Source organism: Hemiscyllium ocellatum, chromosome 19 (assembly GCF_020745735.1).
Source record: "Hemiscyllium ocellatum isolate sHemOce1 chromosome 19, sHemOce1.pat.X.cur, whole genome shotgun sequence".
NCBI classification, from domain to species: domain Eukaryota; kingdom Metazoa; phylum Chordata; class Chondrichthyes; order Orectolobiformes; family Hemiscylliidae; genus Hemiscyllium; species Hemiscyllium ocellatum.
This window is the reverse complement of record NC_083419.1, coordinates 21,013,316-21,147,007: the sequence shown is the minus strand read 5'-3', so window position 1 is coordinate 21,147,007 and position 133,692 is coordinate 21,013,316. Positions and strand designations below refer to the sequence as shown.

Sequence of the window (133,692 nt, the reverse complement as noted above, 5' to 3'; positions counted from 1 at the left end):
AGGAACACTTCCTACCTTCAAATTCAGTTCAAAACCCTTCAGTCCTATTCATCTAGAAATTGTAAAGAAATAAGTGTTGATGCCTTACAAGCCATTGTGCTCTACCACAATTTAACTCATTTGTATGACCTGGTCTTTATCCACAACCCTGTAATCAATCCACTCCCAATTCAGGGTTTGAACCACCAGATTTTCATATTTCACTATTGAAAGGCACAGCTGTCACAAAGTACATGAAAGAGACAGGATTCAAACAAACAATGTGACATTCCAAAAACCTGAAAGTATTGGTTTCCAGTACTACTGAATAACTATGGCTTTGGAGGTAGTTGAGTTATCTGAACAATGTATTGCAGTAGTGAAGGTTGGCTGCAAAAGTACACCGAAAATAAGATTCTGACTATTAAGCATAGAGGTTTATTATAACATTGGCATTTTGATATGATAGTGTAAAACATCTGTACAGTTGGGAACAATAAAGTAAGAGCAGAGTGGAAAAATTGCAACTATCCCAATGAAATAGGATTTCACCTTTTGGTATGCACCCATTGAAAAAGACAGTCCTGGTGATAGAAGATGCATTTAGGTATGCACAAAAATCCAAAAATTAACTGGTATTTCTTCCAAAAGAAAGCCTTTGTTCCAGATCATTCTCTTTATTTCCAATGGAGAATTCAATGACTTGAGAAGTAATCTTGTTGCTTTGAAGCCTGAAGACACATTTAAGAGCAGGTTACACATACACTCAAGCACTAACATTTGATATTTTATTTAGCATTAAAATCATAGTTACCCAAGATGTTGTTCTTGTGACAGCACATTAAAATTTTATCACCGAACATCAAACATTACTTAAGACTGATAGGATGCAGATGTCACTGGCTAAGCCAACATTTATTGCTGTGGAGGAAATGAACTACTTCAGCCACCATGTGGTCACAAGGAGTGAGCTCCAGTATTTTGATGGACTAAGTTAAAAAATCACAACACCACATTTAGACAGACTAGTTTATTTGGAAGCTTACCTTTTGGAACACTACTCCTTCAACAAGTAGTTGGAGTACAAGATCAAATTCTGTCTTACGACTGTATATTGCACAAACACCTGATGAAGCAGCACTCAAAGCTCGTGCTTCAAATAAACCTAGTGGACTATAACCTGGGTGTTATGATTTAACTTTATTCAGGATTTTGATTCAGCAGTGAAGGAACAATAATAATTTAGTGTCAGGATGGGATGAGCCTTAGAGTGGAACTTGTTAGTATATTTTATGTTCTGCTGATCTTATCCTACATGGCAGAGGCCCATGAGTTCAGAAGGTACTGTCTAACAAAATTAGAGTTTCTGCTATTGACTTATTGACAATTCAGTGGTGCCAAAAATTCCATAGATAGTACCAAATAAGTCAATTCACTAAAACTGTAAGTGAAGATTTGAAACAAGTTAGAGAAACTCAGCTCAGAAAACAGTTATTTTTAGAGTCCAGACTGCTGGGTTGTTGTCAACCCAATTGGAGTTCAACATCAGACAACCCATTGCTTAAAACTTAATATCAGATCACATTTAGCTAATTTAATTGCATGGTTTAAAAGTCAAGGCCAAGGCAAATCCAAAAAAAAGTCATGAAAAGATACTCCACTTTGGGGGAGGGGGGGGGGTTTGGGAAGGTCAATCTTTCAGGGGGAAAAAATAGCAAAGGCTAGTTTTGGAGTCTACGCAATATCATTAAAGGGTTACTGCATGATTTGAAATATGAACAGCTGGTTTGCACTGAGACAAGCAAAAATTAAGTGAGTTGTCTAATGCCAAGGCAGATTTAAAAATCAGCATGTTGACAAACAACACCTCTGGAGCAGGTGGGGCTTGAACCATAACCAGAAGGTTGTGAGGTAGTAGTGTACTACCACTGTACAATGCAACAGGCCTTCAATTCAATTTGCCTACTAAACTAGTGAAGATTTAAAAATGTTGGAAGGAACCCCAGTACAATTTCCAGGTTGATGGAATAGGGTTCATTAGGCAAACAGCTGCAAAATGTGTTGCTGGTCAAAGCACAGCAGGCCAGGCAGCATCTCAGGAATAGAGAATTCGACGTTTCGAGCATAAGCCCTTCATCAGGAATAGTCATTAGCAAACAACCTATATCTGAAAAACCAAGGACATTAAATAAGTCTGGCTAGAGACATTAGGATTTTCAAGTGAGTACACCTTATTTCATGATTTCTTCCCCATTTGTGTAGATCAGATGAAGCAGGAGTTATGTGAATATGTAATTTACACTAATTTATGCTAACTGCTGGATTAGCCCCTAAATAAAGTGGAGAGCAATTGAATTAATCAAGACTTCTCAATTTAAAGTTTCCTCCTCTGTTGGAGGGGGAGCAAAGCACAGACAACTCCTCATTTCCTGTGAGGAGTTGCATTGCTGGTCAGGGATGATATCACGGCTGTGCTAAAGGAGGACACTATGGAGGAATTGAGCAGTGAGGCATTATGGGTAGAGCTGAGAAAGAGGCATGCAGTTACATTGTTGGGGCTGTACTACAGGCCTCCCAACAGTGAGGAGGAGGTAGAAGAACAAATAGGTAAACAGAGTATGGAAAGATATAGAGGCAACAGGGTGGTGGTGGTGATGGGGGATTTTAAATTTTCCCAACACTGACTGGGATACACTCAAAATGTCAGAATTTGTAAGAAGTGTCCAAGAGTTTTCTAGAGCAGTGTCAAAAGTCTGACAAGGTAAGGAGCTAGAATGGACTGGGTGTTGTGGAATGAACCAGGCCAGGTTGGGGGGGGTTCTTTGGGAATATTGGCAGGAGCTGGGAAATGTGGATTGGACTCAGTTATTTGAAGAGAAGTCCACATTCAGTATGTGGGAGGCTTTCAAAAGGAAAAGTTGAAGATAGTATAGGATAGGTATGTCCCTTTGAAAACAAGGGATAGGAAAGACAATATTAGTGAACAGTGATGAAAGGAAAAATAGTGTGACAAGCCAAGAGGAAAAGGGAAGCAGACAAGGTCCAGGCAGCTAAGAACAGAACAGGTCCTGGAAGAATATTGGAAGAGTAAGACCAATCTTAAACAAGAAATTAAGTGGACGAAAAAGGGGTCATGAAATTAGCTTTAGCTAGCAGAATTAAAGAGAATCCCAGACCTTTTATTCCTATCCAAGAGTGGGTAACTAAAAGGAAGGGTTGGTCCACTAAAGGATAAGGAAGATTGTGTGTCAAACCTGAGAAAATGGGTGAGATTCTCTGATTACTTTGCATCAGTGTTCACTGAGGAGAGGGACATGATCAGATGTTGAGATTAGAGACAGAAGTTTACTGTGGATCATGTTGACATCAGGGAGGATGTGTTGGGTAGACTAAATGGATATTATGGTAGACAAAGCTCCAGGATTTGCTGAGAGAGGAGAGGGGAAATAGCTGGAGTCCTGACACATCTTTGTAGCAACATTAAGCACAGGTGAAGTCCCAGAGGACTGCAGGGTTGTAGGGATATTTCAGGTAACTCCTGACTAGCGAGCCTGATGTCAGTGGTGGGGAAGTTGCTGGAGAAGGTACTGAGGGATGAAATCTATTTATATTTGGAAGACAATGGGCTTATCAGTGATAGGCAACATGTTTGTGTGGGGGAGATCGTGCCGTACCAATTTAATAGAGTTCTTTGAGGAAATGACCAAGTTGATAGATGAAGGAAGGGCTTTAATGTCATAAAATGCCTTACTAAAGTCCATGTATATATGGTTCCCCATGGCAAACTAATGGAGAAAGTGAAGTCACATGATGTGCAGGGTGTTCTAGCTAGGTGGATAAAGAACTGGTTGAGCAACAGGGGACAGTAGTTGAAGGGAGTTTGTCGAAATTGAGAAAGGTGACCAGTGGTGTTTCCAAAGGGGTCAGTGCTGGGGCTACTGTTGTTTGTGATATACATAAATGATCTGGAAGAGGGAACTGTTGGTATGATCAGCAAGTTTGCAGATGACACGAAGATTGGTGGAGTAGCAGAAAGCATAGGGGACGGTCAAAGAATACAAGGAGAATATAGATAGACTGGAGTTGGGCAGAGAAGTGGCAGATGGAATTCAATCTGGGCAAATGTGACATGATGCATTTTGTAAGGTCTAATTCTAGAGCAAACTATACAGTAAACTGAAGAGTTTTGGGAAAGTTGATGAGCAGGGAGGTCTGAGAGTTGAGGTCCATTGTTCCCTGAAGGTTGCTGCACAGGTGGATAGTGATCAAGGAGGCATATGGTATACTTGCCTTCATCAGACAAGATATTGAGTACAAGAGCTGGCAGGTCATGTTAAAAATTGTACAAGACTGTGCACTATATTTTAGAATATAGTGCACAGTTCTTGTCACCACATTACTAAGAATGTGGATGCTTTGGAGAATGTGCAGAGAAGATTTGTTGCCTGATTTGAAAGGTGCTAACTAATTAGAGGTTGAGCAGCTTAGGATTGTTTTCATTAGAAAAAAGAGAAATGGGAAGGAGGTGAAGAACCTGAATGAGGGAATAAACAGGGTGGATAGAGAAGCTTTTTCCCAGGGCGAGGGATTCAATGAAAGGTCATGTGCTCAAGGTGAGGGGTGAACAAGTTTGAGGATACATGTGAAAAATACTTTACATAGAGGGTGTTAGGTGCTTGGAATACATTGCCTTCACAGGCAGGCACAGTAGATTCATTTAAAGTGCATCCGGAGCAGAAAGATACAGATGCTTAGGAATTGGGTGATGGTTTAGACAGTGATTTGGATCAGCTCAAGTTTGGAGGGCTTAAAGGCTTGTTCCCAGGTTGTAAGTTTTTGTTCACTAGTCAGCACAGTCAATTGAATCCAACATTTAAATTTGAAGACAAAAAGGAGAACAAACTTGTAAAGTCATGCACCTCGTCAGCAAAAGCAGCTACATCTTTTGGCATGTACCTAGTCAAATTCTCTTCCAAATTGCATTTATGAACTTACCATAAAGATAACACGTAAATTACATCGTTGGACCAAGTTACTACACTTGGTTATACTGAAGCAGTTTTATAAAACCATTCTAAATTTAGGTACGCAAGTTTAATTGTTGCATTCATCATTCAGTCAAGGTTCTTATTGAAATAAATAGTTATTGAAAACCCACCATGAGTCAAACAAGGGTTTCACTTACATTATATTAAACTTGTTAGTGTGATTCAGGAAGGTTTAAGTTAGTCTGGCAAGGGGGTGGGTAGTTGTAGATGGGGCAGTGACAGGATGTACTGAATCTCTCAGGAAGGTTTTTCCACATGATGAAACAAAGGGATCAGTTAAAATGTGTCTGCTTTAATGCAAGGTGTGCCAGGAGCAGTTACCAAGGGACAATATTTAATTGGGGAAAAAGGAAAAGGAAATTAGGACACTCAGGCAGGAGTTGGAAGTACAGATTGGGAGCAATTGGTTCCATAGAAAAAAGGCACGGCATGTGCAGACTGTTTAAGGAGCAGTTGCAAGTGATGCACAAATTTGTTCCTGAGACCGAAAAGACAGGGTAAGATTAAGGAACCTTGGATGACAAGAACAGGGGAGCTTCTTGTCAAAAGGAAGGCAGCAGCTTAAGCAAGGTGGAGGAAGCAAAAATCTAGCAGTTTTAGAAGATTACAGGCTTACTAGAAAGAGCTCAAATGGACTGAGGAGAGCCAGAAGGGGGCACGAAAGAGGCTTGGCAGGAAGGATTGGGAAAAATGAAGGCATTTTACTTAAGTGAGGAATAAGAACGAACAGGGAGAAGGTAAGGACTGGTCAGGGATCACAGACCACTTGTGTGTGGAGTCTGAGCAGATAAAGGAAGCCAAGTTTTTTGCTTCAGTTTTCACTAAGCAAAGGGATCTTGTTATGAATGGGAACTTTCAGGAGCAGGGAAACAGGCTTGACCAGATCAAGATTGATGACATTGCCAAAATTTCCAGCACAAATAAGATTGATAAGTCCCCAAGGCCAGATCAAATATATCCAATGTTGCTCCAGGAAACCAGAAAGGAAATTGCTAAACTGCTGAAGATCTTTGCTTGCTCACTCTCCACAGGAGTGGTAATGCAGGATTGGAGGGATGTGAATGTTGTTCTGCTTGAAGGGGAATAGGGAAATCTCTGGCAATTACAGACCAGTCAGTCTTACGTCTGTGGTCAGCAAGGTTTTGAAAATAATTGAGGAATAGGAGTTATGACTATTTGGAAAAGTATAGCATGATTAAAAGGCAGTCAGCATGGCTTTCAGGGAGCAGTTCACAAATCTTGTTCTTGGAAGTGGTGATTAGAGAGGTTGACAAAGGTCAAGCAGTGGGTGTGGTGTCTATGGACTTCAGAAAGGCATTTCGCAAGGTTCCCCACGGTAGGCTCATTCTTGATGTGGTCAAGAAGTATGGAATACAGAGATTTGGCTATCTGGATTCAGAATTGGTTTGCTGACAGAAGGTAGAGAATGGTTGTCGATGCAAAGTATTCTGCCTGAGATCAGTGACAAGGAGTGCCTGCACGGCTGTTCTTGGGCCTCTGCTCTTTGTAGTTTTTATAAATGACTTGGATGAAGGAGATTGTGGAGTGGGTTAGTATATTTACCAATGACACAAAGGTTAGAGGTGCCATTGATAGTATCGAGGGCTATTGCAGGATGCAACACAACAGACAGGATGCAGAGTTGGGTGGAGAAATGGCAGATGGAGTTCAATCTGGATAAATGCGAAGTGAAGAATTTCAGAAGGTTGAACTTAATGCTGAATACAGGATTAAAGACAGGATCCTTAGCAGTGTGGAGGAACAGAGGATCTTAGTGTTCAACCGCATAGATCCTTCAAAAAGTTGCCACCCAAGTGGATAGGGTTGTTTTAAAAAAAGCATATGGTGTTTAGGCTTTCATTAACAGGGGGACAGTTTAAAAGTTGCAATGATTTGCTGCAGCTCAACAAGACCCTGCTGAGACCACACTTGGAATATTGTGTCCAGTTCTGGTTGCCCTAAGATATGGAGGCTTTGGAGAGGGTGCAAAGAAGGTTTACTAAGATGTTGCCTGGACTGGAAGGCTTGTCTTACAAAGACAGGTTGACTAAGCTCAGACTTGCTCTGGAGAGAAGAAAAACGACAGGTGACCCGACCGAAGTATACAGAAAGGTCATGAGAAGCATGGATAGAGTTAATAGCCAGAGACTTTTCCCCAGGGCAAGATTGATTGGTACAAGGGGTCATTTTTAAAATATTAGGAGAAAGATAGAGGGGATGTCAGGGGAAGGTTCTTAATGCAGACTTGTGAATGCATGGAATGCGTTGCCAACAGTGGTGGTGGAAGAAGATGATTCATTAGGGACATTTAATTAACTGCTGGACATTAACATGGATAGCAATGAATTGAGGGGTGCATACTTTAGTTTTTTTTTATTTTAGGATAGGAATAATCCTCAGCACAAATAGGCCAAAGGGCCTGTTCTGTGCTGTACTTTATGTTCTATGTTCCATGTTCAGTTGAAAACTAATAGGACAGTAACACATTAAATTTCTAGTAACTAGCAATTAATGAGAACTTGGGCCCTGAAGGTAATGCAACAATTGAATTTGCTTACTTGAAGTTAAAAAGATTCAGCTGGAGAAATTCAGGTCTGGCAGCACAGGAGAGAAAAAAAAGTCCAATTTGATTCTACAAAGCAACATAACATTCATTTTCTCCTTACATGATGCTGTTTTGATCAATTCAGTTTCTCTAGCACTTTACAGACCACCAAGACAGGGCTTTTATAACTTACTCTGTATGGTTCATATGTTTTGTTTTCATCAATCTTTGAGAGCATGGAGAAAGCATGCTGTCAGTTGGACTCCGGAAGAATTTCCTAAACATGAAAAAAAATGTAGTCATTGTTAGAGTCAGATGTACAGCATGGTCCAATCCGTCCATACTGACCAGAAATCCCAACCCAATCTAGTCCCACCTGCCAGTACATATCCCTCCAAACCCTTCTTGTTCATACTCATCCAAATGCCTTTTAAAATGTTGCAATTGTACCAGCCTCCACTGGCAGCTCATTCCATACATGCATCACTCTGAAAAAAAGTTGCCGGAATACCCCTTGCCATTTGCAAATTTTCTAGTTAAAAGCAGCTTACTTTTCCTGTGCCTGTTTTCTTTTTGTTAAACTTGGTGTTGGGGGTTGTTGGTTTGGGTCACTGTGCTTAGTCAAAGCCTTGTTTGTACTCATTTCAAAACCTAGTGGGGTAAGAAGAGAAATGTTAAACTGATAACAATCTATGCAGCCAGTCAAATAAAACTAGCAAAAGATACAATGCCAAATTCCATTGTCATAGAAACAATAAGAATAGGAATAGTGTTGACAATACTGAGTGGCTTTGAACCATTATTATGGGGTGAAAAAAAGTGACTATTTGAAATGATGTAACGTCTTCACTTGAAACATACCTAAATGAAAACTGTACCCAAAATGTTTTCTGGTGCACACTGAGCAACCCTTATCTCCTTCAACTTTGTCAGAATAGAATTTCCAGGCTTTCAAAGCCAAGCGGGCAAACAACCCATCTGGTTCGTACTCAGTTGTGGTAATGCAACTATTGGCCCTCCAGCTTGCTTCACTGAAGCAAAGAGGCTGACATGAGAGCAAATACCAATTTGTCACTGCAATAGTTTTGGTTTAAAAATTCAAACAGGTCATTTAAGGGATGAACATGTTCAAAAATTCAAATTTTGACAATTGTGTATTTGACATGGCAAATGCTGAAAGGTAACCATTTTACAGATTAGCACCATCTTAGCAATTAAGCCATTCAGCAGGATTAGTTAGTGACAAGCATGTTTAAAGGTGCGAAAACATTTGAAATATTAGAGACATCAACCCCTCTTACGCAACATTATCCTTCAAGCTCTGGTAGCACATCTCGTAGGACTGTCACATCCACTCATGTGGAGTGGTGGACAAATTACTCCCTGCAGATGGGAACTCCGAATATCCCCATACTCAATGAAGGAACAGCCCAGTGCAAAAGATAGGCTTAAGCATTTGTTTAAATCTTTAGCCAGAAGTGCAAGTGGATGATCATCTCTACCTCAAATCGTCCTCAACACCAGATGTCACACCAGCCAATTCAATTCATTCTGACAGAATTGTTTGAAGGCACTACAAAGTCGATGGGCCCTGAAAGTTCCATCAATGCCAGTAACTTTGCTCCTGAATTTGCCATAATTCTCAATTGCTGTTCCAGTGAAGTTACAACACTGGTAAAGCAGGTCAAAATCTAACTCAGTCAAATAAGATTCTAGACTAATTTCTTATCAGCAACTAATAGAAGGTGTCAATGCTATCATGCTCAGCAATAACCTGATCAACAACTAATTAGGGTTCAAGCCAGGGCCAGAGCTCCTGACCTCAAGCCTTGGATGAAACAAACAAAAGTACAATTCCAGAGGTGAGGCTAAGCAACAGCTCTTGACATCATCATACTCAACCTAGTGTGGCAAAGAGTCCCAGCAAAACTGGAATCAAATGGGCATGGGGGATAAACTCTCCATTGGTTGGAGTCATATCTGCCACATGGGATGACAACTGCAGCCGCTGGAGGTTAGCCTAGTCTGCATTTAGTGCCCTTGACCTAACAATCCTTAGCTGCTTCAACTGACCTCCAACATAAAGGTCTGAAATGGGGAAAACAGAATCATTGATTATATAATGCTCAGCATCATTCATGACTCCTCAGATACTGAAACACTCCACAGAAAAGTGTAACTAGACAGTAACAGGTGGCAAGTAACATTCACACTGAAAATGCCAAGTAGTGACAATCTCAAATAAGACAATCTGACCAAAGTCCCTTGTCATAAGCCCCCACTGTCAACACCCTGGGGATTACCACTGACTAAAAGCTCAACTAAAATCAGATACAAATATATGACTATAAAGGCCAGGTCAGAGACTAGTGACACTGCAGCAAGTAATTCATCTTACTCTCCAAAAGATGCTCTCCATCCACAAGGTACAATTCCCATTTGCCTGGATCAATGCAGCTCCAACACCAGCAACTTGACACCATTCAAGACAAGGCACCCAGCTGATTGGTACCAGATCCAAAAGATACACTCCCTCTGCCCTTGATGTAGAGTGGCAGCTGGTGTACATTACTAGTCATACTGCTACAACATTTCATTAACACAAATTCACTAACAATTGATGAATTGGGGCTACTGTTTCAAAAGCATGAACTTTAAAACATGCAATGGTTATAACAAGATTCCAGCCACATTAGTATAAATTGTGCTGCTATTACATAATCTTTTTATAACAGGATTGCATGAGAACAGAACTACCAAGGAGAACCAACTGTATCTAAAAGATGAAATGCAGAAACTTAAAAAGATCCTTAGACAACACCTTCTAAATCCCCAACAGCTTCCATCTAGAAAGACAAGCATAGCAGATACAGGTGAACATCACCAACACATTCTGTTCTAAGGCACTCATCACCCTGACTTGGAAATATACCCCAGGTCCCTCTATCCCCGAGTCACTAACCAAGAATTCCCTCCTTAAGAGAAGGATGGGTCAATCAACAGCACATTGAGGTCAGCAGTTCAATACAACAATTCACCACCATCAAGGGTAACTAGGACTGGACAATAATTGCTGGTCAGTCAGTAACACCCTCATCCCATAAATAAAAATAAAAATCACGAGTGATAACGTCTCAACTTCTAGACCAGAAAATCCAAGTACTATGGACCCTAGACATGTCAGTTAACAATATCTACACGAACAATTACAGAGGTCAGTAATTGTGATGCAGAAAAAAAATTAAAACATTGAACAAATCAACTTTGGCAAAGGACGAAATATGAATCATTAAATCAGAACGTTTTTGTCAGAAGTAATGGCGTACAGAAGTGAAGCTTGTTGCTCCTCCTAAAATCCAATACTTTCGCAGATCAAATTCCACCTTGCAGATCAAACTGGAAAGAGCTGTGGATGCTCTAAGTTAGAAGATAGAAAAGCTCGCCACTATGTTTCCATTTATATTTGGATGCGCCCTGAACACTAACTAAGAGTCCAGCAAAATAACAATCGAACGCCACCAATCACCAGCCTTTTTATAATCCCAACAATCCGCAAATGGGAAGAGCTCGAAACAACCGAAAGTATCTCACCTTTCCAAAATTACCCTCTTTGTGTATACAAACCCACTGTCTTACCAACAATCGCCACGGTTTAGTACTAACCTCGATGTAAACGGTCCCTTTTTATAACCGTCCGCGTCCCACTCATCACGTGCTACGGGTTCCGCAGTTCCTCATTGGCCCGTTTCCCCGGGACCATTCAAATGATGACAAGGTTCTGAACGGTTGAAGTGGCGCGCGCGGTCGCCCTTCCCCTTGGGGCCAACCGTCAGTATGGGGGAAGGGTGCGGCTCCGGTTGTCATGGCAACTGATGCGCCATTCTCGAGCGGCGACGCCAGTTGCTAATTTGTCATCCTTCTACCACCGTGGCTTAAAAACGATTTGTTTTTGTCTCTCTGCAAGTGCACCTCCCCTTCGGCAGGTTGCTTCTCATTTTTTAAAATTCCAATGGCAGTAGGCTCGATCTACTCATTCTCTCAAATAGACAGTCCCTGCAACCCCAGGATCAACCGAGTGAACCATCTCTGGACTGCCTCCAATGTTAGGACATCTGTCCTTAAATAAGAGTCCCAAAATTGTGACAGTATTCCACTGTTGTGTTCTTACTAATGCAGTGTATAGCTTTAACAAGACTTCCTTACATTTTTTTTAAAAATCATAGAGCTGTGATTGCTGAAGATCTGAAATGAAAACAGAAATTATTGGAGAAATTCAGCAGGTCTGGCAGCATCAGTGGAAAGAGAAACAAAATTAACTTTTCAGGACTATCCAAATTACAGAGGAGGAAGTGCTGGATGTCTTGAAACGCATAAAGGTGGATAGATCCCCAGGACCTGATCAGATGTAACCTAGAACTCTGTGAGAAGCGAGAGAAGTGATTGCTGGGTCTCTCGCTGAGGTATTTGTATCATCGATAGTCACAGGGGAGGTGCCAGAAGACTGGAAGTTGGCAAACGTGGTGCCACTATTTAAGAGGGGTGGTAAGGACAAGCCAGGGAACTATAGACCAGTTGGTGGTGGGCAAGTTGTTGGAAGGAATCCTGAGGGACAGGATGTACATGTATTTGGAAAGGCAAGGACTGATTAGGGATCGTCAACATGGCTTTGTGCGTGGGAAATCATGTCTCACAAACTTGATTGAGTTTTTTGAGGAAGTAACAAAGAGGATTGATGAGGGCAAAGTGGTAGATGTGATCTGTATGGATTTCAGTAAGATGTTCGACTAGGTTCCCCATAGGAGACTGATTAGCAAGGTTAGATCTCATGGAATACAGGGAGAACTAGCCATTTGGATACAGAACTGGCTCAAAGGTAGAAGACAGAGGGTGGTGGAGGAGGGTAGTTTTTCAGACTGGAGGCCTGTGACCAGTGGAGTGCCACAAGGATCAGTACTGGGTCCTCTACGTTTTGTCATTTACATATATGATTGAGATGCAAGCACAAGAGGTACAGTTAGTAAGTTTGCAGATGACACCAAAATTGGAGGTGTAGTGGACAGCGAAGAGGGTTACCTCTGATTACAACAGGATCTGGACCAGACAGGCCAATGGGCTGAGAAGTGGGATGGAGTTTAATTCAGATAAATGCGAGGTGCTGCATTTTGGGAAAGCAAATCTTAGCAGGACTTATACACTTAATGGTAAGGTCCTAGGGAGAATAACTGAACAAAGAGACCTTGGAGTGCAGGTTCATAGTTCCTTGAAAGTGGAGTTGCAGGTACATAGGATAGTGAAGAAGACATTTGGTATGCTTTCCTTTATTGGTCAGAGTATTGAGTACAGGAATTGGGAGGTCATGTTGCAGCTATACAGGACATTGGTTAGGCCACCGTTGGAATATTGCATGCAATTCTGGTCTCCTTCCTATCGGAAAGATGTTGTGAAACTCGAAAGGATTCAGAAAAGATTTACAAGGAAGTTGCCAGGGTCAGAGGATTTGAACTATAGGGAGACGCTGAATAGGCTAAGGCTGTTTTCCCTGGAGCATCGGAGGTTGAAGGGTGACCGTACAGAGCTTTACAAAATTATGAAGGGCATGGCTAGGGTAAATAAGCAAAGTATTTTCCTCGGGATTGTGGAGTCCAGAACTAGAGGGCATAGGTTTAAGGTGAGAAGGGAAAGATATAAAAGAGACCTAAGGGGCAACCTTTTCACACAGAGTGATATGTGCATTGAATGAACTGCCAGCAGAAGTGGTGGAGGCTAGTACAATTGCAACATTTAAGAGACACTTGGATGGATATATGAATAGGATGGGGTTCAAGGGATATGGGCTGGGTGCTGGCAGGTGGGACTACATTGGGTTGGGATATATGGTTGGCATGAACTGGTTGGACTGAAAGGTCTGTTTCCATGCTGTATATCTCTATGACTCTGACTGATAGTAACTAAGCAAAAATGGTATTTATGCAAATGACAGACAGTGGATGGAAAGGAGTAACTAGATAGAGGCCAGAGAGAGAAGGAAAGTTAGGCAGATTAAAGGATAGTTAAGCCAGGAGAAGAGAAAAGCTGATAATGAGGAACAAACCGTAACTGGTGAGTTGCCGCAGAGTTCAGTTCTTGGACTTCAACTATTTACAATCTGTATAAATGATCTGCAAGCAGGGACAGAGTGTAACAGGAAAGTTTGTGGATGATACTGAAATAGGTGGGAAAGCAGGCAGTGATTAGGAGAGAAAGGTTTCACAGATGGATATTGATAGGATAGGAGAATGGGCCAGATTCCAGCAGATGGAGTTTAATTTGAATCAGTGCAAAGTTGTCCAATTTGGTCGGAAAAATAAAAGGGCAAAATATTATTTAAATGGGAAGCAGATTCAAAGTGCATCAATCCAGAGGGATCTGGATGCCTTTTGCCAAATCACAGAAAGTGGTTGAGCAGTTCCAGCATATTAATAAGAAAAGCAAATAAAATTCTGGCATTCATTGCAAAAGGACTGGATTACAAGAGTAAAAAAGGGTTGTTACAATTATATGAAGTTAAAAAGCACACAACACCAGATTATCATATGGTTATAGTTTATTCAGAAGAACTAGCTTTCACAGTGCTGTTCCTTTATCAGGTAGCTGCAAAACAGGATCAAAAGACAGAATTTATAGCAAAAGTCTTTCCTCTTTTAGAATGGATTGCAGGTTTCAGTTCATTAATATGTAAATCCCAGAACTTCTTTTAAGTCATATTCTCAAGATTACTTAAAGTTTTTAAAATCTGATTGAAGATTTGTAGCTCGGGTATCCGTTGTTGTGGTTCTGCTCGCCGAGCTGTAAGTTTTTGCTGCAAACGTTTCGTTCCCTGGCTAGGGAACATCATCAGTGTGGTGGGAGCCTCGTGTGAAGCGCTGCTTTGATGTTTCTTCCGGTATTTATATTGGTTTGTTCTTGCCGCTTCCGGGTGTCAGTTTCAGCTGCAGTGATTTGTATCTGGGGTCCAGGTCGATGTGGACCCCAGATACAAATCACTGCAGCTGAAACTGACACCCGGAAGCGGCAAGAACAAACCAATATAAATACCGGAAGAAACATCAAAGCAGCGCTTCACACGAGGCCCCCACCGCACTGATGATGTTCCCTAGCCAGGGAACGAAACGTTTGCAGCAAAAACTTACAGCTCGGCGAGCAGAACCACAACAACTTAAAGTTTTATTTTAAAAAGTTGACATCTCAGCTCAGACTATACATTAAAGATGTGAGGTTAGAGTCTATCTGTATCCCAATCTTGAGTCACACTGGTTCTATTTCCAAAGTAGGAATTTATAAAATATTACATGGATTGACTGTCTGCATCGACTACCTGCAGGTTCTCAACTAGAAGAAAGTGAGGACTGCAGATGCTGGAGATCAGAGGTTGTGCGCTTTTTGAGCAAAATATAAAGTATCGACAAATATAATTCTACAAATGCAGATTCATCCCATAGACTTATTGTGTGTGTATGTGCATGAGAAAGTGTGAGTGTGCATGAAAGAATGTGTGTTTGCATGTGTGCATGCCTGCTAGTGTCTGTGAGAGTGTGATGGAGTATAAGTCTGTGAGAGGGTGTGTGCCTGGGTGTGAGTTTGGGAGGGGGGGGGGGGCGGAAAGCAGGTGTATGTGTGTGTATATGACAGTGAGTGTGTGTATGAGAGAGGGTCTGCATGAGTGTGTGAGTATGTAAGAGTGTGTGTTGCACTACTTTAGCTTCTACAGTAAACATATTAAAACAGTCATCCCCTACGGACAAGCCTTACATATACACAGGATCTGTTCAGATGAGGAGGAATGCGATGGACCCTGAAGGTACTCAGGGCTGCCTTCATAAGAAGAGGGTACAATGCTCAACTCATAGATCGCCAGTTCCAGCGTGTCACAGCGAGAAACCATAATGACCTCCTCAAGAGACAGACACAGGATGCAACCGCTAAGGTACTCTTCATTGTCCAATACTTCCCAGGAGTGGAGAAATATGCATGCTCTTCTCAGATTGCAACACATTATAGATGAGGATGAACACCTCACCAAGACCTTCCCTACGCCTCCACTTCTCGCTTTTAAACAACCACCAAACTTTAGACAAACCATTGTTTGCAGCAAACTGCCTCATCCTCAGGCCAACATGGACCACAACACCATACAATCCTGTCATGGCAACCACTGCAAGACAGGTCACATTATCGACATGGATTCTACCATTACAAGTGGGGGCACCACCCACCATGTGCGTGGCAGGTACTCATGTGACTTGGCCAACGTTGTCCATCTCATACACTGCAGGCAACAATGCCCTAAGGCATGGTAGATTGGTGAGACCAAGCTGACGCTACAACAACAGATGAATGGACACTGCGCAACAATTGCCAGACAGGGCTGTTGCTTGCCAGTTCGGGAACCCTTCAGCGGTCAGGCAAATTTGGCCTCAGATCTTCGGATGACCATACTACAAGGCTGTCTTCGGGCTATGCAACAACATAGAATGGCTGAGCGGAGGCTGACAGCCAAGTTTGGAACCCATGAGAATGGCCTCAACCGGGACCTTGTTCAAAGTTTGTGAGAAGATCTGTAGCTCGGGTGCTCGTTGTTGTGGTTCTGTTCGCCGAACTGGGAATTTGTGTTGCAGATGTTTCGTCCCCTGTCTAGGTGACATACTCAGTGCTTGTGTTCATGTCACACTACAGGTGACTCCACTACTCTATACACTGTCTCATACACACACTCTCTTGCATACTCACACACTCATGCAGAACCCCTCTCATACACATCCTTCACATCTCATACCCATGCACACGCCCTGTCACAGGATTATACTCCACCCACATTCACACACACACTTTATCAAGCATGCACACATGCAATCAACATTCTCGCATGCATACACACATATAGGTCTATGGGGTGAATTTGCATTTACAGTCACAGAGATGTACAGAACAGAAACACACCCTTCGGTCCAACTCGTCCATGCCAACCAGATATCCCAACCTAATCTCGTCCCACTTGCCAGCATTCTATAAGGTCACCTCTCAGTCTCTGACACTCCAGGGAAAACAGCATCAGCCTTTTCAATTTCTTCCTATAGCTCAAATCTTCCAATCCTAGCAACATCCTTGTAAATCTTTTCTGAACCCTTTCAAGTTTCACAACATCCTTCCAATAGGAAGGAGACCAGAATTGCATGCAATATTCCAAAAGTAGCCTAACCAACATCCTGTATGGCCGCAACATGACCTCCCAACTCCTGTACTCAGTACTCTGACCAATATAGGAAAGCATACCAAACGCCTTCTTTACTTCCTATCTACCAGTGACTCTACTTTCAAGGAGCTATGAACCTGCACTCCAAGGTCATTGTGATTCCAATGATCCAAAAATGTGAATCCTTCTTCCATACACCAGCTCCTCAGTCAAGCATTCATTTGTTCTATCCTCCTATTCCTAACCTCACTAGCTCACAGCACCGGGAGTAATCCAGATATTATTACTCGCGAGGACCCTTTTAAATTCTTGCCTAATTCTCTATATTCTCCCTTCAGAATCTCATCCCTTTCCCTTCCTATGTCATTGGTTCTAATGTGTACAATGACCTCCTGCTGGTCCCTCCTTGAGAACATTCTGCACCCTCTTTGAGACATCCTTGATCCTGGCACAAGGGAGGCAACACACCATTCTTCTTTTTTGCTGTTGGCCACAGAAACATCTGTCGGTGTCTTGGACTAGAGAGTCCCCTAACATAATTGATCTCTTGGAACCCAACATACCCCTCATTGCATTACAGCCAGTCTTGATACCAGAAACTTGGTGATTTGTGCTACATTCTCCTGAGAATCCATCAGCCCCTACATTTTCCAAAACAGCATACTTGTTTGAAATGGGAATAGCCACAGAAGAATCCTGCACTACCTGCCTACTTCTCTTACCTTTCCTGGAGTTAACCCATCTATGTGACTATATCTATGACTTCTCTTCCTTCTTATAACTGCCACCCATCACACCCCCTTGCTCTTGTTAATTCCTCATTGCCTCTAACTGTCACTCCATCCGATTCATTTGATCTGATAGGATTTGCAACCAATGGCATTCATTGCAGATATAATCCTGAGTAACACGTAAATTCTCCCTAAACAACCACAGCCGACAAATAGAGCATATCACTGTAATCAGGACCATTTTCGCTTCTTCCAATCTACAGACCCAGAAAATAGCACTGTCTTATTCCTCAACAAAACATTGCTCCAGGCTAACTTAATACTTATGGCTTATTTTTTTCAGTTTAATCAAGAGACATATCTTAATAAAACATATAATCAATAAAGAACCCACTCTACTGACTACTGTAGATTTACAGCAAGGCTATACTTAACACTACTCCCTTATCTGTTTCTGGACTGTGACATCTCCCAAATAGGTTTATCCAAGACCAGTTGTGAATTGCAGAATTATATTTTGCAGATACATTCTATTTTGCTCAAAAAGCACACAACCTGCACGCAACCAATCCACGTAAATCTTTTATGAATTCCTACTTTGGAAATAAAAACAGTTTGACTCAAGATTGGAATACAGACAGACTCTAACCTCACACCTTGATTGCATTGCTTCAGCTGAGATGTCACCCTTTTTTTATAAAACCTTAAATGATCTTGTGATTTAAAAGAAGTTCTGTGATTTACATATTAATGAAGTGAACCTGCAACCCATTCTAAAAGATGAAAGACTAGGTTTGTTCAATATACCATTTCAGTTGCATGACACTGTGATCTTTTGCTATAAATTTTGTGTCTTATGATCCTGTTCCACAGTTACCTGATGAAGGAACAGCGCTCCAAAAGCTAATGCTTCTGAATAAACCTTGGATTATAGCCTGGTGTTGTGTGTTTTTTAAACTTTGTCCACACCAGTCCACCACCAGCTCCTCCATATCACAATTTTATATAAGGCATTGGTGAGACTAAAATTACACTATTGTGTCCAGTTTTGGTCTCCTTGTTTGAAGAAGGATGTACAGTTGTGGCACTGGAGGCAGTTCAGAGGAGGTTAAGATTGATTCCAGGGATGAAAGGGATGTTGCACAAGGAACAATTGAATAGCCTGGACTTGTACTCGCTGAAGTTCAGAAGAATGAGTGGGGGAACTGTTTGAAGGATATAAAATGCTGAATAGGATTTAAAAGGTGAACAAAAATCAAAAGAATTGCGGATACTGTAAATCTATTAGGTAGATATTGAAGAGATTATCTCCTTTGTGGGACAGTCTGGAACAACAGTTTATCAATATGGAGTGAGAGAAGGTAGGTTGAAAACTACCTCTCAGAGGGTTGTGAATCTGTGGAAGTCACTGTCTCGGAGTGCAGTGAAGGTAGAATCAATCTACAGGTTCAAGAAAGAAATAGATGTTTCTGATGAAAAGCAGGATAAAGAGCAACAGCAATGGAAAAGGAAAGTGAAAGTGAGACCTGGTTAAGATTAGCCATGATCATGTCAACTGGCTGACCAGGCTCAAAGGGCTGAATTGCCTACTCCTGCTTCTAATTCCTGTGTTGTTACGTATCCAAAATAGTCTGGCTGTGGTAAAAGCCACCCATGTCATGACACAGCTTTATTCCTAGCTGTATCAGTTCTGAAAAAGAGTAACGACTCAATATTAACTCTGCTTTCTCTCTACTGATGCTGCCAGTCCTGCTGAGTTTCTACACCAATTTCTTATTTTCATATTCCATTCTCTTTTAAGTAAAAACCAACATTCCACTTGCCTCGTGTATTACCTGCTGAATTTACACACTAACATTTTGTGATTTGTGTTAGGTGTCCCAGCAGTTCAGGCAGCATCTGAGGAGCAGGAAAATCAACGTTTTGGGCAAAAGCCCTTCTTCAGGAGTACCCTTCAGGCACTCTGCCTCTATTCCTGATGAAGGGCTTTTGCCCGAAACATCGATTTTCCTGCTCCTCGGATGCTGCCTGAACTGCTATGCTTTTCCAGCATCACTCTAATCTAGAATCTGGTTTCCAGCATCTGCAGTCCTTGTTTTTACCTAGTTGATTTTAAAACCCTACTGCGAATCCTCTTGCAAGGATGCATGCCTTAAAAATGTTTCCACCTCTCTCTACACGAATCTCAGGGAGTCCCTCTCCCACTGTAACTCCCAGGTCATTTCCTCTGCTCTGCCACTCCACCCTCCTCCCTGACCTATCAGCTCCATCCCCACCCCCATTCACCTATTGTACTCTGTGCTACTTTCTCCCCACCCTCCTTTCATTTATTTCTCCACCCTGCAGACACTCTGCCTTTATTCCTGATGAAGGGCTTTTGTCCAAAACATCGATTTTCCTGCTCCTCGGATGCTGCCTGAACTGCTGTGCTTTTCCAGCACCCATTCTAATCTAGAATCTGGTTTCCAGCATCTGCAGATTTCTTTGTGCTCTAGTCTTTCTCACTTAAAATAATATCCAGCTACGCTATTCTTGCTAAAGTGCATAACTTCACATTTTTCCATATCATATTTGATCTGTCAAATATTGTCTCTCACTTAGTCTTTCGATATCCATATGTAGATTCTTTGCACAACCCTCACCAGTTGCCTTTCACCCAATTTTGTGTAATCTGCAAACTTGACCAGAGAGACTTTTCTCATCTAAGCTATGAATACATATTGTAAATAATTGCTCCTCCAGCACCAATCCCTGCGACACTCCACAAGCTGCAGGTTACACAGTCATCTAGATGTGGTCCCACTGATATCCTGGGGTATAAGCTCCCTGCTTTTTCATGCAATTCCCCTTGCAATTAATGTCAACATTCTACTGGCTTTCCGAATTACTTGCTGCACATGCATATTAATTTTTTGCGATTCATGTACTTGGACACCCAAATCCTGCAGGATCTCAAAACCTCAGAAATCTCTCACAATTGCAATTATATCCTTTTTATTTTTTCCTGCTAAACTGGACAATTCATATTTTCATTAGTTTAATTTTCCAGATCTTTGCCCACACATCAAGCCTATTTTAGTTTTTTGAGTCCTACATGCGTACTCTTCATAAATTACTTTCTTATCCACTTTTGAGTCATCAATAAATTTGATCCCTTCATCAAAATCATTAAATGCATTTAAAGCATTGAGTCCCCACCACTGACCCCTGCACCACAGCGTCCATTACATTTTGCCAACCAGAAAATGACCCATTTATGCCAATGCCCTCTTCCTGTCAAATCATGGGTAACGAGGAAAATTAAGAAAAGTATTAAATCCAAGGAAGAGGTATAAAGATTGGCCAAAAAAAAAAGCAGCAGAGCTGAGAATTATGAGCAGTTTGAAAATCAGCAAAAGAGAATAAAGGGACTGTTTAAGAGGGGGAAAATAGAGGACGAGAGTAAGCTTGTAGGGAACATAAAACTTGATTGTATGAACTTCAATAGGTATGTGAAGAGTTAAAGATTAGTGAAGGCAAATGGGGATGTTAGAATGGGGAACAAAGAGATGGCAGACCAATTAAATACATTAGTTTTGTCCTCACAAAGGGATTCACAAATAACGTCCCAAAAATGTTGAGGAGCCTGGGGTCTAGTAAGAGGGAGGAACTGATGGAAATCAATATTAGCAGGGAAATAGTGTGCAGGAATTAGATACAATTAAAGGCCAATAAGTCACCAGGGACCAAAAATCTACATTCCAGGGTACTCAAAGTAGTGACCCTAGAAATAGTGAATGCATTAGTAGTAATCTGTCAAGACGCTATACACTCTGGAACAGCTCTTATGGATTGGAGGGTAGCTACTGTCACCACACTATTTAAAAAAATGTAGAGAGCAAACACAAGGAATTGTGTGTTAGTTAACCTGACATTGGTAGTGGGGATAATCCAAAGTCTATTATAAAAGATTTAATAGCAGAACACTTGGAAAACAATGACAGGATCAGACAAAGTTAACATGGATTTACAAAAGGGAAATAATACTTGACAAATTTACTGGAATCTTTCAAGGATGTAGCGAGTAAACTTGATATGGAGGAGCCAGTGGATGTGACTTACTTGGACTTTCAGAAGGCTTTCAATAAGGTTCAACTTAAGAGACTTCCATGTAAAACTAAAAGGCTTGAGACTGGGGGTAGTGTGCTGATATAGAGAATTGGTTGTCAGACAGGAACCAAAGAGTGGAAAGAAGCAGGCATATTTGTCAGTTGCAGGCAGTGCCAAGTCAGGGACTACAGGGATCAGTGCTGGATCCATATATTTATAAAATATTCAGGATTTCGATGAGGAAACTGAAAGTAAAATATCCAGGTTTGCAGATGACACAAAGCTGGGTGGCAGGATGAGCTGTGAAGAGGATGCAGGGATGCTTGAGTGTGATTTGGACAAGTTGAGTGAGTGGATAAATGCTTGGCAGATGAGGTACAATATTGATAAACATTGGTAGCAAATACAGGAAGACACATTGTTATTCCAAAGGCAATAGATTGGGAAAGGGAGCGATGCAATGAGACCTGGATGTTTTTGTACATCAGTCATTGAAAGTAAGCATGATGGTACAGCAGGTGGTGAAGAAGGTAAATAGTATGTATCAAAAGGAATCAAGTACAGGAGCAGGGATGTCTTGTGGCATTTGTATGGAGTCGAGAATATGGCGCTGGAAAAGCACAGCAGGCCCGGCAGCATCCAAGCAATAGGAGAATCATGCTGAAGGGCTTATGCCCAAAATGTCGATTCTACTACTCCCCGGATGTTGTTTGGCCTGCTGTGCTTTTCCAGCACCACACTCTTGACTCTGATCTCCAGCATCTGCAGTCCTCATTTCTCCTCCGCAATTGTATGGAGCTTTGTTGAGACCACACCTGAAGAATTATGTGGAGTTTTTGTCTCATTGTCTAAGGTAGGATGTCTAGCTGTGAAGGAAGTGCAACAAAGATTTAACAGATGTTTTCCTGGGACAGCAGGACTAACATTTGAAGAGAGACTGGATCAATTAGGATTATATTCACTGAAGTTGAGAAGAATTAGGTATGATCTCGTAGAAAATAATAAAATTCAAATAGGATTCGAAAGGGTAAACACAGGAAGAATGTTTACAATGACTGGGCAGTCCAGAACCAGGGAGTCACAGTTTAAGGAGTAGGCCATATGACGTAGGCTATTTAGGACTGAAGTGAGAAGAAATTTCTCCACCCATAGTGTTGAGCCTCTCAAATTCCCTACCACAGGAAGCAATTGAGGAGCCTCTCAAATTCCCTACCACAGGAGGCACAGGAAGCCAAAACATTGAATATTTTCAAGAGGTTAAATATTGTATATTTGGGGCTTACAGGATCAAAGGAGAAATTGAGGACTGCAGATGTTGGAAAGTCAGAGTTGAAAAGTATGGTGCTGGAAAAAGTACAGGTCAGGCAGCATTCAAGGAGCAGGAGGTTTGATGGTTCGGGCAAAAGCCCTTCATCATTGGGAGAAAGCAGGAACAAGGTACTGAATTGGATGATCAGCATTGATCATATCGAATGGCGATGCAAACTCAAAAGGCCGAATGGTATACTCTGATCCCTATCTTCCATATTTCTGTCCATGTCAATGTTATCCTCTACACCAAGAGATTTTATTTTCTGCAGTAATCTTGATGTGGCACTTCTGAAAATCTAAGTTCAGTATATTTTTAATAGTACACATCACTTCTTCAAAGATTGCCAAGAAATTGGTTAAATATGATTTCCCTTTCAAAAAGCCAAATTGATTCTGCCTGATTATCTTGAACTTATCCAAGTGCCCTATCATGATATCTTTAACAGCAGCTTCCGGTATTTTCCATATTACCGATCTTAAACAAAGCGATTTATAATTTACTGCTTTCTATCTCTCCCCCTTTTTGGAGAAAGGAGTTAATATTAGCTATTTTCCAACCAAATGGAATCTTCCCCAAATCTAGTAAACTTTGACAAATTAAAACCAGTGAAATTAAACCAGTAAAACTATCTATCTACTATCTCACTGGCCATTTCTTTTAAGAGCCTAGGATGCAAATCATCTGGATCCAAGTTCTGAAGAAGAGTCACATCGGACTTGAAACGTTAATTTTGTTTCTTTTTCCAGACACATTTTTAGACTACTGCGATTCCCCCAACATTTTCTGATACCGTATCAAGACATTGGAGATTGATGGACCTTGTAGAGATTTATAAAATCATGTGGTGCTGGGTAGGTTGCATAGCCAAGGTCTTTTTCCTTGGCTGGGGAAGTCCAAAACTAGAGGATATAATTTTAATAGGGAATAGAACAGAGTAGAATAGAATTTTATTGTCATGTGTCATTTACATGAAAAATATAGTGGAAAGTTTTGTAGGTCACTCCAACATGGAGCCTACATCAATACAGAAGTCATATATCATAAAAAGAAAAATGTAAAATTAAGACAAAGTTCATCACAGTTGCGTTAACTGTTGCTGGGTTTGGGGAAAGCCAATTAAAAGAATGGTTGAATAATCAGCCAGGACGAGACAGCCATTCTGGGATTAGAGCACCACGCCACCCACTGGAATATTGGGCTGGAACCCTCTGCCAAAAAAGACCGCCATGTTGGGCCAAGACTGTCACTCCTGGACGAGACCATCTGCCAGACTGCTGGAATACCTGGAAGCTGAAGACAAAGATCTCCACACCGACACAAGATCTCCATGACAGGACAAGACCACCATGCCTGGACAAGACCACCACACCAGGAGACTGTCACAGTGTGACAAGAGCACCACTTCTCCTTCAGGAGCCCAGGCCTAGCCATGGCCTGGGAGTCTTGGCCTAGACTGTGAGTCTGGGTGGGGTATTCAGCCTGGGACCTGCTCCTCACTCACTGAGAAAACCGGGCTGAGTGGAGCCATGTCGTGCTCATCCTGGTGTTGCTGCTTCTGCTGCCAGAGGCCTCCTCCTTCAGCTGCCACTCTCCAGACAAGCAAAGAAAATAAAGCAAAAAGAAAGAGAAAAGAAAAAAGAGCTAAAGAATAAAGAAAAAAAGAAGATAAAAAAAGCAGCCAGGATCATATGAGCCCAGGTTCAGCCCACCTACTCCACCACCAACTTGGAAGAAAAAGGTCTAAAGTACGAGGGGAAAAATTTTTAAAAGGACATGAGGGGGTAACATTTTCACACAGAGGATGGTGCATGTATGGAACGAGCTGCAAAAGGAAGTGGGGAAAGCTGGTACAATTACAAAATTTAAAAGGTGTCTGGATGGGCAAATGAATAGGAAGAGTTTAGGCAGATATGAGCCAACTGCTGGCACCCGAGACTAGGTCAGACTGAGATGTTTGGTTGGTATGGATGAGTTGGACTGACTGGGTATATTTCCATGCTGTCTGACTTCACCACTCTAACTGGTCAACCCACAGTTTCAACAGTTTGCTAATTTTTCCCTCCCTAGTGATTTTCTTGACTTTCTCCTCCTCTTCCATTTCGTGAGTGTCAATTATTTCCAACATGTTACTTGTATCCTTCAGAATGAAGACTGACACACAATAACAGTTCACTACATTCCGTTTTTTTACCCTCTGCTTAACAACTTCCTGCAGTATGATGCCTTCGCTAGTCTGTTTAATCACTTACGTTCATCTGCACAAGCTGAGCAATCTTCAGACCTATTTGACCATGACAATGTCTGATGTACCTCCATTACTGTTTGCTCACTCATGATCATATCCACCTGATTCTCATGCTGATTAAAACAGAAATTCCTGCTTTAAGAAATGTGACTGTATTTCAGAATAAGATTTCCAGATACTTCTCCCCCTCCCTTATGTTGTATAATGTCTGCAATTTCACTTGTAAATCAAGAGTCCTCATTTAGAATTCCTCTAGATGCTTGCAATTTCTGAAAACATGTTGGTCCTTGATGCCTTGGTATCTAAAACCTGCTACATTCCACAGTTACAGCATAATATCTGTTCTGCCATTGTTGCTTATGTTTCTTTAGTTAATTTACTTTAATTACTTTCTGCATTAACTTAGAATAATTCCTACGTATAAAGAATCTACTGCACACCTTAATTGCTCAAAAACTACAACTAAAGTTATGATTTTCTTAATAACACATCTATGTATTTCAAGTATTTATTTTAATTTTTTAAAATTTATATTGTTTCGTGTTTTATTTATTTTGTTTTAATAATTAACACTACCTCTCACACGAAGCACATGCCAGGCAATCAAACGACTGGTTTTCTAGCACTACCCAAAACATCTGGCACCAACACATTCTACTCCCACATTGAAAGTAAAACTGCTACCACTGCTTTCTCTTTCTTTGAAATAGCCAGCAGGTCTGACAGCATCTGTGGACAGAAAAGCAGAATTAGCATTTTTGGATCAAATCTGACACTTAGGCATTGAAGGAAGTTTGATGGTTAAATGTAATTAAAATGTGGGGATTGAGGGAAAAAGAAGGATGAAAGAGAAGATCTGGGATAAGTTGGAGGGCACAAGAGATTAAATGACAAACTCACAGAACAAAAAGCCAATTAAGCATAAGGAATTTTGTCAGAAAGAAAGCAAGCATTGGTCCAGAGTAAAAGATTAGATTAGATTAGACTTACAGTGTGGAAACAGGCCCTTCGGCCCAACAAGTCCACACCGACCCGCTGAAGCGCAACCCACCCATACCCCTACATTTACCCCTTACCTAACACTACGGGCAATTTAGCTTGGCCAATTCACCTGACCCGCACATCTTTGTGACTGTGGGAGGAAACCGGAGCACCCGGAGGAAACCCACGCAGACACGGGGAGAACATGCAAACTCCACACAGTCAGTCGCCTGAGTCGGGAATTGAACCCGGGTCTACAGGCACTGTGAGGCAGCAGTGCTAACCACTGTGCCACCGTGCCGCCCACTACCACCGTGCCGCCGTTTTCTGACACTTTTGTCTTTTTACTGTAACATTTATCAGTCCCTTTGCTTTTTGTTCCAGGGCAACTTTATCATACCATCTCTCTTGGAATTGTTCATTATTTGTCTTTCAGATAAGTATCTGACTCTCAGGTAGATGTAAGTGATTCTTGAACAGTTTTTTGAAGAAACATGGTATCCTGGCTAATATTTATCACTTAATCAACACCACATATTTGTTTGTGGGAATTTACTGGCTCCAAATTAGCTATTAAATTTCTTGCACCCCAATAGTGACTTAACTTCAAAAGTAGTTCAAAAACTCTAAAATGCTTTGGAACATTCAGCAATCATGAATGATACTATATAAATGCAAGCCTTTTCTTTCTCAATCATGCGCTCACCTTGTTAAATACTGCTCATGATTATTATATGCTAAATTTATTACTTGTCAAAAACATTCAAAATTACTTAGGTTTGTCCTAGATAAAATAATTTCCTAAATAAAAACCAAAAGAACTGAGGATGCTAGAAATCAGAAACAGAAATTGCTGGAAAAAAACTCAGCAGGTCTGGTAGCAACTATGAAGAGAAATCAGAGTTAATGTTTCAGGTCTGGTGGCTGAGGAAGGGTCATTGGACCAGAACCGTTGACTCTGATTTCTCTCCACAGATGTTGCCAGACTTGCCGAACTTTTTCAGCATTTCTTATTGTTGGTTAAAATAATTTTCTGTTCCTATTTCTTATGGTCTATAGATTGGGACATTAGCTCTTTGTTTAAGGGGAGGGAGCAGCATCACGTAAAGGCAAAATGTTCAACTCAAAACCCATCTGTATACACTGAATTAAAGTTGGACTTAAATCTATTGATGAGGAAGTCTAAATATAATGAAAACGTGAAGACACTGTCAAACTTACAGAGTTGGGGAAATGGTTTGCTGAGTAGCGGGTGTGGAGAGATTCCAGGTTCACACTGGTTCAAGTGGTGAAGGTTAGTCTGCGGGGACTGAAGATCAGATTTATGAGGTGGGCAGGGTAATGGATCTGGGGAGACAGATATGAGTTTAAAGTCATTTGGAGAAACTAATTCAAAAATATTTAAAATTGGAGTATAACATCTGACAGCAGAGATACTTAAACTGCCACAGTAATGAACAAACTTTTCTAGTTTGAGAAGCGTTTTTGCCTTTTTTGATTTTTCTTTGTCCAATTAACAACTACACTGCTGAGTTCATTCTATCAGGTAAATTGTATTCAATCTGTTAATTTTGATAGGATAATAAGTGTAGTTACAGCCTAACTAAATTAGTAACAATTTAAGTCAAATTAGTTTCAATGTCTGACTTGTAAATCCATAAACAATAGAAACTTGTGATGAAATTAAATGAAGAGAATCAAATTCCATCAGTACTTGTATATATCATCAATTTAACTGGACAGTTTGGAGAGTAAGAGTTTAGAAGCTAACAAGATTAGATGAATTTTAAAACAGTATAGGGCCCCTTATCTAAGGAAGGTGTACTGGCATTGGAAGTAATCCAGAGAAGGTTCCTTGGTTAGAGGAACTATTTTGAGGAGAGGTTGAGTAGTTTTGGCCTATACTCACGGAATTTACTGTTCTGCCCAAAACATTGATTCTCCTGCTGCTCGGATACTGCCTGAACTGCTGTGCTTTTCTAGCACCGTACTCTCATCTCTGATCTCCAGTCCTCACTGGAATTTAAAGAATGAGAGGCGACTTTATTGAAACATACAAGATTCTTTGGGGATTTGATAGGGTAGATACAGAAAAGTCATTCCCAGTTGTCGGAGAGTCTAGACCAGAGGGCATAATCTCAGAATGAGGGGTTGCCTGTTTAACGGAGAAATGAGGAAACATTTCTTCTCTCAGAGGGTAGAGAATCTGTGGAATTCTTTACCACAGAAGGCTGTAGAGGCTGGAGCATTAAGTATATTCAGATTGAGATAGCCAAATTTTTAAATCACTAAGAGAATGAGGCGCAGCACAGTGGCTCTGTGGTTAGCACTACTGCCTGACAGCGCCAGGGATCCGGGTTTGATTTTCCATCTCGGGTGACTGTCTGTGTGGAGTTTGCACATTCTCCCTGTGTCTGTGTGGGTTTCCTCCCACAATCCAAAGATGTGCAGTTTAGATGAATTAGCCATGCTAAGTTGCCCAGAGTCAGGGGTAAATATAGGGGAGGGGGAATGGGTCTGGGTGGGTTACTCTTTGGAGGTCGGTGTGGGCTTATTGGGCCGAAAGGCCTGTTTCCATACTGTAGGTAATCTAATTTAATGAAGAGTTATGGAGAGAAAGAAAGAAAGTGAAGTTGAAGACTGTCAGATCAGCCATGATCACATTGAATGGCAGAGCAGACTCAATGAGTTGAATGGCCTATTTCTATTCATACGTATTATTGTTCCAAAAATGATAGAAAATAACCTTGAGAGACCGAGTAGTGCTAGAAAAGTATTGACCTGCTGCTTTGGTTGTTTTCAACTTCTTTCACTTTCTAGGATTTCCACATTCTGGGAAGTGCACAGGTCTATTCTCCTCTCAAAAAAAAAGATGGAAAAAAATATAATAAATTGCCATCTCATCAGCCTACTCTCAGTTAACAGCAGACTGATGGCTTTTTTTTTTCCCAGTGCTCTTTTGTGGTATTTAACCATCAGTGACATGCTTACTCACATTCAATCTTGATTATTTGACATTACCATTCCTTTTGCCTTTTGGTTGCGCCAGACACTTTCACAATATTGGTTCAGAAATGGTTAAAACAGCTGATTTCCAGAGATGATTTGAAAACAATTACCAGAAATTTACTTGACATTAAGGCTGGATTTGACCAAGTATGGAATCAGTAAGGCCAAGTAAAGTCAGGGGAAACTCTCCACAGCCTGGCATTATGCCTAGCTCAAAGACAGATAGTTGTGGTTATTGCAGAGCAATCACTTGGAGGATTTCTAGGTCCAACCATATTCAGTTGTTTCATCAATGACCTCCCTCTACAAAATGATCAGAGGCTTGTTGATGATTTCAATATTCAGTTCTATTAAGAATTCAGATAATAAAACGTTCCACAGAGCAAGTCTTGCACAATATTCAGTCTTGTGCTTATGTATCAAGTAATATATGAATGAATGAATGAATGAATGAATGAATGAATGATTTTATTGTCAAGTGTATTTTACAGTGAGAAAACACTAATAAGAAAGAATTTAATCATATTTCCTTAATAGTGAATGGCATTAACATAATTAAATACTCCACTATCAACATCCTGGTTGGGGGGGGGGGGATGGGGTTACTTCTGATCATGAGCAAAGGAGGACAAACCACATGAACACAGTGGTTAGAAAGTAGTCAGTGAATAGATATTCTGTGGTGAGGAACCCACCTCCCAGTTCCCCTAAAAGGCTATTTTCTTTACATATTACCAAGTCAGAACATAGAACTTAGGAGCAGGAGTAGGTCATTTAAGCCTGTTCTGTCATTCAATAAAATCATTGTTGGTAGTGGTCTCAATTTCTTGGTGTATGCTGCCTTATTATCCTCTACTCCCTAGTCTATCAAAAATCAGCCTTCAATAAATGTAATTGTTATGAAGGTGTAGAGATGTATTGTACCTTTAAGAGGGAGAGGAAGCTCGCAAGGACTGACTGAAAGCCCAGAGTCTCCTGAACAAGGTAAAAATGTAACACTTGGCCGAAACAAATACCTGGAGTTGTGTTGCCATGGAACAAAAACAAATTCAAATTTGGCCAGTTTAAAATATGTCCCAGATACCAAAATCCAATCAAATTTGATTTTCACTGTTTGGGAGGACGTCAAACCAATGAAATGATCCAATGTTTTGAGATATAAAATTGGACATGTTGAACAGTTAGGGAGAGAATAGCAACAAACACAAATAAACAGACCGCAAGCTGAATAGCTCTCTGAAAGGTACCTGTCTATGAGAAATTTGTGCAGCAGAACTCCAAGTAGACCTAGAGGAATCTACAGAGAACATTCAAGATCCGAAGACTGTACCGGGGTTTCAAATTGATTTTGCCATAAATTTAAGAGGGAATTTAACGGACCAGTTTTGTAGAGTGGAAGGTAAAAGTTAAGTTTAAGAGAAAGGTGACCAAAGCAATTCAGTAAATGTAGTGCTTTGTAGGAAAAAGAATTGTAAAAATGAAATATTTCCATAAATGAGATTCTTAATGCAGAAAAAGAGGCATCCACGCTATAGTTATATAAACATTTAAGAAATATATGAACATTTAAAAATAAAAGTGAAGCAGAATGGCTTATAGAAGCTCAACTAGGACTCTAGGTTTTATAAGTGGAATGTTGAATATAAAAACCATGAGATAAATCTTGTAATTATGAAAGAAATATAGAAGGTCACAATTGTTGTGTACAGTTTTCAGTATACAACTGTTGGGAATATGCTTGATTTGTAGAAATGATTTACCTGGAGGCTCAGCGTCAGCTCAGTATGGTTGGAAGACCTCTGTTCCGGACCTTTATCTTTGCAATGCTGGACATTTTATTTCTCTATTTTCTAAGATCTTGTAACTAAAGAAGCTGTACCTAGGTAACTTGTACCGAAGATAGCGCTTAGCAACAAAAAAGTATAAACTCTTCAGTGTACTCATTGAGTATATATAACAATAAAACTAATTCTATTCTATTTTCAACCGGATAAATGCTAAAAAGTTACTGAAGGAAACTTGAAAACTCTCATGAAATATTGGGACTTTTCCCACTGAAGCAGAAAAATGCATGGGGATCTAATAGAAGATGTAAAATTTACGATAGCTATTGAAAAGGCAAAAGTGAGGACTGCAGATGCTGGAGATTAGAGTCAAAAATGTGGTGCTGGAAAAGCACTCCAGGTCAGGCAAGAGCAGAAAAATCGACATTTCGGGCATAAGCCCTTTATCAGCTATTGAAAAGGTAAGAGTGCAACAGTATTTCAAATGGTTGGTGACTTAGTACCTGGGAGACAAATTCTAAGATTCAACACTATAAAAATTAAAGTAACTTTTCTGAGGTTGCTATTTAGGCACATTTCGAAACATAAATAGGAATTGGATGAAGGGCTGAAAAGCAACAAAAAAAAAGCGAGTAAATAATAGGAAATAGTTCCAGCAGAAAAGCAAACAGTCATAGATGTAATGAGCTCAAAGGTCTCTGCCTGTGCTATAATATTTATGATACTGAAATATCAATTTATGAATGGAATGCAACTGAAATGTAATATGTATATACACTAGTTTTATTAATTGGTTACATAAAACATTTGTTTAATTTCAGATAATTCAAACTATTCTGAAGGTGTACTTTACACAAAATATTGTCACATTTCTTAAAAAAGGAACTTTTTTTACAAAATAATTACACATACGAGGGAAAAAAAATCTGCCATATTAACATGAGGAAAAAGATGGAATAAATGCTTCAAAAACATTATAAACACTTCACAGGATTTTGTGTAACAATGCCATGCAAAATTAGTTTGATTCTGAATGTGACCGTAATGTGATAAACTGTGGATAAAATATTTGTCCATGTGACAGAAAATAGAATATTTCATTCACACAATAGACTTCACGGTAATGTTCCTCAGAACTATTCAATATATTCAACAATTCCTCAGAACTATCCAATGGATAAAAGCCAAATTCATCTAAAAATCTTCCTAATTTATGCATTGCGTACCCAGTTCTCTACATAAACCTTACTGCATTTGTCTTTCAAGTGACCAGATTGTAACTTGATGTTCCAGTTCAGAGTTTAAAGCACATAATCTGGCCGTGCAGCAATATATCTTGCAGGTAAGTTAATACATTTAGATTCTGGTCAATCTTCCAGGTGGCCATAAAAGATCAGATGAAAACAATTTTCAGTAGACTCACTAGGTTGGTACTAGCTATGGAGAGACTGTCTTGTGAGGGAACACTGAGTGGATTGGGCCCGTATTCTTTGGAATTTAGAAGAACAAGAGGTGATCTTATTGAAAAATGTAAGACTCTTAAATGACTTGACAAGTTAAATGCAGAAAGATTGTTTTCCCACATGGGAAAACCTAGAACCAGAGGGCATTGTCTCAGAAAAAAAACCAGATTGCACGTTTAAGTTAGAGATTAGGAGGAATTTCTTTTCTGAGGGTAACAAATCTGTGGAATTCTTTACTACAAAGGGCTATCGAGGCTGAATTGTTAAGTATATTCAAAGTTGAGTTGGATGGATTTAATGAGAAAGGGAATGGGATAAAGGCAGGAAAGTGGAGCCATCAGATTGGCCATCATCTCATAGATTGGCAAAGCAAATCCAATAGAGAACTTAAGAAAAACAGGATGTTCTCACATGTCTCAACTAATATTTCATCGTCAACCAACACCAAAGATGTATCATCTGACCAATTTATCTCATTGCTGTTTGTGGGATTTTGGCTTAAATTACAATTCTACAGATGGTTCAAAAGGTATGGTGGTTTTGTGGCAGTGTTTTATTTTTCTCCTATTTCTGGGTCAGAGGTCCAGCTTCGATAGGGAAGCGCTCGCCTGATGATCATATCACTAAGTTATTAATTCAGGTACCCAGGCAATGATGAGGACCTGTGCACAAATAGTGGAATTTAATTTCAATTTTTAAAAACATATGGAATTAAAGAGTCTAATGGTTACCATGAAAGCATTATTGATTATTGGGAAAGAAAAAGTCTTCCTTAGTAGTGTCCTTTAGGGAAGAAAAATACAGTCCTTATCTGGCTTGGCCTATATTTGACTCCAGACTCAGAACAATGTGCTTGACTCTCAACTACTCTCCAAGCAATTAGGGATGGTCAATAAATGCTGGTCCAGCCAGCAGTGCCCACATTTTTTGAAAGCATAATTTTAAAATGCCCCACCTGCCACAGAGATATGTCATGACACATCCAAATAGGTAAATGTTAAAAAAAGTAATTCAGGCAATGAGGTCATGAAGACACAAAAGATACTATATGTTATTTCTCAACATATTATCATAGCACAATTAAAAGTAATCTACAACTAAATTCAAATATCTGACTCTATAAAAGTTTGACTTTTAATTAATTATGGTTGATATGAATGTACAAACTGCAGGTAATGAGTTAATCAAGTCTTATGAACTTTGGGCAACTCAATTCTACTTATGTTTACATTGCTTAGTCGCTAGTTTGCTTAAAGGTTTGGGGGGTTTGAAAAGGATTGTTTTAAGCACAATCACCTCATTGTTAAATGTAAGCAAAAACTAAACAACAAGATTTGCTTATATTAGCAACTTGTGATTTATGCATATGAATGAAAATACAAATTTAAACTCTAAGTGTATTTGCTGAGGTTTTGACTGCTCAATGTAGGCTATGGTGAGCATGTTTGGATACTATAAATTGAAATATCTGATTATCTTATGTTTAAAGTGTTTCTCTAAATTTTTGCCTACTTAAAAAAATTAGCTATGTTAAATACTAATTGTATGATGCTTAAGCAAATTTACTTCCAGGAGAAGAGGTCAACAGGGTTTCATAAATTACCACAAGAATTAAGAACATCTTTCCAAGAAGTTCAGAAGAACAAAGAAACAGGAGCTTTCCAGAATGCTCTTTAAAAAAAAATCTATTCCTTAGATCTGCCGATTTCTTTTCCCCATTATAAATTACATTCACTAATTATTTTCTATACATTGATAATAACTGATTTAAAAACTCCATGCTCATAGTTGGTTATGCTCATTCTGTTTATTCAGTTTGTAAGGAGGGAGGGAGTGATGGAGTCAAAAAAAAAGCGGGTCAAAATGTTATTGTACTTTGTTCTTCAATTCAAACTGTGAGCCACATGCAAATTAGTTTATTGCCAAATGGATAATGAGGTTTTTTCCTTAATGCATGGCTAAAAGTGTTGAATGGGAGGCAGATTTATCAATTCAGGGGCTCTGGCACTGGTGCCAAGAAATATGAAGCTGTTCTTTCCAAATGGGCTCCAATTAAACTGTGATGAAACAAGTGTCCATTATATTAAAAAAGAATCAATTCACAGAAGATATAGATTTCTTTAAGAAATGAAAACTCAATACAAGTGATCAAACAGAAAAACTTAGAAATGGTATTTGATGAAACAGGAAACTTTTGATGTTGTCAGGAGGAGAAATAACTGAGAGAATTTTAGATTGTTATTTTCCTTTATTCTTTCATGTGATCACTGACAAAGCTAACATTTATTTTCTACCTTTAATTCATTTGAATAGGGAAATGTATTTGTCTATTTCCAAATCAATCATATTGCTGTGGGTCTCTGGAGTCACATGTACACCTGCCAGATCAGGTAAGGATGGCAGATTTATTTCCCTAATGGGCATTAGTGAACCAGATGGGTTTTTTTATGACAATTGACAATAACTGCTGTGGTCACCATCACCGAGAGCAGCTCTTCCTGTCACATTCATTAATGAAGTTTAAACTCACCAACCACCATGTTGAAATTTAAATCTGTGTCCAGAGAGTAATAGAAGTTGGCACAGTGGAATATCACTGGACCTCTGGATTACTCATCCAGTGACACTACCACAACGTCACTGTCTCTCCTAGAAATGAAAGGTCACCAAGAAATTCGTAAAGACAAACTCGAACATGAGTAAACAAGCGAGAACAAAACTGATTTAAAAACCTTCTGTAGGTATGGAAAAACAAAAATTAAATTCAGAAAACTGAAGTGTCAGACTGCCTCCTCAATCAAACAATCTTCAGAACTCCCCCCACTCTATTATGTCCCTGTGTTTTGGACTCCAGCTCAACAAATCTGAACAGAAGTTTCTCCTTATCGCAAATGCGTTTGTTCAAGATTATGGTATAGCACAAAACCAGCAATTCAATCCAGGCCCAATCTTGACATATGTTTAATTACTCAAGATTTATGTATGACTTTAATTAATTAAACTAATTTTTCTTTGCTCAGTCCACATGTTGCTGGATTTGGTTTGTGTTATTATAGATTAAATTAAGATTTACCTGTAAATTATCCCTTCGGGCTGAAACATCATTTTGCTTTTATTTCTCCTGTATCACTCTCAGTCTTAAAGCTGTTCAGTAACTTCATTTCATTTTTAAGCTCTTGCTGGTCAGGATTCACAACTCTTGTGTCAAATACTGGATTCAAGAATTAGAAGGTAGATTTTCAAATTCTGAAATTTAGGCAGCATTGTTTTGAGTAAAACCATGATAAGATTGAGAATCATCAATAAGAATTTAACAAAAAACAAGTTTTCAAAAAGACATTAAATAAACTTTGATTTGAAATGTTGATTTAGATCCAGAATCATAAGGAGGAAACCAACCAGTGATTTTGAAGAGTGAGCTTGGCTGATCAATAGTTTGCTGCCAAAATCTGTTCATCAAAGTTCTAAGTTGTTACATAATTTAAGTATGTTCTCTGCTTAAGAGGCATTGCTGAAAAAAGTGTTAATAAAAAGGGGCAACAACATCAATTGTAATAAAAAGACTATTCACTGAGATGTAACTTATTGAGGGCAAGCTTTTTGATTTAAGACACCAAATAATATTTCCAAAGAAACAATAAATAAGTAAACAAAGTAAGCGTGTGAAGATACAGCTTATGCTTCCACAAAGTTGCAATATTGGAAGTATTTTTGTACATCTTCATTTTAATTCAGACTTCTGTTTGTTAGTGCAATACTCATATGCAATATTTTATGCTAGCAGATGATTAGGATCCTCATTCACTATGTTTCTAAATTGCTAACTTCCTTGGCCAAAAAGGCCAAGTCAATCCCGGCAGCAGAAGAGCAATAAGGATGGCAGAAAAGAGATTTACTGCATTATTATCCAGAATAGGTTTTCCGGATATATGCCGTCCATTAGGGGTAATGTGATTGACAACCATCCCACTGTCTTCATCAAAACCTGCAAGGACATAAGAAATACAAATATTTGCTGGAGATAAGATTACAGTGCAATTATGTGCAAAGCAAACATTTCTGTCCTGTATAAAAACCAAAAGAACTTCAGATGCTGTAAATCAGAAACAAAAACAGAAGTTGCTCCTGGGAAAGCTCAACAGGTCTGGCAACATCTATGAAGAGAAATTGGAGTAAATATTTCAGGTCCAGTGACCCTTCTTTAGAACCCATTAATTTTACTTTCTCTTCAAAGGTACTGCCACACCTGCTAAACTTGTTCAGCGACTTCTGTTTTTATTGCTGTCCTGTACTCCAGTTTTGTATGATTTACTAATTTATAACGAACAGCAAATTATGCCCCTCGTAAAATGGCCTGTGAACTTGACAACCTGGCTTGAAAGCTTCCTTAATTTGCCAGCTTGGTCAATGACACATAAGATTCAATAGCATTAATGCATTTATGCTTCACATTTGTATACAATTGTGTGAATATGTATGACCTGCATTCATTTACATAGTTTTTTTTTGCTAGGGAATATTGCAGCTAAGGAAAGGCTTTACCTCATTCAAGTAGTGCAGTACCATTACTTCAACACTTCTACAATCTCTTTTAGTCAGTGTGGATGGGGACAAACATTTTCTTCCCCTTTACACTGAAATCAGCAAATAGAATAAAAATAATCATTGATGTTTAACAACTTAAAATACAAACCTGAATACTGCATTACGGCGCCTAAATAGGAATCCAAAATGGAACCAAGGAAACCTGCTGCAGCACCATATATAACAATCGGCCACTGGGGTGGTGAAGTATTCAGGTCCTCCACAAACAGCAATTGAGTTAATAGATAGGCCAATCCAACAGCCATTCCACCAAGTAAACTCGATGCAAGGCCTACAAAGGTAACTCCTCCATTAGTACCTGAAAATAAACTATTTTAGTCAGTTCAACTCTTTTTTGAATTCTCTCATGAAATGTGGGCATTGTTGCCCAGGAGAAAGTGGTGGCGAGCTGCCTTCTTCAACTGCAGCAGTGTGTACGCTATAGGTAGACCCACAATGCTGTTAGCAAGGGAATTTCAGACTCATGGTTTGATTTAAAATTATGAATTATTTTTCCTCTTTTCTTTGGGCTTTACTTTCACTTAGTATTAGCAGTTCTATTGGCTGCATCTAGCAGAAACCAAATAACGGCTCTAAAATATTTCATAAGAGGGCAAAGCCTCTGGTTTTGATCAGATTATGATGCACTAGTGAAAGAATTTGGTACAATTTGTACAAATTCAATAAAGTTGGTAATGATAAATTTTTCAACTTTCATAAATAAAGATTTTTCTCGTCAAATCAATGTTGTAGGATATCGATATGGGTTAGCTACTGACTGGCATCTTTTAGAAAACAAAATTAATTCTTACCAATGGGAACCTTTTCCCACGTGGTGATCAGTCTTGGAGGTGTTTTGCTGGCAACGCTTCCTATCTCTGATGCCCAGGTGTCACCTGAACTGCAAGCCAGCGCTCCCAGGAGAGACAGACACATCCAAGAGGCAGTGTACTGCTTTGAAAAATCAATTGCAATTTCTCCTGGCCCAGTTTCAATCATATAAAGTAAGGCAATCTCTGTAGGAATACCTCCATTACAAAATACCTGTATCCAGTTCCTCTGACCACCTGTGAAAAAAATTGATATAAACACTCATAATAGAATAGATGAAAATATGGTTAAATAAATAGGTGAAAACACTCAAAATAATTACAAACATGCAACTTCATGATTTTCCTCTAGAAATATTATTCCGATCTATTTGTGATCAAAATAGTAATGAGATTTAATATTCTGTGATTGGATTCACTTGACAGATTTAGCCTGCTGTAGATATAGTTATGATACACTCTGAATTTTTTTTCTCTTCAAAGATAGAATGAGGACTTTCATGAAGACTTTTTATGATGAAGTGTAAGCTTTCTTTGCTGTTCGATCATCATTTTGGGGAAACAAGTGAAGGGTAGGCCAGCAAAGTTAGTATTCACATTGAGCCGAATGGTGCTGATCATTAAATGGCAAGAACAGAATTAAAATGAAAAAAAAAATCAAGCAAGAACTGAAAACAGGTCTTTTCCCTTGGAGTCTTCCAGGTTAAAGTCATAGGCAATATTATAATTCTGATCAGCAAACCACAAATAGCAAGTTTAATCTCACATGCCAGGTGAGAAACCAAAACTATCAAATTGACCATACCTCAATGCATTTTATTTACCACTGAAGATTGTTTTTGGCCTACTACTGCCACATCTGACTCTTCAGTCAACGTTTAACTCTGCTACGCATCCTGTTAACTGCATTTCCAGACCAGAATCCATATCAATTGCTATGGTAAACCATGTGCTACTGTCCATTGACAATCCACTGTTGTCCTGCTGTTCAAACTCGATCAATATTTGTAAAAGTAATGTGAGATTGGAAGTCATATCAGTCAGTGTTAATCCATCTATACTATCCAATTAATCACTTTGAAATCGGCAAACTCAGTGGCATGGAAAACAACTGATCTGTATTACTCTTGCTTACTTTCATCTCTTTCCAATGTTTGTCTACCATCAACAAGGCATCTGTCAGGAATGTGATGGAATACCCTCCATCTACTTGGTTGGTAGAGCTTTAACAACACTAGAAAAACTCAACTTTATCCAGGGCTCAATTGGTGCTCCACCCACCACCTTTAATATTTGCTCCCCTTAACTAACACTGTGGCATAAGCATGCACAAATGCAAGGTGCACTGCAAAAAAATCATCAAATCTCCAGACAGCACTTTCAAAATCTGCAATCTCTACCATTTGGAAGGATAAAGACAGTTGTACCTACAGCACATGGACTGCAACATTTAAGGTGTTCTTCGGGGCAACTGGAAATGGGCAACAAATGCTGGCATTTCCAGTGACACCTAATTCCATGACAAAAAAAAGGATCTCTTCTTTTGCTTTCTTTTCCTACCAAGAGACTGAGATGTCAGGCTAAGGAATTGCTAGAAATGAAAATTGGCATAGAAATTGGAAAGAAACAGCAACTTATTTATGCATTCCTCTAAATTTAAGCAACAAAGCAAACATCTTTGCATAGACTAATGAAAATCAATTATGTATGTGATTTAACAAGATGCAGATTCTGAATGCAAATTAAATGTGTTTGGTCCTACTACTGAGATGTGTTAACGTAATCACTACTGATTCCTATCAATTAGGAAGAGCTCACAATACCTTTTGATCCACTGTTTTAAAAACACATCAAAATCACCAGTTCTGAGTTTTCTGAACATGATTAGAGGCTTACTCATCTTCTAACAAGAGTTATTCACAAGCATTATCTTGGGAATCAACTCTTCTGCATCTTTAATGAAAATTATTTTAAAAATATAAAATCTAAATTGAAAACTTATTTCAGAGAACACAAGGAAAAGTGCAGAACCTACAGACTAGCCAGTTCAATCTCAGCAGTGAGAAAGCATTTAGAAATGATCATTCAGAACAAAATTAACAGTAACATAGACTAGTTTGCATTTTTTTTAAAAAAGTGATTGTATTTATTATTTGAATAGTTTTTTGATGACCTAACAGATTCAAGATGATATGATATCTTGTACACAAACTTCCAAAATATATGTTTCATAAGTTGTTGCATATTAGGATTGCAAGCACGTGGAATAAAAGGTACAATGGTAGCATAGAGATGAACTTAACTGAGTGACAGGAAATAAAGTAGTGCTGACCAGAAAACTGAAAGAACTGTGAATGCTATAAATCAGAAACAAAAACTAAAACAGAAATGGCTGGAAAAGCTCAGCAGGTCTGGCAGCATATGTGGAGAGAAATCAGAGTTAACAATTCTGGTCCAGTAACCCTTTTTCAGAACATGTCTAGTGCTAAACAGAGTCTTCTTTTCCCCCTAGAGGAAGGTATATATTGGGGCCTAAGGATTAGCTTTTATCAATATAAATATTACATATGGTTTTTTTGAAGATTAGACTCTCTACAGTGTGAAAACAGGCAATTCAGTCATGGTTTAGACTCAGGTGTTTTTAAAAATTTACAGACAACACAAAACTTAAAAATATTGTGACCTGTGAGAAGGATAGAGGGACCACAAGACCAAAAGAAATAGGAACAGGATTAGGCCATCCCGCCCCTCGAGCCATCTCGAACATGGCTCATCAAGAATCTCGGTCTTAGCCTTAAATATACACAAGAACTCTGCTCTCAGAGCACCCTGATGCAAGGAATATCAAAGATACTTAACCCTCTGAGAAGAAATTCCTCCTCATCTCAGTTTTAAAGTGGTGCCCCTAATTCTGAGATTATGCTGTCTGGTCTTAGACTTTCCCATGACAGAAAATATCCCATCAGCACTTATCCTGTCAATCCTCTTAACAATTGTATATGTCTTAATGATATCACCTCTCATTTTCCTAAATTCCAGGTGAATAGAATCCCAAGCTGGACAATCTTCGCTCAGAAGACAATCCCTCCATACCAGGAATCATCCTGGTAACCTTCTCTGAATTGCATCCAATAAAATAATATTTTTTTCTGAAATAAGGAGACAAAAAGTGCTCACAGTATTCTTGATGTGGTCTTACCACACCTTGTACAGTCACAATAAAACTTCATTGCTCTTATACTCCAACCCATTGATATAAAGGCCAACATTCCATTAGCCTACGCGAATACCTGCTGCACCTATACTCTAGCTTTCTGTGTTTTTCTGTAAATTACCCCCAAGCCCCTTTGTGAGGGAGCTTTCTGCAGTTTTTCTCTGTTTAAATAACACTGTTCTTTTTGGAAGGGAGAACAAATGAACAACTTCACATTTTCCTACATTTTGCCATATTTTTGTCCAGTTACTTGAACTCAGTGATAAGACTTCAAAACATTTTTTCTCGGGTACAATGCTAAAAGAGGGTGCAGGAACAGAGAATCCTTCGGTGTATGTGCATAAATAGATGAAAGCAGTGAAGCAAGTTGAGAAATTGTTAAAAGGTCATACAGCATCCCAGGCTTCTTAAATCAAGCCATGCAGTACAAAAATAAGCAAGGTGGGTGATCTGTTATAAAACACAAGTTCTAACTTGACTAAAGTACTGGGTTTGATCTCAGCATTGTACCTCAGAAAAATCTGAAGGTACTAGACAGGCTGCTGGAAAGATTTATGACAATGGGTCCAGAAATGAGGGAATTTAAAATACAAGAGCAAATTGAATAATCTAGGCTTCTTTTTAAAATGAAAAGAAAGAGGAGGGCAGATTAGTGTCAATATCCAAAATTTTGAGGGGTGCAAGCTGAGTAAATAGACAGGAAATGTCCTCAATGGCAGAAGTACAAGAAGCTAAGGACACTGATTTAAGGTGGTTAGTAAAACAACATGAGAAAAAAAGAAGTTCTACAAAGTAAATGATTAGAATCTGGAATGCATTTCTTTGATTGGAACACTTAATCAGAGATTCCAAAATGACAGCTAAACATGTGAAGAGAACATCTCTGGGATACCCGCACCAACCAACCCAACTGCCCCGTGGCTGAACACTTTAACTCCCCTCCCACTCCGCCAAGGACATGAAGGTCCTTGGCCTCCTCCATCACCAGACTGTGGCAACACGAAGCCTGGAGGAAGAGCACCTCATCTTCCACCTAGGAACCCTCCAACCACAAGGGATGAATGCAGATTTCTCCAGCTTCCTCATTTCCCCTCCCCCCCACCTTATCTCAGTCCCAATCCTGTGACTCGGCACCGCCTTCTTGACCTGCAATCTTCTTCCCAACCTCTCCACCCCCATCCCCTCTCCAGCCTATCACCCTCACCTTAACCTCCTTCCACCTATCGCATTCCCAATGCCCCTCCCCAAAGTCCCTCCTCCCTTCCTTTTATCTTAGCCTGCTTGACACACCCTTCTCATTCCTGAAGAAGGGCTTATTCCCGAAACGTCGATTCTCCTGCTCCTTGGATGCTGCCTGACCTGCTGCGCTTTTCCAGCAACACATTTTTCAGCTCTGATCTACAGCATCTGCAGTCCTCATTTTCTCCAAGGGAAAATAATGTACAGGGTTATAATGAAGTGTGGAGGAGAGGGAAATGCTATTGCGGAGACTGGACAAAGACAGAATAGCTACAACATTGAAGGAGGCCATTTTTTGGCCTCTATGATTCTTTGCTTCTATGATTCTTTATGACTGAGAATAGCCTTGCAATTCCTTCATTTAGTTCAATATCTTGGATAAATTAGTAATAAAAATGGAATCAGCAAAATGTTGGGTAGCTGCAACAACATAACAGTGAGGGTCCTGAGGAGACAGCCTTAGCAAGGTGGAGTAATTTAGTGAAAGTTTTAATGTGTGTGACCAGGTAAAATAACTGAAGGTCCACCAACTGGAGTTGAAGCAAAGGAGAGAGGGATAGAAAGGAAAACAGGTAAAAGTTTACTATTTCACTTTTCTATGCTGTAGCTTTGTAAAATGAGAAAATAGCAGGACAAATTATAACGCAAGTAACAAATTTGTTAGTAAATATGCCAAAATGTTTAATCAATGTAAATATTTAAGTTGTAAATAAAATCATTGCAATATATACATTGTACTTTCAGATTTTCCACTTGTTTGATTTATTGAGTAAACAACAGAAATATTTTCTTTTAAGCACAAAGGACATGGATTGGTAAAATTACCTTCCTTATATTCTGCATCCAAACGTTTTTTTGCTTCTGCCTTCCATTTTGTGAGTTTAGATGAGCTAACAAAAAAAGTTAGCAATGCAGAGAAGAAACTGAGGTTGGCAATTGTAAGGATGAACCCAACAATCAAAGCTGGGGAAAAAAAAGTAAGAATTTTCAAAAGCCATACAAACAACATTATCCCTCAAGAATTCTCCTCTAATAACAGAGGTTAGCATATCCAAAATTAAAGAGAAGCATTACAGCTTTAACTAAAGCTGATAAATTTGAAAAATAAGAGCATTGTTGGGTAATTGCTAAGAAGCTATAGTCCTGAAAACAGGAATTGCTTTCATGAAAAATACAAGATTTCTTTTACCCAAATCAGACATAATTTACCATTGCAACATTTTGGACAGAATACAAGTCATCTGAGTTGTTTATGACAGTCCAGTGTCTATTTTTCCATAATTGCTTCAGCGAGTTTATCCTTCTTATGTATCGTGAAGTTTGTGTTTATGAAAAGATGAAATCTAGCTACTCACAGACACACTTGCAATCAGATTAGATTACTTACAGTGTGGACACAGGCCCTTCAGCCCAACAAGTCCACACCAACCCGCTGAAGTGCAACCCACCCATACCCCTACATTTACCCCTTACCAACACTACAGGCAATTTAGCATGGGCAATTCACCTGACCCGCACATCTTTGGACTGTGGGAGAACACCGGAGCACCCGGAGGAAACCCACGCAGACACGAGGAGAATGTGCAAACTCCACATAGTCAGTCGCCTGAGGTGGGAAATGAACCCTGGTCTCTGGCGCTGTGAGGCAGCAGTGCTAACCACTGTGCCACCATGCCGCCCACTAACAGCTGACATAGTTTGATGAACTGCTTCAGATTCACTCACTGGAACAGATATAGATGGAAACTCTGACAGAATTTGAGAGGGTAATGATAAATGATTTCCATCAGTTGCTGAATCAGTAGGGCTTGCAAATTTAGGATTGAAAAAAGAATAGAAAGAATTGTGCAAAAGACTTTTTTTTCCTCTATATAGAAGGTTATTTTAAAAATATAGAATTGCTTGTCACAAGGGACTCTTGAAATTGACCAAAGGAATGTATATAATAGTATTCAACATTTGAAGACATTTCTGCACAATAGACCAAATGCTCTACAAAGTTGTCTCAGAATCCACTTTCTCAATTATGAACAAAATGTAGGTCATGTTTCAATACGATCATAGCTAATGGTTATAAGAAAAAAATGATGTTGAAATACAAAATATATTTGCATTCATATTGTACCTTTCCCATATTCAGGATATCTGTATATGAAATATTATTACCTTTGTTTCTCTCCCCACAGATGCCGCTTGTGTTAAGCTTCAGCATTTTGTATTTTCCATCAGATTCCGAGGAATTTCAATATTTTCATTTTAAACATGTTTTCATTATATTAAGAAAAAACTGCAGATGCTGGAAATCAGAAACAAACTGAGAAATTGCTGGGAAAAATCCAGCAGCACCTATGGAAAGGAAGCAGAGTTAACTTCTCAGATCTGGTGACCTGTTCTGAAGAAGGGTCACTGCACCCAAAACGTTGACTCTACTTTCTTTCCATCAGATACTGCCAGACCTGTTCAGTTTTCACAGCAATTTCTATTTTTGTTTATGTTTTCATTATATAATGTTTTTACAAGATGTTTAAAATTCCAACTTTAAAGGATTAAACCATGCTTCATTTTCGTTACAATGTAATGTAAGATAGATTGTGGCATTAAAATAAACTTATGAAAGATCCATCTGTTTTCATTAAGGCCATGTGCTGCATCCGTTTCAAGAAATTAAGCATTCAATTTCGATTGCATTGCTTGGCTCCCGGGCAATTTTATAGCATATTTGATCTTCGGCATACTGCAAGTCTTGAGACTTACAATATAACATTTAAGTACAAACTAAACAAATTTCCTCCAAGTGAAAATTGGGACGATTGAAACCACTGTCTCAAGTTTCAATTTACCAACTCCATTTTTGTCCCCGGCAACAGTATGAAATTAAATCTATCACATTTAATGCAGATAAATTTCCAACCAACTATTCACACCATCATTAAGACTACCTGCTTCTATCTCCTTTGCATTGCCCAACTTCACTCAACTGAACTCCACAACCCTATAAAGAATCTTAGGAGGATTAATCAAGTCAATGCAAAGAGGTTGTTTCCCTTTATGGGAGAGCACAGGCCAAGAGGGCATCATGTTAGAGTAAGAGGCTGCCTCTTTCAGACATAGTGGAAGGATTTCTTAACTCAGATAGTCAATCTGTAGATTCTTTTTTACCACAGATGGCTGCTGAGGTAGGGTTCTTAAGTATTTCAAGGCTGAGAAGGACTGGTTTTTAATTAGTAAGGGAAGTAATGTCCTTTTGGGAAGGAAATCTGTTTAGTCTGGCCAAGATACAGCTCTGGAACGACAATGGAATGGCTGACTCTTCACTGCCCTCTAATAATAGCCTCGCAAACTACTCAGTTCAAGAGCAATTCAAGGTGGGTAGAAAATTCTGGTCTCGTCAGTGATGCTCGCATCTCGTAAAAGGATACGTTTTCCAAATTTTATTCTCAATAAACACGGTCATTCAAAACTTGACTGCCTATGTCTTAACTTTCAAAAAAATTCCATTCACCTATCACTCCTAATGTACATTGGCTCCTCCTTAAGCAACATGATGATTTTGAAATTTTCAACTATGTTTCCAATCCTCTACACTGCCTTGCCCCATTCCACCTCCAATCAGCCACACAACCCTGAGGTACCTGCGCATCTAATTCTGTCTGCTTGAACATCTATGGTTTTAATTTCTCCAGCAACATTGGAGTGGAATTTCTTCCCGAGACCTTTCTGGCTCCCCACCTCCTTTAAAAGAGGCTTTTAAAACCTAATTCATCCACCAAGCCTTTGAGCATCTGACCATGTTTGGGGTCATATTTTATAGTGATCCTGTGAAATGTCTTGGAAAGTTTGATTGCAAAGGAAGTAAGAAGGCTAAAAGGTGTAGGGAGGAAATTCTTGGCCAATGCGACTTATGGCATGCTTGTCAATATAAAGACAAGATGTTGCTACTTCCTTGTAAATTTCTTCATTCAAATAGAAACTAAATTGTGAGAATGGTAAGGCAATGGAACAAGTACTGACGTGGAAATATGTTGAAGTTTCCTTAACAATGGAACACTGAGTTGAATGGTATTTTTTTGTTTGTGGGAATAGGGTCTGCGTTACTCTGGTGAACACTGTGGATGTCTCAGTTCTGGCTAGGAACCATACGTGAGAGATCTAATCCAGCGCAATCCTCTAAATTCAACCAGTCTACTTAATGTACATGGGTTAATATTATTCTATGTATTAGTAAACATCTACTGACAATGTAACAGAAGTAGAAAAAGTAAAACATCAAAATTGTATACATTTGTTTAGTTTGAAAATTTACCTCCAATAGCTCCACTGCGATCAAGACTTTGCTTCTTTAGTGCATGTGAAGCAATAACTAGTGGAACTAATACAGAAAACAGCCATCGCCAAGGTGACACGGGTCGTAGAGTACCTAAAGGAAAGATCAAGGCAACTGTAATAAAATACCAAAGATCTTGACATATTTTACTTCTTAGATACAAGGTCGACAATGATCAAGTCATGAATCAGAACTCTTTTCAATGATTTTACACAGTTCACCAGCATCATCCTAGCAACATATGAAATTTCACAGGTATACCCTGTCAAGACAAAGAACAAATCCAAAACAGCCAATCAAGCAAATTCTGGTCATTAGCAAAGTGAAGGAAGGATTATTGACAGCACTAACAAATAGCATTTGTTTAGCAATAACTTGCTCACTGATACTCAGTTTAGGTTCACCAGGGCCACTCAGCTCGGAAAACCATTACAGCTTTGGTCCAAGCATAAGCAAAAAAAAACTGACCTCCAGAGGTGAGCTAAGAGTGACTGCTCTTGTTGCCTTGATGATGACAACACTTATCAAGTACATCAAGATCCCCAAGCAAAACTGGAGTCAATTGGAATTGGGGAAACATCTCCATTGTTTGGAGCCATATGTAACATTCAAGGAGATCTCTACAGTACTGGGATGTCACTGCATGAGTTCCTTAGTATTATTTGCAACTCTTTAGGTACTAATGCAGTCAGCACCTGTATGTGGTGAAATGTCCAGGCTTGGTTTGACAAGCGGCAACAAGTAGCATTCATATCACACTGATGTCAGACAATGTCTATCTCTAACAAAGGAGAATCTAATCACCTTTCCTAGGCATGACTAGAGCTCAACTGCTACCATCAAAATCCTGGGAGTTACCACATAACTGAAACCAAACAGGAGCAGCCATGTAAATAATGTGGCTACACAAGTGAAGGTCAGAGGCTGTGAATTCTGCAGCAGATAGCTCTCGTAACTTCTAATAGGGTGTCCACCACCAACAATGTTCAAAATGTCAGCAGTGCTATGGAATACTCTCCACATGTTTGGTCAAATACAGCTCCACTTCACTCAAGATGTTGGACTCATTCAGAAGAAAGCAACCTGCTTGATTAGTATCAAGCCCACCAGCTTCAATGTTCACGCCCTCCACCACTGATGCTCAGTAGTAGCAGTGTGTAACACCTACCAGATGTACTGCAGAGATTCAGCAAGGTACCTTAGACAGAACCTTCCAAAAGCAAATTCTGACTTTTAATACCTAGCAGGCGATTTTGAAAAATTCATTCCTGGGATGTGGGCATCACTGGCTGAGTCAGTACTTATTGCTAATCAATAGTTGACCTTAAGAAAGTGATTTGAGGTGCTTTCTTGAACTGGTAATCGGTAACCTCCAGAATGTTGCTGTCAATAAATGTCAAGGGGCAATGGTTAGATTTTCTCTTCTTGGAGATGATTACTGCCTGACACTTATAGACCCATACAACAAGGAGACAGATCCTTCAATCCAACTTGTCTGCGCTGACCACATGCATACTGCAATCTGACCTAGCCTCAATTGCCAGCATTTAGTCCATATTCCTCCAAACCCTTCCGGTTCATTTACCCATCCAGATGCCTCTCAAATGTTGTCATTGTACCCGCCTCCACCATTTCCTCTTGCAGCTCATTCCATTCACACACAACCTTCTGCATGAAAACATTACCCTCTCAAGGTCCTTGTTAAATCTTTCCTCTTTCATCTTGAACCTATGCCCTCTAGTTTTGGACTCACCCACCCTTGGAAAACTACCTTGGCTATTCACCCTACCCATGCCTCTCATGATGTTATAGACCTCTATAAAGGTCACCCCTCAGGCTCCAATATTCCAGCCTATTAAGCCTCTCCCTTTAGCTCAAACCCTCCAATCCCAGCAACATCTTTGTAATTCTTTTCTGCAACCTCAGGTTTATCAGTGTCCTTCCTATAGGGGGGCAACATCAGTTTGTGCTCTTTAGTTTTGCCGATTTCATCTTGTTTATTTCTTTCTTTTTTCCTTCATGATGCATTCACATTGCTGCCAAGCAAACAAACATCAAAGCCTCATCTGGACACAATCTTTCTTCCTGGACTATATCCATTACCCCTCTTTTGCTTCTGCATCACAAATCATTTGGTGGTTAATCTCCTGTGGTCTCCTCTCTAATGTAGTCCTTGCATTTTAATTTTCCTGCCCCCTTCGTCCTTCCACTGGCTTAAAAACTCTTTCTATTCATTCACAACATATAGATGTCAAAGGCTTGACTGAATTTATTCTCCGTCCATAACTGCCCCAGAAGAGTGGTTAGTAAGCTTCCTTTATGAAACACTGCAGACCACATGGAAGGAGCAGTGATATAGTCCCAAGTCAAGATGGTGTGCCGCTTGTTGGGAAACATGCAAATGGTCCCAGAGGACTGGAGAACTTTTAATGTGGTTCCGATATTTAAGAAGGGTTATCGAGATAAGTCAGAGAGCTACAGACCACTGACTCTCATGTCATTGGTAGGGAAACTGCTGTGTGGTACAAATGTTACTTGCATCTCGTCAGCTCAAATGTGCAATACATGCTGAAATTGGGAAAGACTGCTTGAGGATCTGAGGAGTTGTAAGTGGTGATTATTGCACAACGAGTGAACATACCCACTTTACAATGAAGGAAAGGGAAGATGCATGGGACTATCTCTTCTGAACAAATACCATCCTGAATAGGATCGATATCACCATTCTTTAATTGTTGTTCGGTCAAAATCCTGGAATTCTCCCTATCCAACAGCCCTAGTCATACCTACCCCCATGTACTGCAGTGATTCAAGGCGGCAGTTCATCAATTTCTTAAGAGCTATTAGGGATGGGCCAAAAATGCTGGCCTAGCCAATGATATTCACATCCCATCAACAAATAAGAAATTCAATTCACAGATAGTATTTATCACAACAGCATGGCATCTTCTTTCAATCATTTTCTGAACCCATCATTGCCAGAAGTTCTCTTTCTCATTACCAATACTCCATTTTCAGTCCTGCATCAAAAAAACCATAACAGGTCATGTGAGATATACATTAAGATTGAAAGTAGCAAAGACAGTGAGAGGTTGCTATGCTACATTCTGCAACTCAGGAATCACACAAAGTGAAGCACGAATGGACATTATGTACATTGTCAGGAGCAAAACTGTCAGAGAACCCTAATCCCAGTGATGTTATGTAAAACTAAAAGGAAAGCATTTATCTATGGAAGAAAGTTTGAGAAACAAAAAAAGTGAAGACAAAGAGAAAGATAAAGCAAAAAAAAAAGACTTTTCTTAAAGAAACTTCTGGATTCAGGCACAGCCTATCAGCAGTGGGTTAAGATAGACTTATTCAACTTCCATCAAATAACATCTCTACTAATTTTTGTTTTGCTTTTCAATTATTAAAAGTGTCAATAGCAGAATTCCTTCAGCAGGCAATGAAATTTGCAAATAAAAATGGAAACATTTAGTTCATGGGCAAAAATAGATTTAAATAATATTAACAAAATTAATGATTCATAATACACAGAATAAAGAAGAAATAATGTCTGATCAATTGATTTCTAGCTATTTAAGATATCAAAGGATATGGACATAACATTGGAAACTGGCATTGGGATAAAGGATTAGTTGTGACTGAATTGAATCATACAGCAGATGAGGGGCCAAATAATCTACTGCTATTTCCTTTGAATAATAGTGTCTTGATATTTCATGTTTTCATTTGAAAACAGGAATGATAAGCTAGATTAATTATAATAATAATGTTTATTCCATATGTGTAATTATACAAATATTGCATTAGTTTTCAACTATTCAATCAAAGTATGTTTGTAATGTGGTCAGTTTAGTGTTTGACTAAAATAGTATTAGCTTAATCTGCAACTTTCTTACCCCACCCACCACCTCAAACAGTTCTGACCATTCCTATTATTTACAAAACGTGACCGTGTTACCATGTACAAACGTGTTTGCTCTATTTACATTTGAAGTTTAAAAGAACCAGGGTGCCGCCTACTGTCTTCTCCCATTCAATTTAACAGAGAGTGAAAATCTGACAAAGTCTTATGCTTTTCTAAAGCTCAATAACATGCTTCTTTAACAATGTAGTCAATTAATTTAGATTATTCTCTAAGGCTTTTTTGTAAGAATATACAGTACATAATTAGTCCAAATTACTGGTGGTGAAATGAAGGTGTATTTACAACAAAGTATTGCATTCCTGTGGAAGAGAGGTTCAAAAGTCAATGGTAGACCCTCAAATGCAGTGTAATCATGATTGAGAGTTTAAAACTTAACAATCATGAAGGCACTAGCTGACATACATTTTGGAAACCAAGAGGATCAGGTTGGAGACATGAATGTAAATAGGCTCTTTAATCTTTAAACACTTTAATAAGTGTTTCATCAACTACTTATCCATCAGAATATTAAATACTGTAGTTTTTAACAATTAGATATTTAATACCAACACACTGTATGCTTACTCCAAGTTACAAAAAGGATTTGAGTTCCAAATACATATCATATCAAAACAATGCACTTACCATAATAAGTACTGATAGTCATCGACACAATCCAAAATGATAAGGATATGGCCACTATCAAACTAAGGATAATAATATTTCCCATCATGTTTACAAATTCTTTGTACGATGGCTGCTGACCAATGTTCCTAATGTTCACACCCGTTCCTAAAACCAGAAAAGGGGGAGAAAAGGAAAGACAAGGTAATTTGCAATATCTCCACAGCGGTAAGCATGAATAATCCAGACAAGGCAGAGTAACCGTCCCTAACCCTCTTGTGAATTGATGCTTAATCTTTGCTTTCGAAGGAATGGGTACAGTTTGGTTCGGATCTATTTACTAAAATCGGCGCTACCTCAAACTCATACAGTGTATTCACAATACCTCTGCTGGTCGCAGTTTGGGGAAACATTATTACCATTTTCGTCCAAGGGATTTGCCTTTCACTGTTTGCAGACAAGCAGTGGCTGCTCTATATAGGGAGACTCGGAGAAGACAGGTCCAGCCTCTTATCACAGACAGCTCAGTTCAAGTCAGGTTACACCCCCTCCTAAAACCGGTCCCGACCCCACTCAACGTTGAACTTGGCTCCAGCCGCCCGCAAAATGACAGCACTTCCTGGAAGAGACAACCACTCACTTCCGCCTCGGAGTTTCTAACCAATCAGAAGGGTTTAATCGATTAGGGTCTCGGAGCGCCCCCCTCAGGCCTAACGATGCAATGAAAAATCATTTACTGTAATAGAAAACACAGCGATTGCTGGGGAAACCCAACAGATCTGGCAGTGGGGTGAAACAGTGCTATCGTATCGAGTCCAATGGACATCCTTTGCAGCTCTTCTTTCTGACCTCAGGATGTCCGCAGAGCACTTCGTGGTTCATTAAGTGTTTACTTCTACTGTAATTAATGTGCTGAGAGTCTTGCGTTGGCAATGATAGCGAAATTGTCAGCTTAATTATTCCACCAAGACTGACTCTGTGACTCTAAGTCCGTGCAGACACAGAGGGGAAAAAACGGTTTTAAAAAAGTAAAACTTGGAAATTAACGTACTGGTCGCACTGAGGTTCCATTTGACCTTTTCTTTCACTCATCATCAACGATTCTCGTTTCCCCAGAGGTCACGCATTTGAAGCTCAAAGTTAACAATGTATTGTCAATAGCTTCCATTTCTATGTAAGGCTCGCTGTTGAAACCCTGAAAAATTAGGTGTTAGTAAACATTTTAGAAACCATACTTCAGAGTACCTGTAAAATATTCTCCCCCTCCTCCCCCCCCCCTTGAAATTTTAATTTTATATTTTAGGAACACAACATTCTTCTAGAATGATAAAAATGTCCACATTCTTAAGACATTTTTTAAAAAATATTTTTTATTTTAGCTTACCTCAAAATCCAAATGATAATATCTTATTTCATGATCTGGACATTTCAACACGAATGATATAAAACTACTTTTAATTTCTGTCTGAAAAATCTTCAACTAATTGACTGTGAAACTCTGCGTATTATTGGGGCTTTGCTAAGATACCTGCTGGATTTCACACTAGATTGAATTATAGTTGACAATGGGAAGACTTGCATCGCAGAGTTCACTTTGCAACCAATTTTGAGATTAATGGCAAACACTTTTTCTTCCCTGATGATTGCAAAATTCAGTAATATAAATATCACAACAGTTAACTGGAGAATAACAAGGTCAACAAACAACAATGTGATCAATAACCAGTCTGTTTTGAGACACTGTTTTCAGGATAAATGTTCACTTCAAGGGAAGCTTCAATGATTTGCGTGCCACAGAACCACATAAAACAAATGTGTGAATAATCTCTGATTTTTTGCTGCTTTCTTCTGAGCATCCAAGAGGAAGGAAATTGTATGTTTTATTTGAAAGAGGAATTGTTCAGATCAACAGATCAGCATTTTTCATTGTTCTAAAGTGCTTCACAGCAATTGAATCACTTTAGTCACTAAATATAAAACAATGGTGGCGGCCAATTTGTGCACACTAGATTACCTCAATAACATGATTATCTCATCTGTTTCAGTTGGTTTTCTTTGAAGAATTTCATGTTTTTTACATTCATGGGATGAGGTCATCGCAGGCAAGGCTAGCATTTATTACCCATCCCTAATTGCCCAGAGGGCAGTTAAGAGCCAATCACTTTGCTGTGGGTCTGGAGTCACACGTCGGCCAAGGATGGCAGTTTCCTTCCCTAAAAGACATTTGTGACCCAGATAGGTTTTTTCCAACAATTGACAATGGGTTCATGGTCACCATTAGACTCTTAATGCCAGATATTTATTGAATTCAACTTCCAACATTTACTGTTGCAGGTATTGAACCAGGGTTCCCAAAACATTATCTCAGACTCTGGATCAACAGTCCAGTTATAATAGCAGTTATAATTGTCTCCCTCCTTGTTCAGGATTCAAGACAAATTTTGGTTCTTCTCTAATTAGAACTATGATTAATTATTAATTTGGGTGTCAACCTTCACAATCTGATTGACGTCATTCTGACACTGAGACTTGAACACATAATCTAGCCTAACATTTCAATAAAGCACTGAGGGAGTGCTGTTTTATTTGAAGAATCCATCTTTCAACTGAGACATCAAACCAAGGCCCTCTCTGTTCTCTCTTGTTGGCACAAAATATCCCATGGCAATGTTCAAAGAAGAACATAGGAGATCTCATGTCACAATATCAGTTTACTATCTCACAGCCAACATCAACTGAACATACTCATCAGATCAGGCAATGTCGGCAGAGAGAAGCTTGAGTTAATATTTCAGGTGATCTCGAGAGTTGGGTTGCAGGGTGGGGGGTGGGGTTTGTGATAAGTTTCAGCAGGGTTGGGGGAGGTAGTTATTTGGTACCAAACTGTTTGTGTTTCCTATCTGAAACTGACTATAATTTATGGATATGGCACATGGGCACATTAACATGGAAATTGTGAAGTTCACTCACTGCTCCACCACAGACTGTCTGCCCAACTCACCCCCCATTATTACCACCACAGCCAACAATCATGGAAAGTCGTTGATATGGTGAGAACTTCCTTTCATCCACTCTCATTTTGCTGTTCGAAAGCCTATCAAAATTAGACATTTCATGGCAGTATAATTAACAGTATTATTAAATGACCAATTTGGGCCTGACAAAAATATTTCATTATTTGTGGAACATTGCTAATGTCTCCATTGTGATTAAATACTTGATATTTAAGACTATTTTTGAGTAATTATTTTTAAAATAATATTTCAATTTCTACTTTCACCTCATCTGTATGTTTCATTTGCTTTCTACATAGAAGTTTGAAAGTGATTTTTTTTATATAAGTGATGAAAAACAGTGGACCCAGAACTGATCCTTGTGGCACACCACTGGTCACAGGCCTCCAGTCTGAAAAGTAACCCTCCATCGTCACTGTCACTTCGAGACTGTTCTGTATCCAAATGGCTAGTTCTCCCTGTATTCCACGTGATCCAGCCTTGCTAACCAGTCTACCATAAGGAAGCTTGTCGAATGCCTTACTAAGGTCCATATAGATCAGGATGTTGCCATAGTTGTGGATATGTTCGCTACTGTGTCTTCTGGAATTTATTTAGTTCCGTTCCTGCTGCTTCCAGTTGCTGGTTCCGGTTATTTGCTGTAGTGGCAGTATTTTGGGTCTAGCTCTGTGTGTTTGTTGATAGAGTTTGTGCATGAGTGCCAGACTTCTAGAAATTCTCTGTTTAGCTTCTCCCATGATCGTTGTGTTGTCTCAGTTGAATTGTGGTCCTTGTCATCTGTGTGTATGGCTACTAAGGACAGCTGGCCGTGGCTAGGTAGTGTTTGTATATACGGATTTCTAGTTGTCTGCCTGTTTTTCCTATATCGTGTTTCATGCAGTTTTTACACAGAATCTTGTAAATTATGTTAATCTTGCTGATCATGGGTATAGGGTCTTTTATCCTGGTGACTTGGCTGAGAGTGGCTGTCGGTTTATGCGCTGTCATGGATCCGAGTAGTTGGAGAAGTCTGGCTGTTAGTTCCGAGAGTTTTTTATATCAGGTAGTGTGGCTACTGTGTTGGTTCATGGTATCTCCTTGTCACATTATTTGTCTGCTAGCCATTTGCCGATGAAATTGCAGGGATATCTGTTCTTGTCAAAGACTTGGTAGAGGTGTTCTTCTTCTTCTCTTCGCAAATTGGGAGTGCTGCAGTGTGCTGTAGCCCTTTTGAACAGGGTCCTGATGCAGCTTCTCTTGTGGATGTTCAGGTGGTTCACGATCTGGTCTGTGTTTGTGGCTTTTCACCACTTTTGTGGTGCATTCACTCCAGAAGAAGATCACCTCTACAAAGTCTTTGCCGAGAATGGATATCCCTGCAAATTCATCTACAGATGCCTGGCAGACAATCAATGCAACAAGTACATGCCATGACCGAACACACTAGCCATACGACCTTATATAAAACAGTCTCAGAACTAACAGCCAGACTTCTCCAACCACTTGGATCCATGACAGCTCATAAATCAACAGCCATGCTCAAACAACAGCTTCACCAGAACAAAAGACCCTATACTCATTATGTGCAAGACTAAAGTAATTTACAAGATTCTGTGCAAAGACTGCATGAAATGCTGTAAAGGACAAAAAGGCCAACAAAGAGCAATCCCCATCCACGAACATCAACTAGCGATCAAATGCCACAACCAGCTATCCCGAGTAGCCATACACACTGATGACAAAGACCACAAATTCAACTAGGACAACACAACGACCATCGGACAAGCCAAACAGAGGACAGCCAGAGAATTGCTAGAAGCACAGCACTCATCCACAGACTCCATCAACATTGACTTAGACCCAATATACCAGCCACTACAAAGAACTACATGAACCAACAACCAGAAGCAGCAGGAACGAAACCAAATAAACTCCAGAAGGTGCAGTAAAGCAGGGCTTCACGGGAGGCTCTAAAGTACTGGTGGGCGGCACGGTGGCACAGTGGTTAGCACTGCTGCCTCACAGCGCCTGTAGACCCGGGTTCAATTCCCGACTCAGGCGACTGACTGTGTGGAGTTTGCATGTTCTCCCCGTGTCTGCGTGGGTTTCCTCCGGGTGCTCCGGTTTCCTCCCACAGTCACAAAGATGTGCGGGTCAGGTGAATTGGCCATGCTAAATTGCCCATAGTGTTAGGTAAGGGGTAAATGTAGGGGTATGGGTGGGTTGCGCTTCGGCGGGTCGGTGTGGACTTGTTGGGCCGAAGGGCCTGTTTCCACACTGTAAGTCTAATCTAATATACTGAATATGTCATCTAGATGGATGCAACATCTGCAAATCAACTTCTCAGTTCGGCGAACATACCCACAACCATGACAACTAGTACCCAAGCTACAAAGGCAAAAGTGAGGACTGTAGACGCTGGAGATTAGAGAGTGTGGTGCTGGAAATGCACAGCAGGTCAGACAGCATCTGAGAAGCAGGAAAATCGATGTTTCCGACTCAACACTGACATCTTCTACAAACCCACCGACTCCCACAGCTACCTGGACTACACTTCCTCCCATCTTGCCTCCTGTAAAAATGCTATCCCTTATTCCCAATTCTACCAACTCTGAGGCATCTGCTCCCAGGTGGACCAGTTCCATCACAGATCACACCAGATGGTGTCCTTCTTTAAGAACCACAACCGTCTCTCCCACGTGGTTGATGATGTCATCCAGTGCATCTCATTTACTTCCCGCACCTCGAACCCCACCTTTCCAACTGCAACAAGGTCGGAGCCCCCCCGGTCGTAACCTTCCACCCTACCAACCTCTGTATACATCGCATCATCCTCTGTACCTTCGCCACCTACAAACAGACCCCACCACCAGAGATATATTTCCCTCCTCACTCCCATCCGCTTTCCATAAAGACCATTCCCTTCGCGACTCCCTTGTCAGGTCCATGTCCCCTAACAACCCACCCTCCCCTCCTGGCACCTTCCCCTGCCACCGCAGGAATTGCAAAACCCACGTCCTCACCTTCCCCCTCACCTCCATCCAAGGCCCCAAAGGAGCCTTCCACATCCATCAGAGTTTTACCTGCACTTCCACAGATCATGTACTGTATCCATTGCTCCCGATGCAGTCTCCTCTATATTGGGGAGACAGGACACTTATTTGCAGAGTGCTTCAGAGAACATCTCCAGGGCACCCACACCAATAAAATCCCATTGACCTGTGACCAAACACTTCAACTATACCCCCACCCCAATTCCCCAAGGACATGCAGATCCTGGGCCTCCTCCATCGCCACTCCCTAACCACCCAACGCCTGGAGGAAGAACACCTCATCCTCCACCTTGGGACCATTCAAACCCACGGCATCAATGTAAAATTTACCAATTTTCTCATGTTCCCTCCCCTCACTTATCCCAGTTCCAACCTGCCAACTCAACACTGCCCTCATGACTGGTCCTATCTGTCCATCTTCCCTCCCACCTATCCTCTCCACCCTCCCACATATCACCATTACCCCAACCTCCATTTACCTATCACACTTTCAACTACCTTCCCCCAGTCCCACCCCCCCCTCCCATTTATCTCACCATCCCCTCAGCTCACATCCTCATTCCTAATGGAGGGTTTTTGCCCAACACGTCGATTCTCCTGCTCCTTGGATGCTGCCTGACCTGCTGTGCTTTTCCAGCACTACACTCTCCGCCCAAGCTACAAATCTTCACACAAATCTTGAAGACCAGGATGTTGCCAGGGTTGAAGGCTTGAGCTATAAGGAGAGCCTGAATAGGCTGGGCTGTTTTACCTGGAGCTTTGAAGGCTAAGGAGGGACCTCATCGAAGCTTGTAAGGTCATGAATGGCATTGATAGAGTAAATAGACAAAGTCTTTTCCCTGGGGTCAGGAGTCCAAAACTAAGGGGCTTAGGTTTAGGGTGAGAGGTGGAAGATTTAAAAAGGACCCAAGGGGCAACTATTTCATGCAGAGGGTGTTGCGTGTATGGAATGAGCTATCAGAGGGGGGTGATTTAGGCTGACACAGTTACTACACTTAAAAGACATCTGGATGGGTATCTGAATAGGAAGGGTTTAGAGGGATATGGGCCAAGTGCTGGCAGAGGGCCCTAGCTTAATGTTGGACATCTGGTCTGCATGGACGAATTGGACCGAAAGGTCTTTTTCCATGCTGTACATCTCTATGACAATATGATTTGATTTTAGTGCTTTTCATTTCCTGTTTAGCTGTTTATGAGAAATCTTGTCTGGCTGCTTAGACTTCACAATGACACCAATGCAACTTTATGTTGGAAATAACCATTAAGAATCACTGCAAACCATTGCACCGCAGGTAATAGATCTCGCCACAAAAATTGCTTGACCCCTCAGTGTGACTTTCCCCAGTGCGACTTTCCCTGGTGCCAACAACCCTGGGTCATTTATAATCTTTTATTTCATTGGATTTGTGGGACTTGGCTATGCACAAATTTCTATATCAGAATGGTGACTACATTTTAAATGTACTTTATCAACTGTGAGGCACTTTGCTTGTCATGCATGTCATGATTCAAAAATGCAAAATCTTTTGTTTCTTTTATCATGAGACCTAATGTACTCTCCATTCACCTGGACAACCCGTGTGGCCTATTACCTACCTCGATCTCTTCATTTCCCACTGGTGCCGAAACATTAGCCGCCTCAACCTTTCTACCCCATCCCCGACTCCAACCTCTCACCCTCACAATGAGCAGACCTCCACTCCCTCTGCTCCAATCCCAACATCACCATCGAACCAGCAGATAAAGGGGGTGCAGTGGTAGTTTGGCGCACTGACCTCTACACAGCTGAAGCCAGATGCCAACTCAAAGACACCTCCTCGACCTTGCCTCCGTGACTACCTGGTCAGGTCTACGCCCCCCAACAACCCATCTTCCCCTCCTGGCACCTTCCCTGCCCACTGCAGGAAATGCAAAACCTGCACCCACACCTCCCCCCTCACCTCCAACCAAGGCCCTAATGCAGCCTTCCACATCCATCAAAGTTTCACTTGCACATCCACCAATGTCATTTTATTGTATCTATTGCGGTCTCCTTTACATTGGGGAGACTGGACGCCTTCTCGCAGGGCGCTTCAGAGAACATCTCCAGGCCACCCGCACCAATCAACCCCTCCGCCCCATGGCCCAACATTTCAACTTCCCCTCCCACTCTGCCGAGGACACACAGGTCCTGGGCCTCCTCCACCGCCGCTCCCTCACTACCCAATGCCTGGAGAAGAATGCCTCATCTTCCGCTTCGGAACACTTCAACCCCAGGCTATCAATGTGGACCACCAGTTTCCTCATTTCCCCTCCCCCCACCTTACCCCAGCTCCAAACCTCCAGCTCAGCACTGTCCTCATGACCTGTGCTACCTGCCAATCTTCTTTCCCACCTATCTGCTCCACCCTCCTCTCTGACCTATTACCTTCACCCCCATCCCCATCCACCTATTGCACTCCTGGTTACCTTCTCCCCACCTGCATCCCCCTCCCATTTATCTCTCCACCCCAGAGGCTCCCTGCCTTCATTCCTGATGAGGGCTTTGGCCCGAAAGGTCGATTTTCCTGCTCTTCAGATGCTGCCTGATGTGCTGTGCTTTTCCAGCACCACTCTAATTCAGACTCTGATCTCCAGCATCTGCAGTCCTCACTTATGCCTAATGCACTCTCTTGCCCACAAGCTGGACTTCAATTTATCAGCTACATGTTTAAAAAGATGATTAAAAGAGATTTGATTTTAATTAATGTGGTAGTTCAGGTTACCTTTCAGATCAGAAGACAGAAATATTTTGGGATTAATGCACAATCAAGCCAGGATCTGACTGAATTACAAAACAGACCTGAGTGACTAAATGCTGCAAATGTGTTGCTGGTCAAAGCACAGCAGGCCAGGCAGCATCTCAGGAATAGATGCTGCCTGGCCTGCTGTGCTTTGACCAGCAACACATTTGCAGCTGTGATCTCCAGCATCTGCAGACCTCATTTTTTACACTGAGTGACTAAATGGCCCACTTGTGTACCACATTCCAAATTTTAGCTGTATTTCTGATGTCATATTGTGTGCTGTATTTTAGTAGCTGTAAATCATTACCATATTACAGAAACCAGACTTAATTATAGCAGATGACAGACTTGCATATGTGAATTTTGATTCCCTGGCTGCATCACAGCCAATGAAACAGCAGCCACTATCTGAACACAGGAAATATAACAACCAAAAACAGAAACTGCTAGCAGTAACAGTGGAGAGAAAACAGAGTTCACATTTCAAGTCCAGTGACCCTTTTTAAAATGTATTTTCCCAGTCATTTTTTTCTCTCCCATTGTCTAGTCCCTTCTCACATACACCTGCATTCTTTTGATGCTTTATGTCAGTTCGAAAAATTCATTTGCAGGAACCAGCTGCCTTCGCTTCACCATACATGTGCAAAACCTCTATACCCATCAAACACTGGGTTGGGCTTTGGGCTCTCTGCTTTTTTTTGGTAAGAAGGCCAGAACTCCCTCTATGTTCTGCCTCGGGACCCTCCAAAGCTGGCATCAATGTAGACTTCATCAGTTTTCTCATTTCCTCACACCTTATCCCAGCTCCAACCTTCCAACTCAGCACCAACCTCATGACCTGTCCAACTTCCTTCCCACCCCTCAGCTCCATCCTCCCCTCCCACCTATCATCATTACCCCACCTCCATCTACCTATTGCACTCTCAGCTACCTTCCCCGAACCCCACCCTGCCCCACCCTACCCCACCCCCTCCCTCCCATTTATCTCACCACCCCCTCAGCTCACAGCCTCATCTGGTCAAGTTTGCCCTCACTTTGAATATCTTCTCCTTTGATTCCTCAATTTCTTCAGATCAATGGCATAGCCATGGGTACCTGCGTGAGCACAGGTTATGCTTGTCCCTTTGTGGAGTATGTGGAACATTTCTTATTCCAGTCCTACTCCAAGTCGCTCCCTAAAACTCTTTCTCCAGTACACTGTGGACATAATTTGTGCTTCCAATTTCCACACTGCTCTCACCTTCATTTTGCCCAACTGACTCCTCCGTTCCCATCGTCAATGTCTGTTTTTGGTAGGCTAGCCACCAAAATCTATCACAAACCCACTGACTCCCTCAGTTACCTGGATTATACACCTTCACACAATGCTTCCTATAAGGAATCCATTTCATTCTTACAAGGGGTCTCAGAAACGTCCACCTTTTTCCTCAATGGAGGATTCCCTGCAATCCTGTTTAACAGGCCCCTTAGTGGTGTCTAAACTATTTCCCACATTTTTTTCTTCACCCTTTTGCTTCCCTCCCACCTCAACAGGGTCCCCCATCCTCACTTTCCACCTCACCAGCTTCGATATGCAAAGGATCATAAGGCACCATTTCCGCAACCTCCAGTGGGATACCAGTACAGAGGCACATATTCCTCTCCTCTACCTTGTCAGTATTTTACAGGGACTATTCCCTCTGGGATAATCTGGCCCCTTCCTCCTCCACTTCCAACACCTCCCCATTGCAATCATAGAAGGTGCAACACTTTCCCGTTTACTTCCATCCTCTTAACTATCCAAAGCCCTAGACAAACCTTCCAGATTTACCTGCACTTCATTCAATCTATTCTCAATTATTTGCTGCTCACAATGCAGCCTCCTCTACATTGGAGGGATGAAACACAGACTGGGTGACAGTTCATGGAACATTTATGTTCCCTCTAAAAATGAATCTGGGTTTCCAGTTGCCTGCCACTTCAAAACATCCTTGTACAGTATTCCCATAGCAACTTTTCTGTCTCGGGCTTGCTGCAATGCTCCAGTGAGGCTCAGCACTAGCTGGAGGTACAACATCTCATTTTCCACATTTTCTTTGGAGCCTTTGGTACTCAATATCATTAACGTTAGGGCCTGAGCACCCCTTGCCCGGTGTTCCAAATACCATGTCCTATCATGACAATGGTTTGCTTTCAACATAGTCAATTCATTTTCACTCACTCACACTTCTCATTATCACCTATCCGCCTTTTCCCCTTCCCTTTTTTACTATCAACAATCCCTTTGTTTCTTTTTTATCCTGATTTTGGGCTAAGTCTCTGCCTATCAACTCATTCATTCTCTCGCCCTACCATCCGGTCACAAAGATACCATTTGTTTCCAGATGCTATCAGTTGTGAAGCAGGGTCACTGGGCCCAAAACATTAACTCTCATTTCCCTCCACAGATGCTGCCAGACCTGCTGAGTTTATCCCTTCTAATGGAGATCTGCTTTCTTCACAAAGATACTGCGGAGGTTCTCCAGCAAATTTCTGTTCTTATTTCAGATCTCCAGCAATCGTAATTCCTTGCTGTATTCGAGTTAATCCGCAGTTCCTTGTTTTATACTAACAAAGCAACTAATTTGGTGACAGCAAGCTCCCCTGATAAATAAATGATGAGGGAACTGGAAGGAAACCCAGTGCCAACCCTTCCCTCTTGTCCTCATCCACACAGGGGCCGCTCTCCGCATGCGCGGGGCGGGGCGGTTCCTCGCAGCTTCGCCCCACCCCCCGCACAACCCTTGAGACGTCACATCCGTTTCCGGTGCCTGTGACGGAGTCTGCGACAGGAGCAGCCATGGAGCTGGATGGCGAGCGGCTGTCGCCCAAAGAGGAGGGCGAGCTGGAGGACGGCGAGATCGACGATGACAACGACGAAAACGTTTACCTGGAGTCGCGGCTCGTCTCGTCCTCCACTCCCAAGCCGAGGCCCAGCAACAGCGGGGGCCCGGGCCCCAAAAACCACCGGCCGCTGGCCTCCGGGAACGGCCTCGTGTACCGGCTCAAGGAGCCGTACCGGGGCTTCCCCCAGCAGCCGCCGCCGCCGCCTCCTCCTCCCCCGCCCGCGCTCCATGGCGACTCGTCCCGCTCTAACTTCTGGGAGCGGAGCCACGGCACCTTCGGCCGTTTCCGCTTTCGGGAGGGGTCGAACCGCGGCGGCTGGGGCAGGGGATTTCGGGGAGCTGGCCCTCGGGGGTTGAAGAGAGGGAGACCGGGACCCGGGCCCGCCTTTATCGGGAACAACAACATCCGCAGGGATTCTCCACCCCGGAAACGTATCCTTTTCCCGTCCCTCTGCCGCCCTAACCGGAGTTTGCTCAGCTCTACCGCTGACCCCACCAGGACCTGAGCCTGACTGACGAAGCAAATTGAGAGAAGTTGAATCATTTAAGGAATAGACCCACCCTTGCCACCTCCATGACTGGCGTCAGCACCCAGTCAGAAGCGAATCTTTGGGATTTAGGAAGCGATTGGATGCCGTGTGCTGTTTAACAATATTTTTTAGTTCTCGAGAGGTTTAGAGAGGCACTTATCTCGAGGAAATGAATGGGGTTGAGAGTTTACCTTGGGAGGTTTGCATTATCATATTCAATGTAAGCTTTGTGTGTGGAAATTCAAACATCTTTACATTTGGCTGGAATGCTCAATGTAATTTGTGGACAAGTTTTAAGCTGAAACCCTAAGTGGAGGTCATAAAGATTGCTTGGTTTGACTGGAGAGCTCTTTGGTTCAGTTGTGAATTAGCTATGTTAATGTCTGTACAAATACTGTATATAAGAAAAGTACACTTTTTTTTCTAGCTAGCAGGTGTAATGTAACAATTCATTCCACTGCAGGGTGATGCCTTTGCCTTCGTTATGTTGAAATATAGTTTTTTTTTCTTGGCTTTATGGAGATCTGTTTGGATAGGTTGACAAATGTCTAAGTAGAATTTTTGTATAGCTATTTTAACACTTGTTTAAACTGCAATCGGGATTAATGTCGCATTTAAAATTCTATTAGCTGAATATACCGTATGCTTGATTGTGTAGTCTATTAGTGACAGTTTGTGTTAATTTAATTTCTTGGAAAACTCTAGTTCTTTCCATCAAACTGTAATTCAAATAGTCTAGTCACAACTTTGCCTAAAATTTCCCTGAATTACATAGAATCGCTATAATTGTAGGGATCCCAGACTAGTTAAAGCAAAGTTACCAAGGTCAGACTCTGAATGGGGTAACGTATTTAACATCTGAAAAGCTGTCAATTCAAATTGCCCCATTTTTTCAACTTTTTTCTTGCAGTATCTACAGTGGTCAATATTTTGTAGTATCTCAAGGATAATAGAAATGTACTTTGCTGCATTATGCAGAACTTACCACAAATTTTGGTTGCGACATTGAATGCTGAACCAACCGGCCCAATTTTGGAATAATTGAATGATGGTTGTCACATACAGCGATACAGTGATGTGTTGTTTTGTGTGATATACATGTGGATCATACCTTACAAAGTGTCTCAGTAACAGAAGAGAATTCAGAATAGTGTTGCAGCTACAGAGAATGATCAGAATTAACATTTGAGATTTGTTCAGAAGTTCATGTATTAGAAGAATGAGGTGGGATCTGATTGAAGCATAAATTCAAAAAGGCTAAACAAATTACATGGAAAGAATAATTTTTTTTCTGCTTGGAATGTCGAGAAGCAGAGGTCACAATCTCAGGATAACAGGCCATTTCTGTGGAATTAAGTGCCACAGAAAGTTATGGAGGTCAAGTCAGCATATTCAATAATGCAATTTTATACACTTTTTGATGACTGGCGTCAGGAGATATGGAGAGAGGGAATATGGTGTTGATTTACAGGGTCCTCCAGGATCATATGGATTTCAGTAAGGTGTTTGATAAGGTTCCACACAGTAGGCAATTGCATAAAATATGAAGACATGGGATTGAAGGTGATTTATGATTTGGACCAAAAATTGGCTAGCTGAAGGAAGACAGAATGTGCTAGTTGATGGGAAATGGTCATCCTGGAGTTACTAGTGATATACTGCAAGGATCTGTTTTGAGTCCACTGTTGTTTGTCATTTTTATCAATGACCTGGATGAGAGCATAGAAGGATTGGTTAGTAAATTTGCGGATGACGCTAAGGTCAATAGAGTTGTGTATCATGGCGAAGGATAATGTAAGTTATGGAGAGAAAGCTGAAGAGCAGGGCTGAGAGATGGCAAATGGTGTTTAATGTGGAAAAGTGAGAGGTGATTCACTTTGGAAGGAGTAACAGCAATGCAGAGTAAGGGCTAATGGTAAGATTCTTGGTAGTGTAGATGAGCAGAGAGATCTTGGTGTTCAGGTACAGAGATCTCTCTAAGTTGCCACCCAGTTTAATAAGGTTGTTAAAAAGGCATACGGTGTGTTAGCTTTTATTGGTAGATGGATTGAGTTTCAGAACCATGAGATCATGCAACTGTAAATCTCTGGTGGGGCCACATTTGGAGAATTGCAAACTGTTCTGGTCGCTGCATTGCAGGAAGGACGTGGAAGCTTTGGAAAGGGTCCAGAGGATATTTACTATAAAGTTGCCTGGTATGGCGAAGATCCTCTGAGAAAAGGCTGAGGGACTTTAGGTTGTTTTCATTAGAGAGAAGTTTGAGAAGTGACTTAAATGTGACATGTAAGATAATCAGAGGGTTAGATAGGCTAGAAAGTGAGAACCTTTGACTTCCGATGGCGATGGCTAGCACAAGGGAGCGTCCATTAAAATTGAGGTTTGATAGATATAGGTCAGATGTTGGAGGTAGCTTCTTTACTCAATAGGTAGGGACGTGGAATGGACTGCCTGCAACAGTTGTAGACTTGCCAACTTTAAGGGCATTTAAATGGTCATTGGATAGGCATATGGACAACAAAGAAATAGTGTAGGTTAGAGGGTTTCAGATTGGTTCCACCATTGAGGGCCGAAGGGCTTGAACTGCGCTGTAATGTTCTGTGTTCTATATTGAATCATGAAGCAGGCTCGTAGGACAGATTTCTGCCGTTACTTCTGATCTGTCATCTAGACCAAAAAACTCATTCAACCGTTTCAAACAAGAAATGTATGCATATATTAGTTTCAGGGTGTGCTATGTACGTGGGCTATATGTCCAAAGATTGGCACTTGCCTTCAGCGTCTTGGAAGAGGAAAGCTACTGGCACTGTCCCATTACCTTCTACTTAGGAAACACTCAGCACAATGTCCAATATTGGATGTGATTGGGCAGCATTTCTTGAATATTTCAGTATACAAAGAAACACATTTAAACCCAATTTAAGTTTCAGTTGGGCTGGGAGTACAGAGGAATCTTGATTATTCGAACAAACTGGTCGGGGAGTATTTTGTTCAGATAATCTGATGTTTGAATAACAGTTCAGCCAAGTGTCGGGACCTTGCAATGTTGTCAGATAATCAGAAATTTGGATAATCAGTGTTCGGATAATTGAGGTTCCTCTGCACAGAGTTTGTTTTTGAGTATTTACAGCAGCGTAATTTACTAAGTCTAATTTTCCTGTGTAGTATGTTAAAAGTATTAAAAACTGTGTTTTGATTAGTTTATGGCTATCTGCATTATAAATTGGATGATATGGTTTCCCATTAAAACTTGTAGGCCCAAGGCTTTCAAACTCCAGTCTGATGATATCTTTATCCCTGAAATAATCTCGAGTGTCTTAAGAGAAGGAAAAACGCAATCATGAAAAGAGAGCAATAACAAATGGGCAAGCTCTCCACTTGTTACAAAATCAAAATAATTTCACTCCTTCAGAAGACATTGAGTTCCATATCTGACATTCCTGGAGAGGTCCCAATACTGCCTTTGCTGTGATAGTTATGTAGGCTACCCAGCTTACAGGCAGAGAGTATTTACTTTCAGCATGAGAGGAAGGTACGTGAAAGCCAGCTGCAGTTTGAAATTCAGGTGCATTTGCATTGTGGTGAATATGTTAGACTACAATATCTGATCTGCTGAAGTTATTACCAGCATTTTGTTCTCTAGAATCAAACCAAGACGTTAATATAATCACAGAAAAACTCAGTTTAAACTTTTAAGTGTCCATACTATTGTACATTATAAATTTATTATTACACGATTGATTTAAATAACTGAGAAATTAGACTGTTTGTACTGCTGAGTAACATATGTAAGAATATTATATTCAAGTGAGGACCTGCAAATTGAACAGAGAAACTCATGCTTCTGGGAGTAAACATGAACCTGTTTAACATTCCTATGATGGTATTGCTGCTGTTGGTCCAGATTTTACCAGTAACTGCTTGCGTGAATGTGGCCTGTGAATAGGTGAAATGTGTTGGCTATTAACACGTAATCTATATTCCTGCTGACAGCTGTTCATTCAACTTGAATTAGAATGTTAATGGTGTCAGACTTGTCCTTTATCTCTTGGTTGGTCTGGTATATCACGTCATTGTCATTGTCAGGTAAATAGTTCAAAATTGTTCCTTTAAATGCTTGTTTAATAAATGGCATATCGAAATATCCTTTGCGCAGAGTACTTTTGTCTCCGTTATCAGACCCTCAGTGCCTCAGATATATGAAAATGGTATCTTGCATAATTAAGAGATGCTTTGGGGTTTTCCATATGCAATGACTGTATGGACTGCTTTAGTGAGTCTGTGTGTACATATATTTTATTAATTAAAAATCTTTGAAATAAAACGGATATTGGAGAGCATTTAGATTGGAAGTCCATTTCATCCATTTGGGTAGGCTTTCAACTTTAAAAAAAAAAGTTTGACATTCATTTAAGGAAAAAGAATTTCCTGTAATAATTATGAAGATGCAAGTGATATTCTTTTCGGTTGGCTATGTATTTTAACTTGCACTACAGTGAGCATTAGCACCAGCTTATTCCCTTCAGTCTTTAGCACGAGGAGTGTAGTCTGAATGATTATTGTACAGTGCCTCAGTAGCTTTTTTAATTGAGTTCGTTAATTATCCCTGTCTTCTGAATGACTGCAGGTTAATTACTTGCCTCAGTGAGGATTTACTATTGGAAGCTTCAACTTCTGATGTCCATTCCTCCTTTTCAGTTTGAATGTTGCTCATAATATATTGTGGAAAATTTGACACTTTGATTTTGCACATCTGCAGTTAGAGTATTTAGTTATTATGTAATGAAAGTGTTAAGTTTCCTTCACACATTTAACTCAGCAAAATTTTTTGGGCGGTTCCCTTCAAGAAGACCAGCTCAGTATTGCAGAAATGACGATGACATGGATGAAACATTTGAAGATCTTCTTAGGAAATATAAAGAGATTCAGCTGGAACTGGAATGTCTTAATAGAGAAGAAAAAATGTCTCAAACTACCAAGGGAGAAAACTTGCTGGAAGAGGAAGGTAGTATTGTGTCTGGGAATGTTAATGTTGAAACCAACAGTATTGAAAAGAACAATTTACAGCTATCCACTGAAAAACCTCAGGTGAAAGCTTTTCAGGCATTTGAACTAAAACCTCTAAGACAGAAGCTACGAGCACCAGCCCAGCTGGAACAAAGTGACCAAGTAAACGACAGCCAAAAACCAGAACTATTGGAGCCTTCAACAAATAAACTAGGTATGTAGAATATGAATTGTGAAAATAATGGATATAAAGGTACTACAATTTGTTATTAACTTGGTTACATTTTCTTACAGAGTGTGAAAATAAAGATCCAGGCCATTCTTGTTCAAATAGTAAAGGGGTTTTAACAGAATCTCCTCTCAAGGTAAATGTTTGGCATATTTGTGTTTTCTAAACAAAATGGATTCTTGTATTTGTACTGTCCAAGTTATAGTGGTTTGAAGATAGAATTTATGATTGTTGGGTACTTAATATTGTAATATTTAACAGGACGTCGTCAAAGCGGACGATGATGATCTCGAGGAGGAGAGGGAAGAGGAGGAAGAATTGTCAGAACTCCAGTTACGTCTTCTTGCATTGCAGTCTGCTAGTAAAAAATGGCAACAAAAGGAACAATGTGTAATGAAAGAGAGCAAAGAGAAGCTTGCTAAGCCAAAGGTGTCTCAGCAGAAAGTCCGAAGTAGCCCTAAAACCCGTGTGCTGAAGAAGCCACTTAACACAGGTAACTGAGTTTGTGGAATGGTGCTTAATTCTCTTGAGTTCGCGATATTTAGGCTGCCAGTTGTGATAGAATATTTTTCATTCTTGAATAGGTTTGTTTTAGCAAATGGGTAGCTGTTTATTGAAATAGCTTTGTTAACATGGCTTGTAATTTGTGTTGGTTAAGATTTCATTGGTGCATTGCCTGCCATGCGGTTCTTTTGAAACAGCATTTAAAAGTGAATCCTTCAATTATTTTGGACTGCGTAATGTTGCGAGAGAGTGGTGGCCCAAATATGGTGGTCAGGTGCTGTGGTTTTTGGGTAACTAATGAACCTGCACTGATATAGTATTAATGCCATTATATAAAAATGTTTCATATGCACATGGACAATGGAATGAAAGGAGAATAAAAGTGCATAGAAGCTTGACTTTTAAAAGCTGGGTTTTACAGAAACCTTAGGGAACTAAAGATGCAGAAGTTTTGCAAGGGTATTCCAATGTGCACAGCTCAGATGTAGACATGGATGTAATTGGGGTAAAAAAAAATGCGCAAGCAGCCTGGATTGGATAAATAGGAAGCTGCAGATTTGCCCGCAACTAGTATTTTTAAATTTGAGGCATTGGAAGATTAGGAGTAGCTGTAGGGAAATAGGGGGATGGTAAATTTTGGATTAACACAGGTTACTCTGTAATATTTCAGTCTGGAGGGGACAAAGGAATATAGGGAAGGGTTTCTGAAGCATATCAGTTAAGTCAGATGTCCATGTGGATAACATGGAGGTAAATAAGGAGGAAGGAGTATATAAGAAGCAGTATGTGCTGGGGCTGCGATTGTGTAGATAAGTGAAGCAAAGATAGATCCACTGAGAAAGAAATGCAAATTCTTTTGATGATGAAATGGTTGATTATATCAAAATGAACAAAAATTCAATGAGGTAACAAGGAAGGGTTGAGCATGGTGAAAGACATTATTTGTGACTATGAAGCCTTTGTGGCAGGGAGGAGATTTGATTGAAGCAAATTAGAGGCAAAGATGTGGATTTGGTTAATGATGCTTTCTGGAGCTTCGGAGGTGGGGAACCATTTTTTAGGAGAGGAGAAGAGGAGGTTGGAGTTTTGAGGGTGTGACTGATTGACTGATTGCAGTTTTGAAAATGGGGCAAGGGAACCAATTACAATGACCATGTGGGCACTAGGATGACAACTGGTGGTCTGTAGAAGGAGTAATGTAGGAGCAAAGATGGAATGAAGAGAGGGATAAAAGAAGCTTTTGGGTCCACATTAGCATTGGGACAAGAATATTAGGCTAGGTAGATATTCAAAAAAACAGCAGAGATTGCTGAGTTTACATCTTAGAAAGTAATTTGCTTGTTCATGAACCACTGCAACCTTGAACTATTGTAGTCACTATAGTATAGATACTCAAATATGGTTGTTGAAAGTTCAAGGGTGTAGGGAACATGGAAGAATGGGCGATATAGGCTTTGATTGTTCGAAAGAAATGATCATCCTGGTAAGCAAGTGTATTTTTTCATTTGTTCATTAAAAGTGAATGTCCTGGTCAAGGTCGCAATTTATTGGCTATCATAATCGTCCTTAAAAGTGTGGTGAGCCACTGCAGTCATTGTGATATAGAAACACCAACATTGCTGTTAGTAAAAGTTATTGAATTTTAAAGTGGCAGAAATTGAAGGTGATTGAAATCAAGATGGTGTCTGACTTGCAGGTGGTGTTCCTATGAACCTGCTGCCCTTCCTGTGCTAGATTATAGAATTCACAGATTTGGAATGTCCTGTTGGTGAAACTTTGAAATGCTCTATGGCATCTTGTCATTGGTACACACTGCTGTCACATGCGCTGGTGATAGATGAATGTTTAGTCTGCAGGATGATATGCCAATCAAGGGAGTTATGTTGCTCTGGAAATTGACTACTTCAGTATTGTTGGAACTGCAGTGAGTCAGCCATGTGGAGAATATTCAAACATGCTCTTGATGCACGTTGTAGTTGTTGGAGAAGCTTTGGGAATTTGAAGGTGAGTTACTTGATGCAGAATACCCAGCCTCTGACCAGCATTCTTCAACTTGCTTCTTGACCGCACAGACCTCTGGAATTCAGTGCCATGATCAGCATGCCAGTGCTAATCACTACATGCGAGATCAAAGTGGTTGTGCAACTTAGAGTGAATGTTGCCTGTGACCCGTTCTTATAATAGATTTTGTGTGGCTGGAATGTGGGGGTTTAGGTCATTAATCCTTGAAAGTTAGAAATGCTGTTAAATGTCAAGAAAGTCAGGTGCTCCAATTTGTGATTGCCTGTACTTAAGTGGCATGAATGTTACTTGCTAGTTAATTGCCCGATCTTAAATGTTTGTTTGCAGAGTGAAAAACATCATTTGAAAGACCGCAAATAGAAGCGAATGGTGTGCAGTAATTTGGCAGGGGACAGTGAGGTCCAATCGTGTTTGATATGGTTTGGCCAGGTTGAGAGATCTTATTAAACAACTTGGGTACCAGAATCAAGATCCTTTTGAAAGCATGAAGATAAGACTTGTACCTGGAGAATGGACAGGAATAGTAAATTTTATAAAGACCATGAAAACAACGGTGATGGAGAGGGAATAGTTGATTGGCTTGACACCTTCACTACACTGTCTAGCTTAATAATGCAATTTAGATCTTTGGAAGTGCAGTTGTCAGTGACTTGGAATTTTATTTAGGGCAAAGTGTTGGTAGCAGAACTGGGATTTCAGTTTACGCTGGCAAGCAGCGCGAGGGAATTGGTAGAAGGCAGTGAAATCAAAGCAAGAGATGACTTGAATTGGGTAAGCGGATGTTATTCATTCATCATTAAAAGCGGATGAATCTTTTGTGTATTTTCATTTAAACATACAAATAAGGAATTGACAAAATGGAGGCTGTGTATAAACTCGATATTCTTAATGCTTTAACTGTTTTGTTCAGCTGTTGCTACAAAGCAGGTTTTGCGAAGACAGAAAACTAGAGCATGGAAAAAATTACAGCAGCAAAAAGAACAAGAGAAGCAAAGAAAGGAAGAGGAAGAGAAGAAACAACTGGAAGAGGAAGAGCGAAAAAAGCGTGAGGAAGAAATCAGAAAAATACGTGATCTCTCCAATCAGGAGGAGCAGTACAATCGTTTTATGAAACTTGTAGGAGGGAAGAGAAGATCTAGTAGCAAGGTAAGACTTAATTGCTTTGTATTGTTATGCTAAGTAATGATTTAGGAAAATATTTCTTCTAATGCCAGGCTGCTGTTAATATGCACAGTAGGTGTATTGTTTGGAATGCATACTGTTTTAAGCAGTTGAAGAAGAAACATTAGCCCCAGTCTTGAGTAAGCTCTCAGAACTGACTCACTGTTTCATTTAGAATTTGGTAAATGTAAATTGCACTTTATTTGGGAAGATAAATTCAGCTTCTGATCATTTCTAGTGAAACTAGAAATATATTAGTCTTTATAACATGGAATTTAATGTAAAGTGTTTCATTCAAACTGAATGTTGAAACTTTTCAAACTGAGACCGAAATCCCTGTCCAATATTACAATGAGTATTGCAGTTTCTGATAATGGTTCATTGTGAGTTTTTTAATATAACTGCTCTGATTTCAGATTAGTGGAAAACTAAACAGTTTCTTGAAGTGTAAACCTACATTATTCGTAAATTATGGCAAATTCAATGTATGAATAAGTTTAGGGTTTCTTTTGAGAATCTGATGTATTTCTGAATGTAATGTTGAAAGTAGAAGTCGGCATACCTTGCCTACACCTGGTCTCTAAAGTTCACATAACCATTGCATTCTCTATCCAAAGTTCTGATTGTTTTGGGCGTGAGCCAACTTTTGTTATAATTGTGTAGATATATGATTTGTGGTGTAGTATAAAAACAAACTTGTGATAGCAAAATACTGCAGGTACTGGAAATCTTCCTGGTGATGCCTAACTGCATTTCTCTTTTCTATATTATTTGACCATAACATTTGAATGTATGAGATATTTTCTTGACTCTTCAATGTTCACTCCACTGCTTTCCCCTCTGCCATCTGAAATGTGCCAGCTCCTGACATTGTTTCCTTTGACATTACTCCACACAACGTGCTCACAACTTGACCGTATCCAATTGTTGTCTTAGTTTCTGCACTGCATAAGGTGGCAAGTCTTATGCTGTAGATTCTTTCATTCAGTTTCAACAACGGTTTTCTTTACAACAAGTACAATGAGTACTGTCAGCTAGTCATATCTTGGATAATTTTTCATTTCCATAATCCCATCTCCCCCCATACTGATCATAGTGAGGTAGATCGTACTGTATAAATTGGGTTTTTCTTTGACCCAGATGTCATGTTGCATATTATACGGTGTACAAACTAAATCTCTCCCTGTCCCTATTCTTCTTTTGTTTGGTGTGTGTGTGTGTGTGTGTGTGTGTGTGTGTGTGTGTGTGTGTGTGTGTGTGTGTGAGAGAGAGAGAGAGAGAGAGATGTGGATGAGAATATGGAAGACCTGGTTAGTAAGTTTGTGTAAAAACCAAAATTGGTGCCATAGTAGACAGGTGAAGATTTTCTAAGATTGCAAAGGGATCTCGATCAAATATCAACGGACTGAAAAACGACAGATGGAGCTCAGTCTGGAGAAATGGGAGGTGTATTTTGGTACAACAAATAAGGGTAGAGTTTATACAATTTAATGGTAGGGTCTTGGATAGTGTTGTTGAACAGAGGGACAAAGGAGTGCCAGTATATAATTGTTTTGAATTTGTATCCTATAGACAGGATGGTTAAAAAGGCGTTTGACACTCCTTCATTGCTCAGTCCTTTAGAAACAGGACATCGGTAAGGCCTTTTCTGGAATACTGTGTCCAGTTCTGGTCGCCCAGTTATAGGAAGGATATTAAACTGGAGATGGTTCAGAAGAGATTTACCAGGATGTTGCCAGGTATGGAAGATTTGAGTTATAAAGTAAGGCTGAGACTTTTTTCACTGGAGCAACTGAGGTTTGAGATGTGACCTGATAGAAGTTCATAAAATAGTGAGGTGTATCGGTAGACGTAATGGTAATTGTCTTTTCCCTCGGAGGGAGGATTTCAAGACGAGGGGGCATGTTTGTGTGTGGAATGAACATCCTGAGGAAGTGATGGATGTGGGTATAATTACAACACTGAATAGATAGTTGGAAGGACACATGAATAGGAATCGTTTGTAGGGATATGGGCCAGGCGCAGGCAGGTGGTTAGTTTGGTTAGTTTAGTTCAGTATGACTGTTCAGCCATCAGTCATTAGCCGCAATTTTTCACCTGACAAATGAAAATTGGCCTGTATGCCAATAACGTGAAAATGTCTACTTTTCCTTAAGTCTTCTCCCATAATCTTTACATCTTCACTCTCATCCTCTTCTGTTGCTCAAAGTCTATAAATTACATCTTTTGGGCTGCTTGAGATTCTTATCTCTGCATTCTAGAGCTTTTGTCCAAATCCTCAATCAACTTCACCCCATACCCAATGTCACCGAGAAACGTCATTGATCCATGAACCGTCCCATTTCATTTCCTCACTTTGAAGATCAAGAAGCGGTTCAGTGCCATTCCTTGGTCTAATCCAGCATTGGCTTTTGAACTCTTACCGTTGCACACTGCTGCTTGTACATGTTCTGTGTTAGCTGGACACTTTTTTCAGGGACTCCCATGAATTCTAGTAAATCTTCAAATTCCTCCTTGTGCTCCCTCTCAAAGTTTAAAAGTGTCCTAAAGAGGGAAATGAGGAACGTGAATCCCAAATCTTGGAGTCTCGGCAACTGTAGACATGGACAACAATGCTAGACCAACTAAGATATTTGAGGCATACCAGAATACTTTAAAGGTTTGAGATCAGAAAGCAATTTGTAGCAATTTGGATCTAAAATTTGGAATGATGCGGAGGTAAAATGTGAACCTTTCGCCCACACACATTACCAGGAAGGAGTTTAGCCAGCAATATTTTCTTGTAGTTCCACAGGACAGTTAGCCAACTAATAGTGCAGATTTGTTGAAGGGCTTTGTCCACAATAATTCTTCTCCATGTTTTAGTCGACAGATTTTGATATCAAAAAATCACAGGAGAGACTAATGGAAGAATCTGGAAACATGTACCAGTATGATAATTATGAAGAGGTTGCTATGGAAACAGATAGTGAAACCAATTCACCAGGTAAATATCATCAGTGCTCTGTAAACAGCATTTGAAATCAAAATGAATGTTCCACGTCATTCACTTTCTCCTGTGAAATTAGTCGCTTAGACTTTGCATAGACAACGTGAAACTTAGATACTCATTTCTTTGATGTAGTAAATTGCATCAACTACAATTCAGTTGAAGGTTGCAGTTCCACCAGTGGAAAAATTGAAGCAATCCAACAAAAATAATGAAACACACTTATCTGTAAAGGCCTTGTCTTATAGCTGGGCACATGACTGGATGTGGTAACACAGTATGCAGTCAGTATGAGAAAGATCTTAACATAGAATTTAATCAAATTAGAATCAAGTAGTAAGCCCTCCATTTCTTGGAGATGCCTAACAAAAGGGTTAAGGTTTTGGTTGTTGCTGGCCAGCCATCTTAGGGTATCTGGTACAAATATCCTTGCTAAGGGTAGTGTCCTTTAAACAATGTGTTGCAGCAATGTAGATATTTCTGCAGTGATCTTCCATGATTTGGAAGGTCAGAAGTGGAGAATGGTTGCTCATGATTATGACCGACGTAATGCAACTTGCTGCCTTCAACGATTCCCGATGTGCCCACTGGAGGGTGACACTAATTTAGGTGCTGATAAAAGCAAATCTGTGTTCGGAGATCAGCAAAAGCTTTCCGGACCAATATCAGTGATGGATGCTACTTTACCACTAACCACAAAATCTGGCCCATTTCTTGGGAAATGATTGTCAACATTTTTTAGTTGTAGAGGTCCTTAGACATAAATGTATGGTTGTTGTCAGTGTTGCATGTGTTTTGTTAATGTGATTCTGGGTTTCTTTATTGAAAGAATTTGGGAACGGATTCTCAAACGTGTTTTGTAAAAACCTAATTTTATTTAAATAATGGTGTGCAAATAGCATGTTAATAATTTGCTGCCAGAAATCCAATTTAATATGTAAGGATGTCATAGCCTAAAGATCAGTGACTGATGAATAAAGTTTTGCCAGTATACTTTAATCTATATCTACGTGTAATTACATTTGACCAGCCAGTTCAAAGTGAAACAGTTTTGATAAATACTTTATCCATATATGCGCATGTGATAAGCTTTATTTTATTCCGCATTGTCAATGACTTTGACATGGTTTTACCAGTTTAAAATGTGGACTCTTCCTCTCTCCTCACAGTATCATCTCCAGTGCCATCTTCAATCTCTGTGGATTACCAATCAGGGTATTATATTCCAATGCCACCTGTGCCAATATTTTCACAGCATCAGGTTAATTTCACTTCTGCATTACTCCTTATATTAAACTGAATCTGTAATATGCTGCTGTGTTGTGTATTTTCTGAACTTATGCCATAAAGTATGGCATTATCTTCCAGGTTATTATCTTTTTATTTGCCTTGTGAACTGTCAAAAATGAATCTTTGATTTTAAGTGCTGTTTTTCTAAATTGCAACTGCGTTTTCATTATTGTGCATGCATTGTTAGCATTTTTCAGTTGAAAGCTCACTGGTTTCCGAAATGATTTTGACAGTTCTGATGTTTTTAGTTAACTGTATTTGAGGAGGGAATTACATGAGGTGGTTATAACAACCACTAATGGCTTTACTGTATAAGCAGTAACAAACCAATCTCTGCCACTTACATATTTAAATTGGTTTATTTTAAATTCCGTGATTAATGTCTGAACTCTTTGCACATCTGTTCCATTTTTAGAACATGATGGATCCTGTGATTCCAAATTACTTGGAGTCCTACTTTCCTAATCCCTTGGAGCTGCCTGTGCCGCCACCGCCCCCACCACTTCCTCCAGAGGAACCTGAGCAGCCACCAAAACCTCCATTTGCCGATGAGGAAGAAGAAGAAGAAATGCTCCTTCGAGAGGAATTGTTGAAATCTATAGCAAATCGGCGTGCTGTGAAACCAGAGGTAATTTTAACAACTTCATGTTAAAGCTGTGTTTAGCCACCAGAGGGCAGTCTGCTACAAGTCAGGATAGTTAATTGGAATGATTTCTGTTTGCTGATTTTTGAGTTCAGCTCTGAATGTCTCAAGTTTATTTTAGGTTAAAGTTATTAATTTTGGTGTGGAATTCATCTAATTCAATTTTTCCTCTGTATAGATAGTATTGGATTTAGCATAATACTTGTCGTGGTGTCTGACACGGACCAAATTGGGCTGTGCTTTGGAACTCTGGTGAACTCAGTTGGCACCCACTGTTTCTTCGCAGGTCTTTGTTGATGCTATGTTCCAAAAGAGTCCAAAATTTTGCTGAAAGTAAAATAATTGAAGAGATGTAGAGAATATTGGACCTTTCCTATTTAACCATTCTAATTGGGATGTGGGGCGATACACTTAATTGCGCTTCAGTGCAAGTTGAATTTTGGTAATAGCAAATAAGTAAATGTAATTGTTTTCTGAAAATTAACTTACTCTCTCCACTATTTAAAACAGGATTCAACTGATATTTGTGACATGGCTTATCCATCTCTTGCTATTGAGAACTCCCAATCAGGACCAATGAATAATCTTCCAACTGCTGACCTGAATTCTGCATTACAACCACGTCCCCAAAGCACAAAGTTTACAAGAGGACTTTCAGCTCCTCGTCCACTTATAATGGTAAGGATTTTGTTTTGACTGTTCATGCAATCATAGAGATGTACAGAACAGAAACAGACCCTTTTGTCCAACTCATCCATGCTGACCAGGTATCTTATACTAATCTAGTTCCATTTGCCAGCCCTTGACCCATATCCCTCAACTCTACTCAGCCAGATGCCTTTTAAATATTGTAATTGTACCAGCCTCCTCCACCATCTCTGGAAGCTCATTACACATGCCCACAGACGCCCACATCACCCTCTCCGTCAAAAATTTGCCTCTGTGATCCCTTTTAAATCTTTCCTCCCTCACCCTAAATCCATGCCCTCCAGTTCTGGACTCCCCTACCCCAGGGAAAAAACCTTGTCTAATTACCCTACTAGTGCCCTTCATGATTTTATAAACCTCTATATGCTGGCAAAAATGAGTTTTATCTTATAAATGTAACCATGGCTGGTTTTGGATGTGGGAAATTGTATGGAGGAATCGTTCCAGAAATTGCTGGTGTAACACAACATAGATTTAATTAAAGGTTAACGAAGAAGTAAACCTTTTTCAAAATAGAGTAGAACTCCTTTTCAGTTGTTTTTCATTTTAATGATATCTTGAATTCGTTAATGTGGCTTTCTATTCTGTCCAATTGTGAAGGTGTACTTAGTTCTTGGGTTAACAGTTTCCTTTGAATGCTAAGTTCCGAAGTATCTTAACAGTGAATATAAGAATGGTATTTAATCGACAGCTTAACTGAGATGATGTAACATTACTGGTTTTTAACTAAGCGCAATTTAAGTGCAAAACAGAATTACTTTTCTACTCAAAAGTTTCAATTCTGCTGGAACTTTTAAAACTAGCCATATTAACCTAACGCAGGTAAACATCTCAATGGAAACAGTGTGCCACCTTTAGCAAAATACCTTTGGGTTCAAACCCTCAGTTATTTCAATGCAACAAACTAATCAGATGGTGTATTGAAAGTTCCAAGAAACTTTGAACCAAAATAACCGCGCTCATGCAGGTTGTTAGAGAATAGATCCTCTCTGTGCCTTTTCAAACTGTGTAGAGTTTGGTGAAATAGTTTTCATTTTTTCATTTAGAAGTCTACCCTGCAGGTACTTGTCAGCATATGGGTATGTATAGTAAAGATTTCACAGCTTTTCTGAAGGCAGAAAATTACATTGAACCTGAAGGACAGCAGCTTGCTCCTTCAAGTGTTTGTGCTCCACTTGAGTTCCTTCTCTTTCTTTCTCTCCTAATTCTAGCAATGCACCCTTTCTGTGCTCGCTCTTATGTACTTTCCTGCAGTCCTTGTGGTAGGGTGTCCCATGTCCTCACTACACCCCAGAAAAAAACAGCTTTGCTGTTGCTATTTGATTTGTTGAATATTTTAAATTAATGATCTCTAGTGTTGCTGCTCTTGATAGGTGGAAAGGTTCATTTAGTATGTATGTTTCATGACCTAATTTTTACAAAATGTTCAATTGCCTAAAATTACGTTCCTGGGAGTTTTAGGGAGGTAAACTTGATATGCAGATTTTGTCACTTCTCTAAATATTTTGGGATATTTTCATGTTTTTCATGATGTTGTTTTTATTCAAATTTGCAGATTCCAAGGCACAAATCTGTAGTTGTGCGACTGGATGATTCTGATGATAGTGAGTCAGATAATGAGCAATCCAACTTAAGTGTGGGTGTCTTTGGAGGTTTGGAGTCCATGATTCGAGAAGCCAGACGATCTGCAGAGGTGTGCAGAAACTTTGTCCTACGTAATTATGATTGTAACGTTTTTTCGTTGGGTATTGTATTTCATCAGGATTCCTGGTTAAGAGCAAGTGTGTATCATAGCTGAAAACGTGTTGCTGGAAAAGCGCAGCAGGCCAGGCAGCATCCAAGGAGCAAGAGTATCGACGTTTCGGGCATGAGCCCTTCAGGAATGAGGAGGGTGTGCCAAGCAGGCTAAGATAAAAGGGAGGGAGGAGGGACTTGGGGGAGGGGCGTTGGAAATTTACTGCGTCCGCTGCACCCGATGTGGCCGCCTCTATATTGGGGAGACAGGCCGCCTACTTGCGGAACGTTTCAGAGAACACCTCTGGGACACCTGGACCAACCAACCCAACTACTCCGTGGCTCAACACTTCAACTGCCCTTCCCACTCCACCAAGGACATGCAGGTCCTTGGACGACTCCATCGCCAGACCATAGCAACACGACGGCTGGAGGAAGAGTGCCTCATCTTCCGTCTAGGAGCCCTCCAACCTCAAGGGATGAACTCAGATTTCTCCAGTTTCCTCATTTCCCCTCACCCCGCTTTGTCTCAGTCCCAACCCTTGCACTCAACACCACCTTCCTGATCTGCAATCTTCTTCCTGATCTCTCCGTCCCCACCCCCACTCCGGCCTATCACCCTCACCTTAACCTCCTTCCATCTATCGCATTTCCCATGCCCCTCCCCCAAGTCCCTCCTCCCTACCTTTTATCTTAGCCTGCTAGGCACACTTTCCTCATTCCTGAAGAAGGGCTCATGCCCGAAACGTCGATTCTCTTGTTCCTTGGATGCTCCCTGGCCTGCTGAGCTTTTCCAGCAACACATTTTCAGCTGATCTCCAGCATCTGCAGTCCTCACTTTCTCCTACAAGTGTGTTTCAAAGCCTATTCAGTGTGCAGTCACTTGTGTAGGAAGGGCAGCAACCAATCCACACAGCAAGATTCCACAAAAAAGTGCTGTTGTGACAAAATCTGTATTGTAAATTGAGGGTTGGAATTTCACTAGAATCCTTTGCATATCAAAACCATGCTGAATGATCTGTTATTCCCATGTGGGAGAGATGTAATAGATCCATCGCTCATGTGCTTGGGTTCTTTGAATTCTTAATTAGAATAGTAAAAGTCATAGATGATATTTAGTGTTAAAGAAAGTAGATTTTTCATTAAGTTACTGAAGCAGTTTCCCATAATGTTACGCTTGGTCTTCTGGCAATGGCATTGCAGGAATTTGTGTTATGTCTTGTGGATGCAATTCACCTGCCCTTCATAAAACTGACCATGAAAGAAAACTGCATATTGATGCACTGTAGTATCACAGCTAGCGGAGCTGGTATAATTACAACAATAACGTGGCAAATTTAAGCTAGAAAGGTGGATGCAAAATGTAATCAGAAAAAATTGACTGAAAATGTTCTCAATCTAAAAGCATGCAGATAGAACTGAATCTACACAATCAATCCATTGCAAATGCTGAAAATCAAAAATAAACATTGTTGGATGTACTTGGGAAAGAAACATAATATTTTGAGATGAATGGAAAAAGGTTACGTCTTCAATTAATTCTTTCTCTCCATCGTCCCTGCCTGACCTTCATTTCTTGGTGCTTGTTATACACAAAGTGCAAAATCAGTTTTTTCTTTTATACAGAGCTGTACCCAGACCTTTAGGTGTAGATATGACCTGGATTAGTCAGATGAATCAATTGCCCAGTAATTGTTTCAATTCTGTCTCCTTATTATATATTGCGTATCTAGATACTTTGAATCAATTAGTAATTTGGCACTGACATTTAGACTGAAAAATGTGAGCAGAAACAGAAGGATGGGAATAACCAAGCTGAGTTACCATCCCCAGGCCCACCACCTGAAAACTAGGCTGTTTGACTCTCACAGTAGTAAGAGCAGACTTGTGTTGTTTGCCTCTGTGGATTTGTGGGAAGGGAGATACGTTCTTTTGTTTTTTAAACACATAATTTCAAGTTTATTTGCCACTAAATCCTATCCATATTAGGGAAAGCAAAATACAAATATATTAATGACAACCCAGATTTAAATGTGAAAAGTAACTTTTGCAGTTCTACATTGTACTTGTATGGCTCATGAAGATTGAAAACTTTATTTCTGAAAGTGTTGTCTTGAAACGTTATCATGTCTCAATCTATCAACCAACAAGGAAGAAAGTCATACAACAAAGGCAAGCTTCTAAGGTCAATTGAAAATTATTTGAATGAAAGCATGATTTATGAATAAGTTGTAGACATGCATAGGCACCACCAGCTTCCTGTGCAATTTGTGATAGAGCTATTGCTTTTTATTGTGGATGTAAGTTATTTGATTACTGGAACATTAATTGTCTCAGTCTGTAGCTAGTAGTGAGTTTTCAGATTGAGGAAGGACAATTTAAAATATTGGAGAAGATAAATACAAATCTGGATATATCAGTACCATAGTTGGGTAAGTGACAAATGATCTGTAACATGGGCAAAATAAGCTAAACAGCTACAGAGCACTAAAAGGAGTCTGATAATGTTAGTGGTTAGCTCACCAAGTCCAACAGCATGACTTGCAGGAATAGTGGGAACAAGAAAAATGAATACTGGGAATATATAAGGAAATATAACAAAGGGGGTTAGAACAGAAATCCCATGAAGTGGTGAAGCATGTATTTCACACCGGTTTGTCCAGATCTATATGCTTATGTACCACTTCGGTCATTATCAAAATCATTATGCAGACATTGGTTCTCAGTTTTAAAAAAAGCAATTTGTCATGAGGTACCTGGCAATATTGTCTAACATCCGTACAGACTTTGAACTTGACTATGTTTTGAAATTGAAAATCTCTGAAAATAGTATGGAAGTGTAAGCCCTTACTTTTATGTGGAGGATACTCAAAAGTTGCCAAGAAAGATTGGAAATTCCTAAAGAAATGACTGGGTAGATAGCTGCAAAGGGGCTCCTGTAGGCCCTTAGTTTTTGTGGCCGACCGGATGGGGGAAGTATCTTTTCTGAATTTGTCATTAACTATCTATGGTAATTAATGCCGTGGCAGTAGACAGGTTTTTGAGAATCGTGGTAAACTGGAAAAGCTTATGTTTGGCATAGTATATGGTTGAATATTGATGCTCATTTTTAAAAGTGCTTCAGTTTAATTTTTGAGTACTGATGTTCATTGCTCTTTGCACTGTATCAAGGCTGAAAACTTTCTTTGTCTAAAGGCCACAAAACCAAAGCCAAAACTAAAAGCAGAAAAAGAAAATGATCCTGCTGGAACCAAAGATGGATTTTCTGAGGGAGGCAAAAAGGAAAATAGACTTTTAAAGGAAGAAAATGTCAGGTAAATATTCACTTTTTGTGACACTTTTTTTGTTTGCTTCTATTCACTTTAATAGTCATTTGGTGTTGTGAACTGTTTCCTCAGCAAATTCTTGAAAATGAACCAGATAATTACTACGAGCTAAATGCTTCTGCACATGAGTGATGGTATTGACCTAACCTCATGTTGATTGAATAGAGGAGTCCAGCTTGTTCTGAGTTATATAGTTTGAATCTTGTGATTCCAAGCTTGTTACGAGCACTAAAGTTTGTTGTTTGTTTGCTGCCAATTATGAATTGAATGTGAGCGAGCTGCTGTCTGTCCAACTAATGTTTATTAATTTCAATGCTTAGTACAATGCCTTTGTACTCATTAGTTTGGCTTGATTTTATTTAGCCGTGAGAAACAGCGACAGCTGAAGTCTGATTTGTCAAGAGCTAGTCCCTCCCTGGTTCGCTCTGGTGCTGAAGTAAATAGTGTTGGAAAAAGAACAGTGGTCAGTAAACAACTGTTAGATGTTGAAGATAGACTCAGAAAACACAAGTAAGTTTTCATTGTGCTTTCTTTTCTCTAAGCATCAATAAGGAGTGTTGGACAAATTTACCTTAATAGAAACTTTCTCAGAATGTCTGGTAGACTGCGGTGAAATAAATAGCCAGACTAGCTCTTTTGCTAATTGGGTAATAATTGTCTTAAGAGCCTGAAAGAGCCCCTTTATTTTTCCTCAAGTAGTTGCTTGGTGTTTTTCTAACTGCCTGAAAAGATTTTCTGCTGCTGTTCTTATGCAGTGACTTGAATCAGCAAGCTGTCAGTATAATCATGTACCATTTCCAATCTGTTAAGGATCTCTGTCAGCCATCAGTTCAGTTTGAACCAAAATGAATGTCGACTTCCTAATTTGATACCTGATGTAACATGTTTTTTTTTGTTTCGTATGGTTCCCAAATATCTCATGCTGCTGTATTATATAGCTAGCATCATTTATTTGTTTCTCCATGCTCAATAATTTCAGAGGATGAAAAAGTTTGGGCTTTACTTTTAAATTTGTCAGGAAAGGAAAATTAGACAAGGTTAAATGTGCCTCAGCTTTCAGAATACAATTGTTTGCAATGGGACATGTCTCCACCTATTCATTTTTACTTGTGTTTGTGTAGCTATTGCAAGGTGTAGACTGCTTGACACAACTAAAATCCATTTCAATTATGAAGGTTATTCAATTTAGTAATCAGCTAAGTCGTACCTATGGTAATAGCTTGAATTTGTGCAAATGGTTACTGTTTTCTCAAACATCAAAAAACATGCTCTATCCATTCTACTGCTTAAGTGTTTAAATTTGTGAAAAATAAACTTGAGGTGTAAGATTTTGATTTGCTTTTATTTTAGTCTACTCTTGACAAAAGATGAGTCTCTTTTATCAAACCTGTTACAACAAGAAGCAAAAAAGAAAGAAGCACTGCGTCAAGCTGAAGCCAAATACATGAAGCATAAAGAACAGTTACAGGCCGCTGAAAAGATTGTGAATGCCAACAGAATGCTGCTTAAAAAGCTTCAAGAACAGGTAGGCAACACAAATTTTGTTACAAATTTCCATTCCCAAAACAGCTCCAAGTTGAGGATAGTTTAATTCTGTCAGCTAAGTTGGTCTGTTTTTAAGAAGCTGTTGTTTCTTGATCAGATAAAAATGCAGTTGGTTTTGGACCTGGGTCTTGACAAGAGGATGGCGGATCAGTCAAATATGCTCATGGTTGCTGGGCTGGAATATACATTTACTGTTATATATTCCTTTCACACTGCCTGTTAGTGTTTATGTCGTGGCTTACAGAGGCAATTGAACCTGATGGCAGAGGGGTTCCATGGATGTGAACTCCAGAAAGAATTGTATTTTGAGGAAGGACAAACTGAAAAAGAAAAGCTAATTAGTCCTCTCCCGTTGGTTTTTTTTTTAGCATATAGAATATGCGCAAGACAACTTCCATTCTGAAAATGTGAATGGCATGTCGCTTTGAAATGCCTTAAAACAAAAAAAAATTTGTAACTACAGTCTTTGTTAATGCAAGTGAATGTAGGAGCATGGTTTGTACAACAAGGGTGAAACTGACTGAAGTGGTCAGTACTTTTAGCAATCGAGGATGTTTCTCCTCATGGCAAATATAGAAGCTAGCGTCACAACATAAAAATATTCTCCCATTTAAGATCGAGATTAGGCAGAATTATTTTTGAGAATTGATTTTTGGAATGCTGTTCAGGCAGCACTAGAGGCTGGGGAAATTGAACATATTTAAGCTGAGTTGGGCAGAGTTTTGCAGGGAAGTTAAGGTTTGAGCACAGGCAAGAAACTAGAGTTAGTGACAATCTGATCAGACAGCTCTAATCGAATGGTGAAGCAATAGTTTTGAGTGTCTACTCTTATTTCTTGTCTATCTTATTGGAGGAATTTTATATAAAAAAATAGGTTTCTTCTAACAGTAGAGGCATTAGCACAGTCGTACCATTTATCTGAATTGTGAAATAAACAGATAAAAATTTTGTTTTTGACATCTCAGCTGATTTAGTCTTAACTGAAGCAGTAAATCCCTCGGACCATGTGGAGGTTTGAAAAAGATTTGTGTAACAAGTCTTAAATGAATTTCATGCTTTTGTACATTGCAGTTTTGCAGTGGACCAGCTCTGTCATGTTAAAGTAGTATGAGCTGTTTTGAGAACTGTTTTTCTTTATTGCCTCTTAGATCCATAAAGTACAACATCGAATACAAGTTAAGAAGAATTTATCTATAAAATATGAAGAATTCGCAAGAGCAAAAGCTGTTGCTAGTCAAGAAGTGGGCAAACGTAAACGTGAACAAGATTCATTTGTTGTAAGTTGACTTTTTGAAAGAATTAGCTCTCAGAATGTGGACTTTGCTGACCAATCTGCAAATTTCCAAACCCTAGTTTCCCTGGAGAATGTAAAATGATAGAGATCCAGCTTGAATACAACTGCATGGTTTGCTCAGCCATTTCAGAGAGCAGTTTTATAACACACCATAGCTGGGAATCTGAAGTCTGATCAAAGCCAGAGCAGGAGTAGTTAACCTCCTCATGTGGGGGGTCCTTATCAGCAAATTTAAATCTACTATATCTATCAGGTCTCTTCTAATTTTATGAGCAACATACTCAAAAAAAACACAACAACTTTGTCAAACTGGCAGATCTGTATTTTATCCTTTGCTCCAATTTTGAATAGTGGGGTGGCATTTGTAAGTTTCTAATCTGCAGTCATTCCAGAATCTACAGAACTTTAGGATGTGGTTCCCATGCAACAACTACCTCCATAGCCATCACTTTCAATGTTTTGGAAGGTTACTGAGGTCTTGGAGATTTATCAACTTTCAATCCCAATAATTGCTGCAGTCTGACTTGCTTGAACTTCTCATTCTTTCTAGTCGCTTGGTTCTCTAATTCTGGGAGATTTCTTGTATGTTACTCGGTGAAAGCAGACACACTGTGTTGTTTGGCTATTTCCCTATTCCCCATTACAAATTCTTGCGGTATTGCTTTGAATGCAAACGCATTCATCTTCATCAAATACTTTTTTGTTAATTATTTATTAAAGATTTTTCCAATCTTTTTTGTGTAGTTTTGCACTCTTATTTTTCCGTTCCTTTATCAGTTTCTCGGTCCTCCTTTGTTGTGAAAGCTTCCCAGTCTTCTTAATAATGACTAGATCAGGACAGTTTCGATATTGAAGAATGCTTAGATACTGTTTTTCTTGGAGCAGAGAAGACTGAGCAGTGACATTAAATGTATACAATTATGTGAGGTATAGCATAGACAGGAAGGAACTATTCCCCTTGATGGAGGGATCGATTACCTGGGGACATAGATTTCAGTTGAGGGGGAATAAGATTTAGAGGAGATACAAGAGAAGTATTTTTCATCGAGGGTGGTGGAAGTCTGGAACCTGTTGCCTGTAAGGGTGATAGAGACAAATAATCATAAAATTTATCATAAATGTGCATGTGATTCCAAGGCATAAAGGCTATTAGCCAAATGCTGGGAAATGGAATAATAATAGGTGCTTGACTTTGACTGGTGCAGAATTGGTGGGCTGAAACACCTTTGCTCTTTGCTGTCGACCTGAGACTGACTTCATTAAGCCTTTTTTTCATTTTAATCTTCCACCGTCCTTAGCTTGACTGACCTTTAAGTTTTTGCACTTTGAAGAAACATAGTGAATGTTCAGCCATGGATTCTCCAAAGACTGTCCTGTGCTTGTGCATGGGCATGCTCTTTCTCATGGATTTTCCCAATTCAGCTCAGTCAGCTTCTGTCTCATCGCTTCATAAAAGTAGTTTAAACCAAGCCCAGCATCCAGTTCATTAAAAATATAGTAAATCGTTTATCCCACGGTACTAATTCTGTGGCAGTCAGCTAGTTGCGTTTGCCAACCTGAAAACAGCCCATTTTTTTCCCCAACTGTTTTGTCAGTAAGCCAGTTCTCTCTTTCACCCCAAATGTTGTGGAAGCTTATCTTGTGTATTCAAAAAATGTGTTGAGCATCGAGTTTGATTCCCTTTATTTGCTGTTTGTCCATCCTCAAACACTCATTTGTCAAAAAAAATTGTGCCCAATTCTATTGGAATTTTGTAAGTATCTTGCTTCTCAATTCTTAATAATTTTCTGGTATTTTTCCTACCAGATGTTGGATTAACTTTTTTCATGCTTTTTCTGACCGACCTTAAGTGGTATTATACTTGCAGTTTTCCAGTTCCCTGGCACCTTTACTGAATCCAGGGAGTTTTCGAAGATTGCAGCCAGTGCAACCTCTTGGACACTCTTCTTTTAACACCCTAGGGTGCAGTTTCAGGTCCAGGAATCTTGTCAGTTTTGTCCCATCGCGTTTCCGGGTATGTTTTTTCTCTCGTTTGTTTTAAGTTCCTCCATTCGCTTTTCTTTACTCTTCTTGGGATGCTTTTTGTCCTTTGACTCCTGAAGTTAGATCGAAAATACTTATTCAGAAGGTCTTCAAGTTACTTGTTTCCTAATAGTAATTTCCCACACTTTAGCAGAACAGTACTTACTTTGGCTGCTCTTTTACGTTTATTTGTACAGAAGATTTTGCTTGGCTATTCTTGTATCTCTCATTAGTTTTCTTGTGCTCCCATTTTCTTCATTAAATTTTCATCCTCCTTTTCAGGTTTCTAAAATGTTGCTTATCTTCTAACAATCCTTACATCTGGCAGCATTGGACATATCTCCTTTGATACCATTTTTAATTAGCCATGACTGATGCATCCTCTTTTAGAATTTTCTTCAATGAATTATGAGGATACAAATGAATAATACATGGATAGAATGCATAATACAGCTGTTGTATGTTGGAAAGTTTGTTTTTAAATCTGTTTGTCATTTTTTTTGAGTAAAGTCATAAACTTTAAGAAACCCTAAATAATGCATCAGTACTTGGTGGCTTTGTGCATGTTGTGGCATTCAAGCCTTCTGTATTTAACTTTTGCTTATGGTTTGAACCTTAAAGAAAAACAATTTAACTGCCTATCAATGTTTGCATGACAATCTGCTGTATTCAAATTGTGCAGTGTTTAGTCTAAAGTTCTAATACTCTACTCCATTTGCTTATTATGTGGCCTGAGTCTAAAGATCTAATTCATTCTTCCAGCTGGCTATGATACGCCCTGAAATATTTTGTCTGCTATTTTTGGGCCATTAAATAAAAATTAATATATGGTTTAGAACAAGTAACTACTTCCTCAAGATTTTTATTTGGTATTTATTATTTTGGACGGGGCCATTCTATTTTTAATGTTTGTGACATGAGGGCCAAATTATTCTATGTTGAATCTTTTGCATTTAAATAACTTTTTAAATGCATTTTAAACATGCATAGTATTTGATTCTGAAATAACTTTTTCAGGCTAACAAGAGTATCCGGTTGGATGGCTCATCTAAACATGTGGCAGTCTTAAAAAAACAGTCTGCTGAATATATAGCTATGGAGAAAAAACGTTTGCAGCAACTTGAATATGAGTATCGGCTGAAGATTCAAAAACTGAAGGAGGCGCAAGCTTTAAGGAATGCAGGGCAACCTGATAGTTTGCACGGGATTGAGGAAGAGCGTGCATTCGTGGTTTCACAGCCTTCTCTGCATGACCTAACACAAGATAAACTTGCTCTTGACACTGAAGAAAATGATGCAGAAGATGAAGTGCAGTCTCCATCTCTAAGGGAACGAAGGAGGTCGTTCCGGGATTCGAACTCTTTTACCAAGCCAAATCTCAAGCACAAAGATCTAACTCAGGGGAAAGAAACTTTAAGTAAGCCTATGAAGAAAAGCTTTGATGAACCTGAGCTGTTTCTTGGGCTCAATATTGATGACCTCAAAAAGCTTCATGGGGAGGCAGACGACTTGAAAACATTGCTTCAGAAAACTTCACTTTCAATGACTTCCAGAGAGAAACCTTTGTATGGTCAGGTTAGTAGAATGAAATTGGTGCCTGTAACTCAAAATAATGCAAAAAAACTGAAGCTGTTATCAGTAAATTTGATCTTTCTTTGCAAAATAATAATAGTGACATTAAGTGCAAAGTGTGTCTTGCATTTTATGTAGTTCCTTTCTTAAATTCAAGACTACCCAGGTAGTCACTGTTGTGATGTAAGGAGTCTGGCAGTGAATCGCTACACAACAAGCTCCTTTGAATTTTATCATGACCGGATAGTTTGTTGTCTTTGACAGTTAATTAACAGCAGAGCCATGTAACTGCTCTTTTAAAAAAAAAAGTACCTTGTGATCTTTAATGTCTGCCTAACAGAGGTTTTGATTTAATGTCTCATCTGGAAGTCAACACCTTTCAGCAATGCAATATTTCCTAAGTACTGCATGGTTGATGTGAACTTAGTTAGTCTTTGTCCTAGCATCTCTGGTGTGGGAATTGAACTCTCAACTTTGACTTTGGAGGTGAAATGCTACCCACTAATCTAAGGCTGATATGTTAGTTATTGTAGTTTGATCTTTTTCTCTGTCATTCTGTGATTAATTCAAGTTGTAACACGGCACATCACAGCTGGAATGATTGTACTGAACTTGAGAAATGCTAGCTAGTTAGAGTCAGTTATACAGCATGGAAACAGACCCTTTGGTCCAACTCGCATGCACCGACCAGATATCCTAACTTAATCTAGTCTCATTTGCCAGCATTTGGCCCATATCCCTCCAAACCTTTCCTATACATGTACCCATCCAGTTGCCTTTTAAATGTTTAATTGTACCCACCTCAACCACCATCTCTGACTGCTCGTTCCATGTATGCATAACCCTCTGTGAAAATGTTGCCCCTCAGGTCTCTTTTAAATCTTTACTCAGGTTAAACCTATGCCCTCTAGTTTGGACTCCCCTGGGAAAAAGACTGTGGTTGTTCACACTATCTGAAGAATGGCTTACATTTTATCTTGTTCCTTACATGAACCTCATGATTTCATTAACCTCTTTAAGATCACACCCCAGCCTCTGATGCTCTGAAGAAAAAATAGGTCCCAGTCTCTCCCTGTAGCTCAAACCCTCCAACCCTGGCAACATGTTTGTAGACCTTTTTTGAAACCTTTGAAGTTTCACAACATCTTTCCTAGAGCAGAGACCAAAGTTGAACATAGTATTCCAAAAGTGGCCTAAGCAATGTCCTGGGACATGATGTTCCACTGCATTGAATACATGAGTGGATGGATTCCACTAGAAAAAGACCAAAACTTGACCTTGTCTTGGGAAATAAGGCAGAGCAAATGACTGACTTGTCAGTGGGGGAGCACTTTGGGGGCAGTGATTATAATTCCGTTAGTTTTAAAGTAGATGTAGTAAAGGGTAGGCCTGATTGAAAAGTTATTGTGAATTGGAGTGAGACCAATTTTGATAGAGGAATTTTCAAACATTGGCTGGGGGAGGTTATTTGTTAGCAAGTAAGGCAGTGGTTGGAAAGTGGAAGGTTTGCAAAAATGTGTTCAGAATGTTAGTGTGAAAGGCAAGGCTGGGAGGTGTAGGGAGTGCTGGATTACTAGAAAAATTGAGGCAGTTGTTAAGAAATTGAAGGATACATAGTCAGGTATAGTCAGCTGTGATCCAGTGAATCCTTAGAGTATAAAGGCATTGGAGTATACTGAAGAGGGAAATCAGAGGACAAAAAAGGGACATGGGAGCGTTTTGACAAAGTGCTAAGGAGAATCCAAAGTTTAGATTAGATTACTTAGTGTGGGAACAAGCCCTTCGGCCTAACAAGCCCACACCGACCCGCTGAAGCACAACCCACCCATACCCCTACATTTACCCCTTACCTAACACTACGGGCAATTTAGCATGGCCAATTCACACAATTACGTAGAGTAAAATTGTAACGAGAGAAGGATAAGGCCTCTTAAAGATTAGTGAGGTTGTCTGTGTGGAATCACAGGAAATGGGTGAGATGCGAAACAAATATTTTCAGTTTTTCGTGTGGAGAAGTCTAGTGATGGAATTCAAGAAGTGGACTTGTTTCCTTCTGGTGAAATATTAAATTAAGGTCTGAATATTGCCTGCATATTTGATTAGACTTTTAAATGAGAGTTTTTAGGTTTTGGAGCTAGTTTCCCCAAGATGGTAGGTTTGTTCAGGTATAAATATGGGGCAGTTGTTAAGTTCAAGTTCTGAATTATTGCACATGGAATGAGCTTCCAGAGGAAGTGGTGGAGGCTGGTACAACTATACTATTTAAAAGGCATTTGGATGAGTAAATCAATAGGAAGGGTTGAGTAGGATATGGGCCAAATGTTGGCAAAAGGGGCTAATTTAGGATATCTGGTTGGCATGGACAAGTTAGATCACAGGGTCTGTTTCAATGCTGTACAGCTTTGTGACTTGCTAACTGCAAATGCTAAATTCTTAACATATCCAATATAAAACCTGGCGAGAATACAATAAAGGCATCATGGTTTACAACATATTAATGCTAGTATTTTAGAAAATGTTTTGTTTACAACTTTGTTTTAACTGGCACTCTTGATAAACCAGCAAAAAGTATACACTTCAAATCTCAGATGTTTACTGTACTATCATCATATCTGCCATGTCCAAGTAGTCTGTTGCAGGTGAGAGTAAGTTTTATTGAAAAGTTATATTGTTATTTGTGCTTTATGCTGTAAATAGGTGACATAGTGACTATGTGGTTAACACTGCTGCTTACCAGCACCAGAGACCCAGGTTTGATTCCTGCCTTGGGCCTCTGTCTGTGTGGAGTTTGCATGTTCTCTGTGTCTGCGTGGGTTTCCTCCGGGTGCTCAGGTTTCTTCCCATAGCCCAAAGGTGTGCAGGTCAGGTGAATTGGTAATGTTAAATTGCCCATAGTGTTAGGTGTATTAGTCTGGGGTAAATATAGGGTATGGGATTGGGTGGGTTACTCTTCAGAGGGTCGATGTGGACTTGTTGGGCCAAATGGCCTGTTTCCATACTGGAGGGAATCTAAAATCTTTTTAAAAATTACAACAATGATAGTTATACCCCATGCATTACTATTGTATTAGTGTGTTTTTACCTTGATTATTTATACATCTTGATTAACCTGCTGCACTCCTGGTCCCACAGGTGCTGGTTAATAAAAGGTTTGCTGTGGAGGATTGCCTTCAAATTTGGCATTTTTCGATATAAATCTTTAAGAAACTAAACATGGAAATCTAGGTAAACTGGAAATTTCCATCACTTGCGGTATTTCTCACTTGACCAAGAATTCACTAGGAGGAAATCTTGCATTGCAGTTACACTGATAAATGTCAATGTCTTTGGAAGGTTATTGATGGCTCAAAATTATCTATTAGGTGTGTTAACCCTATCGTGATACTTAAGTTGCAAATAACAACATTTTTTCTTTCCGTTTACAAAATACTTTTTGACAAAAAGATGTGTCTTCAGGAGATTCCAGTGGACTTGGATGTAGTATTGGCACAGTCGAGACAAACTGATTTGAAACCAACTGCCTTTGGACCATATAATAGCCCACTTTTGGTCTTCAAATCTTACAGGTATTAATTTTTTTTTAAAAAATTGGCTTGTTTAGTACTCATTAGTACTCGTACTGGTAAGCAGAGACAATCCTGATAAAACTGTTGAGTTAGAATTTAAAATACGTAGGTGAAAAATGTACATTTGAGATAAACCAGATTGGTAAAAGCAGAAAGTTGCATTTGACTTGCGCAAAACCCCTTGTGTTCACCAAGCCCCCCAAGAACTTGAGCAGAGGTGAGGAGAGGTCTTGAGGGTTGTGCAACTTTGGCCTTTATCTCACGAGATGGTGGAGGTGGATCATTTTATATTAAGGTAGATTTAGATAATCTTGTTGGCCAAGTAATTTGGAGGTTATACAGAGTAGATGGGAACATAGAATTCCAAACACACAGATCATCCATTTATCTTGTTGAGTTGTGGTGCCGGCATGAAGAACCTGGCATTTTAAGTACTTGTCCAGTTGTTTCTTAAATTTGCATAAGTATCTGCTGCCAGCCACCGTCTCAAGCAGCGCATTCCAGATTTTGATTAGATTAGATTACTTAGTGTGGAAACAGGCCCTTCGGCCCAACAAGTCCACACCGACCCGTCGAAGCGCAACCCACCCAGACCCTTTCCCCTACATTTACCACTTTACCTAACACTACAGGCAATTTAGCATGGCCAATTCACCTGACCTGCATATCTTTGGACTGTGGGAGGAAACCAGAACATCCGGAGGATACCCTCGCAGACACGGGGAGAATGTGCAAACTCCACACGGTCAGTCGCTTGAGTCGGGAATCGAACCCGGGTCTCTGGCGCTGTGAGGCAGAGTGCTGACCACTGCCAGCCTCTGAAAAATGCTTTCAGATCTCCCATAAGCTACTTGCTCTTTACCTTTTTAACCATATGTCCTCTGCTCTTAGACACATTTACCGCGGGGAAGAAGTTCTCATGATCAAAGAAGATTGAGGGCTGAGCAGTAGATGTGGCCTATATGGACTTCAGTAAGGCATTCAACAAGGTTTCCCACGCGAGACTGATTAGCAAGGTTAGATCTCATGGGACAAAGGGAGAACTAGCCATTTGGATACAGAACTGGCTCAAAGGTAGAAGACAGAGGGTGGTGGTGGAGGGTTGTTTTTCAATCTGGAGGCCTGCGACCAGTGGAGTGCCACAAGGATTAGTGCTGGGTCCTCTACTTTTTGTCATTTACATAAATGATTTGGATGCGAGCATAAGAGGTACAGTTAGTAAGTTTGCAGGTGACACCAAAATTGGAGGTGTAGTGGACAGTGAAGAGGGTTACCTCAGATTACAACAGGATCTAGACCAGATGGGCCAATGGGCTGAGAAGTGGCAGATGGAGTTTAATTCAGATAAATGTGAGGTACTGCATTTTGGGACAGCAAATCTTAGCTGGACTTACACATTTAATGGTAATGTCCTAGGGAGTGTTGCTGAGCAAAGAGACCTTGGAGTGCAAGTTCATAGCTCCTTGAAAGTGGATAGTGAAGAAGGCGTTTGGTATGCTTTCCTTTATTGGTCAGAGTATTGAGTACAGGAGTTGGGAGGACATGTTGCAGCTGTACAGGACATTGGTTAGGCCACTTTTGGAATATTGCGTGCAACTCTGGTCTCCTTCCTATTGGAAAGATGTGAAACTTGAAAGGGTTCAGAAAATATTTACAAGAATGTTGCCAGGGTTGGAGGATCTGAGCTACAAGGAGAGGGTGAATAGGCTGGAGCTGTTTTCCCTGGAGCGTCAGAGGCTAAAGGGTGACCTTATAGAGGTTTACAAAATTATGATGGATAGGATAAATAGACAAAGTCTTTTCCCTTGGTTTGAGGAGTCCAGAACTAGAGGGCATAGGTTTAGGGTGAGAGGGGAAAAATATAAAAGAGACCTAAGGGGCAACTTTTTCATGCAGAGTGTGGCAGGTGGGAGTAGATTGCGTTGGGATATCTGGGCGGCATGGACGGGTTGGACTGAAGGGTCTGTTTCCATTTTGTACATCTCTATGACTCTCTACTGTCCATGTGTCAATTTTGTATATCTAATCAGATCCCCCCCCCCCCCCCAGCCGCCAGCTCCAAGGAAAGCAAACTCAGCTTATCCACCCTCTCCTCAAAATTAGAGTTTTTTTATTCTGCACCTCACTCTGGTCAATCTCCTCTGCACCTTCTCCAGTGCAGTTATGTCCTTCTGATAATATGGTGACCAGAGCTGAACAGTGTTCCATCTGTGGCGTCAAAAGGTCTTTTGTAATAAGACTTATTTGTTCAGATCATTAACTCTGGCTAATGAAGAGAAGCAGTCTATGTTGTCTTCACCATCATGTCAACCTGTGCTGACACATTCAGGGATCTATGAACTTGTATACCAAGGTGCGCCCCCCCCCGCCCCCCCAAAAAAAAATGCACTACCTTGCTCTTATCAGAATTATATTCCATATTTGCCTCGTGTGGTGCATTTAATATTTTTCAGAAGTTGTGTTCACTGTCAAATTAGCTTTCTTTTGACCTCCATTATGCAATTAAAACATTCTAATAGAAGTAGATGTATGCTGATTTCAATCAAAACTATTAATTGTTTGTTAAGGGCAATATGTGCCCATCAGTTTGACGGCTTCATCCAAAACTGGGCACCATATAGTCAATGTCACGTGTTCTCCATTATACATTTGTAACAGTTGTCTCTCTAATTAGACTTTTGCACATTGCATAGAAGTGGATGCAGAGAACAAGGAAGAGAAATTAGTTGGGTTATCCAATTGTTTTGCCAAGAATGAGGCTAAAAAACTTTGGAAGAGCAAAATTAGAGGCTGCAAGATGGAGGAAATTGTAAATTCCAAGTTCTAAAGTCAGCATAAACTGGATGCCAAAGCTGTGAATAGTCTGGTTGAGCCCAAGACTGATTGAAAAGAGATTAGAATTAGTGGTCAGAGTAAGCATTTTGGGGAAGGAGCTAAGGGTAGTTCTATTCTAACTGGAAGAAATTGCAACAAAATGTTAGTTTAACTGCAGTAAATAACTGGTTATGGTAAGAACTTGACAATGTGTTCCCAACTTGCCTTCCAACAACACCACAGTTGGTTCATGTGTAATAGATATTTAGTATTTAATGAAGTTAAATCTGTTGTGCAGTTGTGTATCAGCTTTTTTGAAAAGCAAATAGGTCATCTGCACTCAGGATAATTGTTTTTGTGAACTCGGGCAATGCTTATAAACTGTAGTAAGGCTTGAAGAGGTACAATGTGCGAGCAATAAAATATTTTCTGCAATATATTTATTCCTACTTCTAAAAAATTTGCAGATTCATGTTGGAGAAATGCATTTTCATAGTTGTATTAGCCTATTAATGGAAATTCGGCTATGTTTCTTAATTTAATGTTGAACTATTTTAGCATTTTAATCATGAAGACTTAATATTTGATTTGATGTGCTGAAGAAGGAGAGCTGCAATAATGTTAATCACAATTTTTCTGTCTAACTTATATTCTCATTGAAATTTGGTGCAAGGCATGTTTTGACATTGGTAATAGTTGACATCCTTAAAGTATAAAGCTCATGAATCTTCGAATTGTTGCAAGAGATAAACTTATTTTCTCAAAGTTATGCATCAAATGCTGTAATTCTGCTGGCAGAAGTATTCTGTCGAACATAGAACAGTGCAGTACAAAAACAAACTGTTATGGTCAGCACAGACAGACTATGATCCACACTATCTAGATTAATTCCACATTATGCAGCACTGCTGCCTCACAGCAGCAGGGTCCCAGGTTCGATTCCAGCCTTGGGTGACTGTGTGGAGATTGCACATTCTCCCCATGTCTGTGTGGGTTTCCTCTGACAGTCCAAAGACGTGCAGGTCAGGTGAATTGGCCATGCTAAATTGCCCATAGCGATGGGTGCGTTAGTCGGAGGGTAGTAGGTCTGGGTGGGCTACTCTTCGGAGGATCGGTGTGGACTCGTTGGGCTGAAGGGCATGTTTCCACACTGTAGGGAATCTAATCTAATCTAATCTTGTGCGCACGTGGCCCAAATTCCTTTCTGCTTTGCCTATTCATATATCTGTCTAAATGCCTCTAAATGTTGGTATTGTATCTGCCGCCTTCCATGCAGTGTGTTCTAGCCCTGTATAAAACCAAACACTTGCCTCTCACATCTCCTTGAAACTTCTTCCCTTATCATTTATTTTTAAACCAGCGTCCCCGAGTATTTGATATTTTCACCCTGACAGACTCAGCAAACAGACTCCTTGTATCCAACTCGTTCATACCTCTCAGAATTTCATATACTACTTTCTGGTCACCGCTCTGGTGTTGAGGAGTGGGGAGGTTATTATTGACCAGAAACTTTGCCTACAAGAACAGGTCATTGGGTAGGAAACCATGCCCACTTGAATGTCACCCCCTCTACCATCTTCAACATTTTCTTTGCACTGATGCAGTGATAGATGTAACGTCTACAGGATGCACGGCAGTAAATGCTTGAATAGCGCCATAAAAGTCTCCAAATAGAGCCCGTGCACTCACTCCTTTTTAACAGGTTCCACCTTTGTCCTGTACAGGACAATATTGACGAGATTATCTGGTGAAGGGGGTTTAGGGTACATGCCTATGTACAACTCCAGGGAAGGTGTTGGGGGAGCAAGAGGGTGGGTGGTAAGTCATTTGAAGGTAGTACCTGGACTCCTATCAGTCCAGGACTGATCTCAGCAACGTTTCAGTAAGATAAGTTCACTTTTAATCACTGTAAACAAAAGACACTCAATGTTGGAAACAAGTCTTTGTAATGTTTCTCTCGGGACTCGAGATCTCCTTCAGATAATCCGAGATTTGGATAATCGAGGTTCCTTTGTAAACAGCTCTAAATATCCCTACTTGCAAGTACTGCAGTTGTCCTAGAAAGCACCTCACCTCTCAGGGGCAGTTAGGGATGGGCAAAAAATGCTGGCCTAATCAGAGCGATAACTGAATATGTTGGTACATTCTTATAAATTGAGTGCTGCAGTGATGATTTGCTGTCAGATTAACAAATTCTGTAGAGTTTATGCTTAAAGCAGAATGAGATGAAAAGTTAACATTGATAAATCTGCATGTTTGAAATTGACAGAAGGCTAACTGAAGTGTTTTATCGATAAGGTGATGTAAAACTGCATTTCTTCCTAGGTTTTCAAAGGTTGTCAAAGTTCAATGTGTATTGTTTTCATATGCTTAAACTTTTCTGCAGGTTCAGTCCGTACTTTCGTAACAAGGAAAGGCTTCTGATTAGTTCAGTCTCCTATAGCAACTTGATTGACCCCAAACAGAGTTTCTGTCGTTTTGATTTAACTGGTACATGCAATGATGATGATTGTCAATGGTGCGTATATTGCTTGATCTTGAAAGAATATTAAATTTTTAAAAATCAGTAGTGCAGTATAAGTAACAAGACTTTTCGTCAGATCTAGCACAAACATTAGCATGTCCTACTGTTTATTTGCTGTAAGAATTGTAAATGTTCTATCCTTAAGATAGGAGTATTGGAAGCTCCCTTCAAAATGCTAATTAAAAATATTTAATTTGAATGAATTACTTGTTCACTAGAGTATCTGTGAAGTTTGCAATACTTAAGGATTGGAAAGTCCAACTCTGTGGTTTAGTTAAGATTTATTTTCTGAATAGCAACAATTTTGCATTCTGGTTTTTAGTGCAAATAGAACCTAAAGTTGAGCGTTGTCTTCTGTACAAGTTGATTTACACCTATTGCAATATTAGGCTTGGTAAAGCGAAGGGGTAAAGCTTTACAAACCTATTAAACTTTTGAATTTTTTTCTCCCTCTAGGCAGCACATGAGAGATTGTATTTTAAATCAATTCCAGCTGTTTCAGGATCTTCTCTCTTACAATTTATCTCTGATAAAATGTTCAGATTTTAGTACAGATGAAGAAATCAGGGTTGCAGCAGGTAATTAAGTTGCTATCCGGGCTAGATGTTTGTGGAGTGCTTTAACTTAACATGCAAAGTACTGGTTTTGTGGCTGTATAACCGTACAAAGTGCGATCTCCGTATTCATTTCTTTTAATGTTACACGTAACATTTCTAGTTGAAGGTACTTTATTCTGAAGTGGAAGTTGGAAGCCTAAAACTAACAGATTTCTTATTTACATGAAGAAAATTACGTGGATAAACAGTTTGGCAAAAACAAAGATCGTATGACCACAGATGAGATGGCTGTTCTGCTTGTTAGCCAAGTGAATGAGAGTACTGGTCATAGTAAGTAAAAGTTTATTTTCTCACACTGAAGTCCTTCAGATATTTACTTTTGAACATGCAAATTGTTACTTATTTTCAAGTTTGCAAATTACTGGTGGTAAAATTTGAGCAGTTAGCCTGCATTTAGTCCAGCATGTATTTCCTCTTAAAGATTCCACCTTGGCTGAGTTAAGCATTAAATACTTCCACAGTGATGCATTTGGTTTTAAGAACAGTGTAAGAAAGACTTCTAGACTCATTCATAGAACATAACATAACATAAAAAAGTACAGCACAGAACTGGCCCTTTGGCCCATGATGTGCTGAGGTTTCATCCTAATGTATAATATAACAACTTTAACCTATGCACCCCACAACTCACTGCTATCCATGTGCATGTCCAGCAGTTGCTTAAATGTCCCTAATGAAGAATGGGCATTTGGTTGAAGCATCATACTAATTCAGATTAGTCACTGCTTGAGAGAAAAAGGAAACTGAGTGAGGAAGAAAATATTCAAGTTCTAATGTGGATATTGGTCATGTGGAGATAATCTAAATTGAAATGTGCATTAAAGTTTTTAGTTGGAAGACATGGCAGAATAGCGTGGGGCATTTAACTTGCAAACGGTTTGAAGCACATTTAAATGAATGCATGTGAATTCAACTAGTGTAGTTTTGTCTAACATGATTTTTGTGAAGTTTAATAACTACTACATTATTGCATTACATATAACACTGAGCTCTGCTGTCACCTTCACTCCTGGATCCACATTTTTTTAAGACCATAGTTGTCTCCTCACTACACCCATCTCCATAATTCTTGTTCCACTTTGATCCTCCACTTTGGCTTTGAGCTTGTACTTGATCTCTTCATTGAAACTGTCAATGTGGCATGGGCCACTAAATTTCTCTGATCTCCCTCACCACCCTAACTTGTTTCTTTCTGAACTTGGACTTTTTTTCAGATTTAACCCAATGTTATCCAATCTGCTTAGAGGGATGTTGCTATTGTCACCTGATGTGCTGGCCTCCACCTTGCACTATATAGTCAGTGCTCCCTTTTTCTAGAGAAAAGAAAAATGGTTGAATTTTAGTTTTGTTTTTCATTCATCGCTAGCCTTCACCTGCACCATCGCTGTTCTTCACGCCCTTGACATCTTCCATTTCTGGGCATTTCAGTCACCAATATTCATTGCAAACATGGTGACTTCCATAGGTATTTTAACTGGACCTCCTCAAACCCAGCTTCCTGTAGGCGCCTCATTCGATTCTCACAGCTTTTCAATCTCTGCCTCTGTAGCGATGATGCCATCTTTCACATGTCCTTTTTCTCTCTTCAACGAAGGATTTGCTCCCATGATTGACGGGACCTCGGCTGTCTCTGCATTTCTCACACTTCTCCCTCATTTCCACTCCTCCCCCACCCTCCCTTTTTCTCTTTCTCTTTCTCTTTCTCCCTCTCTTTTTCTCTCTCTCTCTCTCTTTCTTCCTTTTCTTTCTTTCTCTCTTTCTCTCTCTCTCTTTCTCTCTCTCTTCCTTTCTCTCTCTCTTCCTCTCTTCCTTTCTCTCTCTCTTCCTTTCTTTCTTTCTTTCCTTCTTTCTCTCTTTCTTTCTTCCTTTCCTTCTTTCTTTCTTCCCTTCCTTCCTTCCTTCCTTCCTTCCTTCCTTCCTTCCTTCCTTCCTTCCTTCCTTCCTTCCTTCCTTCCTTCCTTCCTTCCTTCCTTCCTTCCTTCCTTTCTTTCTTTCTTTCTTTCTTTCTTTCTTTCTTTCTTTCTTTCTTTCTTTCTTTCTTTCTTTCTTTCTTTCTTTCTTTCTTTCTCTCTCTCTCTCTCTCTCTCTCTCTCTCTCTCTCTCTCTCTCTCTCTCTCTTTTTCTCTCTCTCTCTCTCTCTTTCTCTCTCTCTCTCTCTCTCTCTTTCTCTCTCTCTTTCTCTTTCTTTCTTTCTTTCTCTCTCTCTTTCTTTCTCCCTTTCTTTCTCCCTTCCTTTCTTTCTCCCTTCCTTTTCCTTCCCTTCCCTTTCCTTCCCTCCCTCCCTCCCACGCCCAGCAAGAACAATTGGATTCAGTTGGCCTTGTGTTTCACCTGCTTCTACATTCAATGAGAAAATGAGGGCTGTACATGCTGGATAGCGCAGCAGGTCAGGCAGCATCCAAGGAGCAGGAGAGTCAACGTTTCAGCCATGAGCCCTTCAGGAATGAGGAAAGTGTGTCCAGCAGGCTAAGATAACAGGTAGGGAGGAGGGCCTTGGGGAAGGGACATTGGAAATGCGATAGGTGGAAGGAGGTCAAGGTGAGGGTGATAGGCCGGGGTGGGGGTGGAGAGGCTAGGACGGCGGTGCTGAGTTCGAGGGCTTTGACTGAGACAAGGTGGGAGGAGGGGAAATGAGGAAACTGGAGAAATCTGAGTTCATCCCTTATGGTTGGAGGGTTCCTAGGCGGAAGATGAAGCGTTCTTCCTCCAGCCCTCATGTTGCTACAGTCTGGCGATGGAGGAATCCAAGGACCTGCATGTCCTTGGTGGAGTGGGAGGGGGAGTTGAAGTGTTGGGTTGGTTGGTCCAGGTATCCCAGAGGTGTTCTCTGAAACGTTCCGCAAGTAGCGGCCTGTCTCCCCAATATAGAGGAGGCCACATAGGGTGCAGCGGATGCAATAAATGATGTATGTGGAAGTGCAGGTCAATTTGTGGCAGATATGGAAGGATCCCTTGGGGGTCTTGGAGGGAAATAAGGGGGGAGGTGTGGGCGCCAGTTTTGCATTTCTTGTGGTTGCAGGGGAAGATGCCGGGAGTGGAGATTGGGTTGGAGGGTCACCAACAGAGTCACGGAGGGAGTGGTCTTTGAGGAATGTTGATAGGGGAGGGGAGGGAAATATATCTCTGGTGGTGGGGTCCGTTTGGAGGTGGCGGAAATGACGACAGATGATAAGATGCATATGGAGGTTTGTGGGGTGGTAGGTGAGGACCAGTGGGGTTCTGTCCTGGTGGCGATTGGAGGGGCGGGTCTCATGGGCAGAGGAGCGGGAAGTTGAGGAGATGCGGTGGGGGGAAATTGTGGCCTTTGAAGAAGGAGTCCATCTGTGTTGTACAGTGTTGGAACTGGTCCTCCTGGGAGCAGATGCAGTGGAGACGAAGGAATTGGGAGTATGGGATGGCGTTTTTACAGGGGGAAGCGTGGGAGGAGGTGTAGCCTCGGTAGCCTTGGGAGTCGGTCGGTTTATAGTAAATTTCCATGTTGATTCAGTCGCCTGAGATAGAAATGGAAATGTCTAGGAAGGGGAAGGAGGAGTCTGAGAAGGTCCAGGTAAATTTGAGGACGGGGTGGAAGGTGTTGGTGAAGTGGATGAACTGTTCAACCTCCTCGTGGGAGCACGGGGCAGCGCCGATACAGCCATCGATGTAGCGGAGGAAAGGGTGGGGGGTGGTGCAAGTGTAGCTGCGGAAGATGGACTGTTCCACATATCCTACAAAGCGGCAGGTATAGCTGGGGCCCATGCGGGTGCCCATGGCTACTCCGTTGGTTTGGAAAATCTTCCTGACCTCTCCGCCCCCACCCCCACTCTGGCCTATCTCCCTCACCTTGACCACCTCCCACCTATCGCAGTTCCACCGCCCCTCCCCCAAGTCCCTCCTCCCTACCTTTTATCTTAGCCTGCTGGACACACTTTCCTCATTCCTGAAGGAGGGCTCATGCCCGAAACATCGACTCTTCTGCTCCTTGGATGCTGCCTGACCTGCTGCGCTTTTCCAGCAACACATTTTCAGCTCTACATTCGAAGAGTCATTCTGTGCCATTTCTGCCAACTCCAGTAGGATGTCACCACCAAATGCCGCTTCCTTTCCCATGTCAGCATTGCGCTGAAACCATTCTCTGTGACTCCCTGGTCTACTTCTCCACTCTGAACACTTCCTCATTTCTCTTCTTCATCCCATCACCCAACCCTCAGTGACCTTTCTAATCTGTGAACTGCTGCGAAGTTCTCTGGTTGCTAATCGACATGCTGACACATGTACTTCCAGTTTTATAAGTTGCTGTCATGCACTGAAAAAGACATTGTCAGAGAATATGTTGTGCCCTCTCCCCAAAGCCATCTTTCTGTGCACTTGCAGAAGGTGTACACCAGCCTTTATCACCTGACTCCTCACAATTCAAGGCCCCAAACAAGATTTTCAAGTGAAGGAGCGGTTTATTTGTACTGTTGTATTTTGCCCCTCCTAGTGTGGTCCCCTCTACATTGGCCAGACCAAATGCAGACTGGAAGACCGCAACATCTTGGCTGTGACTGTAAGAATGGCTCCAACTTTCCAGTGGCTTGTCATTTCACAGTACCACCTGTTCTCCAGCTAATATTTCCTAGGCCTGTTGAATTTCTTTTACTGAAGCCCAAAGCAAGCTGAAGGAACAGCACCTCATTTTCGCTTTGTCACTTTGCAGCCTTCAGGACTCAACATTGAATTCAGCAGCTTCAGCACATGAATGTTTTGATTTCCTTGTGTCTTGTTTGCATAATTTTTCTTTCAGTAAAAATGACCTATTTTAATACACATCTCACTTAGCCATTAATGTCTGTTTAGCACCTATAAAACTTCTCTACTATCAGTGCACCCCACCTTGTTTTTGTTTTTGCTTTGGGCACATTCCTTGTCGGTTTCATTTGGTCTTGCTTTGTCAACACAATAAAGGTATTCATTCCTCTGTCCCTTTCACATTTGAAGATGACTGACTGGACTTGGAGCATGAAATCTTTTCTGTCTCTGCAGATGCCAGACCTATTGAATTTCTCCACATTATTTCAGGAATGGTTCTGGAAATTGTGACACAAATAATATATATGCAAGTTAAAAATGTAACCTGTAACATTCTTTTTTTTTTGTTTCAGCACCTCCTTACACAACTTTCAAAGACAGAAGGAAATGGAAACCCCAACTTTCAAGAAAACCAGTTCCTGAAAGTAGCACCATTAATGGCAGTGATGATGAACAAAATTCTGGACCAATAAGATATGGTATGCAATCAGATTTCTGTTGATAGGCTTAAGCTAAGTTTGAAAAACCATTTGATTTTGATTTTGCAATGTTTGGACAAAGCGATCTTTATCCATTCTGAACATATGGGCAACTGTTCTTTGAATGAAGGTGGATAAAGCAGTATTCAGTTGACATGGTTCACCTATTCAGTTTTTCATTCATGGTGTGATTTTTAATAGCACAGTCCTCCTTCATGTCTCCTTTGATAGTAGATGGTCTTGATAAGATGATGATAGGGTTTATTGCATAAACAAACTTTTCCTTCTTTCACCATAGATAAAAATGCATCAAAAATCTATCCTTCAAAGGCCAGAAGTATTTTCCTAGCAACAATTCAAATAAACAATATTTAACACCTGGTATTAACTCATGAAGTTCTTAAACTGGAATTATGTAGCTAGATATAGGATTTGCAGGGAGGTTTTGTTTAATCTTATTTATTCCCAGCTGTAATTGTTTAGTAAACACTTCAAAGACCACTAAACATTGTACTGTTTTTAAGTGTTTGGGCATTACTGATACCTGGTATCTTTGATTTTTTTTCGAACCAGCTTTAACAAGGGGACTCCTTTACATATTGTAAAGCTGGAAATGTTGGGGGCCATCACTGCCCCAACAATATCTCTACTGTTCATGCTGCAATAAATCTCGTCCCTCCAATTAAAGGCAACACTTCAATACTTGAATGTCTTTGTGGAGGGGATTAGTTTGTCACAGGGAGCTTGTAATGTGTTTTTGAGCAGTGCAGTGAAATTTTGAAAACTGTACACCATTTAATTGTTTTAAAATTTATCACAAATCGGCTATTTTCTTGGGGATATTTTCTTAATGCTCAGTTCCTCAAGTTTGGATCTCTTTTCTGTGGAACGCAAAACAATATCCTCTATGTTTCAGCCAAGTCTGTGGAACATCCGTGGCCTGGAACCCAAGCTTTGGATGCAGTTATTACCCCAGATGATGTTCGGTATTTTACAGCAGAGACTGATGACATTGCCAATCTCGAAACAAGTGTGATGGAAAATCCCCAAGATGTGCAGCTTTGGCTTAAACTTGCATATAAATATATGAATCAGAAGGAAGGGTATGTTTTTTTAGTAATTTCCTCAACTAATGAAAGTAAATGAAGTAACTGCAGATAGGTTAATATTTAATTTGTTTCATTAAAATTCATTTGGTAAAACATTTCCTTGGAGAGGGTTAAGATATTGCCAAAGAAACTAGTCCTTAGCAACTCGCTCAAAGAAAATTTGAGTTGTCGTTGGCATATGTAGTTTTTTTTGCTTTACATATGTAGCGCATTATAGTACCCTTTTAGATAGCTTTCAGATGTGCTAAATTGTGTATTAACATATTTTCAAAATATCTGCATTTGTTAGATATTTCAAATAGTATAAAATGAAGGCCATGTATATTTAATATTTTGTGCAACATACTAATTGCTTCAACACCACAAAATATGGGAGTTGAAGTTTTGACTACGCTTGTTCTTTTATAGCCTGGGTTTACTTAAATTGTGTTGAGTCAGTTGCTTGTGTACATGAGCATAAGATCGGTGATACTTGGTACTTTTCAGCTGCAATTTAAATGCAGAAAGGTTTTGTATCTAATTTGTTTCTTATTGAGAATAAGCCACATCAATCTTGGATTCCATTAAGTCAGGAAGGCCTAACATGGGAAGCTATGAACTATAGAAACCACTCTTAAACTAACATAACATAAAAATACAATGTATGTTTTGATTTTGGAAGCTTGGAAAATTAATTACAATGCAAATTAATATTTTGCAGATATGTTTTGGTTTTTGAGACTGACCTATTAATATACAACAGCAGTCAGCTATTTTTGTTTAAAGTCAAATCTTAGGCTAGTTAAAAGTAGACCATCTGTGTAACATTCAGCTTTACCTTTTTTTTAAGCTTCCCTCCTTGTGATTGCCATCCCAATTGCAGGGATCTGTTCTCTTGTGATCCTGCTCTGATCCTTCTGTGTACAGTTTTTCTTCCCCCCACTTATTTTTTTTCCTTTATCCATTTGTTTAAAAGGGCAGAATCTGATCTGTAGCTTTAGAAATCAGTTTGCTACTGATTTGATTTTGTGCCAGTTTTAAAATGTCAGGCAACTGACATTGATATTTCTATTGCTGTCTCTGCACCCAAATTACTTCTGTTTTTCTATGCCAATTCATTTTTAAGGAAGTTCAAGTAGGGTGCTACAAGTCTTCAATTCTGAGGGAGTTTCTTAAACATTGTTAAATCACTGTGGTTATTTATGTTTGACCCAAGTTCTGCAAGAGCTGGCAGTCATTCAGCGTTTCAACCAAGAGACCTAAGGGGCAAATTTTGCATGCAGATGGGGGTGCATGTATGGAATGAGCTGTCAGAGGAAGTGATGGATGCAAGTACAATTGCAGCATTTAAATGGTATTTGGATAAGTATGTGAATAGGAAGGGTTTAGAGGGATATCGGCTACGTTCTGGCAAGTGGGACTAGATTAGGTTGGGATATCTGATCAGCATGGATCAGTCGGACAGAAGCGTCTGTTTCCATGCTGTACATCTCGATTAAAAGAACTTGAGTAATAACTATTTTAAGGATGTTACTAGCATAGTGGATATACAGGAACTAGTGGATTTGGCTTATTTGGACTTTCGGAAGGCATTTTATAAAATTCCACAAGAGGCTACTGATCAACATCAGCATGAATGGAAGGGGGTAATATACTGCACTGGATTGAGGTAAGTATTAGGTTATCCACTTTAGAGGGAATTGAGATGAGGATGATTTCTTAAATGATTGGTAAGTGTTGATATCCAAAGGCATCTGGGTTTCCTTGTTCATAAATCAATGAAAGGTAAATATAGATGCAGCAATACATTAGGATGGTTAATTTAACTATATGTTGACTTCATCGGAAGTGGATTTGAGTACAGGATTAGAGCTGTGTTGCTTCAATTGTATAAAACCTTAGTAAGAAGGCACCTGGATTGGTGTGTGCACTTTTTATCTGTTTACCCAAGTAAGGATATACTTGCTGTTGTGCAAGGTAAACCAGACTTGCCTCCTGGTATGGCACGACAGTCCTATAAGGAGAGATGGAGGAAACTGAGCCAGTATTCTTGAGCGTTTGAAAGCAAGTGATGTTAATGAAACTTTTTTTTAAAACAAAACTCCAAGGGTTCAACAAGGTAGATGCACGAAGATTGTTTCCCTTGGCTATGGGTGCCTGGACTTGGCGGCATATGTTTATTTGGGGGACAGTGATCCTATGGAATTTTCCAAAGAACTTTGACAACTCAGTTATTAACTATGTTCCAGACAGATCAGTGCACATTAATATCAAGGAATATGTGAATGTTACAAGAAATGTTGAGGTAGATATAGAATGCTCAAACAGCTTAAAGGGTTTAGTAGCCTGTTCTTCATGTTTGTTTGTGTTCCTATGTTTGATGGCAACTGGATGAAGGGTATAGCAACCAAGTCTAATCCTTGTTTCTACTTGCAGTTTCCTTTCTCTTCATTCCTCCCACATTCTTCTCTACACTGCCTGTTTTATATACAAATAAGTGCAAGCCAAAATGTGATTCATGTACTCTATTGATTTGAAGACTTCCTACTATTGAAAGTTCTCCCTCCTTCCTGTTTAAATAATTAATAATTTTCACAAAGCTTCCATCACTGTTTGCTGTGTACAGTGTCTCATCTCTTCATCTGAAGCCCACGTTTATTTCTCTCTCTATGTAGCCCTATGCAGTGCTTAAAGGCACAGCAGCACAGGAACAACTTCTGATGCATTCCTGTATACTTTCTAAATGAGTTTGTTTGAATTGCAGTGTATTTGGTTTTTGAGAAATACCAGTATTGATTGAGATTTCTATGCTTTTTAAAAATGAGAGAATCTGATGACCAAGTGAGTAGAGAGAGGATTAACTGCCACCTGGAAATATCAGGGAGAAGCAAGTGGCATTGGGCATAGTTTCCCAGTTACAGCGGCTTCTGGAGCTTTTTGAAATTGAGGTGTGATTCTGTGTTTCAGGAATTTGGTTCATGACATGCCAATGGGGAGAGAACAGTGTGTTCTCTTTATTTGGATCAGATTGTTCTATACTATGGAAAATGCATCCAGAGTTCTTAGTATAAAATGTTAAATGTGTCCATCCACCATTTGGCTACAAATCAGAAATATTTTGTTGTCTTAATTAAATAACAGATTAGTCATACTTGTCAAACAGTGTTTCATCAGACAAGTGGCTGAACAATACTGGTGCAAAACTTATTTAAATACATAAATTAGCATTCATAATCCTACACAGCAATACTTTGGTTCCTTTCTTTTTTTTGCCTTACTTACCTTCAGCTTTTCCCATTCATTTCTGAATTTCAGTTTTGCTGTAGTTATGGCTATGGCTATGGCTACTTCAGGCTTTGAGACAGGTTTCTAAAGGGCCTAATGCATTCCTGACGTATGTGTCAACGTAATCAGCAACAGCAGAGGTATTTTCTATGTATGGTGCCCACTTATTTGCTATGAATCTACTGCATCACAAGTTTTCAAGATTTTAGAAAATCACTTAACAAGATGTTCCTCTTAGTGTTGGGAAAGCCCAGAATTTCCTAAATAGGCAATCACTCTTCATGAGTGTTTGCTGATGACAACAACTTGTCAGCAACTTTTTCCTTGTCATCTGTTTGTACTTTCTCCACTACATTTGGACTACTAAAAATTCAAATTTTAGAATTTGGAATAACTCCATAGATTAGGGCATAGACGTTGGATTGAGAATCTTGTGAAGAAACATTTTTTTTAGAAACATGTCGTTTTACATCCGTCATTAATATGGAATGACTCAGTTACCCATGAGTGGATTCTTTGAGCTTATTTGGTTACTCTGGTTGATGTTAAATACCCAGTTACATCTCATTAAACAGTCTTGAGTTTTTGTGAGGCATCTGTCAGGAATGAGTGGTAATTACCGGTTCTTTTGAGATTAGCTTTTGATGATTGACTTGTGGGTAGCTAGGATGGTAGGTAGGAGTTGTTGAAATATGGGAGAAACCAATATAGCCTGTGGTGAAGCAAAAAATTATTAATCAAACCTCTGGATTTCCATGTTTTCCCATTTGTGCTAAATCTTAAAGTTATAGTCAGATTCAGAAGAATAATGACGGTCAAACAAGAAAGCTGATATTTCAAATGCCCTAAATTTGAGCAGTAACACTTCAACTGAAACATGTCACAACATTAAAATCTAAGTTGTGCTTTCTGTGGTCATTTATTTATTTAAATAAATACTTAGTTTCAGACAGTTGCTCCTAGTCGGTATTTGTCACTAATATATTTTGTTTCAAAAAGTTTAACATCATCGATATTCTGGAGAGGTCACATTTCCCCTCAAAGTACTCGAAGCTGCTTGGTATTATTTTCCTTCCTAAATAATGAGAAAATTAGCATGTGGGAATTATAGGGATGGTGCTACATTGTAATGGTAGAATTTGTCTAGGCAACAGTCTAATTGTGAAGTTCACATTGGTTTTAATTCCTTTCTCCTAGGACTCCAACAGAATGTTTAGATGCAGCATTGAATGCTTTAGCTCGAGCACTTGAAATTAACAGAACAGATCCTGAAATTTGGTGCCATTATCTCAACTTGTTTTCAAAAAGAGGTACAAAGGAAGAGGTTCAAGAGATGTGTGAGACAGCTGTACAATATGCCTCTACAAATGCTGTTTGGTGGACTGTAAGTACTTTGGAATTTTCTGGAACTTGTTCATGCTAGGTAACATGGAAATATAGAAAACAGGAGCTGGCTGATCATCCAACCCAGTAACGTGGGCCTGCTTTTTTCCTGTACCCTTTGAATATTTCAATCCTAAGAACTAGATTTGTTCGTAAAGAATTGTGGTAGCTGGAGAGCTGTGTCTCAGACGAGTCAAAAAGTCTACCTTTGAGTATTACACTAGCACCAGCCCTGTGTATGCCCTGTCCCATTGGTAGGACAGCCACAGGAGAAGTGGTGGTACAGTTATATCTGGATGGCTGTGAATTGACCCGAGAGTACTCAACATTGACCCTGTGCTCCTTGAAATTTTGAAAAATTCATTTCTGAAATGTGGGTGGTGTTGCCTGGACCAGCACTTATTGTCGAGTTGCCATTGAAAAGTAGTGGTGAGCTGCCTTTTTGAACCGTTGCGGTTCGTTTAGTTTAAGTGGACCCACAATACTGCAAGGGATGGAGTTACTTATACCATGTCACCAAGTCAAAGAAACCTGATTACCATAAGTCCCTATAGCCCCCACCTTGTTGTTGAATCAGTGTTTCATGTTTGCAACTACTTGGAAGAAGCACTGAGGGTTGCAAGGTCACTTGGGAAAGACTGATGGTGGCTAAGGGTGCAGAATGTACTCTGGGCGGTTGACTTTAATGCCGTTCGTTGAGTCCTAAAGGACATCCTTCCTAGATTGTGATTGTGGCAGGTGATGAGGGACCCAATAAGAGGGAGAAATGTACTTTACCTTATCCTTGAGAACCTGTAGACTGTGGATGAACTTGTTTATGCCAAGCAGATATACGCTCATAGCAGCAAAAATATGGGAATGCCAGGGCCTGCAAGTTCTTCTCTGAGCCACCCATCATCCTGAGTTGGGAATACATTGCATTTCCTTCACTATTGCTGGTTCACATTCCTGGAGCTTCCTCCCTGATAGCATTGTCGATCTCTGTACATCAAATGGACTGCAATGGTTAAAGACAGCTCACCATGATGTTCTCTAGGGAAAATAAAGGTGGGCAATAAATGCTGGATCAGCCACAAAGTCTTTGAATTTAAAAAACACACTTGCTCTGAATCCAGACTCTCCATGTTGTATAGTGATGTGAAAGTCCTGCTTATTGGAGGTGCCATTTTTCAGTTGAGATATTAAATCCAGTTCCCATGTTTTGATATTGGACTATGTTACTGTAGCAAGTACTATGAGAAGGGAACGAGTCGAGATTCTCTCCATGTTCTAGCCAAAATGTAACACTTAATCAGCAAAGAATTGTTAAGTTACTTTATTATGGTTTGTAATTTACCTTCAGTGGTTTCCCCATCTAACATTGTTCCAAAGTGCCTGAGTATGTGCACTTTGGAAGATTTGAGATTGATCTTCCTTTAGATCCATAATGTTGTTTTCTGATTGCAGTATTTGACGCTCGAGAATTCTTTTGATGGAAAAGACTACGTGTGTAGTCGAATTGTGCAGTTCCTGATGGAAACAATTGAAAAATCTGAAAAATCTGAAATTCTATCTTTTCAACTACTTCAATCCCTTCTTTTTTGGGTGCAATTAAGTCTGTTTACTGGAAGACATCAGAATGCACTGGCCATCTTTCAGGTTTGTATTTTGGATGACATTGAGTTCGAAATTATGTTTTGATACACTGAAAGAAGTGTATGGTGTCTTCAACTTTGATCTTGGAAGCAAGAGAGCATGCTTTTTAAACCATGATTTGACCCCAGTAGGTGGTGGTGAATTCTGAAACCCCGCTTTAGGAAAGATATCGAGGCCTTTTAAATTGACAAAGTTTTGCTCTTGAGCTTCTATCCTTGATAGTTGGCTACCTGTGGGAATAGTTTCAATATGATTTCCTGTGGGCACTCTTTTTATAGTGCAATAATACCTATAACAAAATATTTATTGAAATATTTGTGTAGCTTTGCACAGTTTTGCTATGGTGTAAGGAATTCCTAACAGAATGAAAATCAAGGGTGGAGGGTGGATACTCTCCACTCAGTGTAATCATACCTGACACAAAGGAGGGTGGTGATGGTTGGAGGGAAGTCCTCTCAGGTCCAGAATATCTCTGCAGAAGTTTCTCAGGTTAGTGTCATTGGCCCTGCCATCTTCAGCTTCATCAATTACTTTCCTACGTATGGTTTAGGAGTAGAAATGTTTGCCAGTGTTGAGCACCATTGGCAACTCCTCAGATACTGAAGCAATCTGTGTCTGATTGCTGCAAGACCTGTGTATTATCAAGGCTTGGGCTGAAAAATGACATGAAACATTTGTGCCACATGAATCCAGGCAACATCTCCAATTTGATATTCAGTGAATTTGTTATCATTGAATACTCCACTATGAACATTCTGGGTGTTCCATTGACCATAACCTGAACTGGATGAGCCATATAAATAAAGTGGCGACAAGAGATCAGAAACTCGGAATCCGGAAGCAAGTAACTCTCACCACCTGACTCCCCAGAGGCTGCCCATCATCTAAAAGGCACAACTGTGACAGAATACTCCCCACTTTCCTGGATGAAAGCAGGTACAACAATGCTCAAGCATTGACACCACTGAGGACAAAGCAGCCCACTTGATTGACACCATAATCACAAACATCCATTCCTGCTACCATCAATGCTCCGTAGCAGCAATGTGTACCATTTACCCAATGCACTGCAGAACCTGACCAGGACTACTTAGATAACATATACCAAGGTCATGGACGCTAACATCTGGAAGGGAAGGGGCAGCAGATGCATGGGAACACGACAACCAAGAAGCCCTCCAAGCCACACTCCTTCATGATTAGGAAATATATTGCCACTCCTTCACTAGCTGGGTCAAAATACTGGAAACCCCTCCATGTTGGCATTGTCCTACAGCAAGTGAATTGCAGCAATTCAAGGAGGCAACTCAAGACCACCACCTCAAGGGAACTAGGGATGGGCGAATGCTAGCCAAGCCAGCGGCACCCACAGTCAAGAATAAATAAAAGCGTTGGAAATTGGTTTATCAGTATATTAATTATGATTGAGTTCCACATTTCAAGCTGCCTTGATGGTTTAATGATGTCATACGTACTGTGAGTGCACTCTGTTCATTGTACCATCACCCGTTAAAGGGCACTTGATTCCTAGGTGCTCTTGAGCAGCAATTTCCCAATTGTGGGTCCAGGCCATATGGGTGGATAACCTGATTTGTATTTCCAGTTATTTTTTTCTATTCTCATTTGGTGTCTCTTGGAATTAAATGAGCCTTTAGGCTTGAAAAAAGATTATCTTTGGAGTATTGCCTTATTGGTAATAAAATCCTGAATTGCGAATCCAAGATCCTTTGTATTAGGAATTTAAAATATTGGAACAGTTCTCATAAATACTGGCCTTCATGATTACAGTTACTGTGAGATGTAATCATCCATTCTTGCAGGCTTGAATCATTAGTGTGGCATATTTCAAGCTTGTATTGTGTTCTGTAGTTTGATAGTGTTGGAAACCATGGTAAGAAATTTGGTGTCTCTTAGAGTTATAGATATATACAGCATGGAAACAGACCCTTCAATCCAACTTGTCCACGCTAACCAAATATCCAAAATAATTCTTGTCCCATTTGCCAGCTGCTTTGCCCATATCCCTCTTTACCCTTCCTATTCATATACGCATCTAGATACCTCTTAAATGTTGTAATTGTACCAGGCTCCTCCAATTATGGCAGCTCATTCCATACATGCACCACCCTCTGTGTGGTAAAAGTTGCCCCATACGTTCCTTTTAAATCTTTCCTCTCTTAACTTAAACCTATCCCCTCTAGTTTTGGACTCTCCCACCCTGGGAAAAAGACCTTGTCTATTAAGCTTCTCCATGCCCCTCATGACTTTAAACCTTATAAAGTCACCTCTTAGTGAAAATAGCCCTAGTCTATTCAGTTTCTCTCTATAGCTCAAACCCTTCAACCCTGACAACCTCCTCATAAATAGTTGCTGAACCCTTTCAAGTTTCACAACATCCTTCCTATGGCAGAGAGACTAAAATTGCATGCAGCAATCCAATAGTCGATGCACCAATGTCCTGCCCAGCTGCAACGTGACCTCCCAACTCCTATACGCAATGCACTAACCAATAAAGGCAAAAAACTGCTCCACCACTATCCTGTCTATCTGAGACTCCACTTTCAAGGACCTATGAAGCTGCACTCCAAGGTCTCTTTGTTCAGTAATACTGCCCAGTACCTTACTGTTGTGTATAAATCCTGCGAAGATGTGCTTTTCCAAAATGCCGCACTTCATGTTTTATCTAAATTAAATTCCATCTGCCACTGTTAGGCCCATTGACCCATCTGATCAAGATCCTGTTGTACTCTGAGGTAACCTTCGCTGTCCACTTCACCTCCAATTTTAGTGTCATTAGCAAAGTTATTAATCATATCTTCTATTTGACAAAAAGCAGTGGACCTAGAACCAATCCTTGTAGCACACCACTGGTCACAGACCTCCAGTTTGAAACAATGCTGCACCACTACCCTCTATCTTCTACCTTCGAGCCAGTTCTGTATCCAAATAACTAACTCTTCCTTTATTCCATGTGATCTAATCTTGCTAACCAATCTACTCTGAGGAATCTTGAAGTCTATCTAGATTATGGGCACCACTCTGCCCTCTTCATTACTACTTCAAAAAACTCAATCAAGTTTGTGAGGCACAACATGATTTCCCACACACAAAGCCATGTTGTCTATTCCTAATCAGTCTTTGCCTTTCCAAATACATGTAAATTCTGTCCCTCAGGATTGCCTCCAACAACTTATCCACGACCAATGTCAGGCTTACAGTTCTGTAGTTCACTGGCTTTTCCTTAACCACATTTCTTAAATAGTGGCACCAAGTTAGCCAACCTCCAGTCTTCTAACACCTCACCTGTGGTTATCTGTGACACAGATATCTCAACAAGGGACCTAGCAATTGTTTTATAGCTTCCCACAGAGTTTGAGGGTAGACCTGATAAAACATTTATTCACCTTTATGCATTTTAAGACATCCATCACCTCTATAATGTGGACGTTATCAAGATGTTGCTAATTATTTCCTGATGTTGTCTATCTTCCATATCCTTCTCCACACTTCAGCACTGATGCAAAATACTTGTTTAGAACCTCTGCAACTCCACACATGGGTAGCCTTTTTGATCTTTTAAGAGGCCCTGTTGTCCTTTGTGTATTTATAAAATCCCTTGGGATTCTCCTTTAATCCTATTTGCCAAAGCTGTCTCATGTCCTTTTTTTTGCCTTCCTGATGTCCCTTGAGAATGCTCCTTCTGCCTTTATACTCTCCGATGAATTTACTTGGTCTCTGCTGTCTGTCCTGAGATGTGCTTCCTCCTTTTGCTTGACCAAAACCTCAATTTCTCTAGTCATTCAGCATTCCCCACACCTACCAGCCTTGCCCATCACCCTATCAGGAGCCTACTGTTTCTGGAGTCTCGCTGCCTTTTTATTTCGAAGGTTCCCATTTTCCAGCTCTCCCTTTACCTGCAAACATCTGCCCCCAGTCAACTTTTGAAAGGTCTTGGCTAATACCGTCAAAATTGGCCTTCCTCCGATTTAGAACTTTAGCATTCAAATCTGATCTGTCCTTTTCCATATTTTAAAACTCAGTTATGGTCACTGGTCCCACAGTGCTCTCCCACTGGCACCTCAGTCACTTGCTTAAAAATGTGTTGCTGGAAAAGCAGGTCAGGCAGCATCAAAGGAGCAGGAGAATCGACGTTTCGGGAATAAGCCCTTCTCAGTCACTTGCCCTGCTTTATTTCCCAAGAATAGGTTAAGTTTTGCATCATCTCTAGGTACATTCACATACTGAATCAAAGAATTTTCTTGTATATACTTAACCAGTTCCTCTCCATCCAAACCCTTAATGCAATGGCAGTCCTGATCTAGGTTTGGAAAGTTAAAATCTCCTGTCATAACCAATTTATATTCTTATAACTGATTTCTCCTTACAAATTTGTTTCTCAATTTCCTGTTGACTATTAGGTGGTCTGTGGTACAATGCCAATAAGTTGATCATCCCTTTGTCAGTTCCACCCAAATAGCTTCACTTGCATTGAAATAAATGCAGTTTAATTTATCTTTGTTCCTGCCTGTCCTGACTGTTTGATTTGCTCCTTTTCCCTACTGTACCAGTCTCAGACTGGTCTCTTTGCTCACTATCTCCCTGGGCCCCCTACCGTACGAGTTTAAATCCTCCCAGCAGCTGTACTTTCAGTACATTCGTCCCCATTGAATTCAGGTGCAGTCGTTACCTTCTCACATCTGGTTTCGTTTATGTGCCGAATTCCATTTTCATCCTATTTAGACTGATGAATTGAAATCGCCCCTTATTCTCCATTGGGTGGAAGGAGGTTGCTGTTCTGATTACTTTGCCATTCAGGATTTCAATCCTGCAGTAAAGCTGGCTACCTTAAAGTGTGAGCTGTAGAACCTCTTGCTGTTTTCAAAATGAATGGGATGAATCAATTGACTCATTTGTTTCAGTTAGAAATGTTCTATGAGCAGCAATATTCCCCAAACTTGTCTGTCTAGCCATCTGTCTGGCTCATTAACAAATAAATTCTTCTTTTTCTCAAGCTGCAATGGATAGCTGTAAAGAGAACTTAAATCTGTGATTCATTTGCAAATCCTTTGTGGAAAATTGGCCAAAACTGCCTGTCTTGGTCCAAATGGTTCAGGTGGATGTTAGAATCTTTGGCACTATGTAGAGAGTTGGGAGTTGGCCTAATGTACCAAAATAGATTTATTAGCCATTTCAATTATTTTTATGGAACGTTGCTACCTTTTTTTAAAAAAAAATGCCATGTTGTTATGTAAATGATTCGCTATTGGTTTTAGTTTTAACTTTTGGGTTTGTAATTGCATGTCCATCTGGATTGTCAGGTGCTCTACCTTTTTTATTAATAGGTTAGTATAAGAAATTTTTAGATGACAACTTCATTTAAAGTTGCCCAGCTTACAAAGGGTTACGTGAAATATATGGTACAGTAATAAATCCTTTGGCCCAACCAGTCCACACTATATTTACGCCATTTGAGCCTCCTCCCAATTTTTCTCAACCAACTCTATCATCGTAGCCATTTATTCCCATCTCCCTCAAATCTTTGGTTTCCTCTTAAAGTATCTGTATTATTTGCTTCAACCACTCCCTGTGGTATTGAGTTCCACATTCCTAGTCGCCTTGGGAAGTTCTGAATTTTTTTTTACATGTTTGAATTTCTTGGTGGCAATGTTGTTTACATTGGTCACGAAAGGAGCCATGCTGTCTGAATTCATTCTTGAGTACTTTACTGATCTTAAAGACCTTCAATTACACTTTGTCTTTGACAAGAAAGAAGAAACCCAACTTTTTTTTTCCTGATGTGTATGTCCAATTATCATTCTAAAATCTGTGCAACCTTGCAACTGCTTCGTACCTTCCCTGTATTGTGGTCACCAGAACAGCTCGGATCCAACACTGATCCGTGTGGAACATTATTTTCCACTTTGTTAATCTTTTACTCCCACTTTCTGATTTCTCTTTTGAGGTCAGCTAGCAGTCCATTCTGCTGTTTGTTCCCATCTTACATTCTGTAACATAATTAATTAGCATATTATGGGGTGCCTAGTCAAAAGCATTTAGGAAATCCACTTGAATAACATCTGTGTTCCTGCTGTATATTCTATTACATCTTGTTAGTAAGATGATTCAAGATTTCCTTTTGAAGTCCATGATAATTATTCATTTGTTCCCCTCACTTCTACATGTACCCCCTGTATTTGTCTTTTAGCAGATTGCTCTTGATGGCTTTATAATTGACCCTAGTGTTGATAGCTAATAAAGTTGAAGGTATGGCCCACTGGTCCTTTTTTGTAAATTGGTGTTCAGCTGATGAATTGTGCATTGTGTGCTGACTGCACCAGGATCGGGCAGGAGGTTCTGGAATTGCATATACCAGGGTGCCCTAAGTGGGATCACAAGCTGAAACTTTGGACTTATGAACTCTGCAGATATTGCTGTCGTGGTGCTCTGACTAAATAGTAAGAGATGTACAGCTGTCTTTTCACTCTGACAGGTCTCTGTGATTAGTTATAATCGTTGTCGAGCTTCAAAATAGGGCCACAATGTTTGGAAAGTGCTGGCATAGACATTACAGCATTAAAAGTTGCATTTACTAATGCTGCAACACCAGGGGGAGCATTTCCTGCACATACCGCAGAGGCGGTGTCAGCTGTGGTAATGAGACTTTTGATCAAGCCCATTTTTGCACCTCATTTTCAACTCAACTGGCATCTAAATTTAAATTTTGATGTTAACCAAATTCAGGTACTTGCAAATAAAGTGAAACAGAATCCTATTAGTATTGACTGTTTCTCCAAAATATTATGTTCATTTGCCAGTCATTATTAAAATTCTCATGTTGGATATATTTGAAGTACTTTTTAAATTAGACTTCTATATAAGCTGTCAGAAAACTGAAGTGTTAAAGTGTTTCATCTCCTTGCTTTATTTATTTTCTTCAAATATATGTACTCTTCAGTAGCTAGGCTCTCCCAGAAAACTAAACTAAATGTACCTCATAAATATTACAAGTACATTTCCCAACACAAGGCTGGAAACATTAACTTTAGGATTGAATCTTTAATTGTTGATTGAACTACCTGGGCTGTGTAGGAATTTGGGATTTTCTATTACCCTGTTCCTGCTGCTGACCAGCATGGTGTTAGGATTGGTCATGCATACACTGGTGGCTACATTATGAGCTGAGTGTGCATACATGACTAACTTCTAATTGGTGGTAAGAATTGCAGTGCGAAACCTTCTAATCTAATAATGTGGCATCTCTTCGCCTTGAGCAGTTGTCTTAGATCTTTTTGCCTGCCTTGTTCTCATTCTTTTAAACAAGCCTCCTTTTTTAAAAGTTACTATGGCATCTGTTTTGATCAAACCTTCTGGTAGTTCAATCCATAGCACCTTTTAACGCACATTCTGGTTTGCATTTGCAGATCAATCCCTTCATTAGAGATCAGTTGTTTGTTCCAAGTAGTTTGTTTTGATTATTTACCTTGCCTAATTTTAAGCATCTCTATCAAATCATCATGTACTCAGGTTTGAAGAACAGCAGTCATGTTTTTATTTGTCTTCATAATTATATTTCCTAATGGACACATACTTTGAATCTGTTTTACCCTCTCTTGCCACAATACATTAATGTGGAGCCCAAAACTCTGCACACTACTCAAACAGCATGACAAACAAATTTATCATTACATTTTAACTCTCGTTTCTTGTGTAGCCTACTTACCATAAAGCTCAGCATTTCATTAGCTGTTTCTAATGCTCCTATCCAATTGAGCTCCTGCTTGAAATATATTCTGGGTGTAAACTGCTCCCACCCATTTCGTATAACCTATCTTTCTATATGAAGTACATTTTTGACCAAAATTTACTTACTGACACTGAATTTCTAAAACTTTTCCCCCATTCCACTGTGTTCAGTTATCCCTTGCAGTGTCATTTTATGCACAGTTATTTCTGTAACGTTGAAACCCGTTGTCTAGCTTGATATCCAAATGGTTCAAATTTATTCCCGTTCGTCCCCAATTGATTTTTGTTTTTAAATTTCTAAAGTAACATTTGAAGATGTACTCTTTCACATGTTTTATAAGATAAATAAGGTCACTTAGGTTGTCTTCAGCTTTGTAAATTTCCAACATAAACTGCAACTATTAATAAAGCTTAATATGCAGTCTGAGTAAGGGCATTCCAATTTACCACTTTGCATTTTTGTGGTAAAAATAAAACTTCCGTGTTTGCACATTTTCAGGACTTTGAGAGTTGTGCTGAGAGGACATTTGCTCCACCTTGTTAATCTTGAGTTTTCTAATACTTAAAATTTCATGGGATGTGGGCATCACTGGCTCGATCAGCATTTATTATGTATCCCTAATACCCCAGAAAGCGGTTGAGTTAACCAAATTGCTGTGGGTCTGGAATTACCTCTAGCCAGACCAGGTAAGGATGCAACTTGAAGTATGAATTAGCAAATTGTATTCATATTTTTGATCATATGTTTTACAGAATGCCCTGAAGAGTTCAGATGGTAACAAAAGTGTGGCAGGATATTTAAATACAAATGACTGCTGCTTGGCTTGGCTAGCCTATATTCACCTCATTGAATTCAACACTCTCCCTTGCCGGTTCTTCGACCCAGCTGTAGCCATTCCTTCTAAGCTTGTAATGAAGGAGCCATTTCTCATCCCTTGGCAAACATCAAAAGATATAAAAACACATCCTGACACATTACTTGCATTGTTTGAAGGTGAAGTTAATAAGCTTTGAATCTTTTGAGCTTGTTAATTTACAAGTCAAAATTTCAATGAATTAATGATTTCTTTCTAACCAATTTGCTTAGATGCTGTCCATGCATGTTCTGAGGACTGTGCTTCAACAGAGGAGAGAATTGCAGCCTGTCTCTCAATTTACAGAAATATGATTTTAGTACTGAAGCTAATGGGAAGGTATGGTTACTTAAATGCTCAAGCAACATTGAAGCATAGATGGAGCATTTTATTTGTACTCGTCAGCGACGTTAGTGTTTAATGTCAACATCTTTGAAGTTATTCTGTTTGATTGCAGATTGTTAAATAGTTACTTGATGCGTGTTAATTTCAGTATCTTTGTAATATTTTTCAGATGGGAAACTGCTGTAAAACTTTGCAAGACATTGCTGCAGTCCTGCCCAGCTGCTTACCAACTTACTGAAGCTCTAGCTGACCTCTATTTAGCGAATAAACAAATCGAAGATGCTGCAAATGCATGGCTCTCTGCATTTAGAAGGAACCCCCATAATGCTCAATTATTGTATAATGCATTCAAGTTCTTTATTTCAGTGGTATGAATTTGTTTTTCAATATTCCCTTCCTCAAACTGAATCTATTCCAAGATTGACAGATTCCATATATTGCACCAGACAGTTCAGAGTTTTGTTTGTTGGGAGCTGAAATGTTTTGTGTATATATTTGCTGGTCACCTTGAAAGTAGAAGCAAAATCTTTTTCCCATTCCCCACTTATTTCCTCTTTTTTTCAGTGATTTGCTGAACAAATTGTGTTCAGGATTAAAAGAAATACAAACTGGACTAGACCAGTAAACCCATTAGACTGCTGCACCATTTTGTATAATCATGGTTGATCTGATGGGATTGTAATCTTGTTAATCTGGAACTAGTCTCATTAGGCTGGTGACATTATTTAAACTGTGTTAAATGGCCTTCTATGGTAAAGTGAAATTTAAGATAAATATTCAGATTGTGTCCTTGGATGTATTTTCTGTTGAATTATAAGTTTTTGTAAATGAAGTATGAAAGACTATGTTACATCAAAAGCAAATTGTCATTTCATCATCTATTTTTTATAGAAAAAGAGAGACATGATTCCTGCTCTGTTTCAAGAGTTTATTGACTCCTTCTTTGAGGGGGAAGCCCCCAAGTGTCACCCTGCAAATACTTTACGGTAAGGCTTGATCCCTGTGCCCATAAAGGCCTTTCTTTTAAAAACAGACTTGCTAAGTTGCTTTTTAATGAAGTCCTTCTCTTGAATTTAAATCTTTAATTGTACTTAAGGTTCTTAAATTGTATACCAGATTTTTAGCAATTGTGGAACCGTTTTTCTCCAAAGTGTGAGCCTTGCTTGCAGAAATCGATTTCCTTTCCCACCACACATGGAGAGAACCTCGTGTAATAGTAATGTAATTGAACTCAATCCAATGGTCCAGGCTAATTATCTAGTGACATAAGTTAGCTCCCATCATGGCAGCTAGTGGAATTTAAACTCAGTTTGGAACTCTGGAAATGAAAGCTAGTCTTAGTGGTGGTGACCATGAAACTATCATAAGCTGTTGTAAGAGCTGATCTAATTCATGTCCTGTAGGATAGAACCTGTCATCTTTACCTAGTCTGACCTCTGCAATTTCAGACTCAAAGTTGACTTTTATCTGCAGTCTGAAATGGTCTGGCAAGCTATTCCATTCAAGGAAAATTAGAGATCAGTAATACTGCTGGGCTTGCCATAAAAGAATAAAGAGAAGTGTTTCATTTGCAGTTTGAAAATCAGAATTATTACGCAAATTCAATTTAGAGGAACCTCAATTATCCAGCATTCGATTAACTGAATTTAGGATTATCTGAACAAGATCACAACGTCCTGATGCTTGGCTAACTGTTACCCGGCACTCGATTACCGAGCATTCAATTAACCGAAAGCAATACTCCCTGCCTGTGCCCTCTGGATAATTGAGGTTCCTTCTGTAATTTGCTGTAGGAAGCCAGCATGGTGTTGATACCACCCATGTTTATTGATTCCCTCTAATGTTTCCTCTATAAATCATGAAAACAGGATATCAGAGCTGCATTGTACAGATATTGAAATAAAGCATAATCTGTAAAGTGAATTCATCCATTTATTTACATGTTATTCAAAGTGATAGAACTATGCAAGCACTGCTTTGAAGTTTTCATGTGATATGATCTTCCTGTATTATGCCTCAGTATAAATGCATGCATTGCTCTTTTATCTCTTGGTGGCATATTATTCTGGCTGGTATGATAGAAGTTATTTGCCATGGCAAGGACTTTTCATGTTTACTGTTTTGGAAAATTTAATTTTCTGCCCCATAAAATCTTTGGTATCAAATGACAGTTGAGCAAAGCATTTTTCAAATTGCTAAGAACCTGTATTATTTCTTCAGTTCTGCAAAATGTGAACTAAAATCTTTCAGTAATCTAGTTGGGGCTATTTATATTGGCTTTCTCCAGTGCTGTTTCAATTAATGAACTATACATTTTGCTTGATTTTTGGACCTTTGGAATTTGGCGGTCTTGATCCATTTTGATCTCCGTACTAAAACAGGAACGTTTATACTGGTGTCCTCCTTGAGCCATTTTTGTGTAAAATTTGGTCATGTATGCCTTTTTGTATTCTAGAAAATATTCCAGTAAGTGAAATTGTTTTCTTGGTGTCAGAATATTACCTACAGATCCGAGGAAATATGCTGTCAGTTATCCTTGCTAATGTGCATTTATTTTATCCAGATTTGTCACATCCCTCATTGAATGGTCTTTGTTCTTGAAATGTAGCTTCAACTCCATTGTTTTCCTGCTTTTTGTTTTGTAGTTTCAAGTTCTGCTTTTGTATCTAACTGTTGTGTACACTTTTTAAGATGAAGGCTTCAAACTGTGGATCCTAAAGGGTTGTCTCTTTTCTTGCATATATTGCGTGAATGTCTTTCTCTTCAGATTTGTTTTTGTTTTCCTTTGTCACTGGAAATTTCAGAAATCAGGCCAAATTCATATTCGAAAATGGGTCAACATTTGTGACTTAGATTCTTCTTCCAAACTGTGTCCATGCCTTTATTGGTTTTATTTGGAATAAATCTGTGAAGATGTGGAATATTTGATATAAGTTAAAATTATTTTTATGTTGCACAATTTTGAAGAAATTAGATGTGTAAATGTGAAGAAAATGTGAATGTCTGAAATTGAACATGTTAGAGCCTGAAAATGCTTCCTGAAAGTTGCATTTTTTGACATTCTGACCGTATGCCATTTAAGTAATGATAGATTTTATTGGATTCACCTTTTGTGACATTCAGAAACATAATTTTTTCCCCCAAAAAATATCTTGAGTCTTGGTTCAGGACCCAGAGCGCTTGGGGTACTGAAAGTCACTAGATTTTAATCTATAGTGAATTTTAATGTTTGAGATTCTGCTGCTGATCATTTTTAAAACCAAAAATAACAAAAATTGTTGACAGGAGGACTTTCTGGGATCATGCAACAGTCTAGTAAGTTATTTGGTTAAGCCTTTCTGCTATTCTTGGATTCTAGTTGGTTGCACTTTTGTGTTTTTGAAAGAGGTGGTTTTAAAATGTGTTTGAAGGATTTTTGTTCTTTTTATCAGTCAGTTCCTGAACTATCCCATGCCTTATGACTTCAGAGCACCTTCATGCAAAGAACTGTTGAATGGGGAACTGCTGAACGCCCAGATCCCCTATCTGTGGTTGATTTTTTGGTAAGAATTCCTGCAGATGAGTTAATTCTGAGCAAAATACTCAACTTCAATTAAGTCTTGATCTGCTAGAGAATAAGATTTTGAGAAGTTTCATTTATTAATGCTGATAAATGTATGTGGTTTTGAACTTCAGGGAAGGAAAATAATTGCATGACTATGAAATGACCAGTCCTATTTGTCATAGCCAGCCTTAATTTTCCTTTTTCTTTTCATGTTCTACTTTCAAACATATGCAGCTTGTGGCAATCCATCAATGCAAGCACAAGAGAAGCTGTGGACACCTTTGAAGCAGCTCTTGGTACAGTTATGCAAAATGATATCGTGCAACAAATCTGGATGGAGTAAGTACAACATGCAAAAGGAAACACAAAAATCCTAATCTAATTAGACTATCTCTGGAAATAATGTCTCTAAAAACTGTTGTTTCCAACATAGTAACAATGATGGATGTTTTTTCTGCAGTTATCTTGTTTTTACCAGTAGCCAGCTTGTTGGTTCTAAGAACAAGAACAGAGACTTTAAACTGTTTACAGAGTTGGTGCATAGGTGTTTGGTCACAGTCCCCTCAAGAATGCTTATACCATTCAGTTCTGCCAATTTTTGGAGCAACTTCGAGTTTCATAATCAGGTAATATATTTCTTCCTTTATTTCCAGTTTTCAGTAACTATAATTACATAAACATGTGCTCCTTTCAGTCAAGGGAAGACTTTTATTTTGGGTAATTTGTTTTTTTCCTATTGAGACAGTTGGCAGAGTCATGATTTGATCCTCTTTTTATTTAAAAGTAGCTGATTTTAGCCAGAGTGCTGGTAGAGGAACTTCAAATGGGCTGGGCATCCCGAGATTAGATTTGGAGAGCATCTGCATTTGTTACTTCATGTCCATCTAACCTTGCTCAATGCTTGATTGTGTTTTGAGGCAGGTTCAAACTCAGATGAGATTTCTGGAATTGCTTGTGTGCTCTCAGTATTCATGGTCTGGATATGCCGGAGAAATTATTACTTGGCTATGCCACAAGTGGTAAAGGTATTCGCATGAATCAGGAAAGAGGGGCTCTTGTAGTACAGTGGTAGTCCAAAGTTGTGCACATCAGGGAGGTTGGTAAATGGCTCCATAGTGTCACAGGTTCGGTGGGTTATCTGTGGTAAATGTGGCATTATGGTGATCGGGTTAAGGTGCTGGGTCTGCTTGGAATGCAGTTTGGAGTGTCAGTGCTGACTTAGTGGGCCAAATGACTACTTTCTGCAATGTAGAGCCTCTGTGATTAGTGCCTCTACGTCTGGACTAGGAGGCCCAGGTTCAGGTCCCACTTGCTTCAGGATGTGTGGTTCATCTTTGAGCACGTTAATTAGAAAATAGCTGAACAAGGAAAATGAATTCTTGAGGGAACAAAATTGGAAAGATTTTGTGATTAAGTAGTGCTAGTATAAATGTTGTGCACAAAGCTTCCTGATGCTGTTAGGAGTCACCCCTTTCTCAACTTTGAGAAACCTCCTAACTTGATTTCACTTTTCCCATAGTATAGATAGTAAATCTAGTTTTTCAAAAATATTAGTTATCTGTGCTTATGATTTTATTCTTACATGTGTTGAAATTGTCTCCTGGTACAGTAAGTAGAACCAAAACATTACAAGTGCAGTTCAAATGGAATTTTCCTATTTTAAAGGTTAGTTGTGCTAGAAGTCTCAATCAAGCATTACATTAAACTAGGAGACATTTTGAATGTTGCATAGTGTAATGTTTGATTTATCTCCAGCTCACTGGAAGATCAAATTTCCACATTTCAGCAGGTGACAGTCTAGTGAAAAAAAGACATGTAGGAGTCTGAATGGTGTGTTGCTGTAAGTTTGGAGCTCCAGCCATTTATTCAAATATAAGGTGGGTGGGGTGGAGGGAGAAGAGTGTCTGCCATGAGCAGCGAAATTCACCGATAAATTATTTGGCATAGAATTGTAGAGCTCTGACACCTTGTTGCTTGTTGAAAGTGCATTTTGCTAAGGATAGCATTGAGCTCAGCTCATTGTCTGAGGCAATTTTAACATAGTTTGACTGAGGCATCAGAATAGTGGGAGGTTGAGGCCGGGGGATTTGGGGGGGGGGGGGCGGGCTGCTACATTAATAATTGTAAGCCCTCTCAAAATCCGTGTCCTCAGAAGGAAACTAACACACACCTTTTCTAATAAAACAAAACTGCAAATGCTGAAAATCTGCAGAAATTGCTGCAGAAACTCAACAGGTCTGGCTGTATCTGTGGAGGAAAAAAAACAGCTAACATTGAGTTCATGACCCTTCAGAATTTTTTAAATACTCAAAAACAGCTTCATGTGAGCTAAATTGTATTGTGCAGTATTTTTATGTAGGTGAAAGTTACAGCCATTTTTCTCTCAACTCCTCACAAACAGCAATGATTTAATCTGTGCCTAGTTTTAGTTAAGCATGAATGTTAGTTAGGAAAGTATCCTGCACTTTGAATAACACTGTGAAATCCAAGAAATCTCACTGTCTTAGGTCAGGCTTTCAGCATCCAACTGGGACTTCAGTTTACTATCTCACCTCATTTGGGTGGCACAGTGGTTAGCACTGCTGGCTGACAGCGTCAGGGACCCGGGTTCAATTCCAGCCTTGGGCGACTATCTTGTGTGTGGAGTTTGCCCATTCTCCTATGTCTGTGTGGGTTTCCTCCGGGTGTTCTGGTTTCCTCCCACAATCCTTTGATGTGCAGGTTAGGTGAATTATCCAAGCTAAATTGCCCATAGTCTTCAGGGATGTGTGGGTTAGTTGCATTTATCATGGCTAACTGGAAAGTAATAGGATAGGGGAGTGGGTCTGGGTTGGTTACTGTTCGGAGAGTTGGTGTGGACTTGTTGGGCCTGATGGCCTGTTTTCACACTGTAGGGATTCTATTATTCTTCTGTGATTCTATAAAGGTTGACACTGCTGAAAGTCAGTACAACCTCTACTTCATTAAAAGGTGAGAAATAGGAAAGAAAGAAGAAACTGGGAAAACTTGATCCTGATTCTTTCAGATTGAGGGGGCTAGTTAAGAATCCACATCTTCGCAGTATACATGGTCATGTATTTGGTTGGGGCTGTTGCCCCTTTGACAGGTCAGCTGATCTGGAGTGGGAACCAGGGGAGCTAAAACCAACTGTGGAGCTGAGGGGATGCATATATTCCCTTTATAAATTTACCATCCATCTCCCTTGTGTTCTGTTTATAGTTTTAGTGAACCGCAAGCATTTACTTGTTCTCTTTTCTCAGTGTTTGGGAGGTGTTTGCCACTCATTGCAACCCTTTTGGCAATGATGTCAGTAGGCTTGTGCTAATGGAAATCACTTGCAAGCATTTATTCTCCATATTGTTGCTCTTACTGACTGAATAGGTCATGAATAGAGGGCTTTTCATACTGTGAATTTTGCTTGAATTTGACTGGTATGGTACTCGCAGTGCAGCAATGTAGTAAAAATGTTTTTAGAGGAAGTGAGGGAAATCTCCTGTGATGCCTTGGGAAGAATGTTAGCCTATAATCACTGCTGACGTCTGCTTCTCCTTGGCTAAGTATGAGAGACTATTCTTGCAGAAATGTGGTTTTCTGAATACTTGGCATGTAGCTTTCACTAAACAATCTTTACAACTTGGACTAATCGCAGGCATGTGTCATTTCATTCCTAGTGGAACACTTATTGTGATCCCCCCTCAATGCTTGTTGAAGTTTTAATTAATGCAATTAGCAGTTCAGTGCTCAACTTAATTTCCAACCTTGGGATGATAGATTCTCCTAATTTCAAGCATCAATAATACAAAATAAGAACAACAATAGGCTACTCAGCTGTTGAAGCCTATTCTGCCATTGAGTATTGTGGCTGAACATCCAACCCAGCATCCTGTCCCTGCTTGCTTCCAACCCCCCCATACACTCTCTCACTCACTGTGTAGGCTTCAGCTGCTTTCTATGGTAGAGAATTATGTAGGCTCACCACTTGTTGAATAAATTTCTCATCTCAATACTAAGTGGACTGCCCTATGTCGTTAGACTGTGACACCTCATACTGGACTCGCCAGCCATCAGGAACATCCTTCCTGCATTTATCCAGTCTGATCTGATTAGAATTTTATAGACTTAAGATGCCCCCTCATGCTTGTAAACTTTAGTGAATGTCATCCTGACTATTTCATCTCTCTTCATTTAGCAGTCCAATCATCCCAGGAGTCAGTCTGGATCAGGAATCCACCAAAAAAATCCTTTGCACTCTCTCCAGAGTATAGATTAGACCAAAACTGCATAAAATACTCTAGTGATCTTACCAGAGCCCTGTACAATTGCAGCTTGACATTCCTGCTCATCCTGTAATACTCTTGCTATGAACACCAATGTACCATTTGCTGTCTTCAATGTCTGCTCCACCTGCATGCATGCTTACTTTCAGCAGCTGTTGTAAGCTTTATCTCTAATTCTCTCCCTTTGCCAGTCTATCACCATTGAGATGATGATTTGCCTTCCTGTTTTCAGTGCATAATCTGTATTGCATAGATTCCATTAAGGTTTGCTTCCCAATGACTGTTTTTCCTCTTCTGACAGAGTCTTTCCTGAACTGTGCAGAGTCTGATCTAGGAAGTCTAAGTTAGAATAGTCAGTGCTGTGCCGAATAATGCACTAAGTGAAATAGAGGCAAAAAGAAAAGGGTAATTCAGAGGAAACATTATAAATTATGAATTTTTGAAAACACTGAATAATAGAAATGATATGGTGTCACACATGCTTAAACCCTTCTGCACCAGGATAATGTTTACTGGTAATTAGACTGATCATTTTTTAAAATGCACTTTGGTTTGAACAGATCGTAATCTTTTCTCACAAGTTTGAGTTGCTATTGAGTAACTACAATTTAATGCATTGCATGTGTTTGAATGCTGAGACTCTTGAGTTGTATACTAATAGAATGGAAATAATGGAGCACCTGAGGAACTCAAAGTATACTCTGTTTTTCCTTTTTAATTTCTTGTGGCTAGTTGCATGTTTCTGTTGTATTTCCTGTAATAACAGGGAGCCTCATTTTTAACAAATTCTGGCCATTAAAGCCTGAATATTTTACTGACAATAATACTTGTGACATGAATATACTATGTACTTTATTCTCTTTCATACTCATGTTCCTTAGGGTAAAAAAAACAATGGCGGGAAGCTTCTATCTGTTGTAAAGTTTAATGTGAAATTTTGAAACATTTTCATTTGGCGTTAATACTGAAGGATCTCTACTGATCACCATTTATTTACAGTGGTGCTTGTTTAACTGGTTTACATGATTCCTATTGAAGAATTATTTAACTTAATTCAATTAATCTCTCTCTTTTTTCAGGTGATTTCCTTTTATCTAAGTTGCCTTCCCCATTCCCAACATTGCAAAGCTTTGGAAAGGTTCCCTTCCATTATGCCAACTAATGTTGGACTAGCACTAAGGTAAATGTGCAAAAAATATTAATTCCTGAGATGAAAATGTTGATTCTTTTTGTTGTAGTTTTCTAAGAATTGGAAACTGATTGATAATGTATGTCTTTGTTTCAACTTATTTGTTTCATTTTCCCCTGCAGAATACTGGAACAGGAATGGAAGGAGGGAAATATCCAGCACCTCAAACTGCAATTGAATATGTTTACACATTCTCTGCCAATCTGTATGCCAATTTGGAAAATGTAATAACGTGTTTTATTTTTCTATTACTAATTTATTAAAATTTTACTTTAAATAGTTAATCTGTTATTGATATTTGCTTTTTTCTGATTTTGAACAAGTTGCTTGAGACTTTTGGTAAGATTTTACTCAGTTGTCAAGCAATCAAGAAGTCTGAAGTTGGACTGTTAATCGAACAATTAGTAAACTTTTGTTTAATGCCAGACTTAGTAACTAAGCAATGGAACAATTGTTCATTTTTGCTCCTTATGAAAATTAATATTCCTAAGGCTGACTCTTATTTGTAGCTTTTAAATTAAACCTCTGACGAAAGTTCTCTTGATCCCTTTGTAAACCAATGCGTGGTACTTTCTAGCGTTGTATAAGTAGCATCCAGAAGTCTCAATATTATTAAATGTGTTTTTGTTTTTCTTTGCATTAGAGCCATAGCTGTTGAAAGCATGTTGAAGGACCATCAAAATGAGGTAAGTGCATGTGTTTCACATTTTAATGCTCTTATGCACAATTTTTAAAAAAACTTCTTGTATGTAACTTAAACATCAAATTATAATAATTTGACTTCTGTGCAACTTTCTAGGCAATCCTGTCTTCCTGCTTCAAAAAATTAGTTTTGATTTTGCAAGTTTTGATTGACTGATAGTAATGCAGCTCACTGTTGCTCTTTGTCATAAGAACACATGTAGATCATGACGCCAGTTGAGTCTATTCCTGCACTCAGTACAGTCGAGCCTTATGGACTTCACAGCAACTTTCCAACCCACTTTCTACTTCCTATGCTGTATATACACAATGCTGTGTATATATTGAGTATTTTCCCTTTTAAATGGTAGCTTTGCTCACAGATTTACTTTGTGAATCTTTTTTCATATAATAATTGTGGCTTTTGTAGCAGTGCTGTGCTATTGTTTCCCATGAGTATCTCCATACAAGTGCTCCCACTTGCTATTTGCTATTTTTCAGGTTCGGCAGCTTTATCAGCGAGCACTTAAGAAGTTACCCCTTTGTGCAACGCTCTGGAAAGATGTAAAGTTTCCCATTATATTTTTCTTTGATTTTTATTTTCTATATTTAGATTTTGTACAGATATGATTTTAGGTATTTGAGCTCTGATCTAGTTTACAATTGGGGAATGGGCAGTAAATGCTGGCCTAGCCAGTGCTGACATTCCATGAATGAATTTTAACAAAAATATATTGTTGTAAACGCAACCATTTCCAGTGACAAGGTAATTTTTAATTGGTGGCTAGGTCTTACTTAAGTGCTTCCCCTATCTCTTTCAGCAACTCTTGTTTGAAGCTTCAGAAGGAGGTAAAACTGATAATCTCAGAAAACTAGTTACCAGGTGTCAGGAGATTGGCGTCAGCTTAGATGAGCTCTTAAATTTAAGCCCTTCCCAGAACAGAGGGCAATGATTACAGAGCGTAAAAATGTTTCCCGATCCCCCTACGTAAAAGAGGTGGCTCGTCAAGACTTGGCTGGTCTGTAGCTGATATCTGCAAATGCAGATAGTAATCAGTGGAGATGCACATGTCCTCCCCAACGGCCTTCTTCTCTACGTGGTCAAAAATCTTGGAGTTTACGAACCAGTGACCCAAAACAAGATCAATGAACTCCTACTTGGCCTCTGGGCCCTGTCAGATTGTCGTAACATCACGTCCGTAAGTATGGTACCTCAGAATGATGAATTATTTTTTAAATGTCGTGTGTCTTTAGTCTTTATACGAACTGCTGCATGTAAAGTTGGCTAATTTTAGTGCAGTTCTATGCACATGAATAAGGCAGTTTCAATTTTTTTGTTTTTTCTTTTCTCCCCCTCCCTTGTTAAACTTCTGTTTGAGATTTTTTATTACAGGTTCAAAAGCAGCAGGTTTCACAGAAAAAAGTGTTATTGCCTTGGTAGAAAGTCCAAAGTGACTGCTTTGCCAGGTGAAGATTCCAGGAAGGGTTGCATAACACCCTTTCTCATATTCAGTGTGGTGGACTTGCTGCTGCAGAGACTCTTTGTTTTATGTATTAACATACTTGAAGACAAAATCTACTGCAGTGGAAAAGTTGGAACACTAAAATTTATGCATGCCAGTGCATCAGTTCTTGAGGCTGGTCAAAATTTATGTGCAATCTTGTTTTGTGAGAATTTATTTATTTTATGGTTTGAGGAAAACTTGAAGAGTGACAAGTATTTGACAAATAAACTTTTGTACTAAATACTTTGTAAGTATTCTTATACAATGTGTTTATATTTGATTATTTTCAATACATGCTTTATCAAGAAATGGAGTCTGTCTTTTCTTTTGTATCCTCATTACATAATGTGGGCAAAGTAACCTGTTAGTTGTGCACACATTTCTGAGCTTAGCAATAAGTAGTGGAGAAATGATACATTGATCTTAGAATTAATTGATAAGCTGAGCATCGATGATATTACAAACTGATTAAAATGTTGGTTTTTCACACAGAAAGGGCACTTAAAGCACTTCCACAGCAAATAAATTATGTAATATAGACAAAACCAATTTTTATCCTGATATCAGTGACATAAGCTAATAATTAAACTGTAACATTGAGGTATAAACCTCGCTCAGGTCATCAGAACCAGTGTTCTTCCAATGAAGCAAAGACTTGGGATTTACATTTCATCTTTCACAATATCATGTCATCAAAGCAAACAGCAACTTTGAAGTATGACCACTGAACAAACCATAGCAGCAAAATTACAAATCTCTCAAATAAAATTTGTAAAAGACCGGAATTAGTTTTAGCCAAATATTGCCTGGAACACCAAAGATAACTCACTTGGTTTTTGCCATAGAGATCTTTTAAGTTCACCTGAGGTGAAGACAGTCTCTTGGTTTAATGGTTGTTTCAAATAAAACAACTCTGCCAGTGCAGTACTACTACAGTTCTTGAGCATCAGGCTAAATTTTGTCCTATTCTGGAATGCAACCTGAAAGCGATACCTTCTTAAATAGTGCAGGAGATTAGTAAAATGGGGATGTTTTATGTGCATATGATGGGCTCACACTTCAAAATTTTCCAAAAAGGACAAGTCATGAGCTCCCTCAACATTGGCGTGCCATCATGAATTGTATGCTCAGTGCTTTGGACTATTAAGATCTTCTGACTGTCAAAAATGTTACCACTGAACTAAGATACCCCTCCCCAAATGTCACGCAATTGGTTTACCAGTTTAATGTATTATTCTTCAACCTGATTCAACAGCCAGGATTTTACATTATGGTGTATTGCAGAGTTCATAATAACAATAATGTAACAACTTTGAGTTAATCATATCTATTAAATCTCACAGTTTCAGTGTGTTACTGTTTTTCTTGCCAAATAGGGTTCAAAGTCTCGTGTTTGCCTCAGGTTTAGAATATAAGACCATATGATATGGAGTAGAAGTCAGTCATTCAGCTTATCAAGTGTGCTCCACCATTCATTGAGATAATGTGTGCAGCTTGCACATTCTCCCCATGTCTGCATGGGTTTCCTCCGGGTGCTCTGGTTTCCTCCCAAATTCCAAAGATATGCAGGTTAGGTGAATTGGCCATGCTGAATTGCCCATAGTGTTAGGTATATTAGTCAGAGGGAAATGGGACTGGGTGGATTACTCTTTGGAGGGTCGGTGTGGACTTGTTGAGCTGAAAGCCTGCTTCCACGCTGTAGATAATCTAATTATAATGGTTAATCTGATATCCTCAACTCCACTTTCTTGCTTTAATCTCATAACCCTTGATTCCCTTAATTATTAAAAATCTGTCTTCCTTAGCCTTATGTATAATTAGTCATTCAGCCTTGACTGCCCTCTGTAGTAAAGATTTCCACAGATTCATCACCCTCAAAAGAAAATTCCTTATTTGTCATTACATTTTTTAAAAAAAGACACAGGAGTATGCAATTTGGCACTTCAAGTACCTTCTACCTGTCTTCACCTATTCCCACTTCGCCATCCTGTCCCCGGCACTT

General features: G+C 39.7%; 2 protein-coding genes across 5 annotated transcripts; one reads left to right on the top strand and one right to left on the bottom strand.

The window, feature by feature from the left end:
* Positions 1-31,869: 31,869 nt before the first annotated feature.
* On the bottom strand, positions 31,870-51,733 carry tmem19 (transmembrane protein 19). Of its 4 annotated transcripts, none has more exons than XR_009645722.1 (8): positions 51,529-51,733; positions 51,165-51,311; positions 46,586-46,699; positions 43,108-43,245; positions 37,812-38,066; positions 37,109-37,318; positions 35,489-36,400; positions 31,870-35,064 (listed from the first exon to the last, which is right to left on the bottom strand). XR_009645722.1 is itself a non-coding variant. In XM_060839746.1 (8 exons), exons 1-8 carry the CDS (start codon positions 51,563-51,565, stop codon positions 35,606-35,608), a joined length of 1,011 nt encoding a protein of 336 aa, XP_060695729.1. In that variant the 5' UTR covers positions 51,566-51,733; the 3' UTR covers positions 31,870-35,605. The 4 variants fall into 4 exon arrangements, 3 of the variants coding, with proteins under 3 accessions (XP_060695729.1, XP_060695728.1, XP_060695730.1); XM_060839746.1 differs by having other exon boundaries at positions 31,870-35,626; positions 36,312-36,400; XM_060839745.1 differs by having other exon boundaries at positions 31,870-36,400.
* Positions 51,734-62,756: 11,023 nt separating this feature from the next.
* LOC132824897 (zinc finger C3H1 domain-containing protein) lies at positions 62,757-131,999 on the top strand. Its single transcript, XM_060839744.1, has 35 exons — positions 62,757-63,250; positions 68,165-68,566; positions 68,647-68,717; positions 68,843-69,074; positions 72,018-72,253; positions 75,134-75,254; positions 76,427-76,518; positions 76,963-77,175; positions 77,701-77,868; positions 79,454-79,591; positions 82,828-82,946; positions 83,322-83,468; positions 84,309-84,483; positions 85,652-85,780; positions 88,837-89,394; positions 92,836-92,957; positions 98,158-98,289; positions 98,752-98,873; positions 99,081-99,182; positions 104,036-104,161; positions 105,078-105,264; positions 109,732-109,918; positions 111,364-111,555; positions 120,049-120,289; positions 120,383-120,488; positions 120,664-120,862; positions 121,386-121,480; positions 123,926-124,036; positions 124,273-124,377; positions 124,499-124,664; positions 129,395-129,495; positions 129,627-129,728; positions 130,148-130,190; positions 130,687-130,749; positions 131,007-131,999. Exons 1-35 carry the CDS (start codon positions 62,773-62,775, stop codon positions 131,136-131,138), a joined length of 5,913 nt encoding a protein of 1,970 aa, XP_060695727.1. The 5' UTR covers positions 62,757-62,772; the 3' UTR covers positions 131,139-131,999.
* Positions 132,000-133,692: the final 1,693 nt, after the last annotated feature.

What these genes read in the sequence shown, in the direction of transcription:
- tmem19 (XM_060839745.1), bottom strand. Translation starts at nt 51,565, where the DNA reads ATGGTAATAATGTTTCCCCAAACTGCGACCAGCAGAG. An exon ending in GACTATCAGTACTTATTATG is followed by an intron (nt 46,700 to 51,164) that starts GTAAGTGCATTG and finishes TCTTTCCTTTAG; the next exon opens with GTACTCTACGACCCGTGTCA. An exon ending in GGATGCAGAATATAAGGAAG is followed by an intron (nt 38,067 to 43,107) that starts GTAATTTTACCA and finishes TTTTTTTCACAG; the next exon opens with GTGGTCAGAGGAACTGGATA.
- LOC132824897 (XM_060839744.1), top strand. Translation starts at nt 62,773, where the DNA reads ATGGAGCTGGATGGCGAGCGGCTGTCGCCCAAAGAGGAGGGCGAGCTG. An exon ending in ATTACTTGCATTGTTTGAAG is followed by an intron (nt 120,290 to 120,382) that starts GTGAAGTTAATA and finishes CAATTTGCTTAG; the next exon opens with ATGCTGTCCATGCATGTTCT. An exon ending in GTGCAACAAATCTGGATGGA is followed by an intron (nt 124,378 to 124,498) that starts GTAAGTACAACA and finishes TTTTTTCTGCAG; the next exon opens with TTATCTTGTTTTTACCAGTA.